General features: G+C 38.6%; 17 protein-coding genes across 17 annotated transcripts; 8 read left to right on the top strand and 9 right to left on the bottom strand.

The window, feature by feature from the left end:
- Positions 1-2980: 2980 nt before the first annotated feature.
- On the top strand, positions 2981-3778 carry EV154DRAFT_486183 (uncharacterized protein; the record flags this gene model as incomplete). The annotated part of the gene is made up of 3 exons (XM_051598825.1): positions 2981-3070; positions 3234-3379; positions 3610-3778. 3 exons carry the CDS (start codon positions 2981-2983, stop codon positions 3776-3778), a joined length of 405 nt encoding a protein of 134 aa, XP_051452755.1.
- A 458-nt stretch (positions 3779-4236) lies between these two features.
- EV154DRAFT_486182 (uncharacterized protein) lies at positions 4237-5390 on the bottom strand (the record flags this gene model as incomplete). The annotated part of the gene is made up of 2 exons (XM_051598824.1): positions 4237-4778; positions 4976-5390. The coding sequence occupies 2 exons, from the start codon at positions 5388-5390 to the stop codon at positions 4237-4239; spliced, it is 957 nt and encodes a 318-aa protein (XP_051452754.1).
- A 1313-nt stretch (positions 5391-6703) lies between these two features.
- Positions 6704-7427, bottom strand: EV154DRAFT_576443 (uncharacterized protein; the record flags this gene model as incomplete). The annotated part of the gene is made up of 2 exons (XM_051606490.1): positions 6704-7215; positions 7388-7427. The coding sequence occupies 2 exons, from the start codon at positions 7425-7427 to the stop codon at positions 6704-6706; spliced, it is 552 nt and encodes a 183-aa protein (XP_051452753.1).
- A 6363-nt stretch (positions 7428-13790) lies between these two features.
- EV154DRAFT_486179 (uncharacterized protein) lies at positions 13791-14522 on the top strand (the record flags this gene model as incomplete). Its single annotated transcript, XM_051598823.1, has 1 exon — positions 13791-14522. The coding sequence occupies one exon, from the start codon at positions 13791-13793 to the stop codon at positions 14520-14522; it is 732 nt and encodes a 243-aa protein (XP_051452752.1).
- Positions 14523-14942: 420 nt separating this feature from the next.
- Positions 14943-15686, bottom strand: EV154DRAFT_568887 (uncharacterized protein; the record flags this gene model as incomplete). Its single annotated transcript, XM_051606101.1, has 1 exon — positions 14943-15686. One exon carries the CDS (start codon positions 15684-15686, stop codon positions 14943-14945), a length of 744 nt encoding a protein of 247 aa, XP_051452751.1.
- Positions 15687-24571: 8885 nt separating this feature from the next.
- EV154DRAFT_568885 (uncharacterized protein) lies at positions 24572-25357 on the top strand (the record flags this gene model as incomplete). The annotated part of the gene is made up of 1 exon (XM_051606100.1): positions 24572-25357. The coding sequence occupies one exon, from the start codon at positions 24572-24574 to the stop codon at positions 25355-25357; it is 786 nt and encodes a 261-aa protein (XP_051452750.1).
- A 358-nt stretch (positions 25358-25715) lies between these two features.
- Positions 25716-26497, bottom strand: EV154DRAFT_486175 (uncharacterized protein; the record flags this gene model as incomplete). The annotated part of the gene is made up of 2 exons (XM_051598822.1): positions 25716-25822; positions 25873-26497. The coding sequence occupies 2 exons, from the start codon at positions 26495-26497 to the stop codon at positions 25716-25718; spliced, it is 732 nt and encodes a 243-aa protein (XP_051452749.1).
- Positions 26498-32281: 5784 nt separating this feature from the next.
- On the top strand, positions 32282-33723 carry EV154DRAFT_568880 (uncharacterized protein; the record flags this gene model as incomplete). The annotated part of the gene is made up of 2 exons (XM_051606099.1): positions 32282-32951; positions 32975-33723. The coding sequence occupies 2 exons, from the start codon at positions 32282-32284 to the stop codon at positions 33721-33723; spliced, it is 1419 nt and encodes a 472-aa protein (XP_051452748.1).
- An 11259-nt stretch (positions 33724-44982) lies between these two features.
- Positions 44983-45774, bottom strand: EV154DRAFT_486172 (uncharacterized protein; the record flags this gene model as incomplete). The annotated part of the gene is made up of 1 exon (XM_051598821.1): positions 44983-45774. The coding sequence occupies one exon, from the start codon at positions 45772-45774 to the stop codon at positions 44983-44985; it is 792 nt and encodes a 263-aa protein (XP_051452747.1).
- Positions 45775-62122: 16348 nt separating this feature from the next.
- EV154DRAFT_524993 (uncharacterized protein) lies at positions 62123-63505 on the bottom strand (the record flags this gene model as incomplete). The annotated part of the gene is made up of 5 exons (XM_051603233.1): positions 62123-62490; positions 62550-62640; positions 62850-63010; positions 63086-63372; positions 63445-63505. The coding sequence occupies 5 exons, from the start codon at positions 63503-63505 to the stop codon at positions 62365-62367; spliced, it is 726 nt and encodes a 241-aa protein (XP_051452746.1). The 3' UTR covers positions 62123-62364.
- Positions 63506-63941: 436 nt separating this feature from the next.
- EV154DRAFT_568867 (uncharacterized protein) lies at positions 63942-64304 on the bottom strand (the record flags this gene model as incomplete). Its single annotated transcript, XM_051606098.1, has 1 exon — positions 63942-64304. The coding sequence occupies one exon, from the start codon at positions 64302-64304 to the stop codon at positions 63942-63944; it is 363 nt and encodes a 120-aa protein (XP_051452745.1).
- Positions 64305-86979: 22675 nt separating this feature from the next.
- EV154DRAFT_486170 (uncharacterized protein) lies at positions 86980-87621 on the bottom strand (the record flags this gene model as incomplete). Its single annotated transcript, XM_051598820.1, has 2 exons — positions 86980-87477; positions 87571-87621. The coding sequence occupies 2 exons, from the start codon at positions 87619-87621 to the stop codon at positions 86980-86982; spliced, it is 549 nt and encodes a 182-aa protein (XP_051452744.1).
- Positions 87622-87880: 259 nt separating this feature from the next.
- EV154DRAFT_486169 (uncharacterized protein) lies at positions 87881-89293 on the top strand (the record flags this gene model as incomplete). Its single annotated transcript, XM_051598819.1, has 3 exons — positions 87881-88537; positions 88967-89155; positions 89225-89293. 3 exons carry the CDS (start codon positions 87881-87883, stop codon positions 89291-89293), a joined length of 915 nt encoding a protein of 304 aa, XP_051452743.1.
- A 4145-nt stretch (positions 89294-93438) lies between these two features.
- EV154DRAFT_486168 (uncharacterized protein) lies at positions 93439-94288 on the top strand (the record flags this gene model as incomplete). Its single annotated transcript, XM_051598818.1, has 2 exons — positions 93439-93706; positions 93756-94288. The coding sequence occupies 2 exons, from the start codon at positions 93439-93441 to the stop codon at positions 94286-94288; spliced, it is 801 nt and encodes a 266-aa protein (XP_051452742.1).
- A 273-nt stretch (positions 94289-94561) lies between these two features.
- EV154DRAFT_486167 (uncharacterized protein) lies at positions 94562-95497 on the bottom strand (the record flags this gene model as incomplete). Its single annotated transcript, XM_051598817.1, has 5 exons — positions 94562-94872; positions 94950-95008; positions 95104-95203; positions 95275-95304; positions 95329-95497. 5 exons carry the CDS (start codon positions 95495-95497, stop codon positions 94562-94564), a joined length of 669 nt encoding a protein of 222 aa, XP_051452741.1.
- Positions 95498-95965: 468 nt separating this feature from the next.
- On the top strand, positions 95966-97255 carry EV154DRAFT_486166 (uncharacterized protein; the record flags this gene model as incomplete). Its single annotated transcript, XM_051598816.1, has 6 exons — positions 95966-96107; positions 96276-96416; positions 96683-96766; positions 96825-96994; positions 97079-97164; positions 97216-97255. 6 exons carry the CDS (start codon positions 95966-95968, stop codon positions 97253-97255), a joined length of 663 nt encoding a protein of 220 aa, XP_051452740.1.
- Positions 97256-113204: 15949 nt separating this feature from the next.
- EV154DRAFT_576422 (uncharacterized protein) lies at positions 113205-113719 on the top strand (the record flags this gene model as incomplete). Its single annotated transcript, XM_051606489.1, has 1 exon — positions 113205-113719. A coding segment is annotated over one exon (515 nt), but the record flags the coding sequence as incomplete, so codon positions are not given.

The following is a 113719-nucleotide window of genomic DNA, read 5'->3' as shown; positions in this document are numbered from 1 at the left end:
CATGAAGTGTTGAGAGATATCGTTGGGGACATTATAACGAAGTCAGTGCAAGTGTGCGAGATCCTTTGGAAGAGTAGACATAGATGTGGCATGTTAGGAAGTAGACGTTTTAACGATAGTTATAATATTGGTTGTAATCGAGTTAAGCCTTAGCAGCAGATTGCATAAGGGTTGCAAACAAAGTGTACAGTAATATAGCCAGTGGATACGATAGAGATGTATGAAAGGGTCCAGGTTGGATATTGCCGACGATGGCAGGAGGGACCGATGGACGAAGCCTATATTGCCTGTACAGCAGGTGATTACAGTTATATTGATAAGTGAGTTGCATGAGCCTATTCCTGGATTAGCTAGAGTAGAGAAGTAATAGGCTATTTGAGAGTAGAGTGTATAGAAGTCTAGAGGATTCTGTTAACCTATTCTACGAGTGCTGAGACAGTACCAAGACATCGTACGAATACGGAGGAGGGGGGATACATGGGGGGGCTTAGAAAAGCTCGACCCCGAGCGTACACACTCGACGAGTGATCAGAATAGCAGCGCTAAGAAGGAACGAGGCTCGAGGAAAGAGCAGCTACTCCACCATAAAATAAGCTTGAGGACGGTGCTTAAATACCGAGTCAGAAGGGTTAGGTCTGTCTTGACTTATGTGAATAACTTCTTAGAGGAGAATAAAGATCATGTTTATTGATTGATAATTGAAGCTATTTATATGTTTTACAATTGTCAATCCGGAGTAACTACAATTGTATTGGTTCGTAAGGTAGTAAATACGATTGCTGCGGTTGGTTATGTGTATTAAGTTACAATCGCCGATTAGCGGATTGATGACATAATGGACTCACGACAATACCCCCTTCCCAAAAAGAGCCTCATGTAGGGAAAAAAAAATCGCTATTTCTCTTTTGCTCGAGCTGTTCTGGGAATATACCATGATTTTTCGATAGGGGATCCATCATATTTTACCGGATGAAGACGGTCTGTATGAACCCAAGAAGAATAAACCTTGCCATCCACTTCCTTGATTTGATATGTGTTGAAGTCCAGATTATGCTTGATTACTTGGTAAGGGCCCATCCAGTTAAATTCAAGACCTTTTTTGTTTTCATGTCGAAGCATGACATAATCGTTAATTTCGAACGCTTGTGTTTGCTGACCTTTAAGCAAGGCATCCCATTTTTCTTTGTCCTTTTCGGCTTGAACTTTCAGCTTATCTTCCGCTTCAAAACGATGCTCTCGCAAGTAACGCAGATGGGTTAATGCATCTTCAGCGATCAGTTCCGGGTCTTCTTCAGTGAAAGGGTCCATAAATGGTCTTAGAGTGTCACCCGGCAAGATTGGATTTACACCGTATGTCATAAAAAACGGACTAAGCCCAGTGGTAGCGTGCTTGCGGATTCGACAAGCGAAAAGTGCAGATTCAAGAAATTCATCCCAACTGTGTACTTCACCTTTGACATATTTGGTAAGCATATGTTTGAAGGTCTGGTTCAGTCGTTCACATTTCGAATTTGTCCGAGGGTGAAAAGCACTGGTAAAAATATGGTGTGTCTTGATTTTTGCCATATATTGCTTCAATATCTTGGACATAAAGTTAGCACCACGATCCGTAACAATTTCAACAGGACATGAGAAACGCATGACTATCTCTTCATATATGAATTTTACGATTTCAGCAGCACTAATGCATTTTTTCTAATAGCTTTCGGCTTCGGACAAAATTAATTTTTTTTTCTATAAATTTTGATAGCAGTGTAAGAGATAGTTTTTTTAGCTATCTGTAGAATGTAGGATACTTAAAAGTGTGTCAGGAAAATAATATTTGTTGATATTGTTATTTTCTTGGTTTTATAGTGAGGAATTATCTTGAATACGTCATCGATTAATTTTCCCTTTGCTGGATCCGTATTTCAAGTATATTTCACTTCTTTCCATGTTCCAGAAATGTACGATTGACCGCTTTTTGGGTTTGTATTGTGTTACCACTACTTTGTCAATTCCTGATTACCCTTTCGAATATATGAATATATACTTGGAATACACAGCTTTAAATATGTATCGTACTGCTTAGTAAATGTTGTGTTTTAAGGAAAAGTAAAATTATAAAAAGACTATCGGAGTAGTTTGAGACTGATTATAAGATTGTCTTTTAATAATAAATGAAATGTACCAGTATTTATATAAAAGACTGTCTTCTGTGTTCATATTTCTAGTGCTATCTTGAAGTTATGATAGATTAACCAAAAATGTATACAATTATTACATAGTCACTAATTTAGTCTTGTTCCAATATATGTTAAGTCTTCTTAACTCTCTTTGCTTTAAACTAAATTTTAAACATTTCTTAGACGTACCAAGTAAGACTTGTGATGTAACATCCTTATAGTTCATACTGTGACATTTATTGTAAAGCTTATATCACAAATGGTATCAGCATGGATAAACCTTTGTTAGCTCTAATATGGCTATATCCTTGCTAGGTCACCACACACTCCTCTGTTACTGTAATCATGTTTATTTGTTCATATTTCTGTATTCAAGATCTTATCTATTTTTTTTCTTTCAATTAAACGTTTTCTACTCTCATCCATTTTATAAGTATCAATACTTATAGATATATAATGTCTGTTTCTTTTGTCCTCCCCATAATAATTATTCTGTTCTGCTCTTGCCTCGATCCACTCCTCACAGGCCCGCTAATTGAACGAGTTATCATGATTAGTTTTGTTTATAGCTCTGTTAAAAACGCCAATACTGGAACCAGTCTTCAAAGCAGTGATACCATTAGAGAAGCATTGAACTAAACAAAAATGTGGTAGACTCAAAATGTGTAACATGATTTGAATAAAAATGTTTCAGTAAAGGTTATGGAAAAAAAGGGTTTAACATCTTATAAGAGTGATAATATCTTATATATTTCCTATGAAGCGCTGTTAACCGGATCCATAACTTAATAATAACAAAAAACAGAAAAATAAAAATGTTTGGAAAGTCTCCCTGTGAATCAGTATGTGATGTCATTTCACAAAATACGAAAACCTTAAACGGTTACGATACTTTTGAGGGCACTGTATATACGTTTTTGAAATTCAGCACACGTCTAAGGATGTTCTGATATGGTTTGCGACTTATCTTATATGTGAAATTAGGTCAGATAATTCTCATACAAGTTCAGAATGCTTGAACCATTTCGGAACCGTTTCTAATTTCTTATAATGTATTTTGGTCATTAGTTTAATGTAATCAGGGAACCCTTAAGTATCGGATCTGTAGGGATAATAGACCAGAATTATCTGAATTATCGCATAACAACGGATAACGGACCGGAGTGCCTTAAAGTCAACGGATTTTCAGGGATAACGGACCGGAGTACCCTAAAGTCAACGGATTTTGAGGGATAACGGACCAGAGTACGCAGACTTATGGGATTTTGACGGATAACGGACGGGAATTCTCAGATTTTTATGATTTAGACGGATAACAAACTGGAGTTACCAAAATATAGCCCCAATAAACAAGCGAAACTTAACAGAATATACTATACAACAAGGAACCACATACAATTTTATTTTCAAGGCGTAGTCTACAATTGTAGACAAATAAATGTAGGGTGGACTTCGGAAACTCTGGCTCGATATTTGTCCGCATCCGGTACTTTAGAGAATGCTTATTAAAGTTACCAAATGATCACAATCAAGTACGCGAATCTGGTATGAGACGGACTCGGGGATTATGGCGAGGAGTAGCAACAATTGGTTACCACACTCGAATAAAGTAAATCAACAATGATGAAATACATAATTTTATTAACCAAAGAATGTGTAAATATAAAAGATAAAATAAAAAAAAGCTACAGTAGTCGCTCGATTTAAGGGTGTTCGATTTAAGGGTATTTTCTATTTAAGGGTGGATTTTGGAAAAACAGCTTCCGTCCCCAGCATTAACACCACTAAACCACTATTCTATTTAAGGGTGAGATTCCAATTCCCCATACCCTTAAATCGAACGATTTGACAGTGTATTTTTGACTTTTTTCTAACTTTTTGATCAAATTTATTGAATGTCCGAATAAAAATAAATATTTCGCAGTAATGATCATATTTCACGGTTAAAAATGGCGTAGTGACTTCTGTTTAAAATAGTCACGATTTTCGATTTAAGGGTATTTTCTATTTTAGGGTGAGATTTCCGAGATTTTTGGTCACCCTTAAATCGAGCGACTACTGTACTGGAGTCTTAAATCAAACTATAGGTCTGTAAAATTATCTTCCCATTGATGTTACCCGCAACATCTATCTCCGAAAGTATTTCGTTTAAAACAACAAGTTTTTGTTGGATATTTCGATAGATCCAGCTAACCGCAGGAAGACTTAATCCACGCATGAGAACCGCCAACAGATGTTTCATCAACATCTCCAATTGTTCTTCAAAACTTCGGTGGTATCTGGAGTATGCTTTGGCCGTCATTACTTCTACAGCCAAAATACCTGCCATTCCCAACAACTGAAAGACACGAAACACACGCTCACCACGCGTTCTACAATCCATAAAACCTACTGGATCAGCATCATTAAGCACTGTGATCTCCATGGACTCCCATTCATTGAATCCCTTGAATACATGGTATTCTGTAAACAGCAAGTAGTGATACAGACAGGTAATGATTTTAAAAGAATACCCCAATTGAGACCTGGTACTAATTGTTCTTTTCATTTCACGCAAGTCCAAAGTAAAGTCATTCAAGGTTGGTAACTCTAACAATTGGTCAAATGCTTCACCTGTACCAATATGGTGGGTTAGTTGGTCCAACTCGTTAGCCCTATTCGATAATATTGTCAAATCGCCGACATAGTTATTTTTTAATAATCGTCTGGTCATTCCCGTCTTTCTTCCACCAAAACAGCGTCTATCACATCCTCTACATCCACCGCTCTCCCTTCGTTAACCTCAATGATAATCATTGATTCTGTACTACCTTCTCTATCAGAATCAACAAGATCAATAACATCCTGTCCTTGATCATGATGATCTTCTTCAAGATCAGCAACACAAAATTCTTTACCAGTCAATGCTGGAACCTCTCCAGAAGTAATACTGGTATTAGCCGTTTGGCTATCTAATTCCCATCTCTTCAGGTACGCGGAACGAAATTCCGGGTCCACCAAAAAATGATTGGAGTCAATCATGTCTTTTACCGGCATCGGCTCTGGGCTGCGCTCGAAGCCAACACTAGTATTCGCACCCAAGTAAACAATGTAATGGCAAATTTGTGCCATTTGTAGACCTGTTTCGTCCATGATATTATGGATGTCGTCGATAGTACGAACAGGGTTAACGGCTAACGCCTTATTAATAATATCGATAATGTTTTGCTTATCGGTTGAGTCCATGATTCTTGGTTCTAAAAAAAAACAAAAGAAAAGGATACCGGACAACTTTTATCTTCATCTAAATTATATAGATCCACTAGAACGCACCAATCACACATCCACAATTTCAAAAAGGAGATTAACAAAAAACCAAAATAAGTCTACTTTTTTTTTACACGTTATTTTCTTTATTTCTATGGCTTTCCATGCTATTCCCTCTCTGCATTGTTACTTTTGTTACCACAAAATGTAAGCGATTATACTCTGAAGGTATGGTATCCTGACTGTCTTCCCTTTTTGCTGCACTTCTGCTACTACAAGTATATTCTCTCTAGTGTACTTGACGTCGTTCTACTATTGTCAACACTTTCATTTAGTGATCACATCGTGTCTCTCTTACTGGCAGTGCACCTTCCATGGTTCTCATTCCAGTCAAATCGCATCATCCCCTTGTCGTTGCTTATCCTCTGCTTGTGATTACTCCATCTAATGGTAAAGACATCAACACCGACTGTCAGGCAACACACCAAACATATACAGTCGGTCTTCCCACAGAAAAAACCGTCGTTAGCCAACCAACTCTTCTTTCATCCATACCCTCTACCCTGTTCTTCATCTATTCAGACCAAGATATCCCGTCTATATTTGTTTTTATTTCAATGCACATAATCTTGCCCACTTGTCCATGGTGCATATTCACTTTGAATCGTACATCACGACTTTATAATCTGAAATTATGCTTTCAGAAAACAAGCGTATATTCTCGTGTATTATCCTTTGTTTTATCTTTCATCCCCTTGTTCTGCCTCTCGAACATCTTGAATAGTTTGGTTAGCTTTGTTTTGATTGCAAACATTTAAAAGAAAAAGAGAAAAAGACAAAAAAAAGATTCAAAAAAAGAAGAATGATGAAAATGTTCAAAAATGATTAAAAAAATTAATTTTTTTCCCCACGACAATATATCGCCACCTTCTCTTTCAAATTCCACCCGTATTAACAACAGTCATCTTTTAACGCGTCTTTCTCGACCAATAATTGGTTTTGCGCGCTCTCTTCAATACATCATATTCAAATTGAGTAAACCCGGTTATATTTGTCATCTTAACAATGTATCACAACCAACAATGGCACTTTTAACCGTTTTTTTAATTTAACTCTTTCAATCAATTTGTAACCAGGGCGTTTACAATTGTTTCCAATAGTCTGACGTCTACCCTATCTATCCGTATTTTTGGTTTATTTTTATCACTAAAACTCATCGATCAACATAACTTTTAAAAATCGAAAAAATGCGCGCCCGACAGTTTTGAGCTACGTATAATGGCTGTTTCATGCTAGTGTGTCTGTACCACATACGAAACAAACTCCTTCGTGACATTCATTTGGATTTCCATAATAACAGAACAAAGCTCTTCCGAAGGTGTTGCCAAAGGATAATAGACGACATCATTCCTCCTCCCATCGTGCCTCTCTTCAGAGCCAACATACTGCGCATCTCCGCAGATACCTTTCCCAATGACGGCCTTGACTACAATATCCTTTACGTAGTTATCATTGGACAGCATCCTAGTGAGCAGATCAGAACCGGGACGAGCTGGCAATGCAGTGGTCCACATGTCATCCTTAGCAGTATCTTCAGCCACGTTATAATAATGAAAAGAAGTAGAAAAAGAGGGAAAATAAAAAATAAATTCTAAAATCGATACTTGAATAGTTTTTTTGTTTTGACAATTTCTGATTTGTGAGACAGGTCTGCAAGACTTTCTCAATTGCTTCGTTAGGATTTCGATCTTAATGTTACACGTATTGTACTTTGTTTTGAAACTGCTAATTACGTCAATTATACCTAAAGTTAGTCGCAATAGACGTTAATGTAATGTACATTTGATACGTTTACTTCCTCCAAAATTAAATGACTTCGAGGACCATAGCGTACAAGAAATGTGCCAAAATAGAATGACATGAACTAAGCAACAAAGAATATTCGCATTTACAATAAAAAAAAAATCTGTGTTTACTTCCGTAATGCTTTATGTAATGCCGAATGCTGACATACATTTTGGTATAACATGGAAGAGCTAATTAAACAGCCCGTGACTCTTTAAATATTAAAATCACAATCAAAATCGTTTAGTCAGGATTATCCACAATAGCATAGTCCATTTTTACAATTAACAAGTACTTTTTACTTTCAATCAGTATATTACGTGCAATGGAATAAATAAAACATGTATATTCTTCCTTGAATATATCACTATTGAAAGAAACTTAATTACTGTTTGTTTATTATCAAAACCCCATGTTCTTGATAGCATATCCAGCTTATTAATAAAGAGTTAAACAAAGAACTTCGCATTGTGAAACTAGTTTTAGCCATTCAGTTTGGCGGAAGGAAAAAGAAAATCGGTAAAATATCTTTATTCCTATACAACCATTGGTCGGAGAACAGGACAAAATCTTACAATACAGAAACAGAAATCGAATACTATGTGCTACCCTACAGAGTGTTTTGGGATCCAAATATACCTATTTTAATTATACTGAGACACATCCTCAGTTATTTATAACATTCACAAAATCTAGTTTTTCAATCATAAAACAATGATAAGCACAGTAACAGCTTGTCACAATTATAAATATTTAATATCTTCCAATTAATACAGATAGTTAAGTTTCTAGAGAGATACTTGTCTTTTAGTTTAGTTTTAACTTTTTAACCTAGAATAAAACCACACTGGATTTATGGTTTAATTTGTTTTAGTTTTTCTGTGTAAACCAGTACACTTTACCACAAACTATAATTCAATCAGAATCATAGTTGAGTATAAGATCCACTAAAAATTGTAAACACTATCACAGCCCCGTGTGCTAAATCACACATAGAGATTGTGTCAGAAACAGAACAAGAACAGAACGAAGACTACTTGGTGACACGAGAGTCAGAGTAAAAATGATAAATAAGGAAGTTTATTTCAGAGAAGGGGGAGGGGTTAGGACTAAGATCCAGAATAACGTTTTTCTAATAAATAACTAGCATCTATTTATACTATTTCTTATACATGGGAAAAGCTACGATGGGTTTAAATTATAGATTAACAAGGGACTTTACGGAACAGATATCATGAGCAGATTATTTGACAAGGATGAGTAATTGAGATTCGACGAGTAATAGCAGGCTGGATTTAGTTGACATTGAATAATTAGATGGTTCGGGGAATATCTCTGATTTGACACGGGCGGGAAAACTTGATTGGGATATGAAGTAATAGATGATCGGAAAAAGGTTTACTAAGGTTGAGTCAGACAAGAGGCGGGAAATATATTGGAATACAGATTGGTGGTAGGTTTTACAAGGAATTCAGGAAGCGGGCAAGATATGCAGATATGATTTTGGGTACAAGGTTTTACAGGGAGTTTGGTAGCGGACAAGGTATACTGATATTATTTTGGGTACAAGGTTTTACAGGGAGTTTGGTAGCGGACAAGGTATACTGATATTATTTTGGGTACAAGGTTTTACAGGGAGTTTGGTAGCGGACAAGGTATACTGATATTAGATTTTAGGACAAGGTTTCACAAGGGTTTAAAATCAAGGCATGATCTAGGACATGATGAAATGAGTTCATGACAGATTGTACATATAATAAATTCATATCTCATCATCCACAGTGGCGGACTGGGTGGTAAAAACCCGCAACATGTGGTAAAAACCCGCAACATTTGGTGGTAAAAACGTCCATTTTATACCACCGAATGTTGCGGAATTGTGGTTCGTTTACCACCGGATGTGGTAAAACTCCAAAATTATACCACCTAATGTTGCGGGTTTTTGCTACATGCTGCGTGTTTTTACCACCTAGTGTTGCGGGTTTCTTCCGCATGTTGCGTATTTATACCACTTCTAGTAGCTACTAAATTCCACTTGATGCGTCTTTTTACCATAATAAAGCGTCCTTTCACTCAAAACGTAGTACGTACGTTATCACATCATTTTAACTATATTATTATTGATGCTGATGAACCTTTATACTGTTGTGCTATCAAGAAATACATTATATAATAAAAAAGCAGGGTTTAAATGAAAACGTTTTATTTTATTCAATTTTTATTTCGTATTTTACTTTATTTATTATAATTTTTGTACATATCATCTCCAAATTGATAAGGTACACTTACCTCTGTAATACTTCTTGCACTTACCTCCATAATACTTCTTGCACTTACTATTAACGGGCCCAATTAACACCTTACTTGCCAAACAGCCGCATAAAGATACAGGTAACATTCGAGAGTCCCGCGAGATGTAGCAGTATATAGACCAAATCATTTTATCAGCCTAAAAACAAATGCAGCCTAAAAGAAAAAATTGCAGCCTAAAAGAAAAATTTACAGCCTAAAGAAAAAAATATAGCCTAATTGAAAATTTTTCACAGCCTAAACCTGCTTTTCAAGTCCAAAGACGGCTCGAAATCTTTACAACTCTTTAGAAAAACCGTATTGGAAATTCAAATGATAATTACCTTCAGCATATGACAATGTATACACATAAATTCTTGGTACTTTAAAGTGTAATGACATAATAATAATTTGTATTTCATATGTCATATTTACCTAGTTTGTATAATCTACGGTATCTATTACTTAAATAACAGCACTTACAACACGAAGCAGAATTCCGGGCTGCCTTAAAAAAAGTTATAAGAGAAAAAAAGGGAGAAAACTAAATGGACAAATTTATTAATCTATAGCAAATTATTTAAAGTGCGAATCACGCTAAAACATCTTCTACAGTAGCTGATTGTAACACTTTTTTGTAGAAGCACATCATCCATTTTTCTACGGATTTGCTCCTTATTGGTCAAAGAAGAGTTATATTCTTCTTATAAAGCTTGTTTGCCTTAAATTAACTATACTCATAAGGTTAATCATTATCCTGCTAGTTCTTTAGCTGATTTGTAAGTTGGTCGTATCTTTCTCTGTAATGCGTAGACAAGTTTTATTATAATTAAATTCTTTTCAACAATTGATCTAATGACAGTGCTTGTAAAAGAAAAAAATTTAAAAAGAGGAAAGGAAGGGAAAAATAAAAATAAATATAAATAAAAAATTATATGCCGATGGTTGCGTGTTTTATCCACCATGTTGCGGGTTTCCGCTACCGAGTCCGCGGCTGTGATCACTGATAAATGATAGCTAAATCATGATCAGGCATAAAAAGGGAATTCGCTAAAGCCGGTCACTATTTTAAAGTGTCACGGTATCGTAACACCAATGTCCAAACCTAAGACATGTTATTGTTATTATTTCTCTATTGACTATGCGTAACACTAATTGTCCAATATAGATATTGTTATTGATAGCATACTCATATTGTTAAGAGTAGTATCCTCAGCCTCGTCCATTCCATTTATTATAAATACTCTTTATTTTTCCTCTTCTTAAATCTTTAGTTAACTTTAACATCAATAAACTCTGACAAGAATTCTAATTGATCCTATTGTTTTTTTCTACCTTTTTTTCTGCAAAACTATCCTCTTAAAGCCTACTTTTGCTACACCGCGGACCCGGTAGTGGAATACCGCGACACGTTGCGGAAAGACGCAACATGGTGGATAAAATACGCAACCATCGGAATATAATTTTTTATTTAATTTTTTCTTTTCTTTGCTATTTTTTGAATTTTTTTCTTTTACAAGCATTGCCAATTAACACATCAGATTGAATAAAATAGTAATCACTCCATTAGAAGAATTGTTGAAGAGAGTTTAATTACAATAAAACTTGTCTACGCAAAACAGAGAAAGATACGACCAACCTACAAATCAGCTAAAGAACCAGCAGGAAGATGATTAACCTTGTCAGTATATTTAATGTACGGCCAAACAACCTTGAAAAAGTTAGCGGAATCGGAATACCGTACAAGACCAACCACTTGGAGAATGTCTGTAATGGAAATAACAGCGTACTTCTTGTATCTGTCACCCCTGGAATTCCGAGCAACTGTCACAACATTGTGAGCGTCGAATTGCTGCTGCTTCATTACTTCAACGATAGCCAAAAATTTTCTTCACCTTCTTGCTTGTGTGTAAAGTAGCAGTGAACCACACCGACAAACCAAATGGAAATAGATCTACATTTTATGCTGTACAGTAGAGACAAACTAGAGGCCCGTCTTGATAAACTCCAGGACCCACTGAGAGCTCGAGATACGCTGCATGTCAAGGCCTGAGACTTCAAGATGAACTTGAAGAAAAAAATTTCGCCTTTTTTTTTTTTTGTTTTTTTATTGTTCAAAAAAATTATATTTTTCCGCCAATCCACAACTCGAAGCGTATGACGTTGCTCCTGAAGTCAAAAAAAAAGTTCACCCTCATTCAAGGTATTCGTGAAGCTGATGTAAGCCTATAGGAGTTATAATTCTATGGCTTCTATTGGGTACAAGGAAAACAAGGCACTCCCTGGTGGCACCGTGACGCGCTGGATAGGAGGGCTCCTCTCATTGGATGACACGAATTCCTATGACTTCTATAGGACAACAGCCTTACTGTCATTGGATGACACGATTCCTATGGCTTCTATAGGACATAATTCCTATGGCTTCTATAGGACATAATTCCTATGGCTTCTATAGGAGTACATCCCTGCTCTCACTGGTGGGTGCAGCTGATATAAGACAAAAACAAGGATCAGTGTGACTGGCCCTACATGTAGGGCCCGTCACGCACAGGATAGGAGGGCTGCTCTCATTGGATGACACGAATTCCTATGGCTTCCATAGGACCACAGCCTTGCTCTCATTGGATGACACGACTTCCTATGGCTTCTATAGGAACATAACTCGTATGGCTTCTATAGGAGTACATCCCAGCTGAAGCTGATATCAGGGAAAAACAAGTGTGACTGGCCCTACATGTAGGGCCCGTCACGCACAGGGTAGCAGGGCTCCTCTCATTGGATGACACGAATTCCTATGACTTCTATAGGACCACAGCCTTGCTGTCATTGGATGACACGATTCCTATGGCTTCTATAGGACATAATTCCTATGGCTTCTATAGGAGTACATCCCTGCCGAAGCTGATATCAGCGAAAAACAAGGATCAGTGTGACAGGCCCTCCATGGAGGGCCCGTCACGCACAGGATAGGAGGGCTGCTCTCATTGGATGACACGAATTCCTATGGCTTCCATAGGACCACAGCCTTGCTCTCATTGGATGACACGACTTCCTATGGCTTCTATAGGAACATAACTCGTATGGCTTCTATAGGAGTACATCCCAGCCGAAGCTGATATCAGCGAAAAACAAGGATCAGTGTGACTGGCCCTACATGTAGGGCCCGTCACGCACAGGATAGGAGGGCTCCTCTCATTGGATGACACGAATTCCTATGGCTTCTATAGGACCACAGCCTTGCTCTCATTGGAGGACACACATTCCTATGGCTTCTATAGGAGTACACCCCTGCTCTCGTCATTCCTATGGCTTCCATAGGACCACACCCTTCTCTCATTGGATGACATGAATTCCTATGGCTTCCATAGGACCACACCCCTGCTCTCATTGGATGAACCGATTCCTATGGTGTCTATAGGACTCCTGTCACGCGTGAGGTCATTCCTAGCACTTTGGTAGGAGTCGACTCCTTTGCTCTCATTGGATGGGCCCAATTCCTATGACTTCGATAGGAGTACATCCCTGCTCTCACTGGTGGGTGTAGCTGATATAAGACAAAAACAAGGATAAGTGTGACTGGCCCTCCATGGAGGCCAGTCACGCACAGGAATGGAGGGTTGCTCTCCTTGGATAACACGAATTCCTATGGCTGCTATAGGAGCACACCCCTGCTCTCATTGGATGAACCAATTCCTATGGCGTCTATAGGACTCTCGTCACACGTAAGGTCATTCCTATAACTTTGGTAGGAGTCGACTCCTTTGCTCTTATTGGATGGGCCCAATTCCTATGACTTCGATAGGAATCAACTCTATGCTCTCATTGGATAGAGCTAATTCCTATGACTTCCATAGGAGTTGTCCGCCCGCTCATTGGTTGAAACGATTCCTATCGATTTCATAGGACTGAGTTGCTTATATAAGCAGCCCCTTTTCGCACATCCTCCCCCGCCATTTCCTCATTTTCTTAATTTTTTTTTTTCCAAACCTCATTTCCATTTTTTCTTTACTTACTTGACACACAACCGCGCACTTTTACTGAAACGAACTACTTTTTTTTTTCTTTGAACCTACAGTTTTTTTTTCTATTACCTTCTTTTTTTTTTTCTATTACCTTCTTTTTTTTTTCTATTACCTTCTTTTTTTTTCTTCTCTAAACCAGCGTTTTTTTTTCTTCTTCTAAACACACCCTTTTTTTTTTTCTTCTTCTTTTTTTTTTTTCTTCACCTATCTTTGCTGTCATCAAATGGAAATCAATGCCCCTCTTGCGCGAGCCTACGATCTGCCCAATCTCAAAGTGGATGGAACGCGGATTAGTGCTTCGGCACGTTTGGCGATGGCCGGTTTAAATTTTACAATATACGCCAGCAACTACCACTTTGTTCACTACATGATTAAAAACATGCTCCCGGGTAGTTACCATCGGGTAACTGGCGTCTTTTCGGCATCCGCGTATATCTCCCAGACCTCCACAAGGGCCATGTTAAGCATCCGTGTTAGCCCCACCCTCCTTGCACCCATAACCGTGGATCGTAGCACCACCCCCGCCGACGCCATCCAAGTGGCGGATTCGACCACTACCACCACCAGCAACAACAACAACAACAACAGCAGCAGCACCACTACCACCTCCAACACCACCAAAAAATTGGAATTTTTAATTCACCTCTTCTGTCTCCAAGAATGGGACAATTGCCAAACCTCCCGCGGGGATAAAGTCGCCTTTGCGGAAAAGCTCCTCTCCCTGTACGACTGTCTCCTCCAACAGGAGATGATTATTGGACCTGGTGCCGTCTCCCCTCCCGTCTCGATTCAAGACGCTACGTTGGAAACTCGAAGCAGCTTGCGCCCCGGCACCAAAAAGACCACGGTAAAGGAAGTTGTGTTGGGGACCTACCCTGCCGTCAACATGAAGACGAACATCGATGACTCGCCTCTCGTTGTGCCTCTCCCACCACCTCCTCCTCCATCCCCCTAACAACAACAACAACAACAACACCATGCCCAAGAGCCCATGCTCGACTAGGTTTTTTTTTTTATTTTATACTCAAGGATGTCCCTTGCGCTCTGTTCGCTTTTTTTTTATATTTTTTTTCTATACTCAAGGATGTCTCTTTGAACCTGCTCTTTTTTTTTATTATTATACTCAAGGATGTCTCTTTGAACCTGCTTTTTTTTTTTATTATTATACTCAAGGATGTCTCTTTGAGATTGAATGGCTATTTTTTCATTTTTATTTTTACTCAAGGATGTCCCCCTTGCGCTCTGTTTGCTTTTTTTAAAATTTTTTTCAATAAAAACCATCATTTGATAAGCAACCCAAACTAGACTATAAGGATGAAAAAGAAAAGAGACTATATTATATATTTCAATGAAAAAGAAAAAACGAAAAGCAACACTAAAACTCCACCGTATTCATAAACGCAAGGTGTCTATCTTGACGAATGGTGTCTTGCCATCCTTGCCACACCGTATCATTGGCACCTTCTACCACATTAAACGGTACCTTCTCCACCATCAACAGGAGCCCCGAACGTCCCACCTGCTCCACCAACCATTGTAAACGCCGTAAGGAGCGCACGACCCGGAAGTACTTGCTCCTCTTCCAGCCAAGACGTAGTGCCAGCGGCGAACCCCAGCGCATTCCCACCATCCCGTTTTCCACGTTTTCCTCCACCAACCTCAACAGCTGCGCCCAATAAAGATATTTTTGGCCACTGGCAGCGGCCGCACAATACCCATGCCAGCGAAGCAAGCTCCCAGCTACCTCGTCTAACCCTCCTTCTCTTCCTGGAGCGACTACCACCGGCATCGTCAGCAGCTCACCTCGAATTCGCTCTGCCGCCGCTTCCAATGCCCTGTCACCACGAACATCAAACAACACCTCATCTACCACCGCCAGTCCTCTTTCCCCATACATACGGTTAATCTCCCGTAGGATGTTTCCCATTTTGAATCGCACATCATCGATTCCTGTAAAGAAGGGAGCTTCTTCTTCTTCTTCCTCTTCTTCCAACGCTGCTGCTGGTTGTTCTTCCTGAACCTCTGGTAACGGATCGAGGTAGTCTAACACGTTAATATCCGGTGCATCAGATGCAAGGAATGCTTCTACGTTAAAGGTAGTGGGGTCAAAAGGATCCATTGTTGTTTATGTGTAAGGGAGGATATAAAAAAAATAGAAAACCCAAAAACAGGGCTTTTTATTCAAACCCTTTGTTTGCCATGTTAAATTGGATCTTCTATCACCCCTTCCCTTTTTTTCCCATGTTAAATGAAAGAATGACGCATCCCATCCGTTGTTTCCTATGTGAAATGAAAGAATGACTCATCCCCTCCGTTTTTTCCCCATGTTCACTATGTTAAATGAAAGAATGACTCATCCCATCCGTTTTTTTTGGCCATGTTCACTATGTTAAATGAAAGAATGACGCATCCCATCCGTTTTTTTCCCATGTTAAATTGAATCGTCTATCACCCATCTCCTTGTTTTCCCATGTTAAATTGGATCGTCTATCACCTATCAGGCCTTGACAGGCCATTCAGGGTATTCACTTGCCATTCTTTACGCCACATCCATATTTAAGCTTTATCCAAAGGTTCGGGACCACACCGGTCGCGAACTTACGAGGGAGGTCGGGACCAACGACGTCGAACAAGAGCGCGTCGAACGGAGACCACGGACCGATCAAGGGGTTCGGGAGCATGCTAACCGCGAACTGATCGACAAAAGGACATCACACGGTGTGGAAAAGAAAAGAGAGAGATTATTGATGGGTGGGCCCGGTATGTTTTTATTATTAAAAAGAAAGAGAGAGGGAAAGAGAGAGAGAGAGAGAGAAAGAAACGTATATACAGTATTGATAGGGATGTCATAGAGATATGTTTAAAAAACATAGAAGATGTGTATAGTCATGGTCTGAAATACGTGTTTCAATGTCTCCTTTTTTTTTTCCTTTTCTATCTGTTTAATAACAAGCGATTCATGATCTCGATGGCATCACAATTGGCACGGACACGGACGTTCGTCTCGTCGTTAGGGGTCAAACCAAAGAGGTACACGTCTTGGGGACGTCGCACACGGCTAAGAGCCACATAAAATTCGCCATGGGAGGGCATGTCTTGCAAGAAAATTGCCACCGCCGGTAACGTCAAGCTTTGGACCTTGTGGACAGTGGAAGCCATCGCCAATACAAACGGAAATTGTGTCCTACTATAAATCGTATCATAGACATAATCACTTACCTTACCAATCACCCGGCTGTAGCCATGGGTCAAATGTCGTAATCGAATGTAATCGTCATCACAGACCTCTTCTACCACCGCCAAACAGCCATTCGTCCATCCGTGTTCGACATCGAGATTGTGGGTGAGCATCACGGTGATGTCCTTCTTGAGCAATAGCATCTTGGGAAGTCGCGTTTCCAGGTCGAGAATGCGCGTGGCCATCGGGTTGTGAGGGGGATAATCGACGGCATCATGTCGGCTATGATCGCCCGGTAAAGCATCCATCATGCGGGCATTTTCCAGGTGCGCGAGGTGGCGCGTGGTATAGAGTCGAATGGCATGCCGGGGAATATCACGCTTGTCATAGCAACGTTGTCGAATAAACTCCACCACGTGCGGGTTCAACTCGTAGACGCGAATCTGATTGAGAATAGCGGCATAGTCTGCATAGCCCTCTTGACGAATGGGTTGGGTCAATTGCAGTTTGTGACCGTAGTGCCAGAGGGGGGATCGCCAGATATAACCTCCTTCTTTCTCTGCTTCGACCGGCAGTAATTGGCCTATATCGCCAAAAAACACAAAATGGATTCCTCCAAACGGGGCATTGCGATTCGTCACTTCGATCAAGGTGGAGGAGATATGGTGGAGCATGTCGACAGAAATCATCGAGAATTCATCCACTAAAAACACCGACTTTCGGTACAGCTTGACATGGTCATTGAGCTTGAGCTTGTTCACTTCGTTACGCTCATTTGTCATCCCCATAAATCGATGGATGGTCTCGCCGTAAATGTTGTAAGCAGCAACACCGGTGGGTGCTAATCGTTCCACATGGTAACCGTGTTGACGGTAATAGGTATGCAATTTGGCAAGCAAGTAGGATTTACCGGTTCCGGCAGCGCCAATCACAAAGTGGTACGTCGCGCTGAGATGATCCACAATTTGCCGAAAAACAAGGTCTTGCTGTGGGGTCAAGGGGGTATTGTACATGGCTTCATACTCACGGATACGCTCGCCTGTCATTGTCTGAGGTACTTCACCGCCTTCTGTCATCTCAATCTCTCCTCCTTCCACGAGGCTGATAAAATACTCCTTCCAAGTACCGCCACCACTACTGGTATGGTTGGTGTTGGTGTTGTTGTTGTTGTTGTTGTTGTTGTTGTTGTTGTTGTTGTTGTTGTTGTTGGTGTTACTACCACCACTGGTAGGTCTTAATCGTTGCGTTTTAGCCGCTTCAAACGTCGTTCCAAATACAGGAATACGGGTCACCACTTGCTGGTAATAATATCCTTCACTATCCTGACATGCCTTTGTATAATGGGTACGCCATACGCGGGGAGTGTCCTTCAGGATGAGTCGAAATACCCTGTCCTTTGATTTGATGGCCTTGGGTAAGGGTACATCGTGGTAGGCAACGGTATGCATCGTCTGGGTCATGCCTAGCCACCGTCGTTTTTGAACGCTACCAAACACCTCGTAATAAAAGCAAACAAACTGAGGTAATGTCAAGTGGGCACCGCCTTCACGGGCCTCATATTTTTCAAGGATACTGGTACTGTAAATATCCGTCTCGTCGTCATCCAAAGCCCGTAAGTCCGATCGCAACTGGCGTTGATTTTGATAGGGTAAATTCGTGGGGATAAATTCCACTTGACGCGAGGAACGATGTTTTTGAAATCCCAGCACATCATACACCGCTTCTACTGCACCTACCATACGCGATTTTGTATGTTCAAACGCCGTCATCGTGTCGAGTCGGCGACGTCCTCTTCCTCCTCCTTCTTCTTCGAGGCTAAATTCCACATCATGGTCGGTTTTGGTGAGGTATTTGGCCAAATAGTACATGGCAGCTTGGCCCAGATTGACCTGGATATCCATATTGCATTCAAACATGGCCAACAAAAATGGACAGTACGGATTGACGTACACATCGGCCGCCGTGCGACGGTAATGACATTGATCGTTTTCGATGTAGGCTTCCTCCACCGGTTCCTTGGGATAATGAAATCGACATGGCTTTACGGGATTGCTGTCTTGGCAATATCGGATATTGCAGCGATGGATTTGATGACGGCTTACCAACGGATAGAGAGGATCGTCTACAGGTGGTAAACGGGCACAGACAATGTTTTCATCCATCAACAGTTCTTGGGCCGTACGATGTGTCCAAAGTACCACATGCATGTGGGGGCTTCCTCTATCTAAACATGGGAGAGGGGGTGGGTTGGTTAGTTTCACCTTGTGGCTTTTTTTTTTTTTTTTTTACCTTGAATTTCAAGTACGTAACTCCAATCACGAATACCTCCAATACTGGGTCCCCAGCGCTTCATGATGTAGTAGGAAAAAAAGCGCGTCCACTTACGTCGGTATTGACCGGCAAAAATAACAGGATCTGTCCATGGCTCCTCTGATCCGGTAGCATGCTTGAATTGGGGGGACAAGTCATCGCAACTAAAGGTTAAAAATAATTGGGGTGGACCCAATTGCTCACACATCGCTTTCAAATGGAGATAATGCCGTCGATGATAGGCATAGGAGGAGCGGATGGTATGGGGTACAATCGTCACTCGATTCTCACGGAAATTACCTTCACCATCCATCACATCTTGGCGCCGTGTCGCTCTTCGACTTGTTCGCACCGTATGGCGATTAGCAGAATGGATATTCTGTTTTTCAATGATGTCCATCGCCCAAAAAAGAAAATTGGGGTCTCTCGCAAACCGACGATCCGCCTTGAGCAGTTGGGTCTTGCAATATTGACCTAAGGTATAAAAACGGCTGTCGATAGCTACCCCTCCGTGTTGTTCTTCCATCACATGGCCTTGTCCATCGGTCACATCCTCATTTCGTCCCACCATCGAATAATGACCTCTACATTGGGGAAATAACCAGGGAAATAACAGCGCCATCAAAGCAGGATGACCCAAGCGAATCACATTCTCATTCACATCATGACCTGAACACACACCGGTTAAGTACTCACTGTATTTTTGATTTTTTTTTTCGTTCTCTCTTACCCATAATCAAGTTGTTTAGTGGCACCGTGGCCGCATTGGGATTCACGCCTTCACTGGGCATTAAGATTTGATCACGCCAATGATCATTCACTCGCACATGCTGATTGTTCTCACGGATGTGATATTCCACGATATTTTCCACATCCTCCCTTGTTGTGGTGTGTCCGTATTGCGCTAACAACGGGTGGGTTACACACAAATCACTATAGGCACGTTGCACCTGCTCCATGTCGACATGATCGGGTACACCGCGTCGAAAATTTAATCCAAGCATGCCTCCAAATACCACATTGGCAAATTCATAGCTATGCTTCAGGTAAATAGATCTTTTCATCTCATAATGGCCTATTCTGCCATTCACTATCGTCCGCCTGCGGGTCATCTGTGTCATCAATTTGACAGGCGAAAGCATGGAACGTTCTCGATAATTCAGTTCCATCACCGAGGGGGGTATATCTCCTGCATACGGTATCATCGTCGTCGTCTCTCCTGGTTCGGTGGTCCTATGTTTTTTGCAAACCACAATCCCTTCTTCTTCTTCTTCGTTGTTGTTGTTGTTGTTGTTACTGTTGTTGTTGTTGTTGTTGTTGCGGTTGTTGTTGTTGTTGTTGTTGTTGTTGCGGTTGTTGTTGTTATTGTTGTTGTTGTCGTCGACGTCGTCTTCTTCTTCTTCATCATCATCATCCTCTCTTGAAGGTCGTCTTGGTCGTCGTCGTCGTATCGGTGGTATGTTGTCATTTTCACAAGGCCACCTATCGCCTTCTCTCACTTGGGCGTAGTTCAAGTACACCTCCTCCGGGTACAAAATCTCACAACAGACAGCACAGTGGCTGTCTGGTCTTTGCATGCAAAAGGCGTGGAACGCCTCAATACGATCTCTTTCAACAGCGGTAAATGGGTTGGACATTAAAGAAAAAAAAAACAGAATAAAAAAAAAGGGAAAAGAAAAAAAAAAAGAGCGAGAAATTATCCCAAGTCATTTGTTTTTTTTTTTTTTTTCGTGGGTGTACGCTTTTTTTTTTCATGCCAAAAATAAATAAAACAAGACGGCAAACAAGGTAATTAAAAGCTGCCAACGTACTTTAATATGTTCCTACTTTACGCGTCCATAAAAAAAAATACGCTATACCCTATGGTCGATGATCATCTGTCATTGAAATCCTGCCCTCCTCCCCCAGTCCTATGAAAGTCATAGGAATCGGGCTTTGAAAGCATTCCTATGGATTTCATAGGAATCTCAGTCCTATGAAAATTATAGGACTCGAGTCCTATGAGATTCATAGAACTCAGCGTGAAATTTGATTGGCCGTCCTATGACTCTCATAGGATTCCGGACCGGACATTTAATACTCAGATTACTCCGACTGACATATTAGTTACTAATAAATAACCGTGTCGCGGGGGGCGTTCCCCCCCTCGCAAACCCCCACCGGCAGGGGGGGAGAACCCCCCCGCCCCCCCCCCCCCTTTGACGCACACTCTCCTAACCATAAACATGTAGTGTACTTAGTCATGTGGTGTACCTAGTCATATAGGAACCCCTGTCCTAGTGGGTAGTGCACCTAGTTGTCGCCAACGAATTTTTCTGGATGAACTGGCCTCAAAAAGAAAACCTGTTGTATTAATCCCACGACTTACACCTAAACCTGAAATACCCCTCCCTTTCGAAGGTTCAACGAAGAAATCCCCAGAGGCCTTGCCTGTTTAACTACACATGGCGTTCATGCCCGTGCCGCCTCATGAATATGTACAGCATTTTTGTTAAATAAACATATACCATGGTTTTTATTTAAATAAAAGTTTGTCTACTGCTAAGCGCTCCCCCCTCCGAATTCTGGCATTCCTATAACACTCTTGCGAAGCAAAACCTTACTCATACCATTACAGAAACAAGTGGCCTGAAAAAAAATTATCATCTTGCAGCGTTGGCGGCACCATTGCCCAATGGAAATAAACCATGATGAAAACGAGTTCCTTCTTCTGAGTCAAATGAACTTCCTAACCTCGACGTCTCAAACTCGAAGTCTCACGTCTCTAACTAGAAGCTCGTCTACACAAACTAGAGACAAACTAGAGGCCCGTCTAGATAAACTAGAGAAAAACTAGAGGCCCGTCTTGATAAACTCCAGGACCCACTGAGAGCTCGAGATACGCTGCATGTCAAGGCCTGAGACTCCAAGATGAACTTGAAGAAAAAAATTTCGTCTTTTTGTTTTTTTTTTGTTTTTTTATTGTTCAAAAAAATTATATTTTTCCGCCAATCCACAACTCGAAGCGTATGACGTTGCTCCGAAGTCAAAAAAAAAAGTTCACCCTCATTCAAGGTATTCGTGAAGCTGATGTAAGCCTATGGCTTCTATAGGAGTTATAATTCTATGGCTTCTATTGGAGTACAAGGAAAACAAGGCACTCCCTGGTGGCACCGTGACGCGCTGGATAGGAGGGCTCCTCGCATTGGATGAACCGATTCCTATGGCTTCTATAGAGTACACCCCGTACATCCCTGCTATCATTGGTAGAAGGCACCAGCACACCATCGGTAGGTGGAGCTGATATCAGAAAAACAAGGATGAGTTTGACCGACCCTCCCTGGAAGCACCGTCACGCGCAGGGAGGGAGGTCTTCTCTCATTGGATGACAGGAATTCCTATGGCCTGTTGTAAGAGTCATAATTCCATGGCTTCTATAGGAGTACATCCCAGCCGAAGCTGATATCAGCGAAAAACAAGGATCAGTGTGACAGGCCCTCCATGGAGGGCCCGTCACGCACAGGATAGGAGGGCTGCTCTCATTGGATGAGACGAATTCCTATGGCTTCCATAGGAGCACAGCCCCTGCTCTCATGGATGACCCGACTTCCTATGGCTTCTATAGGACATAATTCCTATGGCTTCTATAGGAGTACATCCCTGCTCTCACTGGTGGGTGCAGCTGATATAGACAAAAACAAGGATCAGTGTGACGGGCCCTACATGTAGGGCCCGTCACGCACAGGATAGGAGGGCTCCTCTCATTGGATGACACAAATTCCTATGACTTCTATAGGACAACAGCCTTGCTGTCATTGGATGACACGATTCCTATGGCTTCTATAGGACATAATTCCTATGGCTTCTATAGGACATAATTCCTGTGGCTTCTATAGGAGTAAATCCCTGCTCTCACTGGTGGGTGCAGCTGATATAAGACAAAAACAAGGATCAGTGTGACTGGCCCTACATGTAGGGCCCGTCACGCACAGGATAGGAGGGCTGCTCTTATTGGATGACACGAATTCCTATGGCTTCCATAGGACCACAGCCTTGCTCTCATTGTATGACCCGACTTCCTATGGCTTCCATAGGAACATAACTCCTATGGCTTCTATAGGAGTACATCCCAGCTGAAGCTGATATCAGGGAAAAACAAGGATGAGTGTGACTGTCCCTCCATGGAGGGCCCGTCACGCACAGGATAGGAGGGCTGCTCTCATTGGATGAGACGGATTCCTATGGCTTCCATAGGAGCACAGCCCATGCTCTCATGGATGACCCGACTTCCTATGGCTTCTATAGGACATAATTCCTATGGCTTCTATAGGAGTACATCCCTGCTCTCACTGGTGGGTGCAGCTGATATAAGACAAAAACAAGGATCAGTGTGACTGGCCCTACATGTAGGGCCCGTCACGCACAGGATAGGAGGGCTCCTCTCATTGGATGACACGAATTCCTATGGCTTCTATAGGACCACAGCCTTGCTCTCATTGGAGGACACACATTCCTATGGCTTCTATAGGAGTACACCCCTGCTCTCGTCATTCCTATGGCTTCCATAGGACCACACCCTTCTCTCATTGGATGACATGAATTCCTATGGCTTCCATAGGACCACACCCCTGCTCTCATTGGATGAACCGATTCCTATGGTGTCTATAGGACTCCTGTCACGCGTGAGGTCATTCCTAGCACTTTGGTAGGAGTCGACTCCTTTGCTCTCATTGGATGGGCCCAATTCCTATGACTTCGATAGGAGTACATCCCTGCTCTCACTGGTGGGTGTAGCTGATATAAGACAAAAACAAGGATAAGTGTGACTGGCCCTCCATGGAGGCCAGTCACGCACAGGAATGGAGGGTTGCTCTCCTTGGATAACACGAATTCCTATGGCTGCTATAGGAGCACACCCCTGCTCTCATTGGATGAACCAATTCCTATGGCGTCTATAGGACTCTCGTCACACGTAAGGTCATTCCTATAACTTTGGTAGGAGTCGACTCCTTTGCTCTCATTGGATGGGCCCAATTCCTATGACTTCGATAGGAGTCAACTCTATGCTCTCATTGGATAGCGCCAATTCCTATGACTTCGATAGGAGTTGTCTTCGCGCTCATTGGTTGAAACCATTCCTATCGATTTCATAGGAGTGGTTTGCTTATATAAGCAGCCCCATTTCACACATCCTCCCCCGCCATTTCCTCATTTTCTTTTTTTTTCCATCCCTCATTTCTGTTTTTTTCCATTTTTTCTTTACTTACTCGAACACAACGGCGCACTTTTTCTGAAACGAACTACTTTTTCTTGAACTACTGTTTTTTTTTCTTTTCTTAAACAAACCCTGGTTTTTTTCTATTACCTTCTTTTTTTTTTATATTTTTTTTAAACCTCTTGTAAACCACCTGTTCCTTTCCTCTTGGTAAACCACCCTTTTTTTTTTTGTAAACCACACACCTTTTTTTTCTTCTTCCAACCGCCTTTTTTTTTTCTTCTTTTTTTTTGTTTTTTTCACCTATAATTGCTGTTGTCCAATGGAAATCAACGCCCGCCGTCATCGAATGGAAATCAACGCCCGCCGTCGTCAAATCGAAATCAACGCCCCATTTGCTCGCGCTTATGACTTCGCTAACATCAAGGTCGATGGTACGCGCATTACTGCCTCCACCCGTTTATCCATGGCGGGCATGAATTTTACCATTTACGCTAGCGGCTACCCATTCATCCACTACATGATTAAAAACATGCTGCCGGGCAGTTACCACCATATTACAGGCGTCTTTTCCGCATCAGCCTACATTTCCCAAACTTCCACGCGGGCGATGTTAAGCATCAGAGTTAGGCCGACATTAATCGAACCCGTCAGTGTCGATCGTAGCACCACGCCTTCCGATGCCATACAAGTCACCGATACTCCCACCACCACCACATCCAAGAAATTGGAATTTTTAATTCACCTATATTGCCTCCAAGAATGGGAAAACTGTGAGACCTCCCTCGGGGACAAAGTTGTGTTCGCCGAAAAACTCATCTCCCTCTACGAGCGTCTTCACCAAGAGGACATGATCATTGGACCCGGTGCCGTCTCCCCACCTGTCTCGATCCAAGACGCGACCTTGGAAACAAGAAGCAGCTTGCGCCCCGGTACCAAAAAGACCACGGTGAAGGAAGTTGTGTTGGGTACCTACCCTGCCGTCAATATGAAGACGAACATGGATGACTCGCCTCTCGTTGTGCCTCTTCCACCTCCTCCTCCATCCCCCGAACAACAACAACAACAACAACAACACCACCATCAACAAGAGCCCATGCTCGACTAGGTTTTTTTTTTTTATTTTATTTTATACTCAAGGATGTCCCTTGCGCTCTGTTCGCTTTTTTTTTTATTTTTATTTTTTACTATACTCAAGGATGTCTCTTTGAACCTGCTTTTTTTTTCTATTTTTATTATACTCAAGGATGTCTCTTGAGCTTTGATGGCTCTCTTTTCTTTTTTTTCATTTTTTTTTTATAATTTTTACTCAAGGATGTCCCCTTGCGCTCTGTTCGCTTTTTTTCAATTTTTTTTTACAATAAAAACCCCATTATTTGATAAACAACCAAAACTAGACTATATTAGAGAAACGAAAAACTAGACTGTATATATATTTAAATGAAAAGAAAAATCGAAAAGCAACACTAAAACTCCACCGTATTCATAAACGCAAGGTGCCTATCTTGAGCAATGGTCTCTTGCCACCCTTGCCACACCGTATCATTCGCACCTTCTACCACACTGAACGGTACTTTTTCGACCATCAATAGCAGCCCCGAACGTCCCACTCACGCTACCAACCATTGTAAGCGCCGTAAGCAGCGCATAATCCGGAAGTACTTGCTGCTCTTCCAGCCAAGAAGTCGAACCAGCGGTGAACCCGACACATCCCCTTCATCCCGTTTACGACGTTTTCCTCCACCAACGACAACAACTGCGCCCAATAGAGATATTTTTGGCCTCTGGGAGCGGCCGCACAATAGCCATGCCAGCGAAGCAAGCTCCCTGCTACCTCGTCTAACCCTCCTCCTCCTGCTGCTGCGACTACAACGGGCATCGTCACCAGCTCACCTCGAATTTTCTCTACCGCCGCTTCCAATGCCCTATCAGCACGAACATCGAACAACACCTCATCCACGACCGCCAGTCCTCTCTCCCCATACATACGGTTGATCTCCTGTAGGACGTTTCCCATTTGGAATCGCACATCATCGACACTTGTAAACAAGGGCCGTTCTTCTTCTTCTAACTCTTCTGCTTCTTCTCCCTCTTCTCCTTGTCCTTCCTCTTCTTCCAACGCTGGTCGTTCTTCCTCACCCTCTGGCAGCGGATCCAGGTAGTCTATCCAGTTAATTTCGGGTAGTTCATTGGCATAGGATCCAAGGAATTCGTCTACGTCAAAGGTAGCGGGGTCAAAAGGATCCATTGTTTTTGTGTAAGGGAGGACAAAAAAAAAAGACAGAAAACCCAAAAAAAACCCCCAGGGCTTTTTATTCAAACACTTTGTTTGCCATGTTAAAATGGATCTTTCTATCACCCCTTCCCTTTCTTCCCATGTTAAATTAGAGCATAACCCTTTTACCCATGTTATATTCGATTGGTTTATCAGTAGTGCTGAATCTCAGAAATAAGGGTACGTATTCACAGCCATTTACAAAGCCATTTAAAGGGTATTCACAGCCATTAAAGATATTCACTTGCCATTTTTACGGCACATCACTTTTTAAGCTTAACCAAAGGTTCGGGACCAAACCTGAAGCAAACCAAAAAGGGGTCGGGACCAACGGGTCAAATAAGAGCAACTCTAAACTCAGACCACGGACATATCCAGGGTTCGGGACCAACCCGACAGCGGACTGGCAGAGAGAGCATATTTTTAAAATAGTTCCATGTCGGCCATGTCTTTTTATTAAAAAGACGAGATCGCGGCCCAGCCCACTTCGGTAATTTTTTGACCTTCGCTTGGCTACGGTAAAAATAACCTACGTTCGAGCTGGGGGCGATCTCGCGCCTGCAGCGGGCCACCGACGCCAATCAATGTTTATAAATGGGACAAAAATACATTTTATTGATAATGAATAATTTATATTCCATTTTGTGTTCTAAATAGTACTTCAGTAAATACAACGTTGTCTGTGAGTGTTGAAAATGGCGGCTCTTTCAGTAAGATTACTTTGAGATTAGCAAGGTTACGGACCCGTGATAAAGCAACATAAAGTTGACCGTGTGTGAAAACGGGTTTGATCAGACAATTGCTGCAAAAGAAAGAGTTTGGCCTTGGTCGAGACTTACAGCCCCTCCGAGCTCACTCAATACTAATCAATTTTTTTTCACTCAGTGTTTTATGCATTGTGTTGGTCGGGATTTACAGCCCCTCGCAGCTCACTCAATGCTAATGATTATTTTTTCACTCCATGTTTTATGTACTGTGTAGGTGGGGACTTACAGCCCCTCCCAGTTCACACAATGCTAATCATTATTTTTTTCACTCAATGTTTTATGTACCGTGTTGATCGGGACTTACAGCCCCTCCCAGCCCAGTAGGTGTTTATTATGCTCTTACATGCTGTTGCTTCGACCTGCGCTTCGCTTGGCCGCGCAAAAATAATAAGAACAGTCCGAATTACTAAATATGGTATATACTGCAAAGTCAAAACAATTATTATAATATTGATAAATAAAGAAAAAAGTCAAGGGAGAGAGAGAGAAAATTGTGGGTATATATGTATATATGGGTATGTTTAAAGGTATGTGTGTCATGTCTGAATGTAGTTCCACATTTTCCTTTTCCTTTTCTTTTTTTTGTTCTATCTATTTAAGAACAAGCGCTTCATGATCTCGATGGCATCACAATTGGCACGCAGACGGACGTTGGTATCGTCGGTAGGGGTCAAACCAAAGCGGTACACGTCTTGCGGACGTGGCACACGGCTTAGAGCCACGTAGAATTTACCATGGGAAGGCATGTCTGGCAAGAAAATTGCTACTGCCGGTAACTTCAAGCTTTGGACCTTATGGACAGTCGAGGCCATCGCTAATACAAAGGGAAATTGTGTCCTACTATAGACGGTATCATAGACATAATCACTTACCTTACCAATTACCCGGCTGTAGCCATGGGACAAATGTCGAAGTCGAATATAATCCCCATCACATACCTCTTCCACCACGGCCAAATATCCATTCGTCCATCCGTGTTCGACATCGAGATTGTGCGTGAGCATCACGGTGATGTCCTTCTTGAGCAATAACATCTTGGGAAGTCTCCTTTCCGGGTTGAGAATGCTCGTTGCCATCGGGTTGTTAGGGGGATAGTCTACGGCATCATGTCGGCTACGGACTCCTGGTAAGGCATCAATCATGCGCGCATTTTCCAGGTTTGCCAGGTGGCGCGTGATATAGAGTCGAATGGCATGAGAGAGAATATCTCCTTGTCATAGCAACATTGACGAATGAAATGAACCACGTGGGGGTCCAAATCGTAAACGCGAATCTTATTAAGGATACCCGCATAGTCTGAATGTCCCTCTTGACGAATGGGTTGCGTCAATTGCAGCTTGTTACCATAGTGCCATGGAGATGATTGCCATATATACCCTTGCTCAGCTTCGACAGTTAGTAATTGTCGAACATCGCCAAAAAACACAAACTGGACTCCTCCAAACGGGGCATTGCGATTTGTCACTTCGATAAAGGCGGATGAGATATGACGGAGTATCTCGACAGAAATCATGGAGAATTTGTCCACGAGGAACACCGACGTTCGGTACAGCTTGACATGGTCATTGAGCTTGAGCTTGTTCACTTCGTTACGCTCATTCGTCATCCCCATAAATCGATGGATGGTCTCGCCGTAAATGTTGTAAGCAGCAACGCCTGTGGGAGCTAATCGTTCCACGTGATAACCGTGTTGACGGTAGTAGGTATGCAATTTTGCCAGCAAGTAGCATGAAACGGTACCAGCTGCGACAATCACAAAGTGGTACGTCGCGGTGAGATGATGCAGGATTTGCCGATAAATGAGGTCCTGCTGTGGGGTCAAGAGTGTATTGTACATGCCTTCATACTCACGGATACGCTCGCCTGTCATCGTCTGGGTACTTCACCGCCTTCTGTCATTTCGATCTCTCCTCCTTCCACGAGGTTGATAATATACTTCTTCGACGTACCACCATTGCCGGTGTTGTTGTTTGTGTTCTTATTATTACCATCACCTTCACTTTTTACCACTACCACTGGTAGGTCTTAATCGTTATGTTTTAGCAGCTTAAAACGTCGTTCCGAATACAGGGTTACGGGTCACCACTTGATGTTAATAATATCCTTCACTATCCTGACATGCCTTTGTATAATGAGTACGCTATACGCGGGGAGTGTCCTTGAGGATGAGTCCAAACACACTGTCCTTTGATTTGATGGCCTTTGGTAATGGCACATCATGGTATGCGACAGTGTGCATCGTCTGTGTCATGGCTAGCCAACGTCGTTTTTGAATGCTATCGTACACTTCGTAATAAAAGCAAACAAAGTGAGGAAATGTCAAGTAGACACCGCCTTTGCACGCCTAATATTTTTCCAAGACACTGGTGCTGTAAATATCCGTCTCGTCTTCATCCAAACCCTCTAAGTCCGATCGCAACTGTCGTTGGTATTGGTGGGGGTAAACTCTACTTGACGCGAGGAACGATGTTTTTGTAATCCCAGTACATCATACACCGCTTCTACTGTACCTACCACACGCGATTTCGTATGTTCAAAAGCCGTGATTTTGTCTTGTCGGCGACGTCCTTCTCATCCTTTTGCAAGGCTAAATTCCACATCGTGGTCAGTTTTGGTGAGGTATTTTGCCAAATAGTACATGGCAGCTTGGCCCAGATTGACCTGGATATCCATATTACATTCAAACATGGCCAACAAAAATGGTCAGTAAGGATTGACATACACATCCGCCTCGGTGCGACGGTAATGACATTTATCGTTTTCGGTGTAGGCCTCCTCCACCGGTTCCTTGGGGTAATGAAATCGGCATGGACTCATGGGATTGCTGTCCTGGCAATATCGGATATTGCACCGATGGATTTGAAGAGGCCTTACCAACGGATAGAGAGGATCGTCAATGGGTGGTAAACGGGGATAGACAATATTTTCATCCATCAAAAGTTCTTGGGCCGTACGATGAGTCCAAAGTACCACATGCATGTGGAAGCTTCCTCTATCTAAACATGAAGAGGGGGTGGGTTGGTTAGTTTCACCTTGTGGCTTCACTTTTTTTTTTTTTTACCTTCAATTTCAAGTACATAACTCCAATCACGAATATCTCCAATACTGGGTCCCCAGCGCGTCATGATGTAGTAGGAAAAAAAAAGGGTCCATTTGGGTCGGTATAGGCCAGCAAAAATAACGGGATCTGTGCATGGCTCCTCGGATCCGGTAGCATGCTTGAATTTGGGGGACAGGTCATCACAACTTAAAATAAGCTTGAAGACGGTGCTTAAATACCGAGCCAGAAGGGTTAGGTCTGTCTTGACTTATGTGAATAACTTCTTAGAGGAGAATAAAGATAATGTTTATTGATTGATAATTGAAGCTATTTGTATGTTTTACAATTGTCAATCCGGAGTAACTACAATTGTATTGGTTCGTAAGGTAGTAAATACGATTGCTGCGGTTGGTTATGTGTATTAAGTTACAATCGCCGATTAGCGGATTGATGACATAATGGACTCACGACAAACTAAAGGTTAAAAATAACTGGGGTGGAACCAATTGCTCACAAATCGCTTTCAAATTGAGATAATGCCGTCGGTGATAAGCATAGGATGAGCGGATTGTATGGGGTACAATCGTCTCTCGATTATCACGGAAATTACCTTCACCATCCATCACATCTTGGCGCCGTGTGGGCTGTCGACTTGTTCGCAACGTATGGCGATTGGCAGAATGGATATTTTGTTTTTCAATGACATCCTTCGCCCAAAAAAGAAAGTTGGGGTCTTTGGAAAAGCGACGATCCGCTTTTAACAGTTGGGTCTTGCAATATTGAGCTAACATATAGAAAAGGCTGGCGGTAGCTACCCCTTCGTATTGTTCTTCCATCACATGGCCTTGTTCATCTGTCACATTCTCATTTCGTCCTAGCGTAGAATAATGACCTCTACATTCGTGAAATAACCAGTGAAATAATAGTGCCATCAAAGCAGGATGACCTAAGCGAATAACATTAGGTGCTCTCAAGATCGGAAACCGAAAATAAATTGCCCGGTTTTTCTACAAAAATAGTAAAAGAAGTCCTTGAAAAAGCGATCTAAAAATGGGCAAAATAACACACTGTAAAGATTCAGACTGTGACTTTGTGACACCCTTTAAATTCCTTATCAAAAACAACATGTGGTCACAAAAGCCCTTATAACAAATATAGATATCCTTCCAAAATTCAAATAATAAAATTCAGACTTCTCTTATCTCAATTTAACATCTATTTTTTCAGAGTCGTTTATCGCTCTTTATTTTTTATTTCTTCTTTTCTTCCTTTTTTTTTCTTCTCTTTTATTTACATATTAAAAAACATCTGTAACAAGAAACCTTCAATATATAGCACGATCTTGTATAGTAAACCTCTGTAATAAGAAACCTACATACTTTAAACAGTCGAGATTAAGTTCCTCCATCTATTTTGTTTATTCTAATTTATAACAAAAGCTCTGTCAAAAGAAACGTTCTCTAAATTATTAGACCTTGTATAGTAGACATCTGATAAAAGAAACATACATACTTCAAACAGTCTAAGAAAACCATCTCTTAACTCTTATATATTATTCTTCTACTTTTGAAGACATAATTTCTCTATCATCCTAAATCAAAACTATTGATTTCTTATCCTTATACTCAACTTGACGTAAACGTTCAAACAGTATTACTATCTTCCTAAAGCCTACTTTATTTACTACTCATAAAAAGGCGTAATCAAACCTAATAACTTGATTTGGTGCTCACTACAAACTTTACAAACTCCTACATAAACCACATTAAACCAACTACCAATTTATAATAACACATACGTATATGTTTGGAAATAAAAATCTGATCAAAGTCAAGGTACATTCAAAATTATTCGCTTGAAAAGGAAATGCTAAAATAACAAAAGGTTTTAAATCCACATTTTTTTCCCCTCCCTTTTACTTTATTACTACTTTTTATCGCTTACTTCACTATGAACAACACTGAAGCAATTAACAACACACCAAACAACGTACGTGGTCGCGGACGTGGTCGTGAAAATGGACGTGGAGGTATACGCGGATGTGGCAGACACGCTGGCACCTTTGTGTTTGTTGACCCTACTGTTCAGCACAGTACCACTCCTGTCAACAACAGCAATGCCCAAGCTGAGAAAAACAACGCTGATGTCGAAGATGACAATGGGCCTTCACGTCCATACAAATTATGGCCTGAGGTTGCTATTTGTATCCTTCTTGAGATCATGGCAGGCACCTACAATCACTTGTTGAGAAGAGGAGATATTGCCTTGAAACAGTTTATCTGGGTTCATTCGGCAGCTCTCTTCAAAGAAAAGATGGCTGAATATGCGACCACCGATGCAATCAGGGAATTCATAGCAAATGTCACGCATCTCAGTATGCAACGCAAGTTGAAAGACAAGAAAGGCATATTTACCGGAGCAGGAGAAACAGGAGTTGGTGGAACTGTCCCAGACGTACCGCACTATGAAGAAATTGCCAAGATCACTCAGGATAATCCTAGCATCCAACTGGACGTAATTTACGAAAGCGTCAACATGGAGGAAAATGGCATTCGATCATATAGAAGATCAAACGTCGCTGATTTAATGGATGCCATTGGATCGATGGTCCCAAAACTACGTACTTGACACCTACGGAAGTAGATCAATTGATGATCCGAAAATCTTTGGCCGATCGCTACCCCGCTGAAGATTCTGTTGATCCTGAAGGATCTTCAGTACCATCATCATCAACAGCACCTGCACCTGCACCACCATCAACACCTTCATCCGCACCACCAACCTCAACACCAGCAACCGAAGCACCAACACCAACACCCACATCAGCATCCGCAGTACCACCAGCATCGACAGGCGCAACACCCCCACCTCGATATACATTCGCACCACCTCCACCTCCATATTCATCCGCATCACCTCTACCTCCACCTACATCTGCACCACCTCCACCAAGATCAACCCACACTTTGAGAAATAATCGAACTTCTGGTGAGCAGTCTTCGTCAACTATTGATCCCATCGAGGATGCTCGTCAGTTGCCAGAGGAGCGTATGGCACATGCCCGCCAACTCGGTGTAGAGATGATGAATCGAATGGCAGCGGTGCAACGGGAAGAAAGGGAGCAAAGAATTCGGTACCTTGACAGTATGTTGCAAAGGGTCAGTCGTAATCGACAAACTGCATTGGAAGACATGCAAACAAGAAGACTACAAGAGTCCAGAGAGAGATATCGACTGTTAGAAGAATCAAGAAGTAGACGAGAGGCCGATTTGGAAGAGGATAAACGTAAACGTATCTCTGATATGGAAACTATTATGAATAGATTTGCAGCCATTCGAAGAGGCGATAGTGATATCAATCTTGGTTCATCTTCTACTGACAACAATAATTAAACAAAAAATATATTTAATATAATAAAACCTTTTAAAAACTAAGCAAGTACATCTGTTCCCCTCATGATGTTGTTTCTTCTCAAGATAGACATTGCCTTAATACGGCCCATACCTGCAGCATCAATGGTAGCATCGGTACCGAGGGAAGGAAGCGGAGGTTCGAAGTCACTTCATTTTCAAATTGGTTTCGACGGTCTGTCTCCAAAAATCCTTCAAAATCCAAGCTTCCATCCAAAATTGCGTCTTCGATATCGTTTTTGTTTATATAAACGTTGTGCAAAACACTGTAAGAAAACGTTTTAACCACACATAGATATTAACTAAGAGCTTTCAAAGTACGATGGATACACCATTCTTAAAAACAACTATAACTAACCCCTTCCTTTTTTTTAATAAACTTCAGACATATTTTGCTCTCACAAAACTTACTTCAAACCGAGCCATATTTGCTCTTACTTCCTTTTCTTTTTCTTTCTTTTTTTCGTTTCTTTTTTTTTATAAAGACTTACTTGAAAACATCTTAATTTATAAGAACCATTCAGTAAATCTCGAGATCCTGTAAAGTAAACAACTTTCCTTTTGAATAGTAACATACGTAGTTTAAACGGTCTCAATAAAAACTCTTCTATATCTACTTTCTCTTTTGTATAAATATATAGAAAACATCGTTATCTGGAACCATTCTATATATTTCCGTCCTTGTGTGAACACCTTCTATTATTTTTATAATCAGAAACAGTACACACTTTACTCCGTCAGACAAAATTATTTACTTTTATTAAAATTCGTTAAGAAACATCCTTAACCGGAACCATCATAACGTAATTAAGACCCTGTATAGTAAAACAACTCTCTTTTGAAGTAACATTACATACTTAGATCAGTCTTGATCAAAGCTTCTCGTTAACTTAATAACTCATACAATATAATCATTGATTCTTTTACGAACTCTTGATTGATCCTTTCTCTTTCCCTTAATAACAATACGATAACAAAGGTCTAATCAAAACCTATTAATTGATTTGGTGCTCACTTTAAACTCAATCAACCCACGTCTTTTTTAAACTCTACGGAACATTCATTTTATAATACCATTTCGGTTTTGTACCTCTCGCCGTTGCTGCTACACAGCATGAGGTTGTTTTGAGCCGTAGTCAAAAGGAATTGATTCAAATCAACGAAGTATTTTTACAACCGCAGGATTTACTTAAGCCTATTATGAATAAGTCAAACAAAAATAGTAAGGTTTTGTCGTACAATTTTGTTCGCTATTCTTCAATCAACTGTTATTTTATGAGAAGACTCGAAGGAATGAACAAGGGCGAAGCTTCACGCAGTGCGGCAAAACAGTTTTGGCATGATAATAACGTTTCTCATCGGGCTATGACAATTATCAAGTGGTCTAATAAATTTTTGCAGGAACGCAAACGTTCTGACCATAGTGTCGTGATCGAGACTATATACTTAATATATGACTCTATCTACACTTCTTAAATCTTCCATTTGATAATCCTAAATATAATTCTTATTGGTACTTTATATTAAATACTGATCATTTACTTTATGTACAGGCTTGATCTCATATCATCCTTCATACAATTATAAGGCATACATTTAAATAATAACATAATATGAAAACATATGAAGGTTACATCAGCCACGTTGAGGTGTCACAGCTATCTTTAATAAGAACTATATTTTCCCCTGAATGTTGTGCTACACGATATACACAGTTTAAGAATGAATGTTATTGTTATTGTTATTGACATCTCATTATGGTCTTTCTATATGGGATTATTACATCCGAGTATTATCTGGATAAATCTACCCATAACCGTCATCAGCCCATCTGTGATCAATGTCTGAAATAATGTGTATATAAAGACCCCCTTTTATTTGTTTAATAAAGCTTTAGTTTATTTTTGCAGTTTGATAATTTCACTTTGTTAAATTTTACATTTTATTCTTAATTCGCTATTATCACTCTCGAATTTCTCACATAGTCAAGGCGTTCATAGCAAGAGAAAGTCTTTTCTTAATAATTCAGACGTTAAGACGATGATCCTGGAAGAGATGAGAAAGACCAAACCTGCTGAGCGATCCTTGGTTGTAATTAAGAAATTTATTGATGATGTTGTTGTTCCTTCTTTTTTGGGTGTTGCTAATAGATCTGTTGCTGAAACAACAATTACCAAGTACCTGTACGAATGGGGATACGCCTATAGAAAGAACAAGAAAATGATCTATTTTGATGGTCATGAACGTGAGGATGTGGTTGCATACAGAGATATTTGGTCAAGAAGAATGATGGAGTACATGGAGAGGTTTTGGAGCAGTCCTTCTTTTATGACAAGGTTGATACCAGTAGAGATAAGAAAGGCCGTACTAAGTCCAACACTGTACGGTACTTCAAGGGAGTCAAAACTATCTTGGAGGAGAGAAATCAGTGGATTGGTCATGACATCAATGGCAAAGCGTGGAAGTTGGATTGCGGTTCACCCGAGATATCTTCTGATAAGATCTGTTGCGCTCGTCACTTCTTGGGTTCTCGCCCAGATTTTTGTAATCAAAAACCGGCACTCCAAGAAGTAGTAGAAGATGCTGGCCACATCTTCGAACTATATCCAAAGTACCACTGTGAGTGTAATTCGATCGAAATGTACTGGGGTGGAGCAAAGCGGGAGGCTCGCCTCAAATGCGATTACACTTTCAAGTCTTTGGATAGCAACATGGATGCATTTTTGGATAAGGCAGAAAGCATTGCCAGAATTAGAAGATACTTTCGGCGTGCAACTGAATACATTTAAGCCTCCAGCAAGTGTAGTGACGGTCGGGAAGTGGTGCAAACCGTGAAAAAATATGCGGAGAAAAAGTACCTTTCCCCCCCAGAAAGGTTAGAATCCCTTCGGACTTAGACCATGAATAGAATTTTTTTTATAAATACACATAAGCATTCATTTGACCTTCAATGCTGTGAAGAATTTGAGCTTAGCTAAAAGATCTTTTGTGTAACTCAATTGAGTTTATTAACGAATTACACAGCAATAATAAAACAATAGTTCTTTCCATTTTATAATTTTTGGTCGTTATTAGCCTTTTCAGAATAAAGCGCAGGATAAGCCAGTTTGACTCAAAAGGGATTAAACTAAGACATAAATCAGAAACTTCGACTTCATTGTGACGTAATCCGTTAGAATACACAATAGAAAGCGTACCTCTATTCAAGCTACAGCCTGAAACCAGTCTAAATATATCTCTCATCAACATCTTACGATCAGAGACTGTCAATTCCCGGCCAACATTACAATGCTGAACTTTTTTTTATTTTTTGCCTAATGTCAAGGGGAGTAGGGTACTCTTGCCAAAAAAAAAAAAAAAAAAAATACTCATCACCAACATCGCAGTTGCGAAAAAACAAAATCGAGACAAATTTGAAATTTATCAGGTTTAAGCTTGGTGGCACATTATGTCTTGTACCACAATATTCAGGGGATAATGAAGTTCTTATTAAAGATAGCTGTGGCACCTCAACGTGGCTGATGTAACCTTCATATGTTTTCCTATTAATGTTATTATTTAAATGTGTGCCTTATACTTGTATCAAGGACGATATGAGATCAAGCCTATCCATAAAGTAAATGATCAGTATTTAATATAAAGTATTGATAAGAGTTATATTTAGGATTATCAAATGGAAGATTTAGGAAGTGTAGATAGAGTCATATATTAAGTATATAGCCTCGATTACGACAACACTGCAAATAACCATGTGAAGATCGTCCATCACAACATCATAACGTACACCAGAAGTCGAGAAGGAACAAACAAAATTGTGGCATTTGACAAAATATTACATAGAACAGTAATGAGATAAAAGTATATTTTTATTAGAGGTAAAAATAGACTAAATGAACTCTGCTGCTATGAAATAATTGAACCTTTTTATATTGCACAACTCTCCTGAGTTTTAATGATGAGTCAACCTTTCTGGTTTTGCAATAGATCTATACTTTGTTTCTCGCCTTGGATTAAATGGATACTACTCGTTAGAATTGTTTGCAGTTAACGTTGTCCCATATCAGTGGACCGGGAGCATCAATACTCTAATAAATCTTTAGTATTACGAGACACTTATTTATCAGATCGTGCAACGGTTACTTTAAAAGATGCATACTTGTTTGTCAAGTGTAATTGGCAATAGAACATAATAGTGATCATTTATTTATTATCTTTGTAATGAATAAATTACGACCCCAAATACAAAATGTCTTATCAATATTTGTATATTTGGTTGTAGAAGATAGGTATCCATTAATTCATACACCATTTCTTTATACTCTTTACCAGCAGTATAATTATATCAATATATAAGTAAATGAACCATTTATATTAATAGCAGTTCTATTCTCTCTCTGGGAACCTAATCAATTGAGAGAACGCTTAATATTAAGTTCCCCTTCTTATAATTCTTGATTTGATCTGAGAAGATTCTCTTCTCGATCGATGATATCCTAACTCAGTGGTATATCATTCTGTATCCAACTGTCATTTGTATATCGTATTTAAGCCAATCATGCAATGTTTTATATAGAAGTATGTACTCGAAGTAGGAGAAGTTGTGTAGCAGTATACAAACGTATGCTAATATGCAACATCAAAGGTTGTGTTAATTTCATGGCTTATTCATCTAAACAATTTGCTTAATTATTGTTAAGTGAATCGTACCCAAATTGGACAAAAATAACCACTTCTACCAGCAGAATTGGTTCTGGCAGCTTCGATGCCATACAGTGTTCTTTACATGATTACAAGAGTATGTTATTTGACTTGAATATCCAGTTCTATCTTTTACTACAGAATATCTCTTTACATCTCCATAAAAATATCACACGTCAAAAAGACAAACAAGAGGGGAATAGGCTACTTTTGATAGGCAAAGCAACTATGGAGCTTCAAAACCGGTTTTTGAAGCTGATGACTACATTTATTCCCGCGTTAGATCAAATGTCATCAAATTTTTAGGTATTTTGGTTGAGCCTTGGTCTGTAAATAATGTCAGTTGTTGAGGATTATGATCGTGTAACGTAATTTGACTACGGTAATTATGGCTAAATTCCACAGATATATTGAAATGTCGTCTTTCTTTATTAATATAATACATAAGTAGCTCATTGATATGTATTGTGAATGGATCAAAGTATTTCACGTGCGATCGGACTTTAATGTCCCAAAAGTTTAGACATTTTTTGAAGAGCTTCAGACGACTCAAAATTAAAGATATCAACTTCGCCTTCCCCATTTAATGTTAAATACATGTTTGTGAACAAAAAATAGGGACTACGTTCTAAACTTTTTTTATAATATTTTCTTCTAAAGACTCTCAAAGTTGGTCGGTTTTTAATTATTTTGGCTAGGACTTGGCTGTAAGGGGGAATTATTGAAAGAACATGGTCTATGTGTGTTAATAATTTAAATACCGATCCCAGTTAGGGTAAAATACAACAACGAATAATATAGCGCCTACAGTTACTAAGATTCTAGTATTTTCTGTCAAATTATGTTGAATTTCCGGCTCTAGTCATAACAATCGGATTATTTTCGAAAAGATATTCAAAGACGTTCCGAAGGCCCAAAAATAAATATATTTGAAAATGGAAAGCAGGTCAATAATTTATATGTTTAGGAACATTATTTGGGGAATTGGATTACTACTTTCCTTTTCAATTTGATTGCAAATGCATTGTTACTTTCTCGGTATCTATAATAGAGGCTTAGTCTTAATTTTGTCCATGGGTAACCAAAACATGGCCTGAATGTCAGTCTTAAATGATCTTCAGAAACTCGAAAATTTATCGGATCGAAAAACCAGAAGCAGATATATACTCATAAAATATACATTAATTTTATTTGGGGTTCTTCAAATGTTCTTATTATACGTTGCTCGTAGAAAAGTGACATTCGTGTTATCCGTCTACTTTAAACTCAAAATCAATCATCATTGGACAAATTATGGGACGTCTATGGTTATCAATTATTGCAGAGCCTTCAGAACCTCCAAAAATAAAAATAAAATGAAACTTGTGCAATGTTGTTAAAACATATATTAACATTATGTGGGGGAGACTTCAAGTAGCTTTCTGTGTCATTTAACTACTAACTTTTTGAACATGATGTAAAACAAGGTTTGGATATTATTTATACTGCGACTTGGCAAAACTCGCGTTTAACTTTTTTGACCAGAAAAATCCTATTTTTATTTTATTGTACTACATACTTGTAAGAGTAACAGAAAGAGATGTAAATATAGACTGAGTTTCATTTATTAGGTTATCCATATGTATATATGATATCTTAGAGTTACACGCTCTTACACTGCCCTCCCCCTAAAGGAGACTGCACTAGAAATAAAAAATATAGTAATGATACAATAATATGGAAAATATAATAAAGAAATGATAAGGATAAATGATAATAAAATGATAAAAATAAAAGATAAGATAATAAAATGAGTTTGTAATAACCCAGAGAACTAGAACTTTTAAAGATCCTTAATGTTGGATGTAGTCGTCTTAACAATATTTCTCTTCGCATTGTTGGTTACGAGTTCCAATGAGTAAGCATCCTTTTTCTTATTGACCTCGTAATTTTCCAAGGACCTGTGAACTTTGGTTCAGCAAATTTCCAATGATCTTTCATCTTGATCTTTAGAACCTTATCCCCCACCGAAAAAATTTCTTTTTCTTTTCTATTACGGTTGTAATATTTTTGTTGACTAGCCTGCGTACGTTGTATATTTGCCCTGAAGTTGTCTTGTAGAATCGGTAAATAATGGTTCAGGTATGCCAGCAATGACTTCGTGTTATAGTTTTGATACTGAACATCCGGTAACGACCCAAGAGCAGGTAGCTTCGCCTTCCTACCAAACATCGCCTCAAAAGGAGTCACTCCAGTAGACTTCTGCTTGGAAGTGTTAACTCCAAAAGTGACAAACGGCAAATAAAGATCCGACGATCTAGGGTCTTCCTCACAATACATCGATAAGCTTGTTTTGATAGTTCGATTCATCCTTTCCACTAGGCCATCAGATTGTGGGTGTTCCACGCTTGTTTCTACTTTATCAATTCCAAGACGTAGACATACTACCTTCATAGCCTCCGACACAAAACTTGACCTATTGTCGCTTATAAATTTTTTCGGTCTACCAAATACCAAGATAATAGCATATATCAAAACAGAAGCAATCGAATCCGTGTCAAATGTTGATAGAGCTGCTGTAACTGTCCACTTCGTGAAGTAATCCATGAATACCAACAGATATTTGTTTTTGCCATATGATTCCGGTAAAAAAGCAATATCTGCAGCCCAGATTTCGGTTGGGTAACCCACTTCGATACTAGTCATCTTCCTATACTTGTGCGTAGGAGTCTTGAACAATTTGCAAGTCGGACAATTCTTGACATAATTCTCGACATGCCTTGTCATTTTCCACCACCAGCCATTAACTTTGGCTTTCTCCAACGTCGTGTCACGACCCATGTGTCCACTCGTTGGATGACGGTGTATGGCCTCAAGAAAATCCTTGCGCAATGTTTCGGGAATTACCAATACCGGTCGATCTGGATCCTTTACCATTGTTATGCGACAAATCGAGCGCATTTCCAATTTTTCTTTCTTTTTAAACACCTACTAAAGTGCAATACACCTTTTCGGGCTTGCACCTGTCAAAACTACTTCTTTTCATCTTTTTCTTATCCTCAGATCTGTGACCTCTTAGTAGGCGCAATTACCTCAACCTCTTCTATAAATTTCCCCAATTTCTTTAATTTCAGTGACTGGATTATACGTCCATCACTATATATAGGCATCCATAAGACCTCTCCTAAATAAAAATCCTCATCTATTATCTTACTCATATTTCAACACTTTGACTTATTAGTTTTATATATTATTCAGCTCTATTATCCTTCTGATTGATCCCTTGATTACACTTTTATCATTGTATCTTTTATTTATAAGCATATAAGCTATACTTAAATCCATTTATTTTTTAACAGTTCAGCTTCTGTTTAAACTAGCTGTGGTGCTCACTCAACTCGCAATTATAAAGACCTTCTTTACTAAACTCTATTTTATTTAAAGAAATACTCCTTATCCCGCCAATAATACTCGTATACTCTTATTTCACTATGCATAAAATACCATCCTTCAATTTGAATTGTCTGGGTAATATTTTCTGTTTAAGCAGCTTTACTACTTGAGGATCCTCTCCCTGTCCCTTTATTAACGCTTCCGCTGGAGATAACTTCGAAGATTCCTGTGCCATAATCCGAGTTTTGTGTTCACCCGCTCTAACTGACTCATTGTCACCACCACCAATACCGCTCAAAGCGTCTGCATCCAAATTTTTACTTCCTTTTCTATGGAACAGAGTGAAATCATATTGCCAAATGTCAATAATCCACCTAGCAATTCGACCTTTTGGATCTTTAATATTCAATAAAGATTTCAACACTGCATGATCTGTATATATAACCAGAGTGGCGCCATGCACGTAACAATGAAAATATCTAAGTCCCCAAGCAACCGCTAAACATTCGCGTTCCGTAGTAGTATAATTCTGCTGAGCTGAATTTAATGTTCTTGACGCATACGCAATGGGCCTTCCCAACTGTAACAACACCGCCCCCACGGCAAAATCGGAGCCATCACAATGTAATTCGTATGGAATATCACTTCGAGGAAAAGCCAATTCTGGTAACGCCATAAGTTGTGTCTTCAACTCCTTAAACACTTTATCGCAGGTAGGTGACCAAAACCATTCCACTCCCTTCTTCAGTAACTTATACAACGGTGTGGCGAGATCTGCCAAATTTCTAATAAATTTGTGATAAAATGTACAGATACCCAAAAATTGCTGTAATGATTTAACATTCGTAGGAGCTGGCCATGACTTGATAGGCGCTGTCTTTTCCGGTTTGCTCTTGACACCAGAACCAGACACCACAAACCCCAAAAACCGGACTTCTCGTTGGAGGAACGCACATTTGGCTAAGTTAATCTTCAGATTTCAGTGGTCCAAGATACGTAAAACTTCCTGCACTTGACGCACATTTTCTACCCTTGACTTTGAATGAACCAGTATGTCGTCTAAATAAATTACCGTAAAAGAGGAAACACTATTTAGTAAGGTATTCAAGAACCTGGAAAAAGATGCGGGTGCATTGGTTAGTCCAAACGCCAAACAATTATACTCATATAATCCTTTCGATGTTCGAAAAGCTGTCTTGCAACGATCTTTCTCTCGAATGGGTATTTGCCAATATGCCGATTTCAAATCAATACTGCTAAACCACGAAGAACCAGCCAACTCGTCCATTAATGAATCCATTCTTTCGATCGGATACTTATCCTTCCGAGTGATCTGATTCAGTGGACGAAAATTTGTACAAAATCTTGCCGTTCTATCACTCTTCGGCACCACCACCGGATTTGATACCCATGGTGAATCGCTTATTCGAATAACCCCACGTTTCAACGTCTTCTCTACTTCTTCCAACACTACCTTTTCTTCCTTAGTGGATCGTTTAAAATTATTCGCGACCAAAGGTTGATGATCACCTGTATCTATGGTATGTTCAAAAGGAGCATTGGTGATAGTTTGTAATTCGGTTTCATCATATAGCTGTTGGTGTAAACTTAAAATATTTCTGATCTCCGTAGGGATGGTTTCTAACTTGTACTGCCCATCTGCTGTTTGAGACAAACTAACTGTTGATGGTTCGCAAATCCACGATCGAGGTATCAACCTCTTAAACAACGGATCGATCGCAACTTGTGTCTGAATGAGCCAATCCATACCGTATATAGTCGTCAGATTTTGTTTATCCACCACCCGGACATATACTGGTTCAAATACCATGCCTTGAATTTCGCAGGGTATCAAAACTGCTTCCCTTGAAACCGTACTCATACTGTTACCATAAGTGATTCGAATCGGAGGTGCTTGATATATCTCCAGGTTTAACCGACTCACTTCAGCTCGAGAAATTGTGCTGATTGTCGCACCTGTATCTACCAACACTTCCGTTATCAATACTGGATTGTCCTTGGCTTTGTAGACTTTTGCTTCGAGAATAAAGTTTTTCTTTTCATCACCCATGCCACCTTCCAAAACCGGGATAAACTGATCATTTGAGGAGTGCTCTCCATCGACTTGTTGACTGTGTGTGAAGAATTGAGAAAATAAATTATTAGTAATATCTAGCTCTAAATCGCTCTCAAGCCTCCCTTCATTACCGTCCTTGATAGGTTCCGCCTTTTGATGATGAGAACTAGCACCTTTAGACTTCTTTGATGAATCCTTATCCGCATTTTTAAATTTCTCTAGCAAACGGCAATCCTTGATGACATGATTCTCTTTTCCGCACGCATAACACTTCGCCTTGCTTTGCTTTTTACCCTTGTTATCGCTATGTCTCTTCTGATTGGAAAAATTTCCACGATGCTGTTGAGCATTTACGTCCACGTCCATTGGATCATCACCACGTGCATCAGCACCCAGAGGATTCCATGTACCAGTAGCAACCGGGCGAGGAACCTTTGCTGCACCAGAAGATACCAGATGCGGGAACTTGAACTTCATATTCCTTTCAATGTCGATCGCAATAGAAATAGCTTCGTTAATGGTCTTTGGACGAGCAGGTAGAAATGCTTCAGCTGTGGCTTTGCTGACTGCATTGTAGAAATAGTTCATCTGTAAAGGAAAATTGTCTTTACTGATAGTTGTTACTTCCAGTAATAGACGAGGTCCAAAAGTATTCATCGATTCAGAGCCTTGTTTCATTGTATGCATCTTAGCAATTGCTCTAGCCATGGCATCCGCTTCCCCACCGTAAAATTGGTTGAAGGCAGCCACCAGAGCGTCTAGATCTGTAGTTATTTTCTCAGATAACGTATCATACCAGGTACTAGCGTGTCCTTGCATGGCCATCATAAATTCGTCTAAGCATTCTTCGGATGTATATTTATGATATTTGATAGCCTTACGGAACTGACCTAACCACTGCTGAGCTGTAGGTGAACCAACACCAAAGAAAGGAGCCGTTGGAAATTTATTTTTCCTACCAGACGGTACCTTTTCACTCACCAGACGAGTTTCACCAGAGTTCACTCATTCAGTTTGAACCGTGAAAGCCTAATCCGCTCAATCAATGACGGAGTTGCTGAACCCACAGACTGGTTGTCCCACCCACCGGGTGATTAGTACTCAGATGACTGTTCATTCATTCCTTGGCTACCTAAACTTCTAACAGTTGACGTTGTTCTTCTTGGGGGTGATAACAACCCTGATGATAGCTTAGGGGATGCCTTGACAGCCTGCGATACATCATTCCTGAATACTTCTTCTGAGATAGATGAAGCTGTTGGTTTACGCGTAACATCTACATGTAACCTTTGATGCTCTAGATCTTGTGGAACTTTCTCCAATTGGGAACGAAGCTTGCGATTCTCTTCTCTAAGTTGATCAAAAACTGATTGCGTGCTGACTAGTTCAATATCTGCTTGTTCAGCACGATTGACACATTCGATACAACGATCGTTCAATCCTATTAATTGAGTCTTATATCCTAAGATTGCACTGTCCTTTTCAAGACCTTGTTGGTGAGCTATTTCCAACTGACGTCTCAAATCAGATACATCCGCCTGAAGTTGTTTGACCATGTTCTGAGTGTCTTTCAACTGTTCAGCGTGGATATCACCTTGTGCTTGCAATTGTTGAGAATAAAACCCTTTTAACTCTTCCATTTGACTTTGGTGACATTCAGCAGTGCGTGTTCTTTCCGGCTCCTCTCGAATCATAACTTTCTTCATTTGTTGGTCAAAATGATTTTCCATGTTCGCTTGCCACATAGCATGTTGTTCCTTGAGAGAATCCATCTCTTCCACATGTTTCGACGCCATTAACTCGTATAATTGACGGATGTCAGATGACGTTTGACTTGGCAACGCCAGTGTCCATAAAGAACCCTGTTCTTCGGTAGGATTACTCATTAAGACAGAAAAATAAACAAAGAAATTATAAACAAATATGCAATAAGGGACGTATGTTAGGCAAATAAAAATACGTTTTAAGCTACTCCACCAATGTAAGAGTAACAGAAAGAGATGTAAATATAGACTGAGCTTCATTTATTAGGTTATCCATATGTATATATGATATCTTAGAGTTACACACTCTTACAATACTACTGTACATCAAAATGCCTGCACCTAGTAAAAGAACTTTAGCAATTCGCAATAGATTAAGATATACAACTGGTAAAATTATGGCTATCGAATAAATAGCTGAAACTGTCGAAGAAGATTAGATTGTCTGCGAAGAGGATACCAACTGTGTTAAACACACATACAATGAAAATCATCGGTGATTCAAATTTATATAAATTATCAAATTTGGAATTCTGACACATTGAATACAATGGAAGAGCCGATAGAAAATATTATTAGAAATCATTGAAGCAATCTGTCGGCGACAAGGTACTCTTGAATTCCTGTAGAATTCATTAGCCAAGATAATTTATGGACTAGCAATTCTAATAACAGTCAGCTTTGAAAAGAGTATAAATAGACCCCGTTATTTCATAGTTAAAACTTCAGTGAAATAAAGTAACAAGGACTTATAATCGTACCTATCGTACCATTGTTTTTCTTATATACTTTATATGTTTTTATCAAATTAGAAGTAATTGATTTGTAGCACCAACGACCTTCTCAAACATACGGAGCGTATCGCTACACCCAAAACATCAATAAAGCACTTTTCGATGATGGAACATCTTCCAAATAAACTAAAAATGGTCATTACCATAAGACTTCAGCAATAACCATTTCGAGAAAAAAAAATCAAGCAAAGACTGTAGAACCTGCTAATACTATCTTGAATTTTGGTGACACTATTTCCTACGACTCTCGCGCTGAAGAAAAAGAGCAGTACGTGACTCATACCAAGAAAGAGCTTGAAAAAAGTAGAGTTTTGTTCAAGGATATGCCAATTATTGCTAAGCCAGTAATGAACAAATCGCTCGATGGTAGTAACGTGGATTCATACAATCATATCCGCTATGTGTCTGTTCAGCAATACTTTCAAAACCGATTGGAAGGTTTGACAAATCACGAGGCAGCTAAAAAATCAGGAAATTCTCTTTGGCCCAATTGCTTTAAATTTTACCGACATAAAGCAATTATCAAGTGGGTAAATGAATTCCTTGAAAATCAAGTCTTGTCCAACTATAGTCAAGTTGTTCACGCTAAACGTGTCTCTTTCGTAGCTGATAACGACGTTAAGACCAAGGTTTTGGATATGATCAAGAAGACTACTGCCAATTACAGAACAGTAGATAATATTAAAACATTTATCGACGAGGACGTTATTCCTGCCACTCTCGGTGTTACTAGAAGCGTTGGTAAAACTACGGTGGCCAGATATCTTTACGAAGGGCTATTTTTACCGTAAAAACAAAAAGGCTATTTTTTTCGATGGTCACGAGAGACCTGATGTCGTCGAATATAGACAAGCTTGGAGTAAACGCATGTTAAAATACATGGAGCGTTCTGAACTTTATTAAGGTGACAACCAAGAAGAGGTGTTGGAACCTGTTTTGAAAGATGGTGAAAAGAAGATTGTTTTGTAACCCACGATGAAAGCACTTTTTATGTAAACGATGGAAAAAGCGACTTCTGTCTTACTAGCGACGAAAAATACATTCGTAAAAAAGGGCCTGGATCTTCCATCATGATCAGTGAGTTCCAGTGCCCTTGTCATGGAACTATGAAGAGTGGCGCTTGGACCTCAAGAAGGTACTTTAAGGCCGGTGGTGATAGAGAAGGTTGGTGGACATATAAACACATGATCGAGCAGCTCAAAGATGACGCGATTGAGCTTTTTGAGCTTCTCCATCCCAATTGCGTTCGTGTCCGCACGCATCTTTCCCTCCGTACAAAAACTTTAGTTTTGTACGACACAAAAGATATCAAGCAATTATAACAATCTCTACCCCTTCAGAACTAACAAAGACCCCTCAACCTAACCTGATTCGCATTCGACGTTCAAAGACTTACCTGTCACACTCGAAGGACACCGAACAAAACTACCCATTAGGTGCAGATTCTCAGGAATCTTCAACACATCTCACAGAAACCACTGATAGAATAGTCGACTCTGACGCTACTTCTGTAACAACAGTTGAACCTGCTCTCTTAACTTGCAAACAAGCAATCAAACGACCTTTTCTTGCTTCTACTATTGTAAAGCTGTTTGACGACAACATCACCCGCTGCAAAAAATCCACTGTCACCAGTAATTCTACCATTGTTAGACTTCACCCACACGACCACTACAAAATGCAAAACAACATGCTTCCCAGTATTAGCTTGACACCGGCCTATAAAGACGGTGATACCAGCCCTGCACCCCCATCGGACGCTAATCCCACGGACAAGGATGACTCGTCAATGTAGATCAATTCTCAATTTGCTGATACCACCACGGACCTCTTCTCTCGAAGTAGTCTACCCGAGGTACCTATCAGCAACACTTCACCAACTAATGAGACACCTAGATGGGCTTCCGTCATGCAAGCTCAAATTAGGTGCTTCTCAAGCAAACGGGGCCGACAAAGGTTTGTCGAGAACTAATTTGGTTCAAAACTTTAATAAAGTTTATCCGAACAACTTTGACCTTTTTTGGTAAACGAAATACTGATTTCAATCCCAAATGCTAAACGAACCATAATTCATGCGTTTTGAGATAATACTATTGCTTCTTTTTTCCTTTGCTTTAACACATTTTTATACTAAATATGAATAACAACAACTTGAATCTCGAAGAATTTTCTGATGACGAATTAGCTCTGTTAGCTATTCAACATTTAAGCGAAATGAATGCTATGGAAGTACATGCTGCAGCTGCCATAGCTGAGCGAACACGAAATATCAACTACCAGACTCAAGTCATTCGCAATTGCGCAATTGAATATAACGCGACAGTTCATGCCTTCGACCAATATATTCTTAATATAGACGACGACATGAGACTCTTTCTCAACATGACCAACCCAACTCATTTGCAATGCAGAGTTAGATACCCTCGTTTGGAAAGCAACAAAGGGTTCTGGGACGTCTGGCACCCAAACCTCATTGATGACGAAGTTAATAGCTCACGACCAACAATGACGTTCAAGTATCATTATCGTATGTCTCGTAGAACGTTTTCTTGGTTAGTTCAACTGTTGTCTGAGCATCCAGCATTCCAGTTACTTGCTCATAACGCTACACCAGTATACCAGCAAGTAGCTTGTATTCTCTGGAGATTTGGAAGCTGCCATATGGGATACATGATGCAGAAAAGCTTTTTTGGTTTTGGTCAAGGATCCTATAACAACTTTACGAATAGGTTTCTTGATGCAATGACAGGCCTCACAAATACGATGATTGTTTGGCCCAAAACCCAGGCGCAAGTGGAGGAAACTGCCAGGGGATTTGAATATCCCAACGGTCCTGAGCTAACAGCACCCGAAAACAAAAAGTTGCCTGGTTGTATTGGTGTCGTTGACGGAAAGCTTATTCAAGTCTATAAGCCCCGTCAGAACCCTGAGAGCTACAGGGATAGAAAAGGAAACATTTGCATTAACTTGCTTGCCGTTTGTGATAGCTCTCAACGATTCACATATGTTTACGCTGGTGAAACTGGTAAATATCACATTAAGTATGTTTGATCGATAATATGAAATCTAAAAATATTTTATTAGGGCGCACACACGATGCGAGAATGTTCAATCGAAGTGAGTTGAGAAGTTACTGTCGTAACCCCGATATTTATTTTAAGAATGACAGTTATATTCTCGGAGGTAGGTGATATAAATGAGATATTTATATGATTTGAACTAATAATTTTTGTATACAGATTCTGTCAGAAACAGAACAAGAACAGAAAGAAGACTACTTGGTGACACGAGAGTCAGAGTGAAAATGATAAATAAAGAAGTTTATTTCAGAGAAGGGGGAGGGGTTAGGACTAAGATCCAGAATAACGTTTTTCTAATAAATAACTAGCATCTATTTATACTATTTCTTATACATGGGAAAAGCTACGATGGGTTTAAATTATAGATTAACAAGGGACTTTACGGAACAGATATCATGAGCAGATTATTTGACAAGGATGAGTAATTGAGATTCGACGAGTAATAGCAGGCTGGATTTAGTTGACATTGAATAATTAGATGGTTCGGGGAATATCTCTGATTTGACACGGGCGGGAAAACTGGATTGGGATATGAAGTAATAGATGATCGGAAAAAGGTTTACTAAGGTTGAGTCAGACAAGAGGCGGGAAATATATTGGAATACAGATTGGTGGTAGGTTTTACAAGGAATTCAGAAAGCGGGCAAGATATACAGATATGATTTTGGGTACAAGGTTTTACAGGGAGTTTGGTAGCGGACAAGGTATACTGATATTAGATTTTAGGACAAGGTTTCACAAGGGTTTAAAATCAAGGCATGATCTAGGACATGATGAAATGAGTTCATGACAGATTCTGGATTTATGTTGAGAAACAATTGTCTCATTCCTTATAAAGAACGAGATTTACGACAGGGAGATGCGGGTGTCCAGAGAGATCGGTCGAAGTACAACACCCTGCAATCAACAATGAGAACTGGAATCGAGAGATGTTTTGCACACTTGGTGAATCGATGGAGATTTCTCTTCAAGTATGTTTACGTTAAAGATCCTGTGATGTGTGTAAAAGTTGTAAACGCTGCTTGTATTTTGCATAACATATGCAAGAATATGTATGACGAGGACTCGTTTCACGATCATGTCTTTCGCATTCGAGGTACTGTGGTGAATCCCCAAAGTGATATTGTTTTGGAGCTTTCAACAAACTTAAGTGCACGCAATTTTGAGGAAATGGGGTCAGTATTTGATGAGAGTGAAGATCAGGACGTGGATACAACAAGAGAGAGGAACTTCTTAGGGATGCCAAAACGTATTCCTGTGAATTTTTTTAACTTTTTTTTTATTAAACAGAAAATATTAATTTCTATTTCTATTTCTAAAATGTTGATTTATAAGATCTAGCGTACTATCAAGTCTATTACTACTTCTTTCCAAGCTATCTCTGATGGAACTCGCAATTTGATTTGAGCGACGGATCTCCTCTAAAGCTTCTTGTGCGTTTCTTTCAAGCCTATCAGCACGACTACTGAACGCCTCAAAATATGTGTTCCTTTGGCTCATATTGTCTTCGTTAATCTGCCGAATAGTCTCAATAACTTGGTTATTTCTCACATCAGCATTGTTGGTGCGTCTTCTCGTGTTTCGGGTAGGTTCGACACCATCATTTTCCATCATTGCTTCATAGTTGCGTCGAGCGGGGCGACCAGCTGAATCCAGTACTGTATTGATTAAAAATTCTCTTTCTTCCTCAGTAACTGGTCCTGATGGTTCTGGCTCTTCGTCATTATTTCCATCACTATTGCTGACTGTTAAGGTTTGCGAGCCAGATGATAACGTTGCCAATGGCATTGTTTGTGGATCGCCCTCCAGACAATCCCACAAAAGCTTGTAGTGCTTGTACGCCGTATTTGGAGCAATCCCATTTCTTCCTGTGGCCTTAAACTCGTCGTATAAGTCCCTGAACTTTGTCTTCATATTTCTAAATTTTCTTTCCAAAGCTTCTCTTGATCTGGTAAGTGTAGATTGCTCATTGAATAATCTAGTTACAGCTTCCCAAATACGATTGTCTGTTTGCATCCTTCTTCCACTGTTTTGATGACTAGCCATATTAGTTACTCGAAGAGCACACTTAAAGTATTCAATAAGTCTTTGCTCCTCCGTTTCTGTTTAGTTGCGACTGCGTCGTGGTGCTGCTTGTTGTTGGTTTCCAGATGAGCTGACATTATTGGATACAACGGTCGTATCCAACTCTTCATCTTGAGAGATCTCATCTTGCGTGGGTTGCATTGGGTGCTGTTCATTGTTAAGCAAATCAGCAATGTTCATACTGCGAATACGGTTATAGATAGTATCCGCAGTTTGGTTATCAGCGTCAGTTTCGTTGTCAGCGTCGACCATGGTTGTACGGTACTGATTATTGCTAACATTGTTAATTTGAAAGTTCTGGTAAGGATTATAATTAGGCTGCTCACATCGAACAAAATATATTGAGATCTTAAATAGGAGATGTACTAATATGGACAAGCTCCGTTTTTTTTTTTTTTTTTTTTTTAAAAATTTTTTTTTTATAAATTTTTTTTTCCTAAATTGAATTCTGTGAAAAATAATGTTGCCCATATTTTTTTATTATTAATTTACTGCTTAAAAATGAAAAAATCTGTGGGCATCGAATGTGAAGCCTCCAGAAATAAACGGTCCTAAAATGGACTACTAAAATGCCAAAAAACAAATTAAAATTTTTATTACTGTTTCCTTACCTTAATTTTTTCTAAAATGAACAACCAAAACAACAACAACAACCCTATCAATTTCCAATTCATTGAAGTGACACCTAATGGTGTAGCCTCTGGTAGCAACCGCTCGCATGCTACTACCGTCTCAGAAGAAGAAGAGGTTCCTGTCGTCGTTCCTGCTGCTGCCCCTGTTGCCCCTGCTGTACCTGCTGCCACTGCTACTGCCACTGCTACTGTCACTGCTGATGCCACTGCTGATGCCACTGATGATGTTTCAGATCTGAGCTACACTCGCTCCAACTGGAATTCTGCCAGCACCTTTGCTCTGATTGAGTTGTATGCTAGTTACAACAACCGGTTGGAGTCCACTGGTACTTTAGCTGAACGAAATGAGTTGTACCGTGTCATGTTGCACTCATTCAACACCAACACCAGCACCAATGGAAGAAGACCTTTGAGTGCATTGAAGTCTAAGTGGTCTGCTCTCTGTGCTGCCTTCAGACATCGAAATGACAGGTTGAATGCGACTGGTACGGCACCAATTGAAAACTGGGCTTACCATGATGCGATGGAGAACGCCACCAGTGAGATGCCCACCGTGATCCCACCCACTGTGTATACCTCTCTTGCTGGAGAGACGGTCGATAATCGTGGTGAAGCTGTCGGTGCTAGACGAGGAAGAGCCGTCGAAGACGATGGTGCTGAGGAGGGTGTGACTCGTGGGGCTGCCAGTAGAAGTAGAGCGGTCAACCGAACGATCGAGCATCTGGTGACCTCGATGAATGAGATTGAGGCACGTCGTTTTGTGCGTGGAGAGCCTGAGCGTAGAACGTTCAATAATTACCTTGCTCGTTCGACAGCGTTTTTTGGTCAGACGTTGGAGTCCATGGAGAGACGGGACCAGGTGCAGTCTCGCATCGCTGATCAGATGCAGGCCAGTCTGGATATCCAGCGCCAGATGCTGATGGTAATGAGAGGGGATTTCGGCTCAAGCAACAACAACAACAACAACAACAACAACAACAACGGTGCCAACAACAACAACAATGGCGCCTACAACAACGTCGACGGTGCCAACAACAACAATGGTAGCAGCAGCAGCCGTAGCACCTACCACAACATCGACGGTGCCAACAACAACAATGGTAGCAGCAGCAGCCGTAGCACCAGCAACAACAACGCCACCAGCTACAATGCGTTCGAAAACGGTAGCTACCATTACACCAACAACACCAGCCACTACTTCCGCCCTGATGTCAATGGTATTCCTGCAGCCTATGACTATCAGTTCAACAGTCCTTCTGCTAGCAGCACCAGCGCCTACAACATCACCGACGCCAACAACACCGACGCCAACAACACCAACACCAGCAACATCGTCGTCAACAGCACCCTCCCCAACAGCACCCTCCCCAACAACACTGCCTCCACCCCCTCTGCCAATGACATGACGATCGATGGCAATGTCACGACGGTTTCTCCTGTTCCGTCAGACTTGCTTGAAATCACTTATCCTTCGTCCGATGAATATAAACCTCATAACATCGACTAAAATATAATTGTCTTTTTTTTTTTCAATAATAAATTTGGTTTTTTTTTAAAAATAATTTAATACTTAACATATTTAAGGAAAAGCTGCATTAAAGATGCGCATGCGGGCACTATTACCTATAGCACTTGTATCACCATGCTCTCCAACTACAAGACCAGCAGGCTCAAGAACCACACCATCGAAACCTAGCTCCCCTCTTGCCTTACATGTATTGTGTAGAATAGCACACGACCCGATGATATCATTGATATCCAATTGATCATACACGTAAATGTGGAATTGTGTAAATCTCCACCGATGAACGAACTGACCAAAAGTTCTTTCAATGGCCATTCTTCTGGCTGAATGGGAATAGTTGAATAATCTCTTGCGAGGATCCCGGAGACATTCACTTTCAGGGAATGGTGTAATTAAATTGGCACTGGACGGATAGGCCGAATCACCGAGAAGATAAGATCCATTAGGGAAGTAATGCCCAGGATTGTTCATAATCTTCCAGCTGAGATCACTGGAATTATAGGCTGAGGCGTCATGACTTCTGCCTAGTGTATTAAAAGTAAATTAGCTTCCAACTCTCATATTTATATTGGTCATTATTACCAGAGTCTCCTACACGAATGTAAGTAAACCTACATGTATCGTCACAAACAGCGGTAAGTTTAATGGTGTAGTTGTTTTTTCTGTCACGGAACCCTGCTCCATAAGCAGCTGGAGTTGGCTTATGAATGGTGAAGTTTTTTCCATCAATAGCACCAATTGCATCAGGAATACTCACACCAGGACCTTTGTTGAATCCAGCAGATATAGCACCTACCATGGCTGAATTGGTAGGCCAATCGATCATATAGCCAAGCACATCCTTGATGGCCTTCACCGTACGCCTCGTGAAATTGGTATAGCTGCCATACGAAACACCATACAGGACATACATGTTTCTATATCCAAGATGACAATTGGCCAGTCTCAAAAGACAGGTAGCTATCTGGATGTAGATAGGAACGTGGTTTGGTGTCTTGAAATCAAATTCGGGATGGGTAGACAACCTGTTGACAAGCCAATTGAAAGAGTCCCTTCCCATTCGATATGTAGCACGGAAGCTATCTACTTGGTTTTCGTCGTCGTCGTTGAGGTTGGGATGTTGTACCTCCCAAAAAGTGTATCTTTCAGACACTCTTGTGGCACCCACACCGACAGTTCGCGTTCTGGTGATAATTGCCCCGGTCATAAACAAAGGCAAGGAAGTAATAGCCATTCCAAATTCACTCGAGAAATCGGCAGCAAAAAAGTCGTACTGCAATTGTTGTTCTCTAAGCAAATGCACATTACTGACAGTAAGGTGCAACAAGTCTACAATTTCTTGGTTCTCGGCTGCAATGCTTTCACTAAGTGCATAAAGAACAGTTTGTTGTTGTCTTAACATTTCGAAGAGGAGAAAAATTTGTTGGCGAGTTTGAGAATTCATTGAGAAATTAAATCGAAACAGAGAAAACGAAAAAAGAAAAGGTAAAACAGGAACAAAAGAAAAAAAAAATCTTGCCGATATTTTAGTAAAATCGAATTTCACTAGTTCCAGGATAATATTTATTTTTATTTTTTATATTTTTTTAAAAAACCGGTTTTGGAAAAAGATTGACCTTCAAAAAAAAAAAAAAAATTTAAAAAAAACGGCGCTTGTCTATATTAGTACATCTCCTATTTAAGATCTCAATATATTTTGTTCGATGTGAGCAGCCTTAGACATGGTTTCAGTTTCGTTCAAAAAAAATAAAGATAAAGAGGAATAAATGCAACTAAGAACTTGACATTGATTTACATCATCAAGTATAAAATCTGACGTTATGTCGTAATTTTAGTATGTCAAAACTAGACTTTATTTGTAAATAGTGTAACCGGGGAAGTCTTGTCCATGGCATTTTCCCTCGACAAAAAGTTGCCGCTGCTCTCGCTAAAAAAGGCAACTGCTAACCATTTTTGGTAAATGTCTCGACAAACTTTTGTCGGCCCCGTTTGCTTGAGAAGCACCTTAATCGATTAGTCGCTCTTCTTTAATTCTCCTCCAAAGATAATTTGATTCTCCGTCAGGAACTCAAACAATCTAATGCTCGTATCCTATTATTAGAACAGAAACTCTCAGGCACCCGAAGCGCTGGAGATTTTGGCTTCACTGTACCCGAAACATTCCTCCGGGATCTCGGAAGTAACGCTTCCAAATACTCGGATATTAGTAATAAAGACACTCGCGACCAGTCATCCAATAATGCTTCACACACAAGCTTTGCGAAGAAACGGACTACTGCTGGTTCGAACACTTAAGATCCTCATAATAAGACTGAGCCCCTTAAGACTTCCTTCGCAGATATGGCTAAAAAGCCTGTCCCTTTTAACAATAAACGTAAGCGAACTACGTCTAAACAGCGTAAGGCAGCTGCCCGCATTTTTGAAGCTCCTGCTGAGCAAACATCTTCTGATACGTTTCTTTACTTATACTTGCCAAATAAATATCGAATTCGCATCAAGGATTTTCGCCAAAAGCTACGAACAATGGGTTTTGACAATGGACGCATACTTGACATTCATTACCCAGCCCGTGGCGTAGTAGCTCTTTTGATCCACCAAAGCTATAGAGTCGAACTGGATTCTATTTTAACGAAATCCAACATTGTACCGGTCAAAGATTTTAATCCAACTTCAATTGATCATTTACACGATCCGTCTCTTAAGCACCTTACAGTCGATGAACGCTCAACTAAAGCTATTGAATTTCATCAGAATCGTCTGATAAGAGGATTGAAATTTATTAGAAGTTACCTTCGCCGATCTGTAGCAAGAAATTTCGTCCAGCTTGGATGGATCACTAACGAACAAGCACAACAGGTGATTTCAGAGACTAATAATGGGAATGGACACAGCAACACACCTACCAACACATTCGAAACTACTCGGGCGCCCTCAACTAGCCAAACCCATTCTGGATCCAGTGGATTAGGGGAAGGACAAGAATATGTAAAAGCAACCAACATCAACAACGAACAAATGGATATTGAAGATGAAACCTATGATAACTCCTTGCCTGGTGCCGGTCAACCAGCCCCCCGCCAATAAATGTGTACTTTTACTGATATCACTAACCCTATGCCCACCTATGACAACCCTATGCCTACTAACATACATATGCCTCCGACTACTAGTCAAAACAATCTATCTAAATCTAATCCTAATTTACAGCAAACAATCCCATTCAAGACCACTAAATTCAAAATTGGATCCATTAATTGTCGAAGTCTAGCTTCCACATCAGACCCAATAACTCGACGAAAATTTACCCGGTACCTTCGATCTCTGAAATACGACCTACTCAATTTTCAAGAAGTTCGAACAGAAGACAACAATGTAATAGAATCTTTAAATATGGAATTACAAGCTAAAGATTCAATCTGGACTCAACACGTTGGCATCGTTAGTTTTAATCCTAACATTCGCATTTCACCAATATTTATCATGCTTAACAAACATGCAGTTTTTGTGAAAGTACATCACATCAACCACCACTTTGAGCCGATATATCTACTAAACGTCTATGCTCCTAGCCAACCCGGTCCTAAGAAAACATTTTACAGCGATATCATGGAATTGCCTTTATTTAAAGATGAAACTGATGCCGCACACTTTACTAAATACTCCAACTTCTTGATAACAGGAGATTTTAATTACCACCACTATACAACATATCGATCCTCAAATTCGCATTGTCCTCACCCGATTAGATCCTGGAAACAGACTCTTAACCAACACCTCTATGACTGTAACAATTCAGATGACATAACAGAGACGTATTCAGTGGCAAATCCACATATCACTTTTAGTCGGGGAGATTCACGTACTACAATTGATTACATTTTTGCATCGCTAGCAATTAAAGCAAGTATGACCAAATCTGGGGTCGATTTTATCAACACGGACTGGACAGACCACGCCTTAATCTCTATTGATCTAGTATTGGTGAGTAAAAAAAAAATGGGAAAGGAATCTATAGTGCAAATCCGGCATTGGCCAAGAACAAGCGTTTCGTTGAACAACTGTCCACGTTGCTTCAAGAATTGAAACCAGATACAGCAAATAGCCCCCAAAACTCCCCTCAGCTTGAATGAGACTCTATGAAGAGAAAAGTGCAACAGTTCTGTCAGCGCTTTAGCAGATATTATTGTCGCTGGCGACAAAAGCAAATCGAACGACTTCAAACTCGTCGTTCTAAACTTATCGCCAAACACTCCGATCATCCAGCAATCCTCAACCAACTCTTGCCTACCGTTGAACAACAATTGGGGATACTACAAAAAGAAGTAACCGAAATTGACCCCATAAGAGCCGGAAAACACTTGCGGGAGCAGGGAGAAATTTCAGCTGGGTATCTTAAACGAACCATTACTCAACGGGAACAACAACGAGCCATGAACGCGGTCAGCCACCCAGTATCTGGTGAGTTGGGTCATAATGATAAAAACATCCAAGAGGCGGTACGCACGTTTTACGAAGATTTGTTTAACCCGGACCCCATCAATGAAGCGTATCTTACTAGACTCATGTCTCACATCACCGACGAGTACAAAATAACCAGAGAAACAGCTTCTGGAATACCTGCCCATTTACAATCGACGATATTCTGGAAAGTGCCAAACGATCTCCCGCCAAAAGTAGTCCGGGGTTAGACTCGATACCGTATGAAATATTGAAACTTATCGTTGTCGATCCTTATTTTAGCAATCTTTGCATCACTGTCTTTAACGAGGCGTTGACAAAATCCATCTTCCCTGAAAGTTGGTTGAAGACGTCAATGGTTCTACTACCCAAAAAAGGTGATCTCACCCAACTGAAATGCTGGCGACCAATTTTACTGATCAACACGGATAGTAAAATGTTTACTCGACTACTCAATTCGCGAATGATAGAGTCGGCTCCTGACATCCTCAGTCCACAACAACATGGCTTTAGGCCATGACGTGTTATTGGTGACCATGGACTTACCCTACAACTAGCCGTTGAACATGTTAAACATCAGATACCACACGATCATGACAATTACAATTGTATAGGACTGCTGCTGGATCAGGAAAAAGGTTATGACCGCGTATTTAAAGATTACTTAACTGCCACACCTAACGCATTTGGTTACCCTACTGCTCTTATAAACACCATTACCGGACTGTTCTTTAACACTTCCATTCAAGTACACATTAATGGTCATCTCACAAAAGCTATCCAACAAAACCGTGGTCTGCGACAAGGCGACCCGATATCACCTTTACTATTCAACCTAGCGTCTGATCCTTTTTTAAAATCAATCACCAACCACCCCGAATACAAAGGATTGTCATTCGATCAGCCACGACCAGAACCTCCCCCACCTGCTGCTTCTCCAAGCTCAACCATCACGCCAGTACCTCCCAAATTATTACGACTATGCGTCTATGCTGACGACACCCTGGTCATATTAAAAAATCAATCAGATTTTTACATCCTCCAAGAAGCATACGCACAGTACAGCGAAGCATCGAATGCCAAATTGAACTATAAAAAAACGGAAGCATTCTCACTACATGGATGACCACAAGATGACTGGAAACATTTCCTATCGAACCAAAACATATCTCGATGGCATTCCAGCGCATTAGCAGCTCCACTTCGCTATCTCGGCTATCAACTATGCTTCTCCACAACACAACGAAACAATTATGTTGCAAGCCTAATCGAAAAAATCTAATCAGCTTGTAACATTCACAAACAGCGACAATTTTCGATCCGTGGACGTGCGACTGTCTTGAATTCGTTAATTTATTCGACTTTATGGCATGTGCTTTGGCTGTTCCCTATGACCAAGGCACAGACCACCTAAATACAATCAGTAGGTTATCAGTTTCTTACATTCCGAATGTTTCCAAAACTCCCACTGGCAACACTTCAAAAACCACGCTCACAGGGAGGACTAGGGATCATGAACATTGGCACCCAATAGAAAGTATTCCAGTGGCGCTGGCTCTAACCTCTTTTAGAGGGCCGTGGTCCCAATACTACTTGTCCGGCCGATTTCTACAATCTTCTCAAATTTGGACTTCAATCATATAATGGTAATACCGAACATCATCTTCTCCCACTCTTGTTCCCCAAATATCGGTCTACCGCCATCACTGACCATCCCAGTCCATTCAACTCTATTTTCCAAGCAGTTGATGCCGTTCCCCGAAATTTGACCAGCTTAATAATCAACAAATATACCTGCCTTCCACTACCTTTTTCAGCTATTTGGATTCATCATGACCCAACATACACTGAAGCCATATTCAAATACAAACCAGGGATTCCTAAATTGTTTACCCATCAACGTTTTCACCAAGACGGTGCTAACTATCCTATTACTCGAAAACCGCACCATACACTCACAAGTCACCCAATACTGATCAGACACTTTTTCCGACAACTGGATCAACAATCCAGAATGTTAAATTTATTTTTCATTCGGCAATGCCTTCCACCAGGAACTACATTCAATCCGGATACATTCACAACTGCTGAACCACATTGTCTTGATCTTTCTCCCATTGTAAAACACATGCTGACTCCATTCTACGACAGCATTAAACAGTTTGCCGGCACTCATATCAATAATAATCGGCTGGTACGAGCCCTTATGACAGGTCACTCTAATCCCTCAGCCCCACCCAACAGCCACCCAACAGCTACAGCCTGGACAAAATTCTGGAATACCAGCCTCCACCCAAAATTGCGTAATATATGGTACCGCATAATTCAAAACAAAACTCCTGTCAAATCATTTCTCAATCGAGTCTTTCCTGATATTCATAGCAGCCCCAATTGTGATATCTACCCAAACATACCCGCAAACACAGAACATGTTTTTTTCACCTGTCCTCAAAGATGGTCCGTATGGGCTTCCGTATTACTTATTTTCATCCAACGTCAGGATTTATCCAAACCAGAACAACAAGCCCTTATTATACAAAGCATCTTTCAGCTTAAATACTAAGGCAAAATCACCACACTACCTCACTGAAACTTCATACAACTGCTAGGCTCAACTATCCACTCAATTTGGCTTTCACACCTTAACGAAATCTTTCGTGATATTACGTTTCACGTTGACAACACTACCAAACACATTCAACATACCATTGCTTCTCTACTTATCGAACAAGACGAAGACTTGGACAGTCCAAAAATATATAAAAAAAAAAAAAAAAAAAAAAAAAAAAAGTAGTCCCTACCACCTCATTCGCAAAACCTTATACATTAATTCCCAACCCCATACCAATTATTTTCATAGTCACTCAATTGTACGACCAATAATATTTGCGTTCATCATTGTTGACTTTAAACAATAAAGACAAAGTCTCTTTCATAAAAAAGAAACAATTGCGTTGGTGTATTTTTGTTTGACAACAGCTCAAACCATTCCGCATTTGCTGAGGATGCCCCGGTTGCCTCAAGAACGACATTGAAGGAGAAGATACAGCCAGTAACTGAAAAATTTCAGTTTTGTCCTAAAACAATTACATTGACTAGCGGAGAGGTTTTGAAGCATGACCTTTTTTTTTTGAGAAGGTGAGTACCCTTAGAGACAGATAGGAGAAAACAATTACTCGTAAAGAAACGTACTTTAAAGTTAAATAATAGATTATGTTATATAGCTAAGAGATAATTTATTTATTTTTTAATCAGGTATTTGAAATATTCTCGCTGAAAGAAAGCAATGGTTCGGTGCTGATTTAGAGGGGAAGGACTGGAAGGTGGATTGCAACAATCCTTTCCCGTGTCGAACATCTTTGTGCTTTGCTAGGCATTTTTAAGTCAGTCCAGATTTTCTTGCGGAAAAAACGGCGCTTCAAGAAACAGTGGAGAAGGTGGGTCACATTTTTGAACTCCACCCCAAGTACCTTTGTGAATGTAATTGGATTCAGATGTATTGGGGTGGAGCTAAAAGAGAGGCTCGTCTTCATTTTGATTTCACATTCAAATCACTTGAGGCCGAAATTCCCGGGTTTTTGGACAAGGCTGGAGATGTCGCCAAAATCAAACGGTATTTCCAGCGATGCATGAATTATATTGATGCCTACAGCAAGTGTGACGAAGGAAGAGAGTTACATTTCACATTGAAAAGTAACGTTTGATGAAAACATTTAATAAACTTTTCTTTCTTCCTTTATTTTTGACTGAGTTTAAAGAGCTTCTATTTTCAAAAATCTTGGCAGGTACAAGCCTCCCTTTAGACATTTCAAAAACAAAAAGGCACCATGTCACGATTTCGAAAATAAAAATATTGAAATGAAATTAAGGTTTGGAACATTTAAGTCCAGTCGCACGTTATACGTATTGTAAACAAGCATTTTTTATTGGAGCACATGTCGGACTTATACATACTAATACTCTTCTTCTACGGTCACCAGATGCTATACCTTATGTCGATACAATGGTTTTATTATTATTGGATAATAAATGCAGTATAATATGTATTTATTGATAAGTTCACAAATTTATTTGAGTGGAGTATATATTGTAAGTATATGTGTATGTATATGGAATAGTGCCTAGTTAAGTAATTATGTTTAATGGCCTTCTTGTCTTGTTCTTGTCAACTGTGGATACCTGGAATCTAAAGCAAAACCAGATCTTATGTATCTCGTCAACAGCGTTTTGATATTGCAGGAAGCGTTTACGTCTCTGTTCCATATCTGTAGGAAACGTATTAGTCTAATGCCGTCGCGGATAAAAATTGGACAAAACGACTTACACAGGGCGAACCTTCTTGTTGGCAATGTTGAAACAATTTCAGAGGGTAAACATTTTGGAAGGATCCTATAATAAATATAACCAAATTTTCTCTATCAGTCACCATGGAATAAGCGCAAGATTTTTTACCTTCTTCTGGCTGATAACAATCCGCGGTGTTCTATAAAATGTTGTCTTCATCGTCAAAACATTTCAGATGATTTCTTTTTTTCTTCACGGTACTTGTAATTGGTGTTTCTAAATAACGTGAGAGCATTACGCATGTTAAGATATTATATATTATAGCCTTGCGTTATGTTACAGGCACGTAAGTTTGCATTGAAGTCTCGGTTGTTGCATGTACGAAATCTCAGAATAATTGATGTTTCTTGTTTGTTGAAGACTGTGACAGCATTTTTGAGATGTATTGTACTCATCAACTGGTATAACAAGAGCTCTTTGAGCGATTACTCTCCGAATTTTCTATGAAAGTACAAATATTAAATGAGTATACAGACCCCGCCACAAATATAACAAAATAAACATCATTATACACACCTTTACTGGTATAGGATTTTGCTTTTCAAAGGTCCCACTTAGGGAAGCGTACCCATACGCTACAACGGTTTGATGCTGATCATATCGGTTATTTGGGTCCCGCAAATGTTGTTCATTTGTTTTGTTAAATATTCTTCTCTTCTTTCTTCTAGAGTCTGAACTAGAATCCATGGAAAGCTTGTATGATTTATTCACGTTTGCGTGCCCCAGAACCACTGAATCAGCGTAATTGTTAGCCATTCGACGGTTTGAAAACATATACCTTTTATTTCTGGATGCCTGCACGACTTCATGAATTCTATTTTTGCAGTTACACAATCAATGATCATGTGATTGATTTATGACTGTATTTGTTTTACCTTTGGTTTTCAAGAGACTGAGAGTTAAAATAGGTTTTGAATCCTCCAACGGTGCACACATCCCTTGTTGGAAGTCTTGTGTAACTATCTTGAATGTTTGAGGTTGCGCGGCTTCGAAGTTCGCATCTTCTTTGCTATTGTATGCCGGAGCGGGACCTGTCATTATTAAAATAAATCTTCACTGAATGAATCGTATGCTTTGTTTCATGCTCTATACTTACATATACGATGGGTTGCTTATATTGAATGAATGCTGTATAATGAGCGGCTTATTTTGTAAAAGATCTTCTTCGCAATCAACCACACATATGATATCATGAACACCTATAAAGACAATCACGTATATACATTCGTTAAAATCTTATTATATCGGGATAGACATTTTACATTGCAGATAAACCTGGATCAATTCCAATGATGCGATCTTCCATTGTGATGCCGGTGGAGTTTTGGGATAACGAGTACAGGCCTTTGTTTCTTCCTGCGAGGTTAATGTTTTATTTTTGGAGATTGACATTGTCTTTGTTCATTGGAGCCCAGTCTGTTTTGATTTTTTCGAAAGGCATGGAAGCCATATGTTCATCAGGTGGTACTGAAAATGTTAACCGACTTTGCTTGTCTGAGTTACATTTGGCAGGAGCATGAGACAGGCTTTGATAGTTAAGATGTCGCTTCTTTTCAACTTTATCTAGGTCAAACATATTTTCACAGAGATCATCTTTTACGTCATATTGGGTATACACTTCTTTAGACTGGTGGTAGTATATTATAGCATCACTACCCAATAATTGGCTTGGTATATAATGGTTACCACTACCATTTAAGTTTCGTTTATAACCTAATGCGAAAATGCCATACATTGCTTTAGGCCCGTAAATACGAGCATACGATAATGAGTATGATGCTTCAGGTAAAAAACTCCAGGTCTTTACTTCCCATGTTTCATGTTACAACCACTCTTTTAATAGTCAGAAACTAAGAAGCAGATATCTTAAAGGATATTGATAGTTTTTTTCTGTAATTATTGACTTTATCGTAGTTGCTGGATCCATATTCTAAATCGTATATGACTTTTATGTGGTTATGTACTTTTTCAAAATCTCGTATATTTGCTGTTCTGATTTATGCTTGACGAAATGACATGGGAGAAACAATAGCTGCTGAAGCTTGTCCAGCTACATTTTTTTGTTATAAGATATTAGGTGAGACACAATATAATTTTATTTGGAAGTTACCTAGAGTTTTTACAGGGACAGATGCTCGGTTTTGCTGAAGGCAAAAGTTAAAAACCATCTAAAAGACGAATATTCCAAAGCTTGAAGTTGAGTAAATGCACACCCACGTCTACATTGCCGGAAGAAATAAAGAAATTGGTAAGTAAATGTGGTAATTAATACCGTATATCAATTGTAAAAATAATTCTAGATACTCTGTACAACGGTTGATCTGAACGTTTCTGAAAAGCCTATTCGTATATTGTTAAGTGCAGGAATATTGTACAAAGACCTTCGCAAAGCATAGAATTTCTAGAAACTATTTGTCCTGTACCCCTCAAAATGCTACAAAAAAATCAGGAAATTAAAAAAATTAAGAAAATATAAAAAACGAACTTTATAAACTTAGAATTCAATAGTTAAGTCGGTGTGTCTCATCAAGACATACTATGCGACACGCATGCGACCAGAAATTATCGTTGTTAATGGAGGGTAAGCCTCAGATGACAAGGGATAGTTCATTTGAACTATTTTTTTTTCGGCGATGGTAGATTGTTCCATAACATAATCGCTGGCGGTTTTATATCTTTGTAATTTCTAATATAATTAGAACTGTTGAAATATATTTGTACCACATTCTCTTTTAATAACTCTCGGTTTAAGGCTTCAAAGTCTTCCTTATTTCGATGGCAGCATGTATATTAGCTTGTAATACAAGTCTTGTTTGAACTAACTGATCTCTTGTTTTATTGTCTAAGCTGATCTCTATTTCGTGATCAAATCTCTGTAAAAGAGCATTGGCTGGTGGGATATTATTTCGGTAATTCGTAACTGAATCAATGACAGTATTTGTAAATACTAGAAAGTTTGCGTACAGTTCATCTGTTGTTCTGGTGTACATTTGTTCCAACACATGCTCCAGGGCAAAAACCTGTTTTGTAATATCCTATGTAAGTGTTAAGAATCTGGCAAACCTCTCAACAATTGAAAGTGATGATAAAATAGTGTGTAAAATATCATGCTTTTTAGGAGCACAAAAATTCTCTGTCTGAGCGGTTACTTGCTCGAAGCCTGTAGCGATACTTCGATTTGATTTAAGTTGGGTGTTTAAGTGTTGGTCAAGACCAGTTGTAGCTGCTATAATATATTTATGTAATAACAAAGGGTTTGCCTGATTTTGAATACTTTTTTGTATCTTCTGTATATTTTTACTTGTAACGTTCAAATGTGTTCTTTCTTCTAATGAAAACCTGACAACATCTCTTAACAGGGAAGTGTTTTTCTGAAATTTGTCCTGTATGTATGTTAATTCGTTATTAAAAAAGAGGGCAAAATTGATCACATCTCGTCCAGCTATAAGATGCTCCTCAGCGATGTGTCTAATAAAAATGATAAGGTTTAACATTGATGAGCATTATTTTACAATAGGTGGATTAATTGTCCGGATTTTTTGCAAAAAAACATTTAATCAGTCATAGTTTAACAGTCACTTTTCTATTAGGGGACGTGTTTGACTGTTGAGTAGACCAGATGGTTTTGTATGTGTCGCTTTGATTACATGACAGTCCCGTCATAACTATTTGGTTTGCTAACGGAGTGTTAAAATAGCAGACCCCATCCGGACAATTTATCCGGGTTTTAGAAAATACGTGAACTGTCCAGAAAGTTATCGAAGTAGGGCATACCCAATCACAAAAACATATTTTTGTTTGAATATAAAGACGGCATATACGATACAAGAAATCTTTCCATTTATAAAATTTATTTCCTTTCCTTATTCTTCTTCTCTACAATTCTGCTAGAAATCATGAAATCGCTGTCAATTGAGAAACAAAACAGTATTAAAAACATCTTGAAATCGTGGATTTTGCACTCAAAAATAATAGAACGTGTGCCAGATGTTAAAAAGTCCACAATTTTGGACTACAAACGAAAGTTTTTCCTGACATTTGACATTCAGCATCAGGCCGTCATAGCATTGTGAAGGAGACAACTCGAAATGCTATTCGAAAGAAGGTTGTACTCGGTGATCTCAGAACAGGAAAGAGGTGGAAAAGTATCTCTATGATCTATGATTTGCAATTGGACACTCTGCATGCTTGAAACTACTAAAATCAATGGGTTTTAAGGTGCTTTTTTAACAGGATAAAACCTTTTCTTAGGGCCCATCACCGTAAACAAAGATTCGACTGGGTTTAAGCACATCGTAGTACCAAAGATGATTGGAAACGTGTAGTTTTTTCTGATGAGACTAAAATCAACAATTGGGGTTTCAATGGTATTTAGTACTGCTGGAAAAGACCGGATGACAAGTTACAGTTTCATCATCTAAATCTTACAGCGAAGCTTGGAGGTGGAAATTTAATGATGTGGGGATGTATAACTTACGATAGACCTGGTTATGCTTGTCAGATATTTGATGGCACCATGAGAAAAGATGATTATATCAATATCCTGGAAACAACAATAAAGGACACGCTTGACTGGTAAGGTTATGACCCTGAAAAAATATATTTCAGCTGGAGAAGGACCCAGAGCACATTTCTAAGCTAACAAAGCAGTGGTTTAAAGACACCAACTTTAATACTGACTGGACTTACAGCTTACCACCTCCGAGTCCCGACTTAAATCCAATCGAGCACGTCTGGCACCACCTAAAATTGAAGTTGAGCTCGTATACATCAAAAGTAGAAAGTGTTCATTAACTATGGGAAAGAGTCGAAGAGCAGTGGAATACCATTACAAAGGAAGACTGCCAGAGATATATAGATAGCATGTCAACAACAATTGAGGCGGTCATTAAAGCCAATGGTGGTCATACAAACTGCGAAACTAGTTATTTTATACCCGGATTAATTGTCCGGATGATGAAATGTAATTTGAATACTTATAATTTTAATCTCGGACTATAAATAGTAATAAAACATGTAGTATATTACACAGTACAATTTTATCTTTCTAACCATATAAACGTTTTGTCATTTGAATAATTGGGTCTTAGATATCGTGCCTTTTGTTATTTTTCTAAGGAAATCCGGACAATTCATCCACCAACTGTGTATGAAAACAAGTATTGCACTATAGTTTCTGTAATTATTTTTTAAAAGAGTTGAAAGTTTGGATTTCAATTATGATAATTTATATTAATCATTGGTGCAGTTGGAGGTGGAATTTGGGTGAAGGTTGGGGTGGAGATTGAGTAGCTTCCGTACAAGATCCACTTTCACTGCGCGTTTGTCTCTTTTGTACTCCTTAGTTTATAAATTCATTTTGTAAAGCTTATGTAGCGCAATAATATTAGTTAATGCATACTTGTCATTCAAAACAATTTAGTTTTTAATAATAGCGAAAAAAAGGAAGGAACAATAATCTAATGAGCTGTGTTGGTACCGTCTAGAATAATGTCCATTTAATTCTTATTAACTGTGGCTTATACTATTGTGCTAAATCCATCTAGTTCACTAGCTTCCATTTTTAAAGTGACCACAAAATCAATTGTAAATTTTTATTAAACCTAAGTTAACGTCATATTATTATTCAGATTGGGAAAAGTAACAATCGAAAATTCAAATAACAACAGTAAATTAGAAAATCCTGACTATTAAAGAATACGATACGACTGTTTTGAGCTTGTAATTTTACTTTCAAGAGAGCGTTGTTTAGTATACAAGGTCTTATTTAATTGCGTTTAATTGCTCCGGTTATGGATGAATTTTAATCAAAGTGAAAAGGATATTTTGTGACGGTGTAAAGAGTGTACTGATTCAGATTAATAATCACATAATATTTTTTGGGCAGCGTAAAACATACACATCAAATTAAAGTCCTAAACCTGGTTTCTTTTAACAAGCACATTGTAACTTCTAAATTCACTCCTCAACTTCTACGTAATTTTAAAATCCGTGCATTAATTTTTTACGCTTTTTACTTACACTTTCTAATTTCTCAAACTGTCTGAAGAACGCCGAAAAGTGTTTGATTGTAACATGTCGTCGAAACCCCTTCGGATATTACACTAAAATAATGTGTTTAACCACATTTTATTTGATATGTGTACACCTTTTGTAGAAATAAATGGCACAAACTCCGAAAATAATGGCACACTTTTTTTTTTGATTTGGCACAGTTGAGAATTATATATGGCACACTGATCCAAATTAAGTTGGTACATATCGAATTTAATGATGGCACACTTTTGAAATTTTATATAGCACACTTTTCTTTTAATTCAATAACTAAAAAACATGTCTCTCAAAGTCTATTTCGAAGATGGTAGAGGAAATGCCATAGATGAAGATGGCTTAGAACCTGTGCAAATGTATGTACGTGGATGAGGAAGCGTATCCTCTAGATAATATAACCACTTATGATTCACATCTAGATCTAAAACCCCCTGAAAAAAAAATACAAGCAAAATTTAACAAACTCAACAAAGCTCTTAGTAATCCTAACGGTTCAAACAATAAAAATATACATCGCGGAGATGACGTAAAGGATATGTTTCTTTACTACCTCTACGAAAGGGGACTGACTGCTGGAAAAGCGGCAAGTGTTATGAATATCCCTCGTAGAACGGGTTACAATTAGCTTAAAAGCGATCAGGATATTCTCGTGGGTAGACTCGAGGGGAAAAACGATGATAGTAGTGATGAAAAATTGACTGAGAGAAGAGGTAGAAAGGCAATATTAAACGAAGATCATAAAAAGCACCTTGAGGAAACGTTTGGTGAGAACCCTTCAGCATCGGTCGATCAAGCTATAGATAGTTTGACTAGTCAATTTGAAGGTCTGAAAGTTGGTAAAAAAAAAACCGTTCATAACTTCATGGTTAACGAGTGCGCGTTGTCCTTTAAAAAAGCATATTTTTACCCTGCTGAGAGAAGTTAAAACGAGAAAATGCAGCAAAGATTCGAGTGGGTAACGAACTGGTCAAAAACAGTTTTGGACTACCAGAGCAATTGCATTTTCATTGATGAGGCGGCTTTTCACGTCAACCTTAAGAGGACGATGGCTTGGTCACAAAAAGGGGAGAGATCCATAGTTGAGACGCCTGTAACGAGGGCACAAACGACAACTATTTTGGGTGCCATATCACCCCTCGGTGTAATCAATGTGAAAGTAAGAAGACCGTACCAGTTTACCTCAAAAAAGAAAAAGTTACAGAGAGCATCATCTAAAGTTCCGGGTCTTCTCCAATCAAGACAGTAGGCACCGTTACTGGTCATTATTTTAATTTCATCGCCAGTACCCTTGATGTGTTAGATAAACACGAGCAATTTAAAGGCTTCTACATTGTCATGGACAATGTTCCCGTCCATAAAAATCTTGATATTCAACGATACATTATTAATCGCGGGTACGGACGCGTTTATCTCCCGCCCTATTCGCCTGAATTGAATCCAATCGAGCAGTTTTGGTCAGTGGTTAAAAGCAAACTGAAGAAAGAAAAACTCTTGGGTAAGGAAACGCTTACTTCGAGAATAACCGACGCTTGCAACAGTGTTCTTTTCAGTAATTTACAGGGAATTTGCCGATATTCTGATTCTAAATGGCAAGTATGTTTTGATAAACTTCCACTTTAAATATGGCACACTTTGTGCCAAAATTTTTGTGCCATCAATAAAAAAGATTATGTGCTAAACTAATAAAAATTTCTGAGCCAATCAAAAAATTAATGTGTGCCAAATGGGAAAAAAAAAAGTGTGCCATTATTTTCGGAGTGTGTGCCATTTATTTTTACAAAAGGTGTATAACAATTTTTTCTATATCTAGTATCAACAAGTCCAAATTTGGCAGTTTTTGGCTGCTCCACAACACACGCTGTATTGCCATACATTTAATATATTTTTTATCGCAGTATACGATATAAAACAGTGGTTTTTTTTCTAGCTACCTCTGTTTAAAAAGTCGTTCGCATCATATCAAAATGATTTGGTGGTAGTGGGGACGCTTAGGGGTGTAAACACAATTACAATGACGCACAGATATGCCTTAATGGGAAGCCTTGGGGGATACCATATATCCTTTTTTTTTCGAAAAAAATAACCTCCAATGTATTTTATTTATTTTAAAAATTATCATTACTACGCGTGTAACCCAACCTAGAAAGACAATCGCTGATATCGGTGTGTACTTACGATAGTTCGGAACACGAACAGGGAAGACGGGAAAGATACGGTATGTGTAGGATAAGAATTATGATGAAAATAACGATGCAGAGGTGGATGAAGAAGATGAGGCTGTTGATAAGGGAAAGCTCCCGGTATTATTTTTTAAAAGAACGCGCGATAATCAAATAGGACCTGGATTGTATACCATTTTTTATATCAATCGACATGATTTGAATCACATAATTTGGTGTATGAAATGTGATCCGGAAATATTTAACGATATTTATTTCCATGAGTCGAAAAATACTGTAAAACCAAGGGACATTAAGAACAGATTTTTCAAGGATTTGGGACAGCTTCATCACAAGCAGTTATTATGTTGCGTATATGTCATGATCCTGTTACATCTTATGCCCCAAATATGCAATATGAGTAACTAGCTTTCAGACTAGATATTCATCATTGATCTGTCAGCTCTTTAAATCCTTTGTCATGATCTACATAAGCTATGACTAACTTTTGTCATTGCTTATTCTTTTATTTAATTTCTTGCTTTTCTTTCTCTATAAATATAGCTGATAAATTTCACTTCTCCCAGTTTTCTTTATCAGATATATTTCATAATCATCTTCTCTTTTCTTTTCCTCTATTCTTAAATAAATAACCTGCTCTCAAGAAGCTATTCATTCCCTGTCCTGTCCTGCCTGTCTCGTTCCTCCCTCGTTCCTGACAGTATACGTTTCAGAAAAATCCACGTGAACCTAAATATGTTTGTCTTAGCTTTTAAGGCAAGGCTTTCAGACAGGATTTAGTTGAATTATAATCGGAAATATAAGAATATTCAGTTTATGACATAAATTGGGTGCAAAAAAAGTGGAATTACCTTTATTCTTCGAGCTAAAATATTAATCTCATAATACTGATGAGCTTTGGATATGATAAAAGACTTTATGTCATCGCGGTTTTTATAAAACTCCAATATAATTTCAAAATAACGAAAAATTCACGTACGTTCCGGCAATTGTACAGCGACCGGTTAGCTGGTCGGTCGAAAACTAAATAACGACCGGTTTACCTACTGGTCAAGAATTAAATGACGACCAGTCAACCGGCTGACCAACCATTGGAATAAGAATGTTCAATGTACCGATCGTAAGCGAACAAATCCAACAAATCTGACAAAGGCCCCTATAATTGATACTTCACGTAATGGGAATGAGGATAACTTGTAAATTACAGTAGTCGCTCGATTTAAGGGTGTTCGATTTAAGGGTATTTTCTATTTAAGGGTGGATTTTGGAAAAACAGCTTCCGTCCCCAGCATTAACACCACTAAACCACTATTCTATTTAAGGGTGAGATTCCAATTCCCCATACCCTTAAATCGAACGATTTGACAGTGTATTTTTGACTTTTTTCTAACTTTTTGATCAAATTTATTGAATGTCCGAATAAAAATAAATATTTCGCAGTAATGATCATATTTCACGGTTAAAAATGGCGTAGTGACTTCTGTTTAAAATAGTCACGATTTTCGATTTAAGGGTATTTTCTATTTTAGGGTGAGATTTCCGAGATTTTTGGTCACCCTTAAATCGAGCGACTACTGTACAGCGTGTTATGAAGTCAATATTGGAGAACAAAGGTTTTCCACATTTTGTTCCAATGTTCCGAAGCAACAAAAAATAAGTTCAAAAGTAAAACAACATTGCTAAATGCCTGAGTTAAGACAGATATTTTTATCACAATGAAACATTTAAGGTTTTCTTTAGCCTTGCTTAATAATTATTTAAGTAGTATGTTACATGTTTTCTGTTGTTTACCCCATTTTTTAGGTTACGTTAGTATACGAGCTTTTTGGAATTTTCACCGATCCTTTGCCGGTCGGATCCAACTCAAAACCGACTTTTTTGTAAGCTAGCAAGCGAAACGTTTCTTGTTTTTTATTCGAGCGACCTTAGAGCGAGCATCGGTTGGAATACTCTCGGTTGCGGAATGGTTACAGGTTGCTTTTAGTGTCGTGCCGGAAAAGAACGGGTAATGACATTCTTGACAATAATCTCATTCTCAGTATGCTAACAATCTTTGTTAAATTAGACTTTCCAAGTTAGACCTCGAAGTTGCTCAGTTTATTTGTCAGAATGTTTCGACAAGTGAAGTTTCACTCATCGTGAGTTTTATTTCAATAAAACGCAACAACTAGCGCATTTGGAACATATCCCAATAATTGCTGTGTTTTCTGGAGATCATAGCCTTCATAATGTGTAATACTATCTCCCCAAACCACAACGGGTACCACCATTTCAAACATGTAAGGCATTATTCTGATGCTGACACACAGTCTTCATATGTCAAACAAAAGGTTAGGTCTGTTTGCAAGGAGAACAAAATTTTGTGTAGTAAAACTTAAAGTTGTACTGTTAGAACTTAGATTCCACATTATTATGGACGGAAAAATAAACAATTTAAAAAACGTGCGACGGTCTATTCGGAAAAGTGATAGATATTATATGAAGATCTTATTAGTTCTATGAAGTACTTTAATCGTATTTTTGGGTTATAATGTAATAAACAGGGCATAGTATATAATCAGCATTCATTTAAATTTAGCCCTTCCATAATGAGTATATGTACATTAGACAGAGGAATCAACAGTAATAAACCAACAAATGAAAAGAGTACTATATGTGCTCACGATTTTATTGTATTTTGGTGACTGATTTTTTAAACATAATAGGGTTGTCCCCTGTGGACATAACGTAACTGTAGAATGAAACCTTGCGCAGTAGTGTGTGTGTCATGATGGTCTCACGTACATGTCTTTATTTTGGTAATTCTTTGTCAGTACCTTCTCATCTAGGTTTAAGCCATCAATCATCAAATATCCGTCATATATAAGTGATGACTTACTATAATTTGTCATTGCTTATTTTTAAACTAAATAACTACACAATCTTTTTACTATAAACGAGGTTTTTTCAAACCGAACCTCCGTTGCGGTAAAAATTTTGACCTTCGCTGCGCTCCGGTAAATTTTTGACCTTCACTATGGTTCGGTACGCTGCGCTTTGAAAAAACCTCGTGCTGCCGCAGGCCTGTTTAAAAACGAATAAGGAATAAAAATTTATTTAAATGAAAAAAAAAATGTGCATGAGAGCGAATAAAATATATTAATTTTGAAAGATTTCTGAGTAAACCACATTGGACGTGTAGGTTCCTTCCTCACCTTCTATAGTTGATGTTTCGGGAGGAATTAAAACTTTTATATCGTTTGGTCTTTTAACTCGAGATAAAGCCACGTAAAGTTGCCCGTGAGACAAAACAGGTGTTGGAAGGTATAAACCCACAGAATCTAAAGTTTGGCCTTGGGACTTGTTGATTGTCATGGCAAATGCTGGTCTGATGGGGAATTGACATCTCTTAAATTCAACACCTACCTGCTGCACCGTAGAACACAAAGTAATTCGGGGAATAAGGATAATGTTACCCTCATACGGTCCAGTAGCTACTTCAGCCTGAATTGTATGCAAAAGAAAGGCCCTACAAATTAGTCTTGTTCCGTTACACACACCTTGCGCAGGAGCCAAGTTACGAAGCATCATAATTGGAGAGCCTACTTTCAGCTTCAACTTATGAGGGGGAAGACTACCACATTCTAAAGAATTCATAAATTCTGGTGGTAAAGTCAAAGCATCGTTGTCAGAAAGGGCAGTATCGGTACTCAGAAACTCTCTAAACTCTCCTGGAAATTTATCCAAAATGTAATCGTTAACATCTGATACAAATGCATTGGTTGGAGTAAGAATCGCTTTTGACATCAAATTGAGGGAGGAAATATCTGCATCATTCTGGAAATCGTTATAAACATGTTGACAGAGAGTGCTGATACTGTTTCCCGGCAGGACCATTTGATCAGGCAAACGAATTGAATTGGTAGTGTCTGGATGTACAGGGTATAATCCTTTTCCGATACTCAAAAGTAGTGTCGAAAATTCTTCTAACTCTCGTGCCGACTCCAGATTATTCACCAATTGAGCCTGTTGTACTCGCATGTTTGTTGTTAATCTCAACTGCTTTATATGACTCCAAAGATGGGAAGTGATCATACAGGATTGGATGATGTCGTCTTTAGTACCCTTAGGAACAACCGGTAAAACTTGACGAAAATCGCCACCAAAAACAATTAATTTTCCACCAAAAGGAACTCGGCCAAGTCGCATATCTTGGTGCTTCATGATATCTCTAAAACTTCTATCGACTGTTTCCAAAACATCTCGACTAATCATAGAAGCTTCGTCCCAAACTATTATTGTGGATGACGCGATCAACGATGCATTCTGACTTCTTGGTTTTAGAAAACACATTGAGGCTTGATCACAGTTTAAAGGAATACCAAATCTGGAGTGAGCAGTGCGGCCACCCTTTAAAAGAAGAGATGCGGTTCCACTAACAGCCACGGAAAGAGCGATTCGGTTTGTTCTTCGTACAGCTTGCAGTAAAGCGTTAAAAATAAACGTCTTACCCGTGCCACCAGGACCATCCAAAAAACAAAGATTATCTTTTAAGTGAAAACGGGTGTGAGTGTGAATTTTTTCACTGTCGACCAAGTTCATTACAGTTTCAAAAACAGTACGTTGATCAGCATTAAACGGTAGTTCAGCAGGATCGATCATTGAACGTTCGGCTTCAAGACACAATTCACGCTGCTCACGCTCAAGTCTACTCATTCCAGGAAATTCTTGGTCATGGCTACCATTTCGGGTATCGATTGAAGGTAAATTAAAGCCAGCAAAATCAGATATTGTTATATTATGAGCATCTAACATATCATTTAGGTCCAAGAGGCAATTACCATAAGCTGTCTCCTTCATGGTTTCAGTTAAAACAGAAATACCTTCGGGTAGAAGTCTTTTCTGGGCAAAAAGATAATCATCAGAAAGGTTTTCTTTGTGTTTAATCCACAGTTGAAAAGGACAGGACGGTTCACAAAAAACCAAAATCGTGGCAAACAATCTTCGTAACATTAAAGGTGATTGGAATGTATCACTTTCCAAAAGACACGTATCCCACTGTTCATCGTCGGCAAGTAAACCCTTTGCACGGGCGGTAGCTTGGTATGTTTCATAGAGAACACCATCAACAGTGCGTACATCTTCAAAACTCTTAGCACCACGAACGTAATTTAACAACAGGCGCAGATAGTACTTTTCAGATTCTTTAGGAGAAACAGAATAGATGCGACCTATTGTTTGGCGGAGACCTCTCTGTCTTTTCCTCCAAAACGTTTCACGTTTTTGCCATGTATAATATTCTGGAATTTCATGGTACAAATATTGATTTGCCTCTAAGTCTGTTCGATTTAAGGTAAACCAAGCGGTAAGGGTGGTTTCTTTGTTCGCGGAATTAGCAAGGACATCATTTAAGACTGCACCCTCTGTAAAATACACCATTTCCTGTCCAGGAAGATGAATACTTAACCGTTGATGAGAGGGAAACTCTTTATGCAACGAAAAGCTAAATATTCTCCAAGCGGCTTCCGGTGCAGAAACATATCGTGCGTCCACAAAATGATTAATCTCATCATGAGTTACCAAATTGTTTTGTTGAGCGCTATTGCTAATTTGAACACTTGCACGATCGTGGCCTTTGTAAACATACTTGTAAAGATACTTGACAGCGGATACATTATTACAAATTTCGACATTAATGTGTGCATCGTATTTCGTACAAAAATAAACATTATGCGGAACGACCCAAACATTATCCAAAACAATACCACCTCGTTTGGTAACGTTTCTACCATCTCTTCTCCTTCTGTATATTGGATAACCTGATTCTGCGGTGGTAGTGATAGGTGTAAATGTTTTGGGATAACCTTTTGAACACTTTCCTTCTTTCATGCAAACAGCTCTAGGGTTAAGTGCGCCACATGGACCATGCAGCATATTTTTGGTAACAGTTTCGTATGCCAAAGGAAATAACTCTTGGTCAGGGATTTCAGCGGAAATGATTTTGTCAAAATCTTGTGTAGTTCTTGGTTTATCTTCAGGTCTGACAATAAAAGCATATGAGCGTGAGGCAAACCTCTTTTTTGGAACTCTATTACGCCAACATATCCAACAACAACACCAAGAACATGGTCTTTGGTGATATCATTTAAAAGACTTTTGTATTTCAAGCGGAAAACTCTTGCACAAAGATCAGGTCTATCAGCCGCAGTTTGGCCAAAAAGCAGTTCATTTTTAATTTCGGGCCATGTTGGGTTGCATGTAAACGTAATAAAAAAATCGGGTTTTCCAAAACGTCTGACAATGCTAATGGCATCTTGATAAAGTTGGGACATATGTCTGGGACCACCAATGAATGAGCTTGGAAGAATTACTTTGCGCCCAAGAGAGCTTGTATCATTATCGTCGTGTGCAACAGCGTCTTCTAATCCACGGTAGAGTTCAGTACGTAAACTTGATTGATTATGTCTTATGTAGTTTAGACGAAATTGTTCAATTTTAGCATACATATCAACAATGTATTGATGGAAAAGTTTTCCGAAAAGATGAAGATCATGTCCACTATCTCTAAACATGAGGTGAAAACTATAAAATTGCATGGCTGTAACCTTATAACCTCTTTCGGATGAGCATAATGAATGCCATCCAGGTTGACCGGTAGGAAATATCAAGGAATAAGACATTGGATCATATGTTTGATTCAACTCATTAATTCGTTTCAGTTGACCCTCGTTTTGGGATCTTATAACGATATCACGAATTTTAACCTCATCCCCTTCCTGTCTACTATCACTACCCAATATTAAAATACCAACTTCAGTTGATGTAGTTGGGGAGTTGTATCGTCTTGGGTCCGGTAATCCCTCAGCTCTAAATACCATTGTTACATCTGCAACTTGATCAGGATTTTCAATTAGATACTGATTCATCGTTTTAAAATCTCTGACAATGGGATTAATATCGTGCATCAAGGTTTGTAAGTCGGCCAAAGTGTTGATATCCACATGGCTTGCGACACGGTGCCTGTTATTAATTTCATTTTCGGCATCGTAGACGTAAATTTGAGCGAATGACGGGGCTGCATTTTCAGATGGAAGCAACGACCCGATACGGTGGTAAATACTACCATGAATTCGAAAAGCGTAGGCACCACCACGGGAGTTTTGAACTGAACTGTCTAAATTTACACCCATTGAAACAAAACTCAGAGCATTGTTGTATGAGCGTATGTGGCTTTTGAACTCTTTGCTTCTTTGATCATTATTTCGTAACAAATTCGAAATGAGTCCGGGAGTTGGTTGAAATGACTCTACAACATATCTACCCAATCCACAGCAAAGTTGAAACCTGGCAGTGCTAACACCGCCTTCCGATCGTTCCTGAACCCACATGAGTGCATTGCAATCAGAGCACATGGTCGACATTCCTCCCAAAAAATGACGCTCTGGAAGATTTTCTGTTTGCTTAGCTTGATTCAAGCTGGAGGTTGCACGGTTACTGTTCATGGGACACAGACTGCTTGTCCTTCTGGAATGTCCAAGTTGTTGACAGCTTGAGCAGCGAACAGTGTTTTCTTGGACATGATCTTGATGTAGAATTACTTCATGATCGTCAACCTCCATGTCCTATTTTAGGCAACGTCAGTTTAAAAGCTTAGAAAAATATTTCTTATTATCTGTACCTCAGTAACTGGAGTATGGTTATCTTCTGAATTGACGTTGTTATTGACAGACGATGACACCTAAAAAAAAAAAAAAAAATGAGTCTTTCCAAATAAAAAAAAAGATTCCCAAAAGAAATGCTTACATTCGTTGTTTGGTTTACTGGATTTAAGCGACAATCTCGGTGGGATCTACGACGATGACCTTCCTCACCACACGACGCACAGTATACACTATTATTTGACATGTTTAAAAAAAATAAAGGAACAACGTTAATACTATGGGCCGTGTTCTTGGGTGGAGGGGTTCCCCCTCCCCCCAAACCCCCCTCCCCTCTTGCGGGGGAAACCCCCGCACCCCCAATTTTTTTTCACTGCTTCAAAATTACGCTGTTTAAAAAAAAAAAAAAATACTGTTTTTTAAGATATCAGCTCTTTCATGCTTAATACTATGGGCCGTGTTCTTGGGTGGAGGGGTACCCCCTCCCCCCAAACCCCCCTCCCCTCTTGCGGGGGAAACCCCCGCACCCCCAATTGTTTTTTATCACTGGTTAAAAGTTACACTGTTAAAAAAAAAAAAAAAAGCACACTGTTTTTTAAGATATCAGCTCTTTCATGCTTAATACTATGGGCCGTGTTCTTGGGTGGAGGGGTACCCCCTCCCCCCAAACCCCCCTCCCCTCTTGCGGGGGAAACCCCCGCACCCCCAATTGTTTTTTATCACTGCTTAAAAGTTACACTGTTAAAAAAAAAAAAAAAAGCACACTGTTTTTTAAGATATTAGCTCTTTCATGCTTAATCCTATGGGCCGTGTTCTTGGGGGGAGGGGTTCCCCCTCCCCCCAAACCCCCCTTTAAAATCTTAACTTTTGTAACTTTTGTGACTGAAAGTAAGCTCGCCTTGTGACTGTTTTTTACGATTTCTATTTTTTTAATATTATTAATATAGCCTAACTTTCACTCTTCCTTCTTCCCCTTCATCAGATATATTATTTAATACCCCACTTTCGTCTTTTCTTCTCTCTCTCTCTCTCTCTCTCTCTCTCTCTCTCTCACAAACTCTCTCTTATAATGAATCAAAACCATCCTTTATTTCTTTGTCCTTGTAAGCAAATATTCTTTTGTCTGTCCCATTCGCTCGTCATAGTGTGATTCATGATTGACGTTTGCATTACTATCCATCCTTAATTATGACAGTGGGATTTTATTATTGTGTGTATTATATCCTCAACAAAGTTAACGAATGGTACTTGGGGATATGACAACCGTAAAAAATTACATCGGACTCTGAAGATTGACCCAAGGGTATGGCCGAGTAATTGGTGACGTAAGCGAATAGGTTTATGTTATCGTTTATGTATACCAGGACTCAATTTTCCTATGTCTTATTGATGGCCTCTGCCATTTAAAAGGATTAAAGCTAGATTCTGCTTGCTGTTACAATTTTCTGACAGGGTATACCCTCGTACTACAAATTCTACGTGATATTGGGTCGTGTCCGTTATTACAGTACCATTTTTCTTTTCTTTGGGTCTTTCCCCAAACTCCCCCAATTTTTTTAAATGCTTTTCTTCCCTTTTTCTATAAAAGGGGCCCCCAAAAAGAAAGAAACATTTCTTTCGTTTGTTTTTACTTCAGTTTGAATTTGTCTTTAAGTCTCATTTTAATCCATATTTCTAGTTTTTGAATTTATTAGGATCTTAATTATACTTGAACATAACTTCCAACATAAATCATCAAATTCAAGATTCGGTTGTATATTACTACTCCTTTGAATTCTGCGTTGAACTGATTTCGTCGCTAAACTTATCCAAAGCTATAACCTTTTATTATTATTTCCAAATAAATGGACTACTTTCAATGCCTGGTGCTCACTATAAACACATCTGTTATTCTTCCTTGTATTCCTTATTTTAAATTTTATACCAAATACCTTACAACACCGTCAATCTTCAGACGCTTACATATTTGGTTAAACCCCCACAAAGGATGGAAGCGTCTTTATACGTGTGAATTGTGATGCAAATAAAGCTATGAAGCTCTTTATATTAACTGGATAATAGTCCTATGTAAATACAAAACAAAAGGCGTATGATTATGTTTAGAAAAAGACGCCGACATGTCTATCTCTTACGGAATATCGGTACCTTTCTGTCTTAATCCTAATGACAAGCTACAAAATGGAGGATTCCCTAGATGCAACTAAGTTGGCTGCATCATTTTTATTTTATTACGTCATGGTCAGAGTCAGATTCTAAATGGAACAAAAAGTCGACGTTCCCAAAAGAAATACAGTGGTCAAATCGTTACTTATGTGGTATTTAGCCATATTATACCGTAGTCGAATTAGGTTACACGATCACAATCCACAATAATTGACATTATTGTGACTACTAATAACCTCATATAAAAGCAGAAATTAACTATTCAACTAGACGGATCCTTCTTGTCTTTTTATTATTATAAAAAAACAATAAAGTTATCAAAAGTTTCATTTTATTTCTTGACCCATAATTATCACATTTTTTAAAATGAATCCTTCTGTTACTTTGCCTTCTTCGTCTAGTTCGTCTAGTTCTTCGTCTTCGTCATCCGATGTTGCTCAATTTTCTGACCTTGGTCAAAAAATAGCTGATTTGGGTCTTGTGTCTAAGGGTAAGGACAAGGGTAAGGGTAAGGAAGTAGCTTCTATTGATGAAGATACTGAGATGCCTGAGGTTTCTAAGATTCCTCAACCTGTTGCTAAGCCCGTTAGTAAGTTTGCTCCTTCTGTAGAGGAAGTTAAGAGAGAGGCAACGATCTCGAACCTAACTTTGCAGTTGGAAAAGTTAGCTTCCCACGTTGTCATGCTCAACGATAAAAAGTTGAAGCTTTTTGATGAAGGAATCTTTGATTCAAGTGATCCTCGAATGGTCGAGATCATTAATAGTTTGAAGTTTGTTGAGGAGTCCCAACCTCCTATTGTGAAGCAGCTCGAGTATCTTGCTCGTTCTGTTATTAGTGTTGACAGTGGTTCTTCGGATGAGCTGAGCAGTGCCAAAAGCGCTTTACTCACGCCTCTGATTCCCGTCTTCAATGTGAATCCTGCTGCCAGCGTTTTGAACAACAATGGTTCTGCAGTTAGTAGTGGTGTGGTTGCTGCTGATGAACTTCCCTTGACCAGCTTTTTGTTGCTCTTTGAGAGAGTTCTCGCCAATCATGCTGTGGATGTCAAAAAGCATTGGCTCCACTTTTTGGAAATTGCCTTTGAGAAGTCACCCAAGTATATTACTTGGTTTAAGATTACTCTTAAGGATTCGGGGTATTCTTGGAAGGATGCTAAAGTTGTTTTGGAGCAACGATTTGACATGGCTTCTCAGTCCAGTGTTGAAGAGTTGGCTCAGAAGTTACTAAACTTCGAAATGCAAGTTGGTGAATCTTTCATCCTTTGTTTGGAAAGATTCCGTATGTTAGTTATTGAGGCCAAGCTCAATTATGAGAATAATGTAGTTTTAGTCTACATGTTTTTGAACTGTTTGCCTGACGCTGTCAAGGAAAAAGTTAAGGGTGTTCTTCGTGTCCATCAGCAGAAAGTAATTTCTGAAGACCCCGAACTTTCTCTGGAAGCAGAACAGAAAGTTCATTACGCCCCTGCCAGTTGGGCAGTTTTCGAAAAGACAGTGTCCATCCATGTCGCTGCAATTGAAACCTTGTTGTCTGCTGACAATCAAAAAAGATCAGTCAACAAGAAAAGAAAAATTTCTGGTTTGGAAAACCAATCTTCGTCTTCGTCCTCTTCGTCCGCTCCCTCTTCGTCCTCTTCGTCCTCTTCGTCTCCTTCGTCCTCTTCGTCTTCGTCCTCTTCGTCCTTCTCGTACATGTCCCCCTCTGAACATGAAAGGTTGAAAAAAGCTGGGTTATGTACCTATTGTAAGACCGCTGAGTACACGCGTACTCACGGTGTTACATGCCCCACAAAGGTTGCTTACTTCAAGAAGCGTAACTACAACATGCCCTCTTTGGTAAATTTAAATAATAATGAAGATAGACATGTTAGCAAATTAGATGTTACTGAAACACCTAATGAGTTGCATGCTCCTATTAACAATGAAAATGATCAAAATATTAATTCGCAATCAATCAATAGTAACTCCTCTCCTTCGCCTCCTGAACTTGCACTTCTGGATGAAAATTTGTACCACTCTGATGATTCATCAGAAGATGAATATAACGCGTTCTTTGATGATTATTTGAATAAAGATTTTATTGAAGAATACTTACCTGTTGCTAAAGTTAATAATTGTAATGATCATAATAAGTTTGTTTTTGCTGTAAAAAATAATTTAGTTGGTACTGTTGACAATCCGTTTTTATCTGACACTCCCGCATTGTCTCCAGTTACACCAATAACCTTAAATAAAATAGAATGTTATGGTATCATCGATACAGGAGCAAGTGTAAGTCTGCTAAGCAGAACGTTTGCCATTACGAATGATATTAAATTTCACTCCGTGCAAGGTTGTTTAATTTTAGCCGATGGTTCTAAAGTAGCACGTTTACAAACCATTGACCCCATATTAGTTGAGTATGAAAACATCGATCACATTATCAATCATAAATTCGATGTAATTAATGATGAAATGGTTAAAGAAGATCAAAAGCTATTGATCGGTGTTGATTTGTTACAAAAACTTGGTATTCACTTAACCAACGTTGCTGTTAAACATAAGAGTATGAGAAAAGAGTTACACGATGACTCTAAAAATGATGAAGCTTATGAACCGAATATTTCTCCATTCGGTACGCAACGGGAACAATATGCTTTTAATCAGGCAATTATTCCGTATGTAAATAAAAATAAGAAATTAGATAATAACACCCTATGTACAATTAAGGATGCGGTACTACACTTACCTACTCCTCCGGGATTTATTGCCAACATTAGACAATATCCTATTCCGTATGCATTGAAGGAACCTGTTATGGAAATTGTTCAATCATGGTTAAAAGATGGTATTATTATTCCTGCTAAACCATCAGGTTGGAATTTACCCATGACTGTTACGTTTAAAAAGGACCACGTTGATGGTGCTGTGTGTAAGGATAAAAAGAATATTAGGCTTTTATTGGATCCTAGAAAATTGAATGAGGCTTTAGATGAATCATCGAAAAGTTCTCATTGTTTGCCATTAATCAATGACATTTTTAATTCTATGTCTGGTTGTGTTGTTTTTTCTACGATCGATCTTAAATCCGCTTTTAATCAATTTCCAGTCAATGAGGCTGATCAGATTAAAACGACATTTACTGCGCCTAATAACTTACAATATATGTACCGTGGTGCGCCTTTTGGCATTTCCATAATTAGTCAATTGTTCAGTAGAGTCATGTTAACCTTATTTAAGGATCTACCTTTTGTTACTTGTTTTGTTGATGATGTTTGTATTGCTAGTAACTCTATGAGTGCCCACTTTTCTCACGTCAAAACAGTATTAAATATCCTTACGGATAATAATTTACGTATAAATTTCGATAAGTCTCATTTTGCCAAGTCTGCAGTTTATCTTTTAGGATATTCTCTTTCTGCTTCGGGTAAAAGAATTGATAAAAGAAAGTTAACAAATTTGGATGCTATGCCTCCTCCTCAAACGCAAAAGCAAGCGCAATCGTTTCTCGGCTTTGTTAATTTCTTTCGTCAACATATTCCAAATGCTGCTTCGTTAATGGCCCCTTTAGACCAATTAAGATCTCACGATATTAAGTCAAAAGGACCTTTTGTATGGACAAACACGCATCAATTGCACTTTGATACTCTTAAAAAGATATTACAGTCTGATGTTGTTTTGTCTCAACCTGATCATTCTCACCCTTACTGTATAGCTACAGATTCAAGTGATTTTGCTACAGGATGTGTATTATATCAGCAATTTGAAAGTATCAATGATAACAATGAAAAAGTAGTCGTAACAAAGTATATTGGCTTTATGTCGAGAAGTTTCAACAAACATGAAAGGTTGTATTCAACATCCATGCGAGAGTTGAATGGAGTAATTTATGCCCTTAATCAATTTCATAAATTTATTTGGGGAACTCGGTTTACATTATATACCGATCATCAAGCTCTTTGTTACGTTTTTAGTCAAAAATCTGCTAATCGCATGATTATTAAATGGTTGGATATATTGCTGGATTATGATTTTAAGGTAATCCATATTAAAGGTATCGACAATGTCTTGCCTGATGCTTTATCTCGTCTTTATCCTCCCAAAGAAGTTGAAGAAGCCCAACATGAAAAATTGAAGAAAAAGTTACATGTTACTTCTTTTAAGAAGAACCATGCCACATCGTACTATATTAATATTAAGAAGAAGATCAATTCAGATCTTATACTCGTTGATAAGGAAAGGTGCGCCAGCGCTGAAAGTTCCGATCACTCGAGAACCGTTAATCTCATAAATGCTTATTCCAGTAACACGGTCGACTGTAACAGTAGTCCTAATTACTCTCATTGTGTATCTAAAAACCTATTTTACATACAAAGTGCCCAAACAATTTGTCCTGACTATTTTACTCCTCCTGAAGATAAAAGAGATCAGTTATTGAAAGATGCTCATACAAACATTGGTCACTATGGTGCCGAACAAATGGTTAAGCGTCTTCATAAGGAAGGTCTCCATTGGGTTGATCTCATTGGTGATTGTGTGAAATTCGTGCGTGAATGTAATGACTGTATGCGACATAATATCCAAAAAAGGGGTTTTCATCCTGCTCGTTACATTTATAGCTATTTGCCTGGTCAACATCTTGCAATGGATTTAGGTGGTCCTATTTCTGCTACTTCTGATTCTAACAATAACTATTTTATGGTCATTGTAGATGTGTGTACTCGTTTTTGTATTTTAAGACCTTTGCAAGATAAGAAAACAGCTACTATCGTGAAGGTCCTTGCTGACGTATTTGCTCTTATCGGAGTTCCTTCTATTGTCCAATCAGATAACGGATCTGAGTTTAAAAGTTATTTGTCTAAGGAATTGGCTGACGCTCTTGGTTACGACCATCGTTTTATTACGCCTTTACATGCTTCTGCAAATGGAGTTAGTGAAAGAATGGTACAATCTGTAAAAAAGCTTTTAGCAAAAGCCACGAAGGGTGTTGGAGCCAACTGGGATCTCCACTTAAATGCAGTTCAACTCGCTCTTAACAATCGTTTATCAAAGAAGTTAAATAGTTCACCGTTTTCTTTATTTTTTGCTCGTCGAATGCCTGAAACCTATGGTTTCACAGCAGATGATGATAAAAAGAAAACAGGCGAAAATAAAAGAGTTATGTCCCATGAAGAACTTATGAAAAGAATTGATTATATGAATGATATTGTTTTTCCTGCTATTGAAGCAAAAACAAAATTGCAAATTGAATTGGAAGAAGCGAAATTTAACAAAAACCATGTTTTAGTTGAGTATAAGCCTAATGACCATGTTATGATAAGAATTGAAAAAGATGGTCAATTATCTCCTGCGTATACTGGACCATGCACTGTTGTTCGTAAAACTCAAGGTAATTCCTATGTTTTGCGTGATACAATGGGTATGATTATGCCTCGTAATTACACTTCCGTGGAACTTAAATTAATTTCTCACGATGAAATTATTGCCATTGATGATGAAGGTAATGAAATAAAAAATTATGAAGTTGAAGCAATCCTCAATCATCGGGGTAAACCCAGTAACATGGAGTATCTCGTTCGATGGAAGAATTATAGTAGTGATTGGGATGAATGGATTCCCACTGATAATTTCAATGATGTAACATGCATTAGAAATTATTGGAAACATCTTGGCAAGGAATACGTTCCCAAAAAGAACAATGTTATCACCAATGCGCCATCTAGCTCTGCTGTTTTGAAGTCTAATCCTCCTGGATCTATTAGCAAATTGATTGATCAGATTCCCTTGGACAATGTTCCATCCAGTAGTACAGATAAAGTAGTTGATCCCTCAACTCTTTCACTGAAAAGAAAACGATCTCCTATTGTTGATTCGCAAGCTGTCGCTTTTCATAAGTCTAATCCAAAAGCTACTCGTTTTAGTCCTCGTTTCCGCAAATGAAAAAAAAAAAAAAAAAAAAAAAAAAAAAAAAAAAAACACCTAATCTCCTACTGATGGGGGGTTATGTGGTATTTAGCCATATTATACCGTAGTCGAATTAGGTTACACGATCACAATCCACAATAATTGACATTATTGTGACTACTAATAACCTCATATAAAAGCAGAAATTAACTATTCAACTAGACGGATCCTTCTTGTCTTTTTATTATTATAAAAAAACAATAAAGTTATCAAAAGTTTCATTTTATTTCTTGACCCATAATTATCACAACTTAGTATAGTTACTGTTATTATAATACATAATAGTCGGAAAATAGTGTTGGGCCATATTTGTCTTTATTATTTGGTATAAATGGTGTCGGCCTATTCTTTTCATTAGTTACAGTGCTTATTGTTTGTTAGTTGTAGCATAGTCCGAAACTTTTCATCGAGATGGTGGTGCGTCCATGCTGTTTCATTATAATATGGCGTAGTTGGAAATGGTATTGGCCGGATGTTTATTTTTATAATACACCATTGTAAATTGATAGGAAAACATGCGCTCGTATGAATACATGCCTTTGAGTTGTGCATCAAGTTCGTGCTGGTTTTGAACGGCTGTCTTGCACGCAGTATTGGTTCCGACACGCGAGAGGTGGCGGCGATAGGCTATTTTGGCGGGTTTGACAGGTATCAAATGTTTTAAAGGATTTTGATCCACGCCATTATTCATAATAAAATAACTTTCGGGGGTGCGTGGGTCTAAAGTCATGAACCCAAAAAAGGAATGTGCAACAATCTCCTCATTGATGTCGGCTGGGATGGTGGTAGGTAGCACAAAGAAGGATCTAGTTTTGACACGACGTCGTGTATCAGGCACCGATCCTAAAAAATTGAACATGATGGTGCGTGGCATTATGACACCGGTCATGAACACAAAGTTGGCAAACGCTGTCAGCAACGGCAGTTGCGGTTCCTAAATCGTGATGGGTATCTCCACCTCACTAGACACAATACCCGTGAAGACGTCGTACAGGTTGGCCATGTACCTGTCATTCAGTCGTCTTACTGATGACGGAATCAGACTTGCGACAATGGTGGTATGGAATTGCTGCATCATGTTTGAAAAAAAAAGAGAGAGACAATGAGGGGAAAAAATAGAAAGAAATAATGCATGAAAACAGATAAAATACATTAAAAGAGACAAATACCTCATTGCCTGATAAAATTATTGAAGAATAATGCGAGATAAAATACATTAAAAGAGATAAATACATCAATGCCTGATAAAATCATTGAAACCATGTTGTCGACTTTTTGGGAGAGGGTGGGATGCCAGTTTTTTTTTCTTTTCTTTTACCAACAAACAAAAACTCATTATGAACGAAGAATTTGATCTTAACGCTATTGACAATTTCATTGAGTATCCTGAGACCCTTACTGCTACTACGGCGCCATCTGTGCCACCTTTGTTTACAAGTCTGGTAGATGTGGAGGGTCATATGCGTTGTGTAATCAACGCCATCGATGGCCTGTATGGGGAGGGTGGTTTGGCAGTAGTTGCAACCGTTCTGGAACAAGCTTGTGCGAAATATGTACCACACCGACTCCAAGCAGCTATGGATCGTATTAATGCGGAAAAAGAAGGCATGACCGCTGTGAACACGGTGGGTGGGACTGTCGAAGAGGTGGCTGCTTCTTTGACTGGCTGGTACCGCCTTTGTGCTGCTGACCCAAAGCACCACAAGTATTTCTACTCGGTGGAACTATTAACAATTGTGAAAAGTGACCCTGTGAACTGGTTGCCTTGGGGTTCACCGTTGGTGACAAGTTTGGGATGGAAGAGATCGAAATACTTTCGTGTTATGAGAGCTTTATGTCGTCTAGACTGGATGGTTGGACTTGTGGGTTTGTCGGGTGCTCGTCTCATGATTGAGAAAGTACGCATTGATTTCTTTGAGGGTTCGCAAAACCGAGACTGGGAGGATTGGACAGCGGTGATTGGTAGTGACGAGGACATTGAGTTCATGAAGACGGTGGATTGTTAGCTTTTTTTGTTTTGTTTGAATATACTTTATTTATTTTTACATCAGTATTAAAAACCCGGATGTCATTGCTATCATTTATCATAAGAAAGGAACTATCATTTATCATAGTGGAGCTATGCTATCAAAAATAGTGGAGCAATCATTTATCATAAAAAAAAGTGTGTATTATATCGAAAAATATTATTTTATTGTGAACGCTAGGTGGTGCTTGAGTATAGAAAACAAAAGAACAGAACGCAAGGGGGTGCTTGAGTGTAAATAAAAAAAAAGAACAGAACACAACGGGGTGCTTGAGTGTAAATGAAAAAAAAAAAAGTTATTGCATTTCTGCATCTTGTGGAGGGGTCGTATTAGGCGGTGGTGGTGGTGTAGGTATAACCCAGGGGTATTTATCCATGTTGACATTTAAGTTGACAGGTGGGTACAGTAGATACCCAAGACGACCTTATTCACGGTGCTTGTTCTGGTTCCAGGGCGCAAACAACTTCTCGTTTAAATGGGTGGATCTTGAATAGAGACAGGTGGAGGCATTGCACCGAAACCTTGGATAAGCAATACGTTAGCTGCAGACAAGTACTTCTGATCTACTTAAGAATTTTTGTGACGGTAAGTGAAAAACGGCGAATGGTGGGGTAATCGAAAAGAAAGGAAATATTTAAAAAATAATTTTTGCAGGATTTTAGACCATCCCTAGGTAGTAATGTGCCTCCAGTTTTAAATAGTGTTGCAGCCAATCTAAATTGACTTGGTGTTACACAGGATAGGATCTTTCCTATAAATACGCCCCTTTTTTCTTAATAAATATTACTTCAGTTTTATCTTAACTAAAAATCTAGTTTCTTAATAATTTGTAATTGACTCCTTTGTGTTTCCCTCAACTTTCATACTTTTTGTTTATCTTAAGTCTTTACTTTACATATAACAATTAACTCAAAGTTCATATTTCACACTCGACTCGAATCTCTTTATTACTAAAACCGTATATAAGATATTGTTTATAATAACATAATTACTTTTCTTTTTAATCTTGGCAATTCGTTTACATTTATATTACTTACGCCCTCTTAAAATCATCGTTGATTATCTTCTTATCCTAAAAACTTTATATTATAAGATTTCTTAAGTTGACTAATTCCAGTCTGGTGCTCACTTTCATAACTAGTTTCTTATTAACATCAGTGTTAATAACTTATATCCATCTTATCCTTTAAGAACTATTACCAGTGTCTTAACAATAGCGCTTTTTTATGTGTTTTTTAAGGGCCTAAAACTTTCCCAAATCAACCGATATACCAATGCGAATCAAAAGATATTATTTAAAGAGTCTTTATAAACAATATCTTATGAATAAAAAAATACGTTTACTGAAAAAAAAAAGTTGTAGGACATCAAAGTCAGTCGCTTTTCAAAAAATTAAGCGGGGGCGTATAAGTGGAGTTGGAGATTTGAAACTCTACTATGCACACCTCATTAAGTTCATTCTCCGTTCGTGTAAATGTCAGCCAATAGAATGGTCTTATTCCTATTGAGAATTGTGTCATAAATTTTTTCCCCCAAAAAAATCAGTCCCACTGGAATCCCTAACATAGCAGATCTTGTAAATGCTTATGGTTTTCCAAAAATAATTCTATGAAATATTTAGTTACATAAAACAAAAGAGAAAACTATGTACAAGAATGTCTTATGATTCCTTTTTTTAACTTATAAGAAAAAAGTAAAGTATTTACGACTTCTATCATTTTCACTCGTTACACCACTATGTCGCGCATGTAATATTGCCCCGGATACATATTTTTTTTTGGGTGAGCCGACTTGACATTTTTTTAAAGTTTTAAGATTTTTTATATAAATCTTCCACAAATTGTTTAGATATAAATTTACGTAGCTAAAACTGTATACAATCATGTCTTAAGGTATCTTTATTATTTTATATAAAAATAAATGCTGAGAATCTTTTCGTTTTCGCCTCCTAAAATCAAACGTAGACAATCTTACGCGTCTGACGAATGTTAAATGCTCCTTTGTATCCTCTTTGTAATTTTTCTATCATAACATGCCCAGACCTAACAAAAAACAAAAGGCTATTAGAAACAGACTTAGAAACGAAGATGGATTCATTCAATCTGCGAAGTGATACTCGCTGAATGGGAGACCATTGAATTAAACCACGATCAACTAGTCGAGCAAGCCGAGGTTGTAAGAGCTGAGGCGAGTTCTCTTGATATTATTTCAGATAGAAATATAGAAATAAGTAAAAGACCACTTACGTTTACTGGTACATCCAGAACAACAAAATGGAGAAAGAATGCCGAGGCTGCAAAGCTAGATCCAGCCCAGACTCTTCAACGTTTTGAATTTACTGTTGCAAAAAGTGTAGAAACTCAGCAATGAACAAAGTTCATTCCTCACACGGAAAAAGAAATCGAAGGCATCAAAAAAATTATGCCTGCTGTCAAGGCTCTTATTTTACCCGTAATGAGTAAGAAGAACGACGATAATGCTCGTGCATCATACAACAATGCTAGGTATTTATCTTTGTACGGATATTGCTTGAATCGTTTGCGTGGAAAAAAGAAAGGATTGGCTTCAAAAGAAGCTGCCGAAAAATTCTGGCCCCAAAATTCAAGGGAATACCGTGGAATGACCATTGTCAAGTGGACAAAGGAGTTCATTGACGAGGGTAAGCTTTCTGACCACTCTCAAGATGCCCATGTTAAGAGAGTATCACTTTTAAGTGACTCGGATGTCAAGATGGCCGTTTTGAAAGAAATTAGAAAAATGAAACCAGCTCTTCGTTCCTTAATTATCATTAAAAAGAGTATCGACGAGCAAATCATTCCTTCTGTTCTTGGTGTGGCTGAAAGGGACTTAAGTATGACAACAATTTGCCGTTATTTGTGCCAATGGGGATATTCATACGGAAAAAATGAAAAGACTATTTTTTTCCATGGCCATGAAAGAGAAGATGTTGTCAACTACCGACATGAATGGTCTCAAAGAATGGTCAAATACATGAAAAGATCAGAATTTTATGCTGGTGACAATGAGGAGGAGATTCTGGAGGCAGTTCTGGATGAAGTTATAAAACAAATTGTGTTTGTTACGCACGATGAATCTACATTTTATGCAAATGATGGTAAGGATGATCTGTGGTTGTTAGAAGGTGAGAACCATATCAGAAAGAAGGGCCCAGGATCGTCAATAATGGTCAGTGAATTTCAATGGCCTCTCCATGGAACCATGAAGAGTGCTGGTTGGACTTCTAGAAAATGTTGCAAAGCGGGTGTGGACAGAGAAGGGTACTGGAAGTACACTGACATGTTGGAGCAGCTTTAAGACGATGCAATCCTTTTGTTTGAACTGCTCCACCCTGCTTGTCAAGCTGTTTTTCTCTTTGACAACAGTTCCAATCACAATGCATTCGGTGATGATGCTCTTGTTGCAAGTCGTATGACACTTAATGAGAGGCCATACAACGATAACGAAAAGTATCAGTTCAAAGACACGACTGTAATTTTAACGGATGGCACTCGCTTGGAGCAGTCTTTCGTTTACACCAAGAAGACCAGGGTCACCAACAGACTGGGGTATGTCGTGAAGACAAAGGAGACACGATACTTCAAAGGTATTCGAAAGATTTTGGAGGAAAGAGGCCAATGGGTTGGTCGTGATCTGGAAGGCAAGGCTTAGAAAATGTTATGTAAGTCGAAGGAGCCAGGCCACAGATCAATGTGTTGTGCTCGTCACGTTTTTGAAAGTAGACCCGACTTTGTGGCGCAAAAGTCGGCTTTGCAGCAAGCCGTTATTGACTAAGGTCACATTTCTGAGTCATATCCAAAATATCATTGTGAATGCAACTGGATAGAAATGTACTGGGGTTCCGCCAAAAGGGAGGCACGTTTGAGATGTGATGACACATTCAAGTCTCTTGATGATAACTTATCAAGCTATTTGGATAAAGCTTCCAATGTAGTTCATATAAAAAGATTTTTTCAAAGGTCTATGAACTACATTGAAGCATATAGTAATTGTAGTGACGGTAGAGAAGTCGTGCAGGAAGTAAAAAAAATTTGTCAGCAAGTCTTATTTATCTCACAGAAAAGTTAGACTTGATACTGGTTTATTGACTTAATAAAAAAAAATTGCACAATGAGCATGGTCACAATGAGTCAAAACCAATAAGAATGAACATTCAGATGTATGTCTTACTTAGGAATTCTACAAAAAAAAAAAAAAAAATAAAACACATGCCACCGTTTCGATTTCGAAAAAAAAAATTTGAAACAAAATCCAAAAAATCGCTATTTAAAACTGGAGGCACGTTATTTAAAAAAGAAGGTAGTGATTCACTAAAAGATACTGAAAATAAAAAGAAGAGAGATGGAGAGACAGCAAAAAAAAAAAAAAAAAAAAAAAAAAAGAGTATATATATATATGAATATATGATGTAAATTATGTTACTTTTCCCATTGTTCCCTCCCCCCCCCAAAAAAAAAGAGTATGTATATGGATGTGTGGTATACATTATGTCACTTTTCCCATTGTTCTCCCTTTAATGCCCGGTCCCATTCTTATATAGTAATTTCTCATTGTTTAATGCACTTTTTTATTTGCTCTTATAATTTACACTATTGTACAATCCTTTTCTTTATGCTTACCAAGTGATATAACTTCCATTGTGCTGAAAAAAGCGGCTCCTCTAAATTCATAGTCTGTTTATGCCCCTAGCTGTTCTTTTTTTGCATTGTATCCACTTTCCAAATTTCAACAGGTCCAATAAATCATTTGTTCCAGAGAAAATGATGACTACTGAAAAATAAAGGCTTGATACATTCAGGTTTATTCAGCCTTCCCTTTTTTTTTTTACCTTTTTTTAATTTCTCCCAAGAATGTGTGATTATAACACTGGTGAAGATCTTATTATGACTGTAGTGCGAGGTCTTATTGTTCCATCATTAACTTTAATTCCAGAAGGTGAAATCACCATTGACAGTATCATTTCTGTTTTTTGTTGGATTAATCAACCATTGTCGATTGTAACTCTTGTTGGCAGAGCAGAAATTTTCTTGAATGCTGATCCAAATTTTTTCAACCCAGTGTACCATGAAGGACGCTTGATCACTTGCCAGGGCTTTGTAACATATGCCATTTTGGACGGTGTTACCATTCCGACAACGGATTCTCGCTTTCTACTGAGATTGACAAGTCTTGAATTTTTTACCTGGAAGGGCCAGACCGGACGCTGCATTTCAACAATTTTTGCAAATTAGAGAAGGTCCCATCGTTACCACTCGCGGAAGACAAAGTGGTTACCAGGAAGTCAACTTTCGAACCCAGACTACACGTTTTGTTATTGAGGAGTTGGAAAGGGATGTTAATACCGAAGGAGACCAAGAACGTCAAAAAAGAGAAGGAATGGGGGAAGAAGAGGAGGAATGGGAAGAAGAGGAGGAGGAGGAAGACGTACCTGAGGGTGATCCAATGGAGGGTGATCCAATGGCTGAAATGATGGCGCAGGAGAATAGAGCCAAACGTGCTAGAGAAGACATAGCAAGTGAAGAAAGAGAGGCTTCACCTGTTGCACCTGAAGTTCAACAGGAACCTGTTGGTCGTGTGTCTCGATCTTTGAGATTTCCAAGAATTAGAAGTCGAACTGCGACCGATAGTCCTGGTCCAAGCGGATTACCAGAAGGTACGCCACAACCACCAGTGAGACGATCTACTCGTAATAAAAAATAAATATGATTTCACACACACAAAAAAAAAAGTATTACCATTGTACGTTTCTTGTTTCAATTCTTTTATCTTTTAGTTTGGCAGAGTAAGAAGGTAATGTTGAAATAGATTTGTTTTATGAAGTTTTTTTTTTTTTATTGAGCTAATTTTTTTGGAGGCGTGAAAAAGGATTTATTTATTTAAAAAAAAAAATTATGATAATAATTAAACAAAAAAAAAAAAAAAAAAAAAAAAAAAAAAAAAAAAAAGCTGTCTTTGGCAGGAAGAGGGGAAGGTTTAGAACTTGGCCTTGGATTTTTTCTTGGACTTTGGCTTTTGAGGACCCCCACCCCCCACAAAAGCGTCATCCTGGGTCTCCTCCATAGGGTGCTCAGGTTGAGATCCCAGCTCCTCCTGCTCCTCGTCCTGATCCAACAAGGCCTGGGGTTCGGCCGACCGGGTCCTCTTGGCGGGTCTTGCTGTTGAAGATTCTGCTGGGTGGGCTGGGGCGGCAGGGGCTTGGCCGGCAGGTCTCTCACTAATTACGATGTCCATAATTCTCCTCCGGAACGAAGATAGACGGAATCGTCCTCGGTAAATTCTCTCTCCTTTAGCATGGGATCATTGGGTTCTTTATAAATTAATGTTAACAAAATTGTGTTTATAAGAGTTATATATGACTTACCTAACGCAGCGTGGTGCCTGCCAATGGCCTGATACAGGATGTTGGGGTCTAATTTTCCTCTAAACACACGTTCTGTGTTTTCAAACTCCAGGTACGCAGAACGGAGGAGGTATTACTTGTATGGTATATCACCCCAGGCTCACTCATCTCATACCTAGTGCTTGCTGTCCACAAAATTTTGACATTCGCCGAATGTGCATAGTTTGGTTGTTTGTTGGTGATACCCGACATAAACGGTCTGATTACCTGGGTGCCTTTTTAAAATTGTAGTTAGTTAATGCCACGCTGGGGGATTTTTTTTTTTTTTGCATTTTACTGCACTTACCATATGCCGCAACTTCGTCCATGCGTCTGGCTTTGTATAAGTAAAACAACATACAATAGTTGCTTATGAGTAGGGTAATGTTCCTGCCAGTGCATTGGATTTTGATGGTACCGCTGACGTCGTTACCAAAAGCAACATTCAACTTCAGTTGCTGTGTTACTCGTCCCCGGACGGTTACCATTACTTCAGATCTGCAGGCGGCAAAAGAATTTGGAGTTGTCATTGTAAAAAAAATTTATATCAAAGTAAATATGAATATGAAAATGAAAAATAGAAAAATGGATAAAAATAAGGATTATATATACTTGTTTTTTTAGTGTCTTTTCGTTTAGTCTATAGAGTAATAAACAGGTTTTTGAAGTTGTATAAATTCATATAGTTGCCAAGTCTTTTGATGTCAGTAATAAAATTTAAACTGAAAAAAGAAAGCTTGACACCTTTTTGTTGTTGTTGTTCTGACTTCATGTTGTAGACTTCATTTTGAACATGGTCGAATGAGTGACATCCCTCAACCAAAAAAAAGAGTGTCATATATGCGGTATATCATGTCTTTCTGACTGTTAATCTTTAAATCATTTATCTGACAATAATCCATCAAGAATTTCATTGACCAGTTGATTTAAGGTTAGTTTTTTTTGATGTTACTGCTTTGAATTATAACCTTTTTTTGCTCTTCATTCGATATTTCCAAATGAATTACACTGAAGATAAAACTGCCAACAACACGAATTTTGCTATTGTGGGCATGATGCCTGCCTCCTCTTGGAAGGAAGATGAAGAGGAACATTTTTTTAATGGTAAAAGGGATTTGTTTTGGCCTGTAGCTGCAGAGGGTATGTGTTAAAGCAATTACTGGTAGTTTTATGCATAATTGAATCTTTTCTTTTCGTTAGCTGATATCGTGCCTGATGGTGCGGATGATGATGAACTGGTGGAGTTCGATAACTAGTCTTTCTGGTATGTTATCAATCAAGCGGATAACAATTGGAAAAATATTCCAGAATCAGAGATTCAAGAAGGCATTGATAAAGTAAAAGGCTTGATTGAATCGGAAGATCCAGCAATAGTTCTTTTGGTGGGAATGGTGTTGGGCTTATACTGGTTTGGCCGTGGAGTCGAGTGTGGACCTTTGGTAGTTGAAGGTGATGAGGAAATAATGTACTATTTGCTTCCTTCAACTACCCCAAACCCCACTTATTCCGCTGCCCGAATTTGTGAAGAGTTTATACGTTGCGGGGAGTACTTACACCAGCATGAATAAGAAGAGGAATGATTGTGTGATAAACAAGTTTTTTAATATTTATATATGCATCTTACTTTTTTTTTTTTTGTGTTTTTTTACTTCTTTTTTCCCAGTCAGATTTTTTTTTCATGAACATTCCCGCCAATTGTAATATTTTATTTGTAGGAATTAATCCAAGTGCTGCTAACCCTCAAGCCGATTATTTCGAAACACCAAACAATCAATTTTATCGATTGATTAACGAGAGTGGTAATTTTTTTTTTTTGGATGAGCTTAAATGATTTCTGATTTCTAAAAAAGTAAGCAGGAGTTACCGGTGAGATTCAAGTGAACAGAGCTTCCGAGCTTCGCTTGATCAATGCAGGTGTGATGAACTTTGTGGACAGAGCCACCCAAACGGAAAAAGAAATTAATAATGATGAATTGGCTGCTGGAAAATATCGTTTGCAAATTGCAATACAAAACTTTCATCCAAGGGTCATTTGTTTTGTGGGTTAAATATGTTGTAAATATACTTTGTACGTTCCCCGTACAAACAACAATGTCAACTTTGGTCTGCAGCCCAGAAACTTTGAGGGTGTACCTGTCTTTTGCGTGCCTCATGGCAGCAACAAAGGCTTAAATTTGACTTTCAATGATAAATTAATGTAAGCGGTATTGATGTTTTTATTTTATCTAAGATGTTTGTTTCCAAATAGATTTTATCAACAATTGAGCGATTACTTGATCGACAATTAAAGTTTTTTTTTAAAATCCAACACATGATTTTAATGTTTAAAAATAAAACATTTATTAAAGCAAACAAAACTAATATAAATAGATACACAATTGCCATTCAATAATGAATGTTGCCCGAGATTGGCCACGTGGAGGCTTGTATCTTTGCAATCTCTTCAAAGTTTTTTGATAAAGGTCAAAAAATAGAGCGTAAAGAAAAAAAAACCTTAGCTTCTACCCCTCCATCACTGCCATCTCACAACCGTTTTATCTAGATAAGGACCACCTAGTAAATAGAGTTCACTTTCTACGTTTAGTATCGTTTATTTACCAGTGACGGCGAATTCAAGACGTAATCTAGATTACAGTCCCTGGTATCCTAGCTCTACTCAATTCCACAACTAATCAGGCTCGGTATTACGAGGTTGCATAGTGCTATAACTTTAAAATGATACGAAGGGAAGACAGAGGCAGATAGAGAGAAAAAAAAAGAAGACGGTCTGTATTTTTCTAGTATCAATAAAAAAAAAGATGGGCTGAATTCCGACATATAGATCTTGTTTCATGATCATCGGGATGGTTCAGTTTTGCATACACAATCCTTTATTTACCATCCTTGTGAAAAATAAATAAATACTTTGTTCCTTACAGGCAATAGTTATGATAGGACAGCATTAAATAAAACAATTGATGAAAATATTTTTTAAAGTGGGTCATTTTATTTTAAAAAAAATCGTTATTATTTATTCCTGATTTTTAATTTCCTATTCTTCACTCAAACTTGGCGTTTGTTGTCGAAGCATTAAAATTAAATTTTTTCTATTGACTTTAGTAAAGATAGTCTCTATTTCATTCTCATTAAAGAAACTATTATCAAGATCAATATTACATAAGTCAACCTATATATCCTAGAGAAAAAAAAGTAGCAGTATTAGATTTATAGTTATTTAAGTTCAAAGTGTGATAATTGCTTATTTAAAGTATATGTGTATAGAGGTTTTAGACGGAATACGAAATGAGACTCTTTATCTCTTTATTATAAGTTGTAGAGTTTGTCATAAATAAAATTAGAGGTTCTTTTATATACGAATTATAACTTCAGGTGGATTATCTGCTTAGTTCTAATTAAGATTTTACGCGAGATAGCGATACCTTAACTTGAGATAGAAATCGATGAGAACGTAAGATGGAGTGTATTACTTTAGTAACATAGGATCTCCATATTACGTCTGGAACCTTTATATAAATGTAACAGGTCATGGTTCCTTAAAAAGAGTTACGGATTAGAGCTCCTTATCAAAGTATATGTATAGTAAGATTCCACATTTACACCAAAACTTGGATTAAGTTTAGATTATAATCACAGAGTGAATGTTATGTTTTACTGGATGTCTGTCTTTAGACCCTGTTTCAGCCAATAATAATGTGGCTTGTTGTTACACATGATAGAATCTTTTCTATAAATACGTCCCTTTTTTTCTTAATAAATATTACTTCAGTTTTATCTTAACTAAAAATCTAGTTTCTTAATAATTCGTAATTGACTGCTTTGTGTTTCCCTCAACTCTCATACTTCTTATTTATCTTAAGTCTATACCATTCATATAACGATTAACTCAAAGTTCATATTTGACACCCGACTCGAATCTCTTTATTACTAAAACCGTATATAAGATATTGTTTATTATAACATAATTACTTATCTTTTTAGTCTTGGCAATCAGTTTATATTTATATTATTTACGCCGTCTTAAATTCATCGTTGATTATCTTCTTATCCTAAAAACTTTATACTATAAGATTTCTTAAGTTGACTACTTCCAGTCTCGTGCTCACTTTTCTAACTACTTTATTATGAACATCAGTGCTAATAACCTATATCCACCTTATCTTTTAAGAACTATTACCAGTGTCTTAACAATGTTTGAATATTTGGAAAAAGACGATATCCCTAGACCCAGGCTTGAAAATTGATCTATGGAAAAGTGTTAATTGTTTATATATCTGATTAACATTTCTATGCGCAATGTTTTTGCTTCATAATAAAAATCTTGATAATAGAAAATATTAATTTCAAAGGCGGCCCCTTTATCCACCTAAAACAAACAATTTTTTAGTTCTTCTCGAATAATGATATATTGTTTGTGAAATAGGGTTCATACACTGTTTTTCTAACCTCGATAATAAAATGCTTAATGATATTGGTTGTTATACTGGGTCGAAGGGCGACCTCTACCACGAAACCCCCACAGAAAAACATTTTTTTTTTCAATGACCTTTTCCGTAAAAGTCACTTTTTATATAATAGCTTTCTCCACAATAATCAATTTTTATATAAGCTCTTGTTTTCAGTTTAATGTTTAATGTTATGGATTGTATTCCTGGGAGGATGGGTTTTCCCGGCCTCTAATTTTGTATCTCTGCTCAAAAACATTACGCCGTGAAAAAAACTCACGCTTTAAAATCATGGCGCTGTAAACAAAATCGCGCTGTAAAAAAAGTTATGCTCTAAGATATAATGCTGTAAAAAAAGAAAGGAATACTGTTTTTCAGAAGGTTTCAATTTAATGCTTAATTGTATGGGCCGCATTCTTGGGTGGAGGGGTTCCCCTTTCCCCCAATATTTTTTATCATCACTGCTTTAAAATTACACTGTTAAAAAAAGCATACTGTTTTATAAGATATTTATAAGCTCTTTCATGCCTAATACTAGGGGCCGTATTCTTGGGGGAAGGGAAACCCCTCTCCCAAACCCCCCTCCTCTCTTGCGGGGGAAACCCCCGCCCCGCCATTTAAAATCTTAACTTTTGTAACTTTTGTGACTGACAATTAGCTCGCCTTGTGACTGTTTTTTTACGATTTCTATTTTTAAAATGTTATTAGTAATAAGAATAAAGCCCCACAAGCGCTATAAATCTTATTTAGTTGTTTTTAATCGATTTGTTTTTGTGTTAAACAAAGTTTCTCCACAGGAACGATGGTTGCAAACTTGTAACTATGTATGATCAAATTTCCATCGTCATCAGTTACAATTTGACTTAGTATAATATTACTGTTGGTACCGAACTTATCTGACAAGTACGAAAAGGCCTCTGACTTTAAAATGTAATGTTTTTTCAGAAACGCTATTTCTGACATCAAACAATGCCTTTTAAAATAGGGTTTGTTAGCCATCACGTTTTCGACGGAAGAACCAGTTCCAACACGAAATAAACTATCCCATAAAATGCTGTTATCTTTCCATCAATTGATATAATGAAACGGGGACCCATTATACACCTGAACGCAGTTAAAATGATTCGATAAAACTCAAAACTCGTACTCCTGCCTATATGATGCAATAAAAAATCACTAAACCTCCTCGTTCAGGTTTTACTCATTTCTGTACAGAATATGAATATATGTCTTTACTGTTTTTTGTGCCAGAACAAAGAATTTCATCAAACAGGATAATTTTAATTTGGTTTTGATTCAGTATTCTATCTGTTTCCAGTTTTTTCGGTGTACATAACTCCAGCTTTCGTAAAAGTAGCACTGGTGGATATGTGGTCTCTTATCGTTGTCACGCTTTCTGTTTAATAAAAGGAACAACAAGACATTTTTTAGGTACCCGTTGAACGGTCGTATCATTTCGACCGAATTACAAGTCACCGCAAAAGAAGTTGTAATGCATTAAACGCTGACACCACTCTTGTTTTTGTTACTTATTAAAACATAGAGTTGTTTTTCCTCATATTTTTTGGAAGACAGCCAAACCATGTCGCACGCGACTGACCAAGTTAGCCTGCCTAATTTCCTTATTGCTAGTATTTGTAAAACTAGTTTTAGAACTTGTTGAAAGGCCACTTTGAACACTGCACCAGCATTGAGCAACACTAACAGTTTTATTTCTCAAAATTTGGTGCGTGTTTCAAAAATAAAAAAACGTTTCAGTAAACGTTATGAAAAAAAACAGTTCAAGTTTTTATAAGTGTTTAACCGACTAATATACTTTTTTAAAAAGCACTGCTAAACCGGTTAATACCATGTAGTATCCGAAAAAGGAAAAAATAAAAACGTTTCCAAAACGGTCACAATCATATCAGTAAGTGATACCATTAAAAATAAATAAGACTTCAAACGATTAAAATACTTTTGGCAGGCGCTGTATATACGTTTCTGCCGTCCAACGGATGTTTAGGTATGTTCTGGTAGGATTTTCGAGTTTTGCTATTTTTGAAACGCATGCCTATAAGCTCCGTACAGGTTTAGATCTCTTGAACTCTTCAACAAACGTTATTAATCCTTTGTAATCAATTGCGGTTACTAGGTAAAGGTAACCTGAGAACGCGAATGTGTTGAATCTGGACAGATAACGGACCAGAGTTTCCCCACGTATCGGATATAGACGGATAACGGACCGGAATACCCAAAAGTCATCCAATCTGGACAGATAACGGAGTAGAGTTTCCGAAAAAGTGGAATACCAACGGAAAAAGGACCTGAGTTCTTGTTGTGACTTAAGGTAAATATAAACTAGATAGCTGGCATCTCGCGCACTTCGTGAGCGGATCCAGCGTCTGAAACGCACTCAAAGTTAATAATTATAGCCTTTATCTGTAATATATAAGGAGAGATAAAAAATGATGATTTAGACAAAATATAAAATTTAATGGGAGTTAGGTGTGCATGAGTAATTCAGGATAAACAACATTTTTGGTAGTGTTTGTTTAGCTGAAAATAACACGGATATTTCGTTTGCTGATGTTGCTCTAGTATATCTAATAAATACTTTTTATACGCAATGCAAATCAACATTTTTACACTCAATGCCAATCCACACTGTTACACTCAATGCAAATCAACATTTTTACACTAAATGCCAATCTACCGGTCTCTGTTCCTGGGGGATGGGGCAAGCCCCTCCTCCCTGACCCACCCCCAACTCGGGGGGAAACCCCCGGACCCCCTCGGAATTAAATTTTTCCGCTGAGTATGAATTCCGCTAGATTCTTTTATACGAATTGTAGTATACAGTGCGTCCGCCCTCAATTGGACACTTTTTTGAAAATATTGGTCGGATTTTTGAAAAAAATTGGTCACGTTTTTGAACTTTTTTGGTCAAAAATGTGAAATTCAATTGGACACTTTTTTGAACTTCAATTGGTCACTTTTTCGAATTTCATTTGGTCACTTTTTCGAAAATGAGTTGGTCAAATTATTTGGTCATTTTTCACATATACTTTAAATATTTTAGTTTAACATGCAATTTTTTTATGAAGACGGTACTGGAAATATTAGAGATGATAGAGGTCAAGAAGCACCTTCTTTTGTTGAAGAAACATCTTTTCGTTTATAGAAATTGACTGATCTTCGAAAATGCTTCAAAAGCAAAGACATTCAATTTGAAATGCCAATTTCAAATGACATTACGATGGAGGAGGCTTCTCCTAAAAAAGAACGGACTCTTCAATACAATGTTTATACTATTGAAGATCGTAAGCGATATTTCTATTTTTTGAAAGAGAAACTTATGAAACCTAAACAGGCAGCTGAGGCCGCAAACGTAAATTATGACACGGCACGCAAGTGGAAAAAGGCTTATGAGGATGACCCTGAAAGACATATACCTACTAAGAAAACCAACCTTGGCTCCAACAGACCAGTTAGCCAGTTAGACGACAGGCATAAAACGCATTTGGTAGAGTTTTTTGATGAATATGCTTCTGCAACAATCCAGGATGCAGTAGAAAATTTGACAGCGACCTTCCAGGGCCTACAAATTAAAAAAACAAGAGTAGCCGAGTTTATGAGGGAACAATGAAACTTAAGCATCAAAGTTGTTAGTCGTCATCCAGTCGGTAGAAATAAGGAAGCAACCCTTCAGGCTCGTGCTAACTGGGTTGAGCATTGGATCGGAAATGGTATGGACTATCTGAAAAATTGTATCTTTGTCGATGAATCAGGATTCGATATCAACATGCGCCGTAGTCGTGGTTGGTCTCAAAAAGGTACTGAAGCAATCATCACAACACCCTCAGCTAGAGGTGTGTCTCACACTGTAATTGGTGCTATATCAGCTATCGGTGTTGTTAACTTAAGTATGAGAGAATCTGGAAATGTTAAGAGGAGAAAGGTAGTAGGGGCAACAAAAAGAAAGGCGCCTGAGGACAAGTTATCTGTCCCCAAAGGTACTACAGGTGGCTACTATCTTCAGTTTTTAAGCGATACCATGGATATCATGGATGAGTTTCCTGAAATAAAAGGTTATTTCATTATTATGGATAATGCTCCAATCCACGTCCCTGGGGTAATTGACCCTGTAATTGTAAAAAGAGGTTATACTCCGGTATACCTCCCCCCATATTCACCAGAACTTAATCCCATCGAACAATTCTGGGCTATTGTAAAGGGAAAGGTCAAGCGCAATAAGCTGAGTGACCTAGAGTCCCTAACTACACGCATAACTGAAGCTGGTGAAAGTGTACCAGTTGAACACCTTGTAGCATTTATTCAACACTCAGTTAATCAATTCGACAATTGTCTCAAAAAAATTCCTATATAGCTCACACCTAACCAAAATAAATAATTTTCAAAAATATGACCAATTCATTTAATAAAAAAAACCGACCTCCGGCCGGTTTTTTAGGCGTTCTTCAGACTGCCGATCGGGACCTGCGGCCCTCTCGTGGGACTGAGGTTTTTGTTTATTTGCTGTTCGGGACTTACAGCCCCTCACTCACTAATCAGTTAAAATCATGTAAATGCTTGTAGTATGAATGCTGTGTTTGCCCGTTCGGGACTTACAGCCCCTCACAGACTAATCAATTTAAATCGTGTAAATGCTATAGTATGGATACCATGATGGCCGTTCGGGACATACAGCCCATCACTCGCTTATATAATCAATAAAAAAGTGTGACTTCTGAAAAGTGATGATATTTTTAAGCACTGTTTTTGTTGGACATAGTATTTTTTTTTAACCCTTTTCCCTTAGGCTTTCTAACTCCGTAAATACTCCGTGAAGAACGCCAAAAAGTGACCAAACGATTTTCGAAAAAGTGACCAATAGAAGTTCAAAAAAGTGTCCAATTGAATTTCACATTTTTGACCAAAAAAGTTCAAAAACGTGACCAATTTTTTTCAAAAATCCGACCAATGTTTTCAAAAAAGTGTCCAATTGAGGGCGGACGCACTGTATTATAAGGTTACAGTATAAACAGATTATAGGATTGGTTTGAGATTTTTATAAAATGTACTTTTTAACAAACGAAATATACGAGTAATTATGTAAAGGACTGTCTGCTGGTTTCATATGTCTAGTGGTTTTTTTATTAACCAAAGTATATAAAAAAAATTACGCTGTTAGTAACTTAGTTATGCGCTAATAAATGTTAAGTCTTCTTATCTCATTGCTTTAAACTAAATCAGAAGTTTTTTTCAGACATACCAAATTAGTCCTGTGATGTTTTGTTTCGATGGTTCTTACCTAGATATTGGTTTTTACGCTTATATCCCAAGTGGTATCAGCATTGATAAACTTTTGTTTGCCCAAAAATTGCGGTAGCTTGGGTTAGTTGCCTTTGTTCCCAAAATAACTCCACTTTGAATATTGTTCGAATTGCACCTGTCACTTGAAGATAAACACAGGTGTCTTGGTCGGCCATATATTATATTATGAATGTTTCAATCACAACAATGCTACATGCGAATAATATGATAATAGAAGTAAGGATAGATTTGTTTACCTCATTTCTTTATCATCAATTATCTGACATTAGCGAGAAACTGACATTATGTCTCTCACCTACATATAATATATATATGGGAAAACACAACGACAGCCAGCAACGCGGAAATGGTTTTTTATTATCCGGTGAATATCCTCTATGTGTAGACGTGTCCAACGATATAAACAATTGTTTTGAACAAGATGATTACCACTAGAAGGCGCCCAAAGCAGAAATTTTGTAACCGCTTTTGGTAAATGGTAAAAGGCATTTCTTCATTTAAAGTCAGTGATGCCAGCTACAACCGGTGATTCGGTATAGAGTGCATCTGCTTTTAGGTGATACGTAAAAAAATATTTAAGCAGAGACAAATAATTAGATGGGTAAAACACATTTCCCTAAGAATTAATATCCCATCTGAAAGGTTAGAATAGTTTTTAATGTTGATTAAAATGAGAATCTACATATATCAAATTAAAAAACAATAACAGATTCTGGATTCATCATTTTTTTTTAGGTGCGGGCGGGGAAAAATGTCACAACCTCTACGAAATTGTTTTTAGGGCAATAATAACCTGCCACTAATATTGTTAACCGTGCTCGGAATTTGAAATAACCTAATGTTTGTGCTCACGAATTTAAAAACCGCGAACAGACTATTTAGTCGTAAGAAATCGCTTGAAACACCTTCAACCTTTTTTGTGTACTTAGTCGAACTACTTAAATTTTTAAATATACATTAAAACAAATATTCTTAAGATGCGTGACCCTTCTTCAAATTATTATATCTACGGAAACGTTTGAAATATTGATTTCAAGTTGTTTGGAGACAGCCTATGAAATTGCAGCCGGAGGCTCCATACTACTTACACTGAAACGTTTTCGGAAAAAAAAACATTCCCCCCCCCCTACATAAAAAAATCCGGCTATGAATAAATTTCGTTTTATATTACTTGTACTAGTCGGATATGAATGCTCAAAAATATCACAAAACACGTCAGGAACTACTCAAAAGAAGATGTACTCTATGAAGATTTAAACAATGAAGACTCCAAACTCTTTCACTACATGCCGATCTGAAGTGATGGTATCCTTCCAGGGACGAGTAACACAGCAGCTTAAGTTGAACGTTGCTTTTGGTACCGATGTCAGCAGTACTATGAAGATCCAGTGCGCTGGCAGGAATATCAACCTCTCATAAGCAACTATGGTATGTTGTATAACATAAACAAAGCCAAACACCTGGACGAAGTTGCGGCATATGGTTAGTGCAGTAAGGGGCAAAAAAAAAAATTCCCCAGCGTGGCATTAACTACATAAGTACCAATAAAGTTTGTCAAATGTCTTTTGCTTACCTGTGACCAGTACTTTTGGGAGCCTTAAACAGGACAATATTATTTGCTCTTGTCTTTAAGTTTTTCAAGGTTATGTCGATAATCGAAGAAAATACCAAGTCATCGTTCCAAGCTCGACTTGCAATCACAATGGAGGACGAGGTCAATAGCTCGATTTCATCCCCAACCTTATGATCATAATATGATATCAATGCATCAATCACCTTCGATCTCGGGACACCGAAGCATATTTCTTCCGAATCTGATCCAAGCAAAGACTGAGGAATAAACGGACACCAGACTTGGGCACCAGAGGAATGCGAACGGTAGGTGTCTGGACGATCCGTAGATTCAGGGAATTGAATAGACTGCAGACATCTAACCGCCATCTTGTTATAATTCGCCTGGTGACGAAGGACGTTCGAACCATTTGCCCCTATAAGATGCGTGGACTTGATCAAGTTGGTGAACTTCTTAATTGTCCGCTCCATTGGTCGGCAAGAGTAGCATTTTAATGGCCCCATCTGTTCAACCAAATACGGCAGATGCATCAAATAATGGTTATTTGCTGTGAACACTCGCGCATTGATACGACTTGCAACAATCTCTCGATTCAAAAACGCATGCCAACTACTAAAACATCTAAATGTTTGCGTTAATGTCTAATTTGTAATATCTAGTCTCTGATTGTCATGTTACCCTTTCATTTTTGTAATGTCCCTACGAGAAATGCGCCACTGCAAAGCAATAGAACATCCCTCCACCAATTCCATCAACGCACATTTGGTTTCATTGTTCTGGACCAATGGAAGTACAATGGTCGGGACAATGTACAAGAGAAAGTCTAAATAATCGACAGCTCTTCCGATACCTACACCGGCATCCCAAGTTCCCTCAAAAGCTGATGGTATGTAAACCCTGCTCTGCTTCACCTTTTCGTCAATCTTTTTGATGATAGTGTCATCACGTGCGTTCAAACCAAAGGTATATTGTGCATCTTGAGTGATGAATTCACGGAACTTTTTGTTTTTCTTGGGATCCAAAAGATTATACACCAAAGTACCAAGCCCTCTACCAATCAAATGCATCTCGTCGCCAAGAAAAAAAGATGTACCAGTGAAGGTGGAAAGAGAGCTAATAACAGGATCAACACCAAGCATATCGAATCGCTAATTCATACTGCGTTTAGTATCTTAAAAATATTGGTGCACACTTTGAATAATTTACCGCATCGCCGTTGACTAATTCGTCTTTGGTTCTCATGTCACCTGCATCCAAGAAGTACATACCGTAACGGCAACCTTCAGGATGTCTGCCAGCAATTTTGCAAATTCTGCAGCCATATTTGCTCGTGTGTCCACGATGATTCATTAAATCAGCAATTCCTGGAATATCACCAGTCATTCCGAGCAAAAATACTTTACTTTGGTGCACGATTTCATTGTTTTTTTCAACGACGAATCCTCTTGCACACAACGAATTGATTTCCTCGATGATTGGCGTCAAAAAACTCATCAAATACTTGGGCTTTTTTGGGCCAGGTAAAATAGCCAGTGGAATCATCATCGACTCCTTTGCTCTAACAACGAAAAGGTAAGTTTGATTAAGATAACATATACAAGTAAATTTAATTTCTAAACCTTTTAGAAGCAGGAATGTTCATCACCATGCAATGGACCAACGTTTGAGAGCTTCCAGGTTTGGATTTGTTGGGAAACCCATCGACGTAAAGAACAAGGCAGATGTCTTTGCGTGTGAGCAAATTTTGACGAAGAAATTCTTTGTACACCGAACCGGAAAACATGTGAATGTAGACGCCATCTTCATCATACTCGCTGAATTGGCTTGCGTACTTGAAGTCTTCACGGATTTCGTCGTCGACCAGTAGTTCCGCAAGTGAAGCCCCGACAGAAGACATAGCCATGGTTTGAAAGGCTTTTGGAGGTGAAATGTCGCCAGCACGGATTGATTCCTCAGCTTCATTTTGGTTTTTGTATCGCCCTTCACCACAAGCAGGGTTGATACAATGTGATTGCTGCACGTTATCATCAAAAAGAAAACATCCTTCGCGACACACGTCATACATTTTCACAGAATCAATGCTGCCTTTATCAAGTAATCTATGAATAGCCTCTGGAGAAGGAAGTAACCCGCCCAAGTCTAAATTGCAATTAGTATGAAAGGAAGTCTGTGAGTCAATATTTAATTTACCTGAGACAGCAACAGGATCAATGTAGGAAAGAAGGTTTCCATTGACATGCTTTACGACATCACGCTGGACCTGTCTTGAAACACCGTTATGGTCAAGAAGCTTAATTAAGCCTATGCCAAACTTTTGGATTATGTTCCAGTTGTAATCGTGGTCAAAGTGCTTGTATCTGATCGCATCTTCGAACATGAAAGCATCATCGCGTGCTAGTTATTGTAGCAATACATTGTAAGTTAGAAATTCGTTACTATGATTTTAATTATTATTACCTGCAGCTTCTTCCATTACAGTATCATCGTCCGCATACTGCTCATCAAGATTTTGGACGGAAGTAAGCTCTTCTTCAGCATCATCTTGTGTATTGGTATTGATATTGTTCATTCCACTTCTTACTGCAAACAAATGGCATTTTACTCTTCGTTGATGCTCGACCATTCGAGCATGGTTTTCAAAAAGACTGTCGCAATAGCTGCATGTAAAGTTACGTGATGAAATCATGGAATTAAATCGAGGGAAGTGTTAAAGAAAGATACCGTAATCTAATCCCAACATAAAGTATTCAACGCAGTTGCATTAACCACTAGATCCATTTTGAATCCCAGACAGCTGTCATTACGTATTGCAACTAGTGCTAATTTTTGTTATATAGTGGCATGGATTATATCATGGATATGATGTAAAGCCCATGACGTACAAGAATCTGGAGAATATATTATAGCGCGTTTTTCCTGACAAAGCGGTTTTTATCAATCTACATCATAAAATAATTTGAAAATGCCCGCATATTACACAAATGACATGGTTCGTACCATCATCGAACTTCAAAAGCTAGTATTTGATTTGCAAACCGAAATCCGATCCAACCACTCCCAGGTAAACGATCGTCTTGAAGCCATGGAAGAACGGTTGATTGGAGGGAGCGTGACTGACATGACACCGACAAGAGGTAATCATAACATGGCATTGGTATACTTTGACATACAACTAACACGTTTTTATAACAGTCGAGATGACCGAGCAATCGGCTGTCAGAATTATCGCTCGTTTTCCTGGAGGTAAAAAGCCTGACACTGGTATTGTAACCGAAAAGGGTAAACCTAATAGGATTAGTGACAGAGAGGCACTCTGGGAGTTCTTGTTGTGTGTTCGACCTGATTGATATCATACACCTGAGGAAAGTCAAGAAGAAATTGAAATGAAGAACGTGGAATTGAAATCCTTGTATGGTGTATTGATAGATTATGCTAAATCATGCATCACACAATTGAAGGCAGAGGTCCAGTCAGACCCAGTTCTTAGCATAAAGACATGGGGTATGCATTCCCGTGAGCTCAAGATGAAGTATATCCTTGCTTTGCAAGCGCTGGACTAGAAGAGGTAAGATAGGTTTGGATCAATGCTTGGATCAGTGGGGAGCTGAAAGACTGCTGGCTAGTGTTGCTCACAACACATTGGGAGATAGGTACGTACATTATAAAAAAGGAAGTTCGTTTATTGTTAAGCAACTAATGTAATTTTTGTTTTGCAGAGAGTGTCGAAAAAGAAGTCAAGCTCTTTGTCCGATGATGAAGAGATCATCCCTCCTGGTCTCGGACTAGAGCAACCAGAGAGTTTCTCTATACCCAATGAAGAGCAGTCTGGTAGAGAAAATGATGATGTGTCTTTGGAAAAAGATACTCCATTAGCCAGACGTGGTCGCAAAAGAAGAATTGTCAATAATTAAAGAATCTTTTAGGCTAATTCGCACTTTTAATAATTTTATATAAATTAAAAAACTTGCGGATGACAATTTTTCTGCCTTTCTTTCCTATTTGTATTCTTTTTTTTTGTAGCCAAAATTTTTATTTTGTAAGTACTGTCCTTCATGTAGTAGTAGACAATACTAAAATATATACCGTAAATAAATGTAGCGTACAAAACACCAATATTTATTATTTCTGTATATTTTAAATTGCCTAAGATTTATGTGTACATATGCGCCATATGCTGAAGGTAATAGTCATCTGAATATCCAATACGTCTTCTCTAATAAATTGTATAATAATAGATTTTATAGATTAGTCTCTCGGCTATAACGGCGGATTGAGGTAGTAAATGTTTTTTTGATATAAAATTCTTCTCTTGGGCCGTAAAAAAAATTTTTTAGGCTGTAAAAATATTTTTTAGCCTGTAAAATTTTGGTTTTAGGCTATAAAATATTTTTAGGCTGCAATTTTTTTTTCGTTTAGGCTGATAAAACTGTTTATGTCGATATGCTGCTACATCTCTCGAGGGCTCGCGAATGTTATCTGTATACATTAGTGGATGTTTGGTTAGTGTTATATCAACTGGGCCCGTCAATAGTAAGTGGCAAAGGATATTATGAATGTAAGTGTGCCCTTTCAAACTGGAGCTGATATGTACATAAACTATTTTTAAAGTAAAATTCAAAATAAACATTGAATAAAATAAAAACGTTTTCATTTAAATCCTGCTTCTTTATTATATAATTTATTTTTTGATTGCACAAATGTATAAGGTCCATCAGCATCAATAGTATTATAATTAAAAGTGATGTACTACGTTTTGACTAAAAGGACGCTATATTGTGGTAAAAAGACGCAACAGGTGGATTTTAGTAACTAACAGAAGTGGTATAATTAAGCAACATGCGAGAAAAGACCGCAACATTAAGTGGTATAAACACGGAACATGCGGAAAAAACCCGCAACATTAGGTGGTAAAAACCCGCAACATTTGGTGGTATAATATCGGAGTTTTACCACATCCGGTGGTAAATGAACTACAATTCCGCAACATTTGGTGGTATAAAATGGACGTTTTTACCACCAAATGTTGCGGGTTTTTACCATATGTTGCGGGTTTTTACCACATAGTCCGCCACTGTGTATTCCTCGTACTGTATTCTTCCGGCATGGTGCTTGGTTTGAAAAAGATACTTGTGTATTTGATATTTTATTTAATTTCTTGCACCTACTACGTCAAATATAATTAAGTCCAACTTAGAACTGACCAAAAAATGCGCACCGTATTGTTTACCCATGCCAGGTGTAGTTCAAGCATTAGGTTTTGTTTAAAAGACATATCACAATGTTCTTGTTCTTAATGTTTCAATTAATAACACGGTATCTCAACCAAAATAATCCAGGGTTGCTTATAATTGGTGAAATTTAGAAAGGGTCCAATCACAATAATGACGAGTGTTTTTCGTGAATTGTAATTACATCAGAAAGACAGCGAGGAAGCCTTAAATGATTTAAAAACCCGGCTATATCATCGACAAATGTAATCTTTTCGTCACTTATATTTTGTAGAAAGTGTGGTATTTGACAAAATATTACATAGAAACGTAATGAGATAAACGTTTATCTTTATTAGGGGTAAAAATAGACTGAAAGAACTCTGCTGCTATGAAATAATTGATCCTTTTTATATTGCACAACTCTCCTGAGTTTTAATGATGAGTCAACCTGTCAGGAGCGGACAGGCGGACAGGACAGACAGAAGAATACTTGCTTACAAGAACAAAGAAATAAAAGATAATTATTATTTTTATTATAAGAGAGAGAGAGAGAGAAAGAAGAAAAGAGGAGAGAGGGTTGTTAGATAATATATCCGATGAAGGGGAAGAAAGAAGAGGGAAAGTTAGGCTATATTTCTAGTAAAGGATTGTATAGATATTTAGCATAAAAATAAGCAATGACAAAGTTTAGTAAGTCATTACTTATTTATGACACATATTCGATGATTGATAGCTGACACGTAGATGACAAGGTGCTGACAAAGAATTACCAAAATTAATGCATCTACGTGACACGATCATGACACAACCTTTCTGGTTTTGGAATAGATCTATACTTTGTTTCCCGCTGATATAGCGCTAGTACGGATTTAGATTTAAAAAGGGACAATTATTATTATATAACAATTGTGATAGTGAGCACCAGACTTTTAGTTGTCAACTTAGTTTTATTATTTATTAAGAGTATTTCTGTAGTGATCTTAGACGATAAAATATATGGATAAGACAATAAAATGCAAATCGATAATAATACAGTGAGAGATGAGAAGAGAATATAGTTCTTAGATGTCAAAGATAAAAGAGTTTACGACGGGTTTATGTAAGAAGATGATGTGATTGTATAATTTACAATAGACAACAGACAGCAACAAAAAGCGGAGGAAATACTACTAGTATCAATTACAAGATAAATCCCAAATTTAGGTAAAGACAAAACTAAGGAGTCTTTATTAAGAAATGAAAAAAAGGAAGCGTATTTATAGGAAAGATCCTATCCTGTGTAACAACAAGCCACATTATTATTGTGTCAGGAACGAGGGAGGAACGAGACAGGCAGGACAGGACAGAGAATGAATAGCTTCTTGAAGAGTTGGTTATTTATTTAAGAATAGGGAAAAGAAAAGAGAAGATGATTATGAAATATATCTGATAAAGAAAACTGGGAGAAGTGAAATTTATCAGCTATATTTATCACCCCACTCTTCCAGTGCAAAATAAAAAAAATCATTTTGACCTCCGAGCCCACCAAAATTTGACCCTCATATTTTTTTTTACAGCCAAAACCACTAAAACCACAAGAAAACCACAAAAAAATTGGTAAACCACAAAAAAAAAATTTAAAAAAAAAAATCTTAATTGCGAGTGACTTTTGATTTTGGTTTCGCCACTGTTTCTCTTTAATTAATTAATAAATAAAATGTCTGATATCACCAAAACCTTCACAACGTATAGTTATAACCGTATTTTGTTGGAAGCAGAAAGACGCAAGAATTTTGATCTTGAAATGTTGATCGAGTGCAATGAATACGACGAAAACTTTACTTTGGACGACGTCAAGGCAGCAGTAGGAAAGCATTATGCTCAACTCATTCCCGAGGTGGAAAATCCTCGTGCCCTGAGCAAATACAATGTCTTTTGCCATTTACAAAAGACTGCGCCTCTTGAACCTAACCATGAGGGCACCGAGGCAGTTACTTTGACGTCTCAATATCTGTCTGAAAAGTATAGAAATCAGACAGAAGCCGAACTCGAGATACTGGAGGCTCATACCCAGGAGTTGGAGAAAGGAAAGCTCATGGGAACCTACGTCAAGTCAGGATTGGCGAAATCCAAGGTGGAATCAACCCTGGTGTCCTTTATGCGTGCGATGAATACTTTTAACAAGTTTGAATTCGCATGTATTTACGGCCAGGGTGAATCTTGGTACGACGT

The sequence above is a fragment of the Mucor mucedo genome (genome assembly GCF_025094135.1).
Source record: "Mucor mucedo strain NRRL 3635 chromosome Unknown EV154scaffold_136, whole genome shotgun sequence".
NCBI classification, from domain to species: domain Eukaryota; kingdom Fungi; phylum Mucoromycota; class Mucoromycetes; order Mucorales; family Mucoraceae; genus Mucor; species Mucor mucedo.
This window is presented reverse-complemented; position numbering and strand designations above follow the sequence as displayed.